The 144,179-nt window shown below is 39.4% G+C and overlaps 1 protein-coding gene across 2 annotated transcripts; it reads right to left on the bottom strand.

Moving 5' to 3' along the window:
- Nucleotides 1–23,295: 23,295 nt before the first annotated feature.
- On the bottom strand, nucleotides 23,296–98,032 carry TFAP2D (transcription factor AP-2 delta). Of its 2 annotated transcripts, XM_089333199.1 has the most exons (8): nucleotides 97,764–98,032; nucleotides 96,233–96,730; nucleotides 92,667–92,727; nucleotides 81,344–81,509; nucleotides 81,050–81,168; nucleotides 62,861–63,002; nucleotides 52,758–52,871; nucleotides 23,296–26,035 (listed from the first exon to the last, which is right to left on the bottom strand). In XM_089333199.1, the coding sequence occupies exons 1-8, from the start codon at nucleotides 97,800–97,802 to the stop codon at nucleotides 25,816–25,818; spliced, it is 1,359 nt and encodes a 452-aa protein (XP_089189325.1). In that variant the 5' UTR covers nucleotides 97,803–98,032; the 3' UTR covers nucleotides 23,296–25,815. The 2 variants fall into 2 exon arrangements, with proteins under 2 accessions (XP_089189325.1, XP_008261261.1); XM_008263039.5 differs by lacking the exon at nucleotides 97,764–98,032 and having other exon boundaries at nucleotides 96,233–97,288.
- Between the last annotated feature and the right edge of the window lie 46,147 nt (nucleotides 98,033–144,179).

Here is a 144,179-nt window from a genome sequence, read left to right on the forward strand (position 1 = left end):
ATCCCCTGGTATGTTTCTAACTCTACTGTTTGAGGTAAGTCAGCTTGAGCATGTCCCAAATTGTACATCTCCTCCCTCTCTTATTCCCACCCTTATATTTAACAGGGATCCCTTTTCAGTTAAGTTTCAACACTTAAGAATAATTGTGTATTGATTACAGAATTCAACCAAAAGTATTAAGTAGAACAAACAAAAAAAATACTAAGAGGGATAACGTATTAAGTTGTTCATCAAGAGTCAGGGCAAGGGCTAATTAAGTCACCATTTCTCATAGTGTTCATTTCCCTTTAACAGGTTTCCTTTTTGGTGCTCGGTTAGTTGTCACCGATCAGGGAGAACATATGATATTTGTCCCTTTGGGACAGGCTTAATTCACTCAGCATAATGTTTTCCAGATTCCTCCATCTTGTTGCAAATGACCGGATTTCATTGTTTTTTTACTGCTGTATAGTATTTTATAGAGTACATGTCCCATAATTTCTTTATCCAGTCTACTGTTGATGGGCATTTGGGTTGGTTCCAGGTCTTAGCTATTGTGAATTGAGCTGCAATAAACATTAAGGTGCAGACAACTTTTTTGTTTGCCAATTTCATTTCTTTGGGTAAATTCCAAGGAGCGGGATGGCTGGGTTGTATGGTAGGGTTATATTCAGGTTTCTTAGGAATCTCCAGACTGACTTCCATAGTGGCTTCACCAGTTTGCATTCCCACCAACAGTGGGTTAGTGTCCTTTTTTCCCCACATCCTCTCCAGCATCATTTGTTGGTAGATTTCTGAATGTGAGCCATTCTGACTGGGGTGAGGTGAAACCTCTTTGTGGTTTTGATTTGCATTTCCCTGATTGCTAGTGATCTTGAACATTTTTTCATGTGTCTGTTGGCCATTTGGATTTCCTCTTTTGAAAAATGTCTATTGAGGTCCTTGGCCCATCTCTTAAGTGGGTTTTTTTTTTTTTTGATGTTGTGGAGTTTCTTGATTTCTTTGTAGATTCTGGTTATCAACCCTTTATCTGTTGCGTAGTTTGCAAATATTTTTTCCCATTCTGTCGGTTGCCTCTTCACTTTCCTGATTGTATCTTTTGAAGTACAGAAACTTCTCAATTTGATGCAATCCCAAATGTTAATTTTGGGTTTGACTGCCTGTGCTTCTGGGGTCTTTTCCAAGAAATCTTTTCCAGTACCTATATCTTGCAGGGTTTCTCCAATGCTCTCTAATAATTTGATGATGTCGGGTCGTAGATTTAAGTCTTTAATCCATGTTGAGTGAATTTTTGTGTAAGGTGAAAGGTAGGGGTCTTGCTTCATGATTCTGAACGTGGAAATCCAGTTTTCCCAGCACCATTTGTTGAAGAGACTGTCCTTACTCCAGGGATTGGTTTTTGGATCCTTGATCAAATATAAGTTGGCTGTAGATGTTTGGATTGATTTCTGGTGTTTCAATTCTGTTGTATTGGTCTATCCATCTGTTTCTGTACCAGTACCATGCTGTTTTGATAACAGCTGCCCTGTAGTATGTCCTGAAATCTGGTATTGTGATGCCTCCAGCTTTGTTTTTGTTGTACAAGATTGCTTTAGCTATTCGAGGTCTCCTGTGTCTCCATATGAATTTCAGCATCATTTTTTCCCGATCTGAGAAGAAGGTCTTCAGTATCTTGATTGGTATTGCATTGAATGTATAAATTGCTTTTGGGAGAGTGGACATTTTGATGATATTGATTCTTCCAATCCATGAGCATGGAAGATTTTTCCATTTCTTGGTATCCTCTTCTATTCCTTTCTTTAAGGTTTTGTAGTTTTCATCATAGAGATTTTAATGTCCTTGGTTAAGTTTATTCCAAGGTATTTGATTGTTTTTGTAGCTATTGTGAATGGGATTTGTGGGGAGCAACTGGGAGCAACTCGGACTAGACTGTTACTGGAATTAAGACTTATTCTATGCATCTGCTCTCCCACAATATGGCGCTGGGAGAGGAGGAGTAAGCTTCTACACAGCTGCCTCCAGTTCAACCAATAAGCAGCAGGACCTGCTCCTGATTGGAGGAGAGCAGCGTACTCGGCGTGTGGGTAGCAGAGTTTGGATTGGTGAAAGAGGACTATAAAGGAGGAGAGAGACAACATGCACCAGGAACATCTAAGAGGAACATCTATCTGAAGGAACACCTGTGCAGCCCCCGAGAGAGCTGGCCGGCGGTGTGCCACTCCCCCGCGGAAGTGGGGAAAGTGGCAGGGGGAACCGCCCTTCCACTGAGGTGGGAGGGACGGTAGCCAACCCGGGAAGAACCAGCAGCAAACCCGGGAAGGGCCGAGCAGACAAAAGAACAACGCAGGGTCCTGTGTTGTTCCTCCACGAAGACGGGGAGCGACAGGATTGATCTTAGAAGTTCTTCCTCAGCCGTGGCATTGCCTGTGTATACAAAGGCTGTTGATTTTTGTGCATTGATTTTATATCCTGCTTCTTTGCCAAACTCTTCTATGAGTTCCAATAGTCTCTTAGTATCGTTCTTTGGATCCCCTAAATAAAGAATCATATCATCTGCAGAAAGGGATAATTTGAATTCTTCCTTCCCAATTTGTATCCCTTTGATTTCTTTTTCTTGCCTAATAGCTCTGGCTAAAAATTCCAGAACTATATTGAATAGCAGTGGTGAGAGTGGACATCCCTGTCTGGTACCAGATCTCAGAGGAAATGCTTCCAACTTTTCCCCATTCAATAGGATGTTGGCCGTGGGTTTTTCATAAATTGCTTTGATTGTATTGAGGAATGTTCCTTCCATACCCAGTTTGCTTAGAGTTTTCATCATGAAAGGGTGTTGTATTTTATCAAATGCTTTCTCTGCATCTATTGAGATAATCATATGGGTTTTCTTCTGCAGTCTGTTAATGTGGTGTATCACATTGATTGTTTTGCACACATTGAACCATCCATGCATACCAGGGATAAATCCCACTTGGTCTGGGTAGGAATGACAATCTTAATACATCTCTGTTGTGGCTTCCATATCTTATATGACTTCTAAATAGTGAATCACAGGACTGTATTGATTTTCACCTATTACATGCATTCATGTCACATATGTTCTTAAATAAGTTTAAACAGGGTGGACTGCTTTAGACCTAGGTGTATCATAGAATTGTCTCATTAGTTAGATTGTCAGTGCAAGAGATAGAAAAACTTCACCCTTATAGCCACTCTGGTATGTGCAAAATTTCAGTTAGTTAAGGAAAACATAATCTTATGGATTCATCTACCCAACGAGTTCATGGAAAGATGAAGGAAAAGGAGGAATTGGGGAAGCTGAGGGAGTATGAAGGGATGCTATTTTCTCTCTCCTTTCCAATACCCTACACAATTCAATTTTCTTTCCACTGATCACGTTGCCATGGGTTTCCGTTTTCCTCTCAACTAGCCAGCTCTTGGTCACCTGTACTTCCTTTAGCTGGATTCTCTGACAGTGCTTTAGCAACTTGAAGAACATGGTTTTTTTTCCCCCCATGCATCTCTCTCTCTCCTTTCATTAATTTTCTCAGTAGACAGGCCCAGAGAAGAGTCCTTGAAACTTATTGACTCTACAAAGTCCCAGGATGATCTCACACTGTGTGAAAAGCTCACCCTCAATGAGTCATTCTTTCTGGGAGGCACTATCTGGTGATTTTCTTGGAGTTTTTGACAGAGTCAGAAAGGAATTTTTATATTCAATCTAAATAAATCTACAATAAATTAAGAAACATAAGCAACAACCCTTAGCACACAGTTACACATATCCATAGTGCTGACCTGAAACTCATAAGCTTCTTCTAGCCTGCACAGATCACACTTTTAACAAGAAGGGAAAGGACTGAGGGAAGTTGGGGGACAAACGTGTTCTTGATGGAGGAAATGAGAACAAAAAAAGAAAGTCAAGGAGTCAAGACAAACTCAGTCCAAGAGATGCAGGCTTCTGAAATGGACTTTGCTGCCCTCTGTATTCGACCTTAGTGTTCTTATCCAAGGTAGTTATTTTCGAATTGTAAGATGTCTTAATAGAGAGTGTCGCTCCCCCTCTTCACGGAGGAACGACACAGGACCCTGCGCTGTTCTTTTGTCTGCTCGGCCCTCCCCGGGTTTGCTGCTGGTTCTTCCCGGGTTGGCTACCGTCCCTCCCACCTCCGTGGAAGGGCGGTTCCCCCTAGCCACTTTCCCCACTTCCGCAGGAGAGTGGCACACCGCCGGCCGGCTCTCTCGGGGGCTGCACAGGTGTTCCTTCAGATAGATGTTCCTCTTAGATGTTCCTGATGCATGTTGTCTCTCTCCTCCTTTATAGTCCTCTTCCACCAATCCCAACTCTGCTACCCACACGCCGAGTACGCTGCTCTCCTCCAATCAGGAGCAGGATCAGCTCCTGGAGGTCATCACTCAAGTCGGCAAGAGGCAGCTGCGTAGAAGCTGTTTTCTCCTCTCCCAGCGCCATATTGTGGGAGAGCAGATGCATAGAATAAGTCTTAATTCCAGTAATTTAGTCTAGTCCGAGTTGCTCCCCACAGATCCCCCTTTCTTTTTATTTTTTGGCGTTGATACGCGCCTGTCTTCGGTGCCCCGCAGCACACACTCTGCTCTGCTTGCTAGAGTTGCCCACAGGTGCTTACAAGCCCTACCAATCAGGCAAACCGAATCCGGGTCCTCTCTTCGCCATGTTGTGAGGAGGTTTTTAGGCGCTGATGCGTGCTTGTGTTCGGTGCCCTGCAGCACATGCTCTGCTCTGCTAGAACTGCCTGCAGGTGCTTACAAGCCCTAACAATCAGGCAAACCGAATCCAAGCCTTCTCATTGCGGTATTGTGGGGAGACTTATTGATGTTAATTCGTGCCTGTCTTCGGTGACCTGCGGCACATAAGCTGCTAGCCGCCCGCAGGTGCTCACCACCTCCCTAATCAGGCAGACCGAATCCAAGCTCTCTCATTGCCATGTTGAGGGGAGGCCTTATTTTTCTCTATTTCTCTATCTCCGGGCATTCCTATTTCTCCCATTTTACTTCTATCTTCCAGCATTCCTATTTCTTTCATTTCACTTCTAAACTTCTGTTTCTCTTATCCCTGCGGCTTCCCGGCTCTGAGCCGCTTCAGCCAGCGCTTCTCTCATCTGCGTGGCTTCCCGGCTTCGCGCGCGCACTCCCGGTCCCCGCGCCCCTTCACGCCCGCACCACGGCCTCGCACTAGCCCCACGTTCCCTATCTATTCACGCCCCGTGCTCTCTCTGCACGCAGTGGCTTCCGCAAATCACACAGCCTAGCTCACGTTTCCGCCACTAGCATTCAATCCAAGTTCCCCGGGCTAACCTGGCGAATTCAACCTAGCCCACGCTTCCACCTCACGGTTTGGCTTCCCGTCTTTTGCTCCCCGGGCTAATCTGACGGATTCCAACCTGGCTTACGCGTCCACCTCTAGTTTTAGCTTTTCGCCTTTTGTTCCCCGGGCTGACTTGAAGAATTCCAACATAGCTTACGTTTCTGCCTCGGCCTGCCCCCCCAGCTTCAATTTCCCTAACATTTTTCTCTACCCGGTATGTTTCCCTAAGTTTTCTTCCAACAATATTCCTCCCTCATTTCTCCTGGCTTCTCCCCACAGTCCGTATCCGAGTCTGTTTGTTCTAGCTTTCACTTTCGCTTTTGACCTTAGAGATTTCTCCCAGCTTCCCCCTGTAGTCCGTATCTGAGTCTATGAAAGCTTTCACTTTCGCTTTCAATCCTAACTTCTTTCCCACAGTCCGTATCCAAGTCTATGCCTAGGCTTTCGATAGCTTCTTCCAGCACCTTTTCCATCGGGCTTTTCCCTAGGCTCTTTGCTAGTCTCTCTCTCCGGTATTTTCCCACTTCTTCCCGTTTCTTCCCTCCTAAGTTTCCTCTCCGAGTCACGGCAACATTATGTCGCTCCCCGTCTTCGTGGAGGAACGACACAGGACCCTGCGCTGTTCTTTTGTCTGCTCGGCCCTCCCCGGGTTTGCTGCTGGTTCTTCCCGGGTTGGCTACCGTCCCTTCCACCTCCATGGAAGGGCGGTTCCCCCTGGCCACTTTCCCCACTTCCGCAGGGGAGCGGCACACCGCCGGCCGGCTCTCTCGGGGGCTGCTCAGGTGTTCCTTCAGATGTTCCCTTAGATGTTCCTGGTGCATGTTGTCTCTCTCCTCCTTTATAGTCCTCTTCCACCAATCCCAACTCTGCTACCCACACGCCGAGCACGCTGCTCTCCTCCAATCAGGAGCAAGATCAGCTCCTGCAGCTCAGTCAATCAAATTGGCGAGAGGCAGCTGCGTAGAAGCTGCTACTCCCTTCCCCGCGCCATATTGTGGGAGAGCAGATGCATAGAATAAGTCCTAATTCCAGCGACTTAGTCTAGTCCGAGTTGCTCCCCACAGAGAGTATGAATTTAGTGTAAATTATCAGACTCTCTCACAATACTGATTCAGTTTATTCAGGAAAGCAGGAGCAGAGCCAGAAGATTTCCCTGTAGTTACTTTTCTGCTGTGCCTTGCCAACTAACATGTGAGAATTGGTCAGGTATAGGACCATCCAGCCTCACAAAAATAGGCATTCTAGAATTCCTCACAACTTTCGGGAAATGGGGTGAATCAGGTAGCAAGCTACAATAGGAGAGAACACAGCAAAATGCAAAAGACAAACTCATTTGATGTTGAGGGCTTGTAGTTTAGTTTTGGGGCTTTTTGGGGGAACCTCTTAAGTTCTATGAGCATCATTGTTTTTAACCTCTAAAATGAAGGACCTGAGAAAAAAGGCCTTTTGGATCTCTTACAGAACTGAAGTCTTCAGTAAGCCTCTGTGGCAGTCTTATTGCTTGATTTACAGTGTTAGAAACTGGACAAACCTTAGGCTGGTGCTGTGGTGTAGCAGGTAAAGTCACCACCTGCAGTGCACTAGTTTGAGACCTGACTGCTTCACTTCTGATTCAGCTCTCTGCTATCACCTGGGAAAGCATTACAAGATGGCCCAAGTGCTTTGGCCTTTGCACACATGGGAGACCTGGAAGAAGTTCCTGGCTCCTGGCTTCTGATTGGCCCAGGGCCATCCGTTGTGGCCATTTGGAGAGTGAACCAGTGGATGGAAGATTCTCTCTCTCTCTCTCTGCCTCTGCCTCTCTCTGCCTCTGCCTTTCTTTCTTTCTTTTTTTTTTTTTTTTTTGACAGGCAGAGTGGACAGTGAGAGAGAGAGACAGAGAGAGAAAGGTCTTCCTTTGCCCTTGGTTCACCCTCCAATTGCCGCCGTGGCCAGCGTGCTGCGGCCGGCGCACCGCACTGATCTGAAGCCAAGAGCCAGGTGCTTCTCCTGGTCTCCCATGGGGTGCAGGGCCCATCCTCTACTGCCTTCCCTGGCCACAGCAGAGAGCTGGCCTGGAAGAGGGGCAACCAGGACAGAATCCGGCGCCCCAACCGGGACTAGAACCCGGTGTGCTGGCGCCGCAAGGCAGAGGATTAGCCTAGTGAGCCGCGGCGCCGGCTGTAACTCTGCCTTTCAAATAAATAAGCAAATCTTAAAAAGAGAGAGAGAGAGAAAGAGAGAGAGAGAGAGAGAGAGAGAGAGAGAGAGAGAGACTGCACAAGTGTCAGGTAGCCCACAAGCACCAAGACATTTGGGGATGAAAAACTAGTAACAATTTTATTCAGCACCTACTATATTTCAGGATCTATGCTTCATGCTTTACATACATTTTTCTCAGTCTTCCATCTGGTCCAGCAAGTTAGGTTTCTTTACTTTTACTTTATAAATTGGGAAAATGTGACTCAAAAAAGATAGATGTCATAATGCAGGGTTAAGGACCGAGACTTTGGGGCTGATACTGTGGTATAGTGGGTAAAGATGCCACCTGCAGTGCCGGAATACCATATGGGATCTGGTTCGAATACCAGCTGCTCCACTTCTGATCCAGCTCCCTGCTATGGCCTGGGAAACAGTGGAAGATGGCCCAGGTGCTTGGGCCCCTGCACCTGCATGAGAGACCCGGAAGAAGCTCCTGGCTCCTAGCTTTGGATCAGTGCAGCTCCAGCCATTGTGGCTGTTTGGGGAGTGAACCAGCAGATGCAAGACCTCTTTCTCTCTCTCCCTCTCCCTCTGCCTCTCTAATTCTGCCTTTCAAATAAATAAATAAATGTTTTTTTAAAAAAAGACCAAAACTTCCAGATGCTTTAATTTTTGAATTTTGACTCTGTGACTAGGGATGTGGAAGTTTACTCAATATTTTTTGCCTTTGTTTCCTCACTTATAAAAGGATTATAACAGTGCTTCCCTCATGGGGCTATTATATATGGTACATGTTATGGAAGTTTTACCTCAATAGTTATGAGATGTTTTGTTAGGGTGGATATTCAAACCCAAGTTTGTTTGAATCTGAAACACATGCTAATTCCTAGACCATTGATTGAAATAACACTGCTGAGACGATGTTGGATTTTAACATGAGTTTCAACAGTAACTGGTGTGCAGGGATACAACATGTTCCCAAACTAGGATTAATTAAGTTTGGAAGCCATTATATTTCACATAAACTATCTGTGAACTTTGAATTAAATCTATGATTCAAGGAAAGTTACAGGATTAAACATAACATTTATAGTATAAAATTTTTTTAAAAAAAGATTTATTTACTTATTTGAAAAACAGCATTACAGAGGAAGAGGGGAGGACATATATATATATATATATATATATATATATATATATAAAGAGAGGGAGAGAGAGAGAGAGAATCTTCCATCCACTGGATCACCCCCTAAAAGGCAACAATGGCTGGGGCTGGGCCAAGATGAATCCAGGAGCCAGGAACTCCATCTTAGTCTCCTACATGGGTAACAGTTGCCCAAGCACTCAAGCTATCATCTGCTGCCTTCCATTGCCATTAGCAGAGAGCTGGATTGGAAGTTGGGCAGCCAGGACTTGAACCAGCACTCATATGGGATGCTGGCATTGCACGCAGCAGCTTAGCCTACTGTACCATAACACCAGCCTCAAGGAAATTATACCTGAAATGACACATACAGTTTGTTTCTCTCAGTATTCTTGTAAGATTGGTATAAAAACTTTACCTTTACACATAGGTAAAATAAGGCACAGGGCACTGCAGGCATTTACTGAATGTTGCATTAAGTGCTTTCATGGACTATAGTTTAGAAGGGCTCCAAACTGAATAGAGAAATGTAATAAAAAACTGTAATGTTGTAATAAGTTCTTCAGTTGTCTGTCTGTTTATTCTTTCTATTTGACATCAATTCTTCTATGTTCTAATCAAGATCCCCTTGCTGAGCCACTTCATTTTATCAATGAGCTGTACTTAAGATCATCTCCTCCAGATTTATATACTTGTTAAGTGCTTTTTTTAAAAGAAATTATTTTTGAGGTGAGAGAACACTCCTATCCATTGGCTCAGTTCTCAAATGCTTTCAATGTTCAGGGCTGAAGCAGGCTAGAGCCAGAGACTGGGAAAATAAACCAGGTCTCCCATATGTGTAGTAAGAATCCAATTAATTGAGACAAAATACTTCTCACTTTTAAAATGTTATCTTAATTTTACTCTGAAAATTTGTAAGAATTCAACTTAGTTTTGTAAACAGATCTCATATGGTTTCAGAGTATAAATAACAAGTCTTGTCTCTGAATAATATTCTATCATCTGTCTATCTAATTTTTCTGTATGAAGTGGAAGTTGGCTGGCAGGTGATAAATAACTTGCTGGATTATAAAGACTACTGTCATTTCTTCCACTTGCTCCAAAAATCAGGTGCGTGAGGAATCAGTTGCTGCATCTTCCAGTAGAGGGCAGTAGAATATGCTCTGTAGTTCACCAATGCTTCAGGAACTGGTTTTCATATTTTGAAAGGAAGTGCTATATCCAGAAATGTTTGAAGACAGAGAGTTGTGAGAGTTTCTGGTGAAAAAAAGCTTAGGGGGATAGGGGTGTTAACATTAACTATTGTTATAATAAGAAACTGTTTCTCAGTACAATTTTTTAAAGAAAATTGGTAATTGGTGACTCAAAACTGCTCATTAGCACATAATCCTATATTTCGATTCTTGTCATTAATTATCTTTTACATTTAAATAATATCTATATTGCATTTTCTTGTGTAATGTGTTTTAGAGAATGTAAATCTGCCCTAAATTTCTAAGTTTATTTAATAACATGAAGTTGTGCCTTATAGTTATTAAAATTTGCAGTTATCAGACAAATCTGTGTCCTGCAATTATTGGTTTATTCAATGAATATTTTAAAAATAACTTTAAAGAAACACCTCAGGGCAGAGATCCTTTCCCAGAGCCTCACATAACAGATATTTTTTCCCCAAAACTGGTTTGTTCATGCCTTACTTGTAAACATGTTGGGATATGCCGAAAGTTTTCTCAGCCCCCCCTCTTTGATCTCACGACTTGTTTGATCATATTTCATGCCCAGTTGCTTACGTATGCACATCTCTAACACCTGCAAACGCCCACACCCCTTGATCCACCTTCCATTGTGGTTATCACTATCTGTGCCAATTCTTAAATTGGAAGACAGAAAGAAAAGGAGGTAAGAAAATGCAGATGCTCTCCCAGATGACAAACTCCTTAAGCTATCCTAGGGTTGGAGACAGACAATTCCAGGTATTTGTGACTCAGCTGCTTCTGAGTCATGTTTATGGCAAAACTGGAACTTGAGGAGACAATCGCAGGGAAGTACAGTGGCCCATGACAGAAGAGCTACAAATGGTATGATGAGTGAAGCCACACACACAGCCATTTTTTTTTTAAGATTTGTTTATTTATTTGTGAGGCAGAGTTACAGAGAGCGGGAAAGACACATAGACAGGACTTCCATTCACTGGTTCACTCGCCTAATGCCACAATGGCCAGAGCTGGAATGATCCAAGCCAGGAGCCAGGAGCTTCCTCAGGGTCTCCCACACGGGTGCAAGGGCCCAAATACTTGGGCCATCTTTTACAGTTTTCCCAGGCCATGACAGAGAGCTGGATCAGAACAGGGGCAGCTGAGACTCTAACCAGTGCCCATATGGGATGCTGGCACCACAGGTGGAGGCTTAACCTACTATGCCACAGCTCTGACCCCACACACAGCTACTTGTAAGAACTGTGCTGGATAACTAAAGCCTACACTGTCTCCAAAGTTATTATTTTTAATTATTATTTTATAATAATTAAAGAAGCTAGATTGTATTATATCCATGGTTCCTTACAACTCAAATTCTTCAAGTAGCCCTTCTTATCTGATTGTTTGCCCAAGTGGTTTGATATAACAATCTCTAACATTAAGCCAACAACTTTTTCTATAATCCCAGGTACTGTAGAAATACGAAAAACAAGGTCCCATTTCTTATGGATTTTATAATTAATTATACTTATGAGTATATATTTATTTTATAAATAATTATACTTTTGAGCATAAGTAAATAGAGAAATGTAATAAAGAATTAAAACTGGTAAAATTAAAGCATAGACAATAAAATTGCTATATGACCAAAACAAGACTGTAAGTTAATTTGCTTCTCTTATCAAAAACAATGTGTGTGGATAATATCCTATAGTGGGATTGGTATAAATGAGATATTGCAAACAGCTGGCCTTCATGCATTTTTTAAAAAGGGCCTCAGATTTATTTATTTAAAAGTCAGAATGACAAGAATAGAGGTGAGGAGGGGGGTGAGAGCTGCATCTTCAATCCACTTGTTCACTCCCTAAATGCCTGCAACAGCCAGAGCTGGGCCAAGCTGCAGACAGGAGCCAGAAACTCCATCAGGGTTGCCTACATGGGTATCAAGGACTTGAGCCATCATCTGTTGCCTCTGAGGTGAATTCACAGGAAGCTGGACTGGAAGCAGAGTAGCAGGACTTGAAGCAGGCAGTCTGATATGGGATGCTGGCATCTCAAGTGGCAGATTAACTTCCTGCACCACAATGCCCACCCCTAGCTGGACTCTGAACATTTGATCCATAAATTTTGACCCTGTCTACAGACAAATTATCAGAGCTGCTAGAAGTTTTGGGGGCTTTAGAAGAAGGGTTTTCAAACATCTCATAGAAAATGTGTATTATGAAAAAAAAATGCCTGTGTTTCAGAACTTTTCACCAACATGAACTTATTTTTTAACTCCATTTTCCATGAACTTCTTTGAAGTAGCCTGGTATACTCATTTTAATGAGTGCTTGAAATTTGATATACCTTTTAGCATACTCAAGACTGATTTTTCTATTTATGTTGAATTCCTATATTTATGAATAAACATAAACACTAGGTGTGACAAGATGTACTCAGAAATAAATTTATCTGTAGAATTGTATTGTGAAATTATCAATGAAATAGCCCTTGAAAATTGTCATGCCAGCATTGTGGTGCAGCAGGTTAAGCTGCTTCCTGTGATGCCAGCATCCCAAATGGGTGCCAATTCTAGTCTTGGCTACTGTACTTCTAATCCAGCTGCCTGCTAATGTGCCTGGGAAAGCAGAGGAGCATGGTCCAAATGGCAGCCTTGGATGTCAACATTTCAGGAGGCAGCTTAATCTACTGCTCCACAATATTGGTCCCCTATTTTTGCTTTTGTTTCCTGTGTTTTGGGTTCTGGCCTGGAAAATTCTTCCTTACTCAAATATCTTGCAATGATTTTCCTATTTTTTATTCTAATAGTTTCAAATTTTCATGTTTAATATTTATGTTTTAATCCATTTTGAGGTGATTTGATTTTTGTACATGGTAGGAGATGTGGTCTAGTTTTATTCTTTTGCATGTGGCTATTCAATTTTCTTAGCATCATTTCCTGAAAAGACTATCCTTCTTCCAATGAATGTTCTTTGGCAAAGATCAGCTGGCTATAAATGTGTGGGTTTGCATCTACTGTCTCTATTCTGCTTCATTACTCAATGGGTCTATCTTTGTGCCAATACCATGCTATTTTCATTATTGTACCTTTGTGGTATATTTCAAAATTGGGTAGCATAATGCATACTGCTTTGTTCTTTTTGCTTGAGATTGTTTTGGCTATTAAGGGTGATTTGTGGCTCCATATAAATTTTAGTAATGTTTTTCTAGCCCTATGGAAAATATCATTGGAATTTTAATAGAGATTACAATGAATCTGTAAATTGCCTTGGGTAGTATACATATTTTAATAATGTTGATTCTTCCAATCCATCAATATAGGCTGTCTTTCCATTCCTTTATGTTCTGTTCAATTTCTTTTATCAATGATTTATAGCTTTCATTGTAGAGATCTTTCATCTCTTTTGTTAAATTTATTCCTGGTACTTTAAATTTGTTGTAATTATTGTAAATAGGATTCCATTCTTGCTTTCCATATGTAATTTATTAATATGAGAAATGCTATATGTATAAAGAATTCAAAAACATTAGCTTTTGGGGTTGTACTGTACATATAAATATATTTTCAAAATATTACAGCAGTCATATTACAGACAATGGATTAAGATATTTTAGAAATTCTGAAAGTAGGAATATGATGTTTTTTAGAATAAAAACCAACTGGAAATGTTAATTTTGTTCAACATCACTGATCAATTCAAAGCAACATTCAGCTTCATATACTAATTTTATTCAGTTTCCATATACTGCAATGGTTTAAATCTAAGTGAACAAGTTAAATCTCTTGTTCTATTTTTTTGTGAATAATAATAAGGCATCCATGATAAATCTGGATGAATTTTACTTCAAGGATTTAAATGGGGGTAGCTTTTTAATTTTTTTCTCTAAAAGAAGACAAGGTTGACATTTTCATACTGATATCACCAATATTTAAATTTTTTGGTATTGCAGGAATACGCAAAATTTTTCAAACTAACACATCATAGGCTAGAGATCATTAGGCCAGCCTCAGAGTTTTCCAGCTTATTTTGTGCACCAATTTTGATAATATAATGTTTATGACAATGTTAAACTTTAATTGAGCCTTTCATTCTTAGATAAGAGATATGGTTAAACAAATCTTGCCCCTCTCATTTCCAGGGAAATGACTTAGTGGAAAAAACCACTCTTCCCCATATTATTTAGGTAACTCACACAAGAGCCTCACTTGCTTTAACTATAACAGTGCCAGATACACAACTTCTAAGTTCAATTCTTTGTCTCATAAATGATTAGCAGACTTGTTTGTACCCATGCCTCTGAGTTTTGACTAATTCCTTCCTTGAGCCAGCATACAACTCTTCCCAAGTGGCTCCTCTGAGAATCAGCTGAACAAAAGAAAGATATTCCTTATTTAACCAGCCTATCACTCCATACACCTGATTCTTTTTTTTTAAAGATTTATTTTATTTATTTGAAAGGCAGAGTTACAGAGAGAGGTAGAGACAGAGAGAGAGAGAGGTCTTCCATTCGCTGGCTTACTCCCCAGATGGCCGCAATAGCTGGAGCCGTGCCGATCCAAAGCCAGGAGCCAGGAGATTCTCCCGGGGTCTCCCACGCAAGTGCAGGGGCCCAAGCACTTGGGCCATCTTCTACTGCTTTCCCAGGCCACAGCAGAGAGCTGGATTGGAAGAGGAGCAGCTGGGACTAGAACTGGTGTCCATATGGGATGCTGGCGCTGCAGGCAGAGAATTAACCTACTGTACCATTGCGCTGGCCCCTCCATCTCTGCTTTTAATCAGTTCTCTACATGGCATCAAGTGCTGATCCGTCCTTTATAGCCCCATGGATGCAGCAGGAATACAAATCAGAAAAAGAGAGAGAGAGAGAGAGAGAGAGAGAGAGAGAGGTGATAGGGGGAGAGAATTTTCAAGTCTATGCATGTATCAAGTCTATTACTGCCTCATTGGCTAACAGAGGTCACATAGGCTAAGCCCACTATTGGTGTGGAAAAATACCACCAAAGAGAAGAATATACATGAAGAAGGGAGAATTAGGATCATTAGAGCAATAAGAAATAGAAGATGAAATAATATTAAATAGGACAATACTGAAATCATTGCAATGTATTATATGTCAGAGATTTAGTCTTCTTAAAGTCCTGGTTAGGGGATATCAGTTACTCTAAATATAATTATGGAAGAAACAATGTCAGTAGAGGGTTAGATAAATGGACTATTGTTCTGACCAGTTTTGGGGGGATTTTTTTCACTGAACTGTGTCTTGATAAAATGTCATTTGCCAAGGAAACAGTCTTCCTCTTTGTTGGCTCTACTGCAGTGGCTCTTAGTAGCCAAGCCATAGGAGGTGGGGCATAGAAGTTTGGCTCTCAGAGAATCTTTGGCAATATTTTGAGCCACTGATATTTATGATAGCTGAAAGAAGGGTGCTACTGTTGTCTAGTGGGCAGAGAACAGGATGCTGCTGCTAAATATCCTGCAATGCACAAGACAGCCCCACCAAGCAGAGAATTATCCCATCAGAATGTCAATGGGGTCAAGGTTGAGAAACATTAATCTGCTGAAAGATGCTATTGATAATGTTTCCAGAAATTTTTTAATTAAATAATTAATTAACTTAAAGGTAGAGAGAGAGAGACAGCTTTCACCCACTGATTTGCTCCTCCAATATCTACAACAGTGAAGGCATGGCTAAGCCAAAGCAAGGAGCCAGGAACTCCACCCAGGTTTCTCACATGGGTAGCTGGAACTATTTTCTACCTCCCAAGTGAATTAGCAGAAAGCTAGTTTGGAAGTAGATGTGGGACTCACTCCAGGCACACTAATTTCAGAAGTGGGTGTCCTAAAGGGCAGTTTAACCTATTGTAACACAATGCCTGACCCCCAAGGATTCTTTTGCAAAATTTTTTTCCTAATTATGTGTCAGAAATATTTGTCCTTCTGATAAGCAGTTGTTTTGCTTAGTCTTTGATCCAAACACTGTGAACTCAATGATCAATTTTTCCATTTTATAGTGGTTATTAGATACTGAGTCTAATTTGCTACTCACCTGTAGCAAATACCCATATGTCAATTTTATATTAGCCTCATTTCTCTCTAGTTTCCTATTAGCCCCACCATTAATTTTTATTAGTCTTTCTGAGATATTGCTAATTTGTAGAATTTTCTTATTTTTAAAAGTTCCCAGAAGCTGTCTTAAATCTTATTTTGAAGAAGTTAGAGGCAATAAATGAATAAATGCATAAAATAAAACAAAGTAATCTTTGTCTGTGATCAAAGGCTATCTCAAAAATAAGTATATAATGAGACTTGGTATTTGTAGCTACTGGAAATGAGCATAAATTCTCAGATCTAAGACTTGGAATTAATTTGAATATTAAAGAAAAAAGACCAAGGAAAATAAAGGGTTGAATAAATTTGAAGTTCTAGTGCTGAACCTATTCAGCACTTCTAGTGTGTCTAACATAGGAACTGCCATATACTAGGTGTCCAATAAATATTTGTTAAGTGAATAAATGAATGAATTCAGTCTGTCTCCATTCTGAGAATGACAGGTAGACATTTTCAAAAATTTCTTCAGAATAGCGTTTGGCACATTCAGATGTTGCTTGGGATGTCCATATCCATATCAGAGTGCCTGGGTTCAAGTCCTGGCTGTGCTCTCAATTCCAAATTCCTGCTAATATACACCCTCTAGGAGGCAGCAAGTGATGGTTCAAGTGGTTTGTTCCCTGCCAGTTATGTGGGAGGCCTGAACTGAGTTCCCAGTTGCAGGCTTCGCCTGGCCCAGCCCTAGTCATTGTGGGCATTTAGGGAGGGAACCTGTTGTTGGGAGCCCTCTCTCTCTGCCTTATCTCTCCATCTACCTGTGTTTTTGCCTCTCAAATAAATAAAAATTGAAACAAAAATTTATATGTTCAAGAAAGTCTTTTCTGACTACACCTGATCTGTTCCTGATGATTAGGATTTTACCCTGACCAGTTGGTGAAGAAATCTGGTAAAGTTATTATTATGTGTTTAGGAGATTTATGTACTGTAACAACTGAATATCTTCTTTCATACTGAATACATTTAGTAGGACAATGGGGAAAATCTTACATGTAGAGTACCCTCAGCATAGTACCGCTGTTTCTTCAAGTTCTAAGGAAGTCAGAGGCAATCTTCTCCAAAACTCTTGCGATGAAGCCATTACAATAGTCTTCTGTCTCAAAGTCACTGTAATAGCTTTATAACTCTAGGATAAAAGACTATAATATCCAGTGGAATTCTGTCATTCATTAAGAAAACAAAAACCTATCCACTACAAAATGGAAGTTAACCAATTAGGGAAGACATTTATAAAGCCAAAAAGGAAATAAAGCCTTTCCATACTCCCTCCACTTATGCCCCAGAAAAAACATCTTGACTGTGCGAGTAAATAGGCTTCAACTAGATAATAGAAACAATAATCGTATTTATACCCATTTCAGTGCTGTTTGAGGGTACAATACTTTATACAAAGAATGCTTTTCTGTATATGAGACAATAAGCTGTTCGTTTTGTTTATTTATTTAAATCTTGATTTTTAACAATTTGCTTGCAGGACTTACATGCTGGAGATTGAGCTTGGTACTGATGACTTTCTGTGATAATGCATGAGATATTTTCAACCTATCCCTCCCCATTATGGCCCTGTGAATATAAAATACTTACAGGGATTCCAATAATTTATGGTTGTCCCTACTTCTCTCATATAATCTTAATACCTTCTTTTTTAAAGGCTTATTTATTTACTTATTTATTTATTGTTTTACATGGAATGTTTCATTTAATACTTATAACAACTTAGTGACCTGAATGATATAATTTTCCTCATTTTACAATTGTAGAAACTGAGGATCATCCATGTAATAGGAAAGGTAATCAAGCAGATAATTATAATCAAGTTTTGGTAAATGACACGACAAGAATAAGTGCTAGTATGAGAGCTCAAAAGAGAAAAGTAGCCTGGTTTAGGAAATCCAAGAAAATGTCCATGGTATATAGCATTTTTACAATTATTTATTTATTGAAGGGCAGAGTTACAGAGAGGCAGAGGCAGAGAGCCATCTTCCATCTGCTGGTTAACTTCCTAAATGGCTGCAATGGCTGGAGCTGGGCCAATCCGAAGCCAGGAGCCAGGAGCTTCTTCTGGATCTCCTACATGGGTACAGGGGCCCAAGTATTTGGGCCATCTTCTACTGCTTTCCCAGGCCATAGCAGAAAACTGGATTGGTAGAGGAGCAGCTGGAATACAAACTGGATCCCATATATGGGATGCTGGTACTGCAGGCTTTACCTGCTGTGCCATAATACTGCCTGGTAGATAGCATTCTAAGAATGAATTCTCAAGACTATCCATGCTAATTCTAGAGTATAATGTGATATCACACTCATGATTGTGTTCTTTTAGATGGTAAAGAGAATTTCTCATTGTGTAACTAACACTTCTAGCTAGTTGACTTTGAGTTAATTTAAAAAAGAAAAAGAGAAAGAAGTCATCTGGGTGTCCCAATAGTCAGGTGAGTCCTTTAGAAGCAGAGATAGTTTCTCCAGTTGGTACCAGATTGGAAAATTGGAGGAAATCATGTTGGTTCAATTCACTGATGTTTAGTTTGAACTTGGAGTCTGCCGTATGACGAAGACCTAAGAGCAGCCTCTGACAGCTGCTAATGACACCTGCTGCTAGCCAGTCAGGAACTTCATCCCCAATCACATGGAAATTATTTTGCTGGTCATCTGAATGAGCTTGGAAGAGGATTTTGCTCAAGAACCTTCAGAAAATGGCCCAGCATGACTGGTAGGTGGAGTAAGCTTTATGAGCACCTAAGCAGAGAATCCAGTTGAGACTAGCTTAGACCTGTAGCCTATAGAAATGTGCACTAGTAAATGAATGTTGAGTTTTGCCCTATGTTTGTGATAATATGTTATGCAGCAATAGAAACCTCATATAAATTCACTGCATTAGTGACTTTAAACCAAATGAATGATAAGTAGGAAACAGATGGTGATGGTGATTATAAAGAACATAAGGTTTCATGATAATCTAACTATATAGGCAAAGTCTTAGATCATGGAAAGTTTCAACAGTTCAAAGAAGCTTAATATGGCTAGACTATGGAGTGTGTGTGTAGGGGGTGAGAGAGTGATTGAAGGGAAGTAGGGATATGAGATAAACCTGGAAGAAGCTGAAGAAGAGAAAAGGGGCAAGGTTAAAAGGATGTTATAAACTGTGCAAAAGACTTGTATCTATGCTCTGAGATATTGGGTAGGGAGGGTTTACTGAGCATGAAGTGTGGGAGGAACATCTGGGCTGGGTCTTCCCCTGGTAATATTGGTTCTGCAGAGATGTTTATTTCCCCATCTTGTGTGATGCTGGTGTGGGAAATCTGCACTCTATTTTTCAACCCTTTGTCATTTGGATTTTTAAAAAAGATTTATATATTTATTTGAAAGAGTTACACAGAGACAGGAAGAGACAGAGAAAGAGAGAGAGAGAGTTAGAGTTCTATCTGCTGGTTCACTCAGATGGCTGCAACAGCCCCTGGGCTGGGACAGGCCAAAGCCAGGAGCCAGGAGCTTCATGCAGGTCTCCTACATAGGTGCTGGGGCCCAATTCACTGCTTTCCCAGGCCACCAACAGGGAGCTGGATCAGAAGTGGAGCACCTGGGACCAGAACCAGTGCCCATATGAGATGTCAGCATTGCAGGCTGCGGCTTCACCCACCACACCACAACGCTGGCCCCGCCATTTGGCTTCTCATCAGATTCTGCCAATGGGAGACACTGGTTGGAGTTGGAGTTGGAGTTAGAAGGAAGGAGGAGAGAAAAGGATGCCCCCATGTGTCTTTTCCTGGCAGTCTCTCCTGCAGAAGGGAAGGCTTGGGATCCAACCTCCAGCTTCTTTTTCACCCAGTATGAGGCTCCTCTGGTTTCTCACAAGTGCCACCAGCACCAGTCTTGACAAGGCTGTCTCTGAGGTTTGATCAATAACCTTGAGTAGGAAGGAGGTGTGCTTTTTCCAGTTCCAAGACTCAGGTAACTTCACCTCCTTACTCTTGTTAGCCCTGCCCTACCCCTACCCCTGCTGCCATCTCTGGGGATGGTAGTTGTCTTCTCAATTACTGATATTTGGGGAACATACTGTCTCATTTTTGTTCTTTCAGCTTTCTCACACCTGCTTAACCTGTTCTCTTTGTTACATTTTCTTTATTTGAAATCCCTAGAGGGGTTTCTGAATTTCTCTCTGGTCTTTGATTGGCATGTGGTTCAGGTTTCTCTTACATATACTTGTTTCCAGCCTGTGGAGATTTCACAGGCTTGCCAGCTATCTCAATTGCACCTGTATGATATGGAAATATTGTGTTGCCATGGCATGCCTCTGGGATGCTGCAACTGCCGCTTCAGTTTCCTTGCTTCTGCCATTATCATTCTGTCCTGTCTGTGCCATGTTGAGAGTTGTTGAGGTTGATTTCTTCTGAGAGGAGGAGCGTGGTGGGGTCAAGAGGCGCTGAGTCACCACACAGACCCCAGGAGTCGGGTGAAAGCAGGCCAGAGGCCAGCAGCCTGCAGACTCGTTTATTTCAGTTGGTACAACAGTTTATATAGCCAAGGCAGCCAATCCGGTCAAGGGGCAGTCTATGCCCTAACCAATCACAGCCTGTTGCCAGGCAGGCTCCGAAGCCATCCAATCACAGCCTGTTGCCAGGCAGGCTCTGTTGCCCGGTGGGTTTCAAAGCCATTCCTGAGCAACTGACGCTCGCTTGCCAGTGGCCATCTTGGTACGGCCTTCTCATTCCACCACATTTTCCCCTTTTTGTTTATTTTTGAGCAACGGAGGCATGATTCTTGGCCATATCATTGTTGACCCCGTTTCTACGTGGTCTCCCTATGCAGCTCTGCCTGTCTTAGGTTGTCCCCCAGGGGATCTTACCCGTCGTTGACTAACCAGCATTCAAAACAAGAGACCACAGGATTGCTTGCTCAGATAGGGGTAGGAATGAGGAACAATGGTAATCAGGAATGGTGTGACTGCACACAGGCTGTGGGCCGTTTGAGTGGCTGACCAGAGCTAGTGGGGTATAGAACACTAATGGATGTGGCTATGGGCAGATTCTCAGGGTAGGATGATAGGGGAGATGCGCCTGCTACAAGGCAGATTCTCAGTCTTGTTCAGCTGGTTCTCGTTGGCTGTCAGTTGCAGGCTTGATGCTTCTGGCTGGTACCCAAATGGGCTGTTCCACATTCTCTGGAAAGACACAAGCATATCCTTGACCTTTGGCTAACAGAAGCCTTTTTACAGGCATTTGAATCCAGGGCCTGAATTTTGCATCTACTCCTACATTTATGGAATATGAGAGTTTCCAGGGAGACACTCTGTGGGGCTGAGAATCAGCTGCCTGGTTCTCATAAGCAGTTCTTTTGCCTCTGCTCCTTGATGGGATTTTTCTCCCTGGGCTTTTCTCTGGGATGAGCACATAGTTCTCCTTGTCATGAGATTCACACCCAAACTTCATAGTAGGACATGGTCTTATCTTAAGAGATATTGATAGTTAAGTTTTTAAAAATTTCATTTTTCTCATTCTTTCCCCAATCTGCGAACTATTTTCTGAGGTCTAGTGTGTGTGGTCAGAGGGCAGAGGTGGAGAGAAAGAGAGAAAAATATCCTAGCACATAGGTTTCTAAACTTCAAGTCCTCTAAGGCCCACAGATTTTGAAATTGAAAACTTGTATCAAAGTTTAACTCACTTGTTGCCTGAGTTCTTCTGTATCACATTTCTTTCCTGAGGCAAAATGTTGGCTGCCCCAAGATGTGGGAGGAAGGTAAGAATTACCAGAAACGTAAAGTGCATCTGTTAGCTTTAAAAATAGCATCCTACCCCAGATGTTTTCATTCAATGTTTTTCCCTTGACTTCCCACCCTTCCATCTCCACCCTGCTTCTGCTTCCTAGACCTTGGTCTGGCCTAGGCAGGGCACCCTCTGTACATTTTCATCAACAGATTCACCATATTCAGACTGTTGTTATCTTCATAGTAAAGTGTGAGAAGCTTGACCATGGGAAAAATGTTCAATTCTTTATCTGCAGTCTCTAGGACACAGCCTGGCATAGAAGGGGTACATGAAACTGAGGAGAAATGAATCTCTGATTAAAAAAAAAAGATTTATCCAAACTCTCAGTACTAAAGACAATGTTTAGCATTCACATAGCATGGCCTGCCCCTGATCTGCTCTTAGCAGTTTAGATGCACTGACTCATTCTGACAGTAATTGTTTACCAGGGTGTCTCTTGTTATCCTCATTTTACAGATAGGGTAATGGAGGCAGAGAGGTTCAGCAAGTTGCCCAAGATCACACAGTAGCAGGTGAAAGAGCCATGATTTGAATCCAGGTAATTTGGCTTTAGAATCTACACTTCTAGTCACTAGGCCATGCAACCTCTCACATGTTGTATTGGCTTTTTGTAAGGAGAGAGCACACTCTTGTGTAAAGGTTTCAGATTTAATTTTTAAATTCAACTGGTCTAAAATGCTTCCAAGGAGGTATAGAAAGAAAAAAATAGGAATATGGATTGTTATACCCATTATTAACAAGGATAATTTATTGACACATTTTCCTTAAATGTACCATGTGACAGAAGGACAATCTTATCACTGTCACATTTGGGTCACTGAGGTCAAGGTGCTTATGGGTCATGTTCTGTCCTAAATATTGAAGAGAACATAGCCTCCAAGGAAGAAAAAGGAGCAAGGAACTGTATATCTGGAAAAATAATCCTTATTTATAAGGTATCTTTTTTAAAAAGGCAGAAGAAGAATATAGTAGGCATCTTTCCAGTGACCTGTTCTTTACAGAGAAGAGAAATGTAGAGTAATTCAGTTTTCATTTATTTCTCCAGAGCTACCAAAGTGAAGTTAACTGGTAACTCTAATGAAATAGCCACTGTAGTAGAATTTAAATTGATTATTGAAAGTCTTAAAACAAACATGTCTTCATATAGAAATTTAACTTATTCCTTCATTAAGTTTAAATATAAAAATTTTATATTAATTGCCATGATGAATTTTGAGTAAATATGAGAGATTTGGACAAATTTTCAGAGCAAGTAATAATTGAATTCAAAAGCTTTTTCTTCACTTTATTACTTATTATAACACTGAAAATCACGCAAATTTTGGTGATCGATTCTCCTTTACTATAAAATGTGATAATGATTATTATAACTTCACTTTTTAAATTCTGGTAACTAACTTCCTTATTGTTCAATATTAAATATATCTACTTGCAGCTAATGTGCCATCATGGAAATATTTCTCACTTAAATTAAAATAAGCATTCACAAATCACCATGGAAGAAACCATCCAGATTGAAGCACTGAGTCTTGAAAACAAATAAAGGTCCTTTGGCCCATTTTGGACAAAGAACACACACACATTCATTTAATCATTTATTTAAAAAGTGTTGAGTTCCTATTATATACAAGGCAAAGGCTGATATGTTAACAATGTATATTAGAATATGATAATAAATAAAGATTCTAAACAGGAGCAGTCCATCAATTAATTTATGCCCTAGTAACCAGTTAAGTTAAACAATGGGTGCTGTCCAGTTAAGGCTCTTAAGTCACCCCAAATCTTGGTAAATAGTATGCACTGTAGTTATAGTTATACTTCTGTTTCCAACCCTAATAAATAATAACACCCCATCAAGGTGTTAAGACCCCAACTAGTTACTACTAAGGGTGAAAAAGTAAGCAGATAATATAAGCCAGATCTAATTTTTTGTCTGATTATTGGTGAACATTTGACATGGTATGTAACTACATTAAGTACCTAGCAGAAATGCATATCAAAATACCATATTTAATATGTATGTATTGTTAATAATAAATGACATAAAAGAAAGTTAATGTGGAAATTTCATTAAGGAAATAGTAGTCCACATTATCTGTATATAACTTTCCTACTACTTATTAAACTGAAATATTTACCATTTTTGTTTCATATGTGTATTTTACAATATGAGAAATGTCATGTAAGATTGAATCATTTATTTTGTGATGAAATTTGGAACTGCAGCAGAATGTTGGATTTATTCTATTTTATTTCAAAAACCATTAAAGCCATGAATAAGGGTAAAAATTTTAAAATGGAACTAAACACATTAAGTCACAATTCATTATTTTTACAATTCTTTATATTAAGCTATTCTACTGTATAGGTATAAAATTCCTTTATTATGGAAATCCTTGGTGGTGTCTTCTGTTAATTGAATTTAGTCTAGAAAAATTATATTTTAATTGATTATGGTTCCTCTTTTTATGTACAGGATTGATGATAAAGTTCAATTGATTTTAAGAATTACTATTAGATAAAAATAGTTTTTGTGATCTCTACATGAAAACTTTTGAGCTTTGTCCTCTCAATTAAACATAATAGTAATATTCCCCATAGCGTTTATAATATGGCAGAGACTTTTTGAAAGTAATTGAAATATGTTAATGAGAAGAGAATATTTTCATGCTAAAACTAAATGTTGGGAGTTCGTACATTACTAAAATGATTGTTTTTCTTTAAATAAGGACAATGACCTATATTTTTATTTGCCTAGAAGTTTGAAAATTGTTAACTGTAGAAAAGTTAGTACAGTGTGGAACCAATCAGATTTCTTGACACATACAAATTTATATGAACCAAACTTACATCAATTACCCCTGGCCTTTGCAACCTAGAGTCTCTTGTTTCCAGTATCTTAACTAAAGGACAGTGAAGCTGTAAGAACAAGCTCTGAAAAAAGGAAGCATCTTAAAAGTAAAAATCTTCTCTTTCAATCTGGTTTTGTTTTCTTTATTGAACACAGACCTGAATGCTTTTGTGCCTCCAAAGGATTAGAACACAGTTATCAGGTGGGTAGAAGCACAAAAGTAGAAGAGAATGACTCTCGTTTTAACCACACAATCATTGGCCACCAGCATTTCAAGGGACCTGCACTAGATCCCTGGACTCATCTCCTGACTCTGAGGGGCAGGACTTCCCAGAAAGATTACTGGTCCTGTTCCCATACTTTTCTAGGCAAAACAATGCTAGTATTTTCCATTAAGAGCCTGACAGTGGCAAAACTACCTCTCCTCTATCAGTCCTACCCTGACCCATTAAACGCAGTTGGCTTCTTCAAACTGCTAGGTTGGTGATATGAGAATGGACAGACGAGTTCATTTCCTATCCTTTTAGTATTATGCTTTCTGAGTACCTTCTAAGGGAAGTGGGGGTAGTGTGGATATAGGGGGGAAACGAGCCTGGGAACGGATGGGAACATCATAGAAAGGAGAGAGCTTTCTGGAATTAGATACCACCAAGGCACTGGTAGTTAACTGGGCTAGGGGTGACCAAAATTTTGGAACTGCTTTCAATTCTAGGACAAATGTCCATTACTGCCCTTTACAGTCCCCCAAAAATCTTCTAATAGATTAATTTTCAAATTGTTCTATTTAATGGAAAGAGGCACTCTTAAGTTACAGGGAGTCAAGAAAAACTGGAGCCATAAGTACTGGTGGTAGGTTCCAGTTTGGTCATGCTTTCTATGTAGTTGGACAAGAAAGTGCATCAGTTAGATGTGAAAAGCATGTGCTGCCTCTCCAAAGTCCAGAGGTGCTTAAAAACTGTGATGTATATAATTCAGAACAGTAAGTTACGTGCACGAAAGGAGTTTATCATAACATAAAATTAAAAAGTGACAATTCCATTACACAGTTACACTGCTGTTTTCCTTTTTTCTTTCTTTTTTTGTTTTTTTTTTTTCTTTTTTGTTTCATTTTTCATTTCCATTTTTGTTTCTTAAGGAGGATTGGGGGAAGGGTAGAGATTTGGTCCACTGAAGATTAGTCACCCTCAATGATATATATTAGAAAAAATATCAGCAGCAAGACTCTCTGGAAATAGATTCTGTTTGATGTAGCTAGTCTGTCTTTTCTGTTTTGCCCTCTTTCACGGCAGCCTCTGAAGTTTTCCGCAGGGGGGCCTTCTCCGAGGTGGCATGTCCTTGGCCAGAATCCGCTGCTCCACCGTTTTTATGAGTAGTGTGTTTTTCCAAGTAGTTCAGCATTTCACTGAGGACTGTTTGGAAAGTGCTTAGAGCTGCACATATTGCTGGAGTCCCAAAGCCATGAGTGATCAAACTGGAAATGAGAAATGGTAGGAAAAGAGAAAAGAATAATTTGTAGCATGATGTGAAACAGCAAATTCTCCTCCTTTAATCCAGAGTATTCAGTTAAAGAGGCATTTATTGTGTCCTAAGTGGTTCTGAGCATCATGGATGACACAGAACAAGTCAAAGTATCACCCTCTGACCATGAGATTTAGAACTGGGCAGTGCTGTGGCACAGCAGGTTAAGCTGCCATCCGTAGCACAGTCATCCCATATGGGCGTTAGTTGGAGTCTTGGCTGCTCCATTTCCAAACCAGCTTCCTGCTGGTGCACATGGGAAAGCATCGGAGGATGGCCCAAGTCCTTGGACCCTTGTATCCTTGGGAGAGACCCAGAGGAAGCGCCTGAATCCTGGCTTTTGCCTGGTCCAGCCCTACCTGTGTGGCCATCTGGGGGAGTGAACCAGTGGTTGGAAGAGCTCTTTCTGTCTCTCTGTCTGATTCTGACTTTCAAATAAATATCTGAGAGGCAGAGATACAGATAGAGGGAGAGACAGAGAGAAAGATTTTCCATCCACTGGTTCACTTCCCAAATGGCTGCAATGGCAATCCTAAGCCAGAAGTCAGGAGCTTCCTCCATGTCTCCCACATAGGTGAAGGCCCCCAAGCACTTGGGTCATCTTCCATTGCTTTCCCAGGCCATAAGCAGAGAGCTGGATCAGAAGAGGAGCAGCTAGGACATGAACCAGTGCCCATATGGGATGCCGGCACTGCAGGCTGAGGCTTGACTTACTACACCACAGTGACAGCCCCATAAAATAAATCCTTAAAAAAATTTAGACTCTATTTGAAAGAAGACTGATCATTAATAGACTTAATATGCATTGGTTTCTAGCTTGTCTGAGTATTTAACATATAACTTGACTTTCCATCTAATTAGAAAGTTCAGCTTTCTATGTGTGGGAATCATCTCACTTTCAAAAATGGTATACATGCTTGTATAGACAAAGACTACATAAGAGTAAATCGTGACCAACTGATTGTGCCTGATGACTTCATTCTTCTCTTTTATACTAACACAGTTTTGCTTGGCCATGCTATCAATCATCCGGAGGCTATGTTTCTGAGCTTCTGTTGCAACTAGGTTTGGAGGTGAACTATGAAGAGAAGTGATATATTCAATTTCCATTTGCTCTAAGTTCCTCTGAAAACAGCCATGCATTTTATACAGATGGTGGCAGGGATTGAGCAAGATGAAAGGAACCTATTTACCTCCAGACTCCTAAACAGTAAAGAAACAACAATCTATCTTACATTGGTCACTTTACGTTTGGATCATGGACTATAACCAACTAATAATTGTAAACTAGTATGGAAATGTAGTGAATATTGTGGTAATCTCAATAGACGTAGCCTTTCTAACCATGTCAACTTTTCATCTCTGGATGAACAAATACATAACTGTAGATTCACTCTTTTTGTGAACAGAAACTACCCAGATTATTTGTTTCAATTATTCCAAATTGAAACTGCAAGTTTGCTCCCTATAACTTACATCTTATAATAATATAGAAAAATCATGCTGTCATATGTTATGCACATGTTATAAAATCTACAACATTGTAGATAAATATATTGTACATTCAATAAGTGAAGGCATTAACTGCTTACAACTCTTAGGTTTTTATAGTTATTATGATATTAGCAGTTTCAAAAAATCAGAGTGCCATCCTTCATAATATATTAACTACCCACTTTAGAGTATATGATTTTTAATCTGTCAAAATAATGATTTTTAAAATAATGCAAATGAGGGATTTGAAGTCTAAGGGAGCCTTCTGATATACCTTAATGGAGGTAATAGTCATATCTACCATGTGAGTTATTGCTTACATTAATCAGTGCTAAGTGCACAGATGATGCCAGATCTATATTAAGTGCTTGATAAATGATAGATGTTGTGATATATTCATGGTGAGGGCAAAATTTTCTGTGTATCATCATTATATTCCACAGATGACTGTCATCTCTTCTCTGAGTATTTTACAAAGCTCGTAAGTTAAAAAGAAGATACAGGAACTTCAGTCTCAGATTATTTACAAAGTTAAAATGATCAGTGTTTGGAAAATCATGGGTACAAAATTTGTAGTATAAGACATTATAGTTCAAATATATTTTATCTTTTCTGCAGTGCATTGCTGAGCAGAAAGACTGATTTTAGCTTCATTTCTATAATGAGACAACTAGAAGGGAATACAAATGATTTGGAATCTGTCATGATGACTAGAAAACAAATGAAATTGTTTGGAGTGGTGGAAGAATTAACTGAGGTTCCCCGCCCCCCAGAAAAAGAAACTGAGTGAATTCAACTATTGATGTCCAAAGTGCTTGGTTCTAGGTACAAACTGTGTGTTTTCTTAAGCTGAATTCCAGTTTAGTGCTCACTGTACTATTACATGGATTTTATTTTCATTTAAGTTGGCATCTCCTTTTGGTTGTGACTCACCTTTTCACTGATATCTGTATATGCAGTATTTAGTTTCAATAGGGTTAATATTAAACTTAGTTGCCAGTAGTTGAGTTCTGAACATATTCCAGGCTCTGCTCTAAGTTCTTTATCTGCGTCACCTATATATACTCCTATCTATAATACTAAGAAGTAGATATCATTATTTCCATTTTGCAGATAAAGAGCTGAGGCCCAGAGAGATTGCCTGAGAAACTGGTTGTACTATGTTGCCTTTGCATCTACATTTGTCTCAAGCTGAGGGTATGTTATATTCCTCTTTGAGAAATCACATTTCTGTTGACTGTTTTAGCTCAGTTTCTATGACCTATCTTTGCTCTGCAGACAGCCTTGTAAGCCTACAAGATGATGATTCTTCGAATTTACTTTCCTAAGAGAAGAGTTTTTAAATATCAAGTGCAAAGTACATAGGTTTGTATGAATGCTGTAGTCACCCATGTTGAGAAAAGATTTATCATCATAATGAAAAATTCCTCTTAAGCTGATATCAATTCTTGGTTGATAGATTTTCTTGCTTCCAAATGGCTATCTGTTCATTAGTATATTGTATTGTCATTTTGCTCTGGATTTGTCCTTTGGGCGTACATTGGCTCTGATCTTAGGCACTTTTTGAGTTAGAGGAAGTTATTTATCTTTGTACAGTGACATTGGTTTAACAGAACATCTGCAAGTTGTTTTCCAACCTAAGTTTTAGTTGAGGGATATTAATGCTTATACAGCTCTTCTTAAAACCAAGATATACACAGAAACTTATGGAAGTTGAAAGTGGACTTAAACAGAAAACTCTAAAATCAATTGTGAAATATTCAATGTAAGAAAAGTAAGTGCTTCAAGTATCATCTTTCAATAAGAAAACACTATGTAAATTATTAAAATTGCCATAACATTTCTTGCACATCAGAAAACATGATACTAAGTTACAAGGCATAGTCTTTTCTAGCAGTCTTCAGTGAAGTTTATTTAATTCAAATAAAGAGATTTAATGTTCTGGAATAGTGCAAAAAGAAAAAGTGTGCTATTACAGGATGATTAAAAGGAATTCCAGGGAGTATTATGCTATTCTGTTAGCCCCAATCACTCCAGAAATAGGTGTATATCTCATTCCTGGTGATATACAAGAAAGGAGAGGATGATTAATGGAAAAATAAAAGTAGAAATGGCAAGACTGACTTTCAGTCCTAGATGTGAAATAAAGTAAGATCACCTGTAAGGTAACAAACCATAGTAATATATGTAATAGTAATATATATATCAAAATAACTTTTGATAATGGAGATCAGTTTTACATTTGGAAAGTCATAATTTTAAGCTGTAAGTTTATCATCTGGGTTAAATAGTAACCATGATGTTTGAGGTAGGTAGTCAAAATATAAAAGTAGAAGTTCTTCTAAATTGAAATTAATCTAAAACCTTATTCTTAATGAGGAAATTGAAAGATAAAACTAAGGGTGGACACTTGGTGCAGCAGTTAAGATGCCGCTTAGGATACCTACATTCCATATCAGAGTGCTTGGATTCAAGTCCTGGTTCCACTTCTAGTGATTCCAGTTTACTGCTGATGTGGAAAGCAAGAGGTTATGGCTCAAGTATTTAGGTTCCTGAACACAAATGGGAAACCAAGAATGAGTTCTGAGCTTTTGGCTTTGGCCCAAACTAGCCCTGGGTACTGTAGGCATTTTGGATGTGAACCAAGGGATGGATGATATCTGTCTGTCTTTCCATCTCTTATTCTGTCTTTCAAGTACATTTTTTAAAAATAAAAGTTTAAAAACCCACTTCTTAATTAAAAAGAAGAGACAAGTAGCATTGTGTTAGATATGTCTATCTGAGTGACACATTTTTTAAAGAAGATTTATTTATTTGAAAGGCAGAGTTACACAGAGAGAGGGGTAGAGAGAGAGAGAGAGAGAGAGAGAGCTCTTCCATCTATTGGTTCACTCCACAAATGGCTGCTGGGCTGGTCTGAAGCCAGGTTCTGGGCTGATATGAAGCCAGGAGCCAGGGTCTCCCACACAGGTGCAGGGACCCAGCTACGTGGGCCATCTTTCACTGCTTTCCAAGGCACATTAGCAGGGAGCTGGATTAGAATTGGAGCAGACAAGACTTGAACTGGTGTCCATATGGGATGTGGGCCTTGCAGGTGGAAGCTTTACCCATAACCCACATGATGCATTTCTAATGTTTTTGCTGAGCTGGCACGTGGCATAGTAGATTAAGTCACCACTCAAGATGTTCACATCCCATATCATAGTGCCAATGAGAGTCTCAGTTCCTTAGCTTGCAATCCAGCTCCCTGATAATGCACCTAAGAAGTAGCAGATGATGATGGTTCAAGTTCCTGGGTCCCTACCACTCAGATGGGAGACCAAATAGAATTCCTGGCTCCTGTATTCAGCTTAGCCTGGCCCCAGCTGTTGAGGCCGTCTGAGGAGTGAACCACAGGGTAAAAAGTCCGTCTGCCTCTCCCTTTCTCTCTGTCATCTGCCTTTGGAATAAATACATCTCATTTTTAAATTTTTTTATTTTTAGTTTTTAAGATAAATTTATTCATTAGAAGGTCAGAGTTACTGAGAGGCTGAGGCAGAGAGAAAAAGAGAGGTCTTCCATCCACTGGTTCACTCATCAGATGGCTGCAACCATTAGAGCTGCACTGAACTTAAGCCAGGAGCCAGGAGCTTCCTTCAGGGCCCCCATGTAGGTCAGGGGCCCAAGGATTTTTGCGATCTTCTATTGCTTTCCCAGGTTGTAGCAGAGAGCTCGATCAAAAGTGGAGCAGTTGAGACTTGAACCGGTACCCATGTGGCAGCTTTACCTGCTATGCCACAGCACTGGTCCCTCATTTTATTTTATATACTTTTATTATGCTGGGCAGAGGCAGAATATACAAATGTACTTCCAAGACTCATTTCTTTACTGCAAGCAATTATCTCTTCTATTACATTATTTTTGTAAGGTTCTTCTCAGGTTTACCTTCCTTTAATGCTGAAACATATGATGGTCATTTGTATTTGTGTACCTTTGTGTATCCTTCCTCTTTCTAGCCCATCTAAATTCTATTCACCTTTTAAATCTCCTTTGATAATGAAGACCAAGAAGAGTTGCTTTCCAAGTCCTTTGCTTAAGCTATTAAAAAAAGTTGTGCTCTTGCCAAAGGATAGAAATTTGCAGAACTGGTGAGAGGACTTAAATGGAGTTCTGGGGAAAAAGGAGTAACATCCCCCCAAAAAGAATAACATTATATCCAAAAAGGATATGAAACAAGAGTACACAGAAGACAGCAAAGAGAGGCTAATCTGTGGCTAAGGTCTCAGCAAAAAGAGGACAAGGAGTGGGAGCAATGTGGGTAGCATTAGAAAGAGCACAAGTGATCATCAAAGAATACCAGATATTAACCACAAATGGAAAATGAGATGTTATGTGTTTCCGCAAAAATCTGTGGTTTGGTTTAATGAAGTATTCAAAGACACACACAGAGAAAAATTTGTGGTTTGGGCATGCTACTATAAATCAATAATCAAAAGTTATAATCTAATCTTAAAAATAGTACAGAGTCTGTTAAGACACATTCCAACCAAACCACAGGCCAGCGACAGCAATAACAAAAGTATATGTGGATGAAGGGAAATGGTTTGATAATATCCAAGACCCTTCCTTGATAAAAATTTTTCAATAGTTTAGGAGTAGAGGAAATCAAACTAAACATAAGAAAGGCCATATATGACAAGCTCACGCTAATATTATACTTAATGATGAAAAGCTGGAAACTTTCCAGCTATGATCATGTACAAGACATTGGTGTCCACTGTCACCATGTCTATTTAGCATAGTTCTGGAAATTCTGACAGGAGCAAGTAGGAAACAGAAAGAAATGAAAGGCATTGGAATCAGAAAAAAGATGTTCAATTGTCTCTGAAGACAGCATTATTTTTATATAGACAATATAAAAACTGCAGTAAAATACTGTTAGAACTAAGGAGTAAATTTATTGAAGTGGCAGATACAGAAATATTTCATTTTTATATACTGACAACTAACTATGCAGAAAAGAAATTAAGAAAGCAATCCTGTCTATAAGATAATTTTTAAAAAATGGAGAGAGTTCAGTCTCAGGAAGAGTTAGGGAGAAAATTGCAGAGGAAACACTATGCAAATTAGAGGGACACAATGGACCTACTTGGAAGGCATGGATGCCCACAACTCAGGACCACAGCAGCCGAGAGCCTATGCACCGGCGTTGCAGAGTGAAGTAAGACCAGACTGCAGCAGCCGAAGCCACTGGTGATAAAGCTTCCTGGCCACATCCACCACACATCTCTAGATATTCACTGCAAGCAGACACTTCACTTATCTACAGAAGTGTAATACAAAGATAAAGCCACCACAGAGGAAAAAAACAAAGAAACCAAGGAGTAGCTCCACAAATGCCAAATAACAAATGCACCAATTCAAGAAACAAGAATAAGGAAGACAACGTGATACCCCCAAAGGAACACAACAATTAAATACTAGATTGTGAAGATGATGAGATTGAATAAATGCAAGAAATGGAATTAAAAAAATTGATCATAAGATTACATAGATGTATGGGGGCTGGCGCCGTGGTTCACTTGGTTAATCCTCTGCTTACATCCCATATGGGCTCCGGGTTCTAGTCCCAGTTGCTCCTCTTCCGGCCCAGCTCTGCTGTGGCCCAGGAAGGCAGTGGAGGATGGTCCAATGCTTGGGCCCTGCACCCACATGGCAGACCAGGAAGAAGCACCTGGCTCCTGGCTTCAGATTGGCCCAGCGCTGGCCGTAGTGGCCATTTGGGGAATGAACCAATGGAAGGAAGACCTTTCTCTCTGTCTCTCTCACTGTCTGTAACTCTACCTGTTAAATAATAATAATAAAAAAAGATTACATAGATGTAATCAGAACCAAATACACAAACTACTGAAATCTGTACAAGACATCAAAGAAAGTTTCTCCCACGAAATTGAGATCTTAAAGAGAAATCAAAATGAAATGAAGAATTCAATAGAAAAAATAAGAAATGCAGTGGAAAGCCTTATCAACAGAATTTGTGAGGCAGAAGAAAGAATATCTGACTTAGAAGACGAAGCACAGGAAATTATACAGTCAACCAAAAACAAGAAGAGGAAAATAGAAAACTAAAAAACACTATTGGGAATCTACAGGATACTATCAAATGACCCAACATACAGGTTGTAGGAGTTCTTGAAGGTGTGGAAAGACAGAAAGAATTAGACAGCATTTTTAGTGAAATAATAAGAGAAAACTACCCTAATTTGGAAAATGAAAGGGACATCCAAGTACAGGAAGCACATAGAACTCCCATTAGACAGGAACAGAAAAGATCTTCACCATGACGCATTTTAATTAAACTCATCACAGTAAAACATAAAGAAAAGATTCTAAAATGTGCAAGTGAGAAATGCCAGATTACTTTCAGAGGATCTCCAATTGGACTCACAGCACACTTCTCATCAGAAACCCTGCAGTCTAGGAGAGAATGGTGAGATATAGTCCAAGTCTTAAGAGAACAGAACTGTCAACCCAGAATACTATATCCTACAAAGCTCTTACCCAAGGGAAATGAAATCAGTAAAAAAAAGTTAGCTTTACCCCCACATTTTACTGCAGTTCACTTCACTATAGCTAAGACATGAAATGTATTGAAATGTCTATCAACCAAAGACTGGATGAAGGAATTATGGGATATGTACATTATGGAATACTACACAGCAGTAAAAAACATGAAATCTTGTCATTTGCAAAAAAATGGATGAATCTGGAAAACATTATACTTAGTGAAATAAGTCAGTCCCAAAGGGACAAATACCATATGTTTTCCCTGATCTGTGATAACTAATAGAACACCTAAAAATAAATCTGTAGAAGTGAGATTTATACTTCAAGAAGGGATTATTTGAGTTGCCCTTGTATTGACTGTAAATAGTTTTTGTTTTTGTTTTTTTTTTCTTTATACTATTTGTTGAACTCTTTACTTAACACAGAGTTAATCATATGTGTATAAAGCCAACTGAGGGTGGATCTCAGTAAAAAATAAGAGTGGAAATGAGAAGGAGGAGGAAATTAGTAACTGTAAAGCTGTAGAGTTCTGCATGCATGCCTATGGACTTACATGTAAGGGTACAGTTTAAAAACTTGTTATGGGATCCCAAATCCCATTATTCTGGGTGGTAAATATGCCATCTTAAGTTTTAAAGTGTTCATATTAAGTGTTAAAGTGAACATAAGGATAGTATTAAGTGTTAAAGTGATCATATAAATAGTATTAAGTATCTGGTAATAATAATAGAATTAAAAAGGAGAGAATGTTCCAACATGGGAAGCAATCCACACAGCAGACTCAGAATGACAACTGCTTCAAGTAACAGGCTGACCTCAGAATCATCCCTTCAGTCTTCCTGGTCTGGCTGGAAAGCCCATGAGAACATTTCATGCATGGAAAGCCAAGACACTGTGGCAAAAAAAAAAAAATGCTCCACATGAAGGATCTCTGTCAGTGAGACCCTAGTGGAAAGAAGTGGTCATAAAGGAAGGATGTACTTTTCTCTAAAGGGAGGAGAGAACTTCCACTTTGCTTATGGCCTTGTCTAAATACTGATGGAGTTTATGGATTCAAAAGGCTTCCGTAGCCTAGGCAGCTCATGTCAGAGTCTTGGGTGATCACTGATGTCATAAATAAGAGTGTTAATTGTTAAATTAACAACAGGAGTCACTGCGCACTAACTTCCCATGCAAGACTTCCGTCCTCAGTAAGTTGTATATGAGAGTTAAATGTAAAGCTAGTTCTCAAGCAGTTTTTTTGGTGTGTGTGCATGTGTGTGTAAATTGTTGAAATCTTTACTTAGTATATAATTGCTCTTCTGTATACAAAGTTAATTGAAAATGAATCTTAATGGAGAATGGGACTGGGAAGGGGAAAATGAGGAGGGGGAGAGGTGGGAGTGAGGGTGGGAGGGCAGGTATGGTAGGAAGAATAACTATATTCCTAAAGTTGTACTTAAGAAATTTGTATTCCTTAATTAATTAATTAATTAATAAAAAAGAAAGCAATCCTATTTATGACAAAATAAAAGAGAATAAAGTATTTAGGAATAATAAATTTAATCAAGGAAGTGAAAGTTCTTTATACTGAAAACTATACAACACTGATGAAAGAAATTGAGGAAGACATAAATAAATGAAAAGATATCCAGTGTTGATTGGGAAAATTAATATTTTTAAGTGCCCATACTACCCAGAGTAAGATTTAATTCTATCCTTATCAAAATGCTAATGGTGCAAGCACACATTCTCTCTAAAGTTAAGATGTCAGTTAGGGTACCTGCATACCATATTGGAGTGCCTGAGTTTGATCCTTACCTCAACTCCTGATTCTAGCTTTCTGCTAATATGCACCTACATCAGAGACATGACCAAACTCTTGGCCACTGTGGGCAGTTTAGGAGTGAACTAGTGGGTGAATATTGCCTCTCACTCTTTCTCCCCAATAAATAAACAAATAAATTGAGAAATATAGTGATATTTTTTGTGGAAATAGGAAAAACAATCCTAAAATTCATACGGAACCATAGAAGTGCCCCCTAAACAAATACATCTTTAAAAAAAAGAAAATAAGATGGAAGTATCACAATTACTGATTTCAAATTATATTACAATGCTATAATAACCAAAACAGTATGGTACTGGCATAAAAACAGACAGATAGACCAACATAGCAGAGTAAGTCCAGAAATAAATTCACAAATACATGGTTAACTAATGTTTGATAACAGGAATGCAAAAAATATACTTTGGAAAAAGGACAGGCTCTTGAGCAATTCGTGTTGGGAAAACTGGATTTCCACATATAAAAGAATGGATTTTTATCTTATATCATATACAACAATTAGCTAAAAATGTACTTGAAAGTCAAATGTAAGATTTCAAATTGAAAAACTCCTAGCTGGGGCCGGCGATGTGATGCAGCGGGTTAACACCCTGACCTGAAGCGCTGGCATCCCATATGGGCACTGGTTTGAGACCCAGCTGCTCTACTTCCGATCCAGCTCTCTGCTATGGCCTGGGAAAGTGGTAGAAGATGGCCCAAGTGCTTGGGCCCCTGCACCTGCATGGGAGACCTGGAAGAAGCTCCTGGCTCCTGGTTTTGGATAGGCACAGCTCTGTTGCAGCCATCTGGTGAGTGAATCAGCAGATGGAAGACCTCTCCTTCTCTCTTTCTCTCCTCTCTCTGTGTAATTCTGATTTTCAAATAAATAAATAAATCTTAAAAAAGAAAAGCTCCTAGAATAAAACATTAGGTAAAATCTCATTTACATTGGTCTTGGCAATGATATTTTTGGATATCACACCAGAAACACAGGAAACAAAAGCAAAAATAAAGTGGACTCCATCAAAATGAAAAGCTTGATGTACACCAAAGGAAACAATCAACAAAATGAAAAAGTAACCTACAGAATGGAAGAACATATGAGCAAACCATATATATGATATGAGATTAATATTCAAAGCACATGAAGAATTTATACAGCTCAATAACAAAACCACCACCACCCCAACAACAAATAACCTAATTTTAAGATGGGCAAATATTCTAAACAGACATTTTCCTGAAGACAACATAAAAATGGCCAACATGTTTATGAAAAGATTCTCAGCATCACTAATCATCAGAGATATACAAATTAAAACTATAATAAGATATCACCTTATACATGCTAGTGTCCTAGGCTTTCATTAAAAAGTAAGAGTTAGCAAGTGCTGATGTGTGGAGAACAGGAAACATTGCATGCTGTTGATGGAAATGTAAACTAATGTAACCATTATGGGAACACTGTGCAGATTCTTCAGAAGTTTAACACTGGAAGTACAATATAATTCAGCAAGTCCACTTCTGAGTATATATCCAAAGGAGATGAAATTAGTATCTGGAAGAAACAACTGCACCTCCATGTTCTTTGCAGCATTATTCCCAATAGCCATTATTCACAATAATTCACATTATTCACATATTCACAAGATGTAGACACAATCTAAACATTTGTAAATGGGTGAATGGATAAAGAAAATATGGTGTGTGTGTGTGTGTGTGTGTGTGTATGTAAGAGAGAGACAGAGAGAGAGATGGAGAGAGATGGAATATTATTCAGCCATTAAAAAAGAAAGAAATGCTTCCAATTGTTAGATTATGAATGAATCTTTGGAAACCATTATATTAAATTAAATAAACCAGACACAGAAAAACAAATACTTTAGGATTAACTTATATGTGAAGTCTAAAATAGTCAAACCAGAGAAGCAGAGTAGTAGTAGTAGTAGTAGTAGTAGTGCTTTCCGGGGTTAGGAGTTAGAGACATGTGGGGGATGTTGATCAAAAGGTACAAATATTCAGTTCTAAAAAAAATAAGACCTGGTTATGTAATATTCAACATAGTGATTATGGTTAATACTATATTTTTGCAAGAACTTCAAAAAGTCCATAGAAAATGGAAATTAAAATTGTTTATTTTGGTGCAAAATTTTTTGAAATACATGTAGTTTTTTCATAACTTTCTGAGAACTTTTTGAAGACCCCACATATATGCGTGTGCATGTACACACACACACACACACACACATGCTCACTAGTACCTGTGGGAGGTGATGAATATGTTAATTGACTTGATTGTGGTAATCATTTCACAATGCATAAGTACATTAAGTGATCATATTGTACATCTTAAATGTATATCATTTTTATCTGCCAATTATACCTTAATAAGTCTGGAAAAACAAACAAACAGGTCTGAGATGGGAAACTATTATCATGCACTCATCCTATCCCTGGGTGTTAGTCATCTCCAGGAGGCAGCAGTCTTGGTGGAGATACAATAATTTAGTTAACAAAAGGCTGAAATGTTCTGGTTTCTTTTGGGAGGCTCTGATATTCAGATTAGGATTTAATTTTTAAAGTTATGTTCTAGGGGCCGGTGCCGTGGCTCACTTGGTTAATCCTCTGCCTGCAGCACTGGCATCACATATAGTGCTGGTTCTAGTCCCAGCTGCTCCTCTTCCAGTCCAGCTCTCTGCTGTGGCCCGGGAAGGCAGTGGAGGATGGCCCAAATGCTTGGGCCCTGCACCCACATGGGAGACCAGGAAGAAGCACCTGGCTCCTGGCTTCAGATCAGCGCAGCGCGCCAGCTGTACCAGCCATCTAGGGGGTGAACCAACAGAAGGAAGACCTTTCTGTCTCTCTCTCTCTCACTGTCTAACTCTGCCAGCCAAATTAAAAAAAATTAAAAAAATAAAGTTATGTTCTAGGAAGGGAGGCAAGGAACAATTAGAGAGAGGTTCAATGTCTACAGAAGACAGTGCTATGTTAGCATATGAAAGATTAAATAATAAGGCACTTTGCATTCTTTTCAAAGAGTTTCATTTTTAAAACAATTGGTACATTTGGTACAATTAATGAAGTTGAGACTTTATTTTTAAATCTAGGAAACTCTGATTTCTGAATAAGTTGGTTGAAGTTTTACAAATACATGGAGTTGTTCAACTATCACCATTACTCAAAAATTTTCTCATGCCTCTTCTAAATTTATTCTCTTCCATTCTATTTCCTGGCAATCATTGCTTTCTCATTTTTGTCCCTATAGTCTTTACTTTCTCCCCAAATGTGATATAAAGTGAATCAAACTCTGTAGGCTTTTGTAACTGGTTTCTTTCACTTAGCAGAATACTTTTGAGAATAATCCATGTTGTTAAATTTAACAATAGGTTGTTTCTTTTTGTTGCTATAAATATTTCTTGAATGGATTTAATTATAATTTATCCATGTAGTAGTATATTAAAAATCTGAAGTGTTAGTATTTAAAAAGCAGAAGTGACCCCAGAAAGTGCTGCATGGATTCATTTAGGAGTAACGTAATGGAACAGTATGTCCTTTTATAAAATAGTTATGAGAGCAGTAGTGATTCAACTTATAGTGATGCAGCAATACATCTGGCAAATTCTCCCAAAATACTGTATGATCAGTTGGGGTTGGGGGAGTAACCTAAGATGACAGCAGAGTAAGGTAAAATCAGTTATTTGTATGATGACACCCAAAGTGAAGATATAAGAGTGGCTACCAGCATTAAATGATGTTTCTGGTGGAGAGCTGCAAGGCCTTCATTAACCCCTCTCTGCCTTATATGCTAACTAACAGTGTAATAGAAGGCATTGTAGATTTTTAACTTTATACCTGGCATTAAAATAGAGAAGAGAATTACCGTTTTGAATAACAGAATCAAATATCTTAATAAGAGTTATTCAACTATATTAATGGGCCAAAGTCAGTGATATGAAATTTATGGAGGGTTAAGGAAAAATGTCCTCTTGGGTAAAAATCAAATTAGTGTTGCAATATACTGAGGGAGAGATCTGTCTCAAGAGCACTACTTAGGATAATGGATTGTGGAACAAAAAAAAGGTGAAAATTTGAGGGTTGAATCACAGCTAGGCAGGTTTAGAAGCTACACCTACTATATTCTCATTCATTTTCTCTATCTTTCTCTCTAACTACATTCCAGCCCATTGATTTCATTTTCCTATTACTAATTTCACACTGAGGAGCAGAAAACTGACAACTGACTGTGAGCAATACAATTACCTGCTGAGAGAATTCAGACTGCTGTCGTTTATGGCACCTGCTGTTAGGGAAAATGTAACTTATATTTAACAGTCGTTTTCTTAATTCTATTCATGGTTTTTAAAATTCCTATTTTGCTAGATCTCCTAATTAACATTCTTTGCAACATAAACCACCTCTTCAGATTGCCTCAGTTCAGGAAGGTGGTTACTATACAAGGAACCCACAGGTGAAGCTCTTCTTTTTGGCTTTGCCTCCAAGTTTTAGAATCCCACTTCACCCCCAAGTGTTCACATTTGAGTGATTGAAAAGACACAGAGCAGAGAGATCTTTTCTGTGGGGTGGAGAGGCAGAGAGAGAGAGGGAGAGGGAGAGAGAGAGGGAGAGGGAGAGAGAAACATTTAGCTCATGCCTGTGGACTTGTATTGTTTTTGCTTTTTAATAAAGTGGTGTTCTTCTGATCAATGGTCTTGATACGAATAAGTTCTACTAATTCAGCCTTTAACTTAAAATTTTATTTATTCTTCTTTGAAAGCGAGAGGGAGAGAGAGAAGAGAGAATGAGAGATGGAGACAGATTATTCATCAACTGGTTCACTCTCCAAATGTTTGCAACAGTCAGGGCTGGACCAGGTCAAAACCAGGAGCTTGAACTTCATCCTGAGTCTCCCATGTAGATTGCAGGGATCTCAGTATTTGATGGATCATCTAATGCTTCTCAAAATGTGCATTAGCAGGAAGTAAATTGGAAGCAGAGTAGCTGAGACTTGAACCAGGAACTCCAATATGGGTTGTCACTGTCCCAAGTGGGGATTTAACCACTATGTCACGTGCCTACACAAGCTTTTTCTTTTTTTGACAGGCAGAGTTAGACAGTGAGAAAGAGAGACAGAGAGAAAGGTCTTCCTTCTGTTGGTTCACCCCCAAATGGCCACTACGGCTGGCGCGCTGCGCCGATCCAAAGCCAGGAGCCAGGTGCTTCTTCCTGGTCTCCCATGTGGGTGCAGGGCCTAAGCACTTGGGCCATTCTCCACTGCCTTTCCGGGCCACAGCAGAGAGCTGGACTGGAAGAGGAGCAACCGGGATAGAACCAGCACCCCAACCGGGACTAGAACCCAGAGTACCAGAGCCGTAGGCCGAGGATTAGCCTAGCCTACATAAGCTTATAAGTTAAAAAATTACTTATTTGAGAGACAAACAGAGAGAGCTCCCATTCACTGGTTTACTCTCGAAATTTCTGCAATGACTGGGACAGGGTCAGGCCAATGACAGGAGACTTGAGCTCAATCTGTGCCTCCCTTATGGGTGGCAGAGACCCAACTACTTGAGCCATTATCTACCACATGCTTCCTCCAAGAGTCCACATTAAAAGGAAGCTGGTGTCAGGATCTGGATCTGAGTATATAACCTTGGTACTCTGACATGGAATGTGAGCATCTTAACTGCTAGGTTAAAAGCCCACTTCCCTGGGAAATATACATCATTCCAAACTATGTTCTTCATCTGTGGGTGTTAAAAGTAGATAAATTGAATTTCACAAATCAAAGAAAAAGGTAGAACAGAAGGTGGCAGAAAGGAGACTTCTTTTTGAAAGAGAATAAATTATAATCCTCTTTTCTTTTCCCTGTAGGGCTTTGCTAACAGGCTGGTAGTAACAGTTCATCTTCTACTCAGTGTCCATTCTTATAAGCCACTTGACATTGATGATGGGCACCCACAAGGAAATTTTAATGTAATACAATGTTCACAACCTTCTCTTCTTATCTTGTAATCCCTGGTTAAGTGCACTTGTTGCTATGGTCAAAATGTTACCCATGCACATCTTTAAATCCCCAAGGCTTCACAGCTTACATAGAATGTAGTTGATATAGTATTCCAGATGGACATTGATCAGAGGCCCAAGAGCTATTTTGCTGTATTTAATCAAAGTAAATATGGTGTGCATTTCACTAGCTTTGTTGTATGCTAGAGAAGTTTAATAAAGCAGTTTTCACATTTTTCTAACTGTCCTTTAGAAATGCTTTATCTTCACTTTAATTGACATGAAACAACTAATTTAAATTATACAACTAAAGCAATTTTCTAAAACATAGCCTAAGGCAAGTACCTATGAAATCTTCCTTAAATTCTTTCTATATTGGTAAGAGTTGTGCCTGGTATCCATCACCTTTCCACCTACTAACTTAGTATGTCATGAAAAGAAATTGAAAATCTCTAGTATTTGCAACTGAAGACTGGGCGCCTCAATTGTGTCTGCCAGGCTCATAGAACGACAAATGCCACTCTGGCCTCAGAATCAGCCCTTAAGGCATTCTGATCTGGCTAAAAAGCTCATGAGACTATTTCAGGCATGGACACTGTGCCAAGACACTGTGGCAAAATAAATGACCTAAATGATAGAAAGATCTCTGTGAGTGAGATCCCAGTGGAAAGAACAGGCCATCAAAGAGGGAGGTACCTTTCTCTGAAGGGAGGAGAGAACTTCTACTTTGACTATGGCCTTGTCTAAATAATGTCAGAGTTTGTGGATTCAAGAGGCTTCCATAGCCTTGGCAGCTCATGACAAGAGCCTCGGGTTGATCACTGATGTCATAAATAAGAGTGTCAATTGTTAAATCAACAACAGAAGTCACTGTGCACTTGCCCCCCATGTAGGACCTCTGTCCTAAATGTATTGTACTATGAGAATTAATGGCAAAACTAGTACTCAAACAGTATTTATATTTTGTGTTTCTGTGTGGGTGCAACCTGTTAAAATCTTTACTTAGTATAGAGTTGATCTTATCAACTCTCTCTCTATATATATAAAGATAATTAAAAATGAATCTTGATGAAGAATGGGATGGGAGAGGGAGTAGGAGATGGGATGATTTGGGGTGGAAGGGTAGGTATGGGGGGAAGAACCGCTATAATCCAAGAGTTGTACTTGTGAAATATATATTTATTAAATAAATGCTTTCTATAAAAATAAATAAGATAAAAAATTAAAAAAAAAATTGTGGCTGCCATACATGGATGATTTTTTTCAGCTTTGTTTTCAAGTACAAAGAACTGGAAGTAATAGATGCTATTATGCTGCAATCTGAAGACTGCAAATCCCAAAAAAATAGCCTTTCATCATCATTTAGGTAACAAGACTAAAGGTTAATTTCATTTCATAAAATTTCAACTTTCTACCTGGCAAATGTTCAATTAACTCCTCATTTCCTCTATTGCTTTCCACGTGCATGTGAAGATTGAATTACAGTATGGAATGTTATTCCTAGTATTTTGTCAGATTGTAATATTCCCATGGTTGTTTGCTTTCATAAATCTTTCTTTCTAGAATTGCATACAGATGCCACTATAGTTCTGTTTTTTGTCTCCCAGGAAATTTGAAGTAGCAAAACTTAAAGGGAAAATAGGCCTCCATTTCCTTCTTTTCTGGATTATTCGGCTCCTGCAGGTGTAGGTGCTAACATATCTGGAGGCATAAACTGTGCCCAACTGCAGTATTAGGTGGTCACAGGGGAAAGTGCCTTCTTCCGTTCATGAGAACAGCTATGAGGGAAGGAATCTGGAAAACAGACTCTGGGGAACACCAGTAAAGGCAGCAAGTCTTGTCAGTTAAATTGTATTTCCTTTCAGAGCTCTGGGGACAAGGCACTTCATCACCTTGAAGCAGCACTGCCTTTAAATATGGACCGGTGTGGGGGGATTTTCCTCCTGGGGAATGTAGTTGGGGCTTATCCTCCTAAAACTTAATGGCACTGATTCTTTGTAGCCCAAGTTACTGAGGAAAGAGAAAGGATATGATGTATCTTATTTTCTACATAGATTATCTTATTTCATGGTCCTAAGTGCTTTTAAGAAAGTTTAATTTGAGTGCATAAATAAAGTATCTCATTCTCTGGTGGCAGGGAACCATTGAAATCTATTCATTAGCAAGGCCTTGACAATTTTCACAAATATTTCATGTTTTTTTTTTCAACTGGTGACACTCAACACTTGATATATTTAAAAAATAACCCATGGGCTTATTTAAAAACTACCAAAAAATATTTACTGATACTTGAATGGTGAGGACTATTTTTTTTTCAAGGCTATCCTAATAGGTACAGGAACAACTGTAATCAGATTTTGCAATTGTGTAAGGTAATTGGGCTTAACTCCAAATGTGAGGGGGCTTCAAAAGTTTGTGGAAAAAAAGAAATTAGTAATAATTTGAAATTTCCGGGAATTATTTGAAGCCCCCTTATACAAGTTGGCAAGAAGAATAAAAAATAGCTATCCTTGAAGTAAAACTTTCAATAGTTACAAACAGACCAAAAATTAAAACAGATACAGTTTCATTTTCTCAGCAGAGAAGAGCAAACATGATTTTTAAATTAATCTACATTAATTTATTTACATTAACAACATTAAATAGGACATTAAATAATTAAATCAATTTCCAGTATTTATTTTACTTCCCAAGTTGCATAACACCAAAGTAAAAGCTTCTGTAAATACAGATTATTCTTTCCTACTTAACTACTGGATAAAACATGACTACTCACCAGTTTTTTTCTTTGTTCTTGGATGTGATATTAACTTTTGAAGTTTAGGTTAAAGCTTTGAAATTTAATTTCAACTTTAGAAGGGGGACTGTTTGGGAAATATAAGATATTTTCCTTTCGTAATTCAGGCCTAATATTTACAATATTCTTAAATAAACTACTCCTAGAAATCATTTCTGCTAGGCAGAAAACACTGAAAGAAGCATAGTAATTTTTTTTCCTAAATGCTAAGCCTAAATGTATAATTTATTTCTTGTTTTCTTTTTAAAAATTTTAAAAAAATATTTTAAAAAGTATTTATTTGAAAGGCAGAGTTATAGAGAGAGGGAGAGACAGAGAAAAAGGTCTTCCCTCCATTGGTTCACTCCCCAAATGGTTGAAATGGTTAGAATTGGGCCCATCCGATGACAGAAACCAGAAGCTTCTTATAGGTCTCCCTCATGGGTGCAGGGGTCCTCTTGGGCCGTCTTCCACTGCTTTCCCAAGCTCATTAGCAGGGAGCTGGATCAGAAGTGAAGTAGCTGGGACTTGAATTGGTGCCCATATGGGATGCTGGCATTGCAGGCATTGGCTTTACCCATTATGTAAATATGCCTTTTTATTTTCTTTTTCAGATTAGAAATTTAGTTGATTAGGCATTGGCTTTACCCATTATGTAAATATGCCTTTTTATTTTCTTTTTTAGATTAGAAATTTAGTTGATCTGCCAGCGTCCCATGTGGGCACCAGTTCAAGTTCTGGCTGTTCCACTCCCAATCCAACTTTCTGCTGATGTGCCTGGGGAGGCAGCAGAGGATGGCCCAAGTGTTTGGCCCCTTGTCACCCATATGGGTGACCCAGATGGAGTTCCCGGCTCCTGGCTTTGTCCTGGCACAGTCCTGACTATTGACTATTGACTATTGTGGCCATTTGAGGAGTGGACTAGCAGGTAGAAAGTCTCTCTGTTTTTTTTTATCTCTTTCACCCTATCTTTCAAATAAACAAATAAATAAATATTTTTTAAAAAATTTAGTTGAGATTCATTTCTCTTTGGACACTAAAGAATTAGTTCATGCAATTAATAAAATCACTCACTACTGATTATCTTCCTAGCAACTTTCCCAAACTAAGATTGTAAAAAAAGAAAAAGGAAAAGAAAAAAATACAACAAAAATAAGAATGTGCACATATCTTAAGCTCCTCGGATAAGACAAGCATGCTCATGTTTAAATACAGAAAAACATCCTCTCTCATCACACTGTAAAGAACATAGCACTCAGAAAGTTCTAGAGTTGACTGGAATGCCTGTCCCAAGTGACACACTAAAGGAAATGGGCATGAATGACCCAGGAAACAAACTCAGGGAGATCTGAAAGCTGCCACTAGAATTGGGAGGAAAAGAGGATTAAAATGACTTCTTAAGGCCCCAGAGAAGTGAGATGTTATGGAGACAGTGTTGCCTTAATAGAAGGAAGACATTTCTAATACAGTTGTTAGAGAGAAGAGCAGTGAATCATTGGAAGTTTTCAAGCCTGGTATGGGTGACAATGTGACAGGGATGTTGGGGAGATGTAAATATTAAAGTCAAGAAATATAAGGGGCCTTCTAACACCGAGAATCAGTGAAGAAAATATAATCACTAGCAAACACACAGATATCTATGCCCTACATTTCTAATTTCCAAAGGGTTATAGACCAGAAGGGGGATCTATTAAAAAGATGAGATTAGAATTATGGTTTATCAAAAGGTCTGTGGAATATGGCATTAAAGGATAAGTTTATTTTGGAGGAAAAAAATCTATGCATAACTTTTTCATAATACATATTTCCATGAACTGTTTGAAGACCTCTAGTATACTTTTTAAACTCAAACAGGAGAATTAAGGACACTGATCATTTCACTTTCCCAGGCTGTGGCTCCACTAAATAACCACGGTGTTAGAAATACATCAGTGGAGAATACATACATGTAAGATCCAACTGAGAAGTTACTCTAATCTATATTTATTACATACACATTTCCATACATACTATGTGATAAGTACTATGGCTAGAAAGATGAAACTTGATTGCCAGATAATTAACTGAAATTCTGCTTACTCTTCTATTGCAATAGTACAGGTAATGACTAATTCTATTATGTAATCATTTCCTACTTTGGAAGTTCCTCAAGACTGGGACAATCCTTCAGTCACCTTTTCAAGACCTGCCTTTATCACAGTGAAATACAAGAAACAAAATTTTAGTCTCCCAAGATGGGAAATAAAGAAATATTGATTTTTCTGATAGGCTCTCCTCTCTGCACTGAGCATTGCAGATAGTCTAACTTTTCCTTATTTACATTGTCAAATTGGCTTTTTTTGCTTCAGATTCAAGGAGATCATAAGAACATTTGAACCAAAGCAAGAGAAAAATTAAGATTTCTTGAAATTTTTAAGAGGAAAATTTATAATGTTTCATCTATCTGGGGCTCTGGATTTCTATTTGATTTGAGTCTATTTTGTCCATGAATTCTCTGCCCTCTGGGTCCAATTGCAAATTGTGAGGCTGTAGGGTCTCTGCAAATTTCAATCAAAACTCTTCCTCCTTCTGGGGAGGGCTGTGGTATCTTCTGTGTTCTCTACAAAATCACTATTGAAGGAACGTGGCAAATTATAAATAATTAAGGAACCTGCATCTTGTCCTTTTGGAGAAAAGCGGCTTTCCAGACTGTGAATGCTAAGAAGGATCACTATCACACACCTAGTCTCCCAGAGCATACCCATTGGTCAATTGCCACAAAAAGCTAGAATTAATTGTGCCTTAAGAGGCCAGATGCCTCCCTATCTTTATTTGAACATACTCAATCTGCTCAAAGTAAGCCACCATTCTCATAGCACCAAATGCATCACCCTGTAAGGTAAGAGTTTGAATGGCATTGGGAAGGAGATTTTGACTGAGTAAAACAATGACACCAGATGATGTTCCTACTTAGAGCATCCCTAATGCCAGTCCAACCCTGTTCCTTCTTCACTTCTTTCCAAGCAGCATGCAACAAAAACAGTGGAAAACCAACTCTGCTGATTGCCTGATTTCAAAGTAGAGTATGATGTGCATTCTTTGTTTTCTACTTAACTTTCATTTATTTGTGTTTATTTTAAAGGCAGAGAAAGAGAGATCTTTCATCTGTTGGTTCACTCCCAAACGCCAAGGCAGGGCTGGGCCAGACTGAAACTAGGAACCGGGAACTCCAAATGGGTCTTCTATGGGGATGTCAAGGACTTAATTACTTCAGCCATCACTTGCTATTTCCCAGAATTTTGTTATCAGGAAACTGGATCAGAAGTGGAGGAGCCAGGTCTCGTTCCAGGCACTCCAATATGGGATGGTGGCATCTCAATTGGTGAACTAACTACTGTGCCAAATACCTGCCCCTGATATGATTTCTTTTTCATCTTTCTCTTGTTAGTTTTTCTATTAAAATTGAAGTGATCACTGTAAAGAGAAAAGCATAACAGACATATTCTATGCTAAACTTTTTAAACAGATATTTGCAGAACCATAGACTCTTTTTAATATGATAGTGTATGAACAAGACAAAACAACATAATTCTCAGTGCCACATTAAAAATGAATTAGAATTGTTTTTCTTTCAGAGTAAAAATATCTGTTTAGGAATATCCTAGGATAATGGCTCATAACCTGCTCATTTGAATTAACTCCAGTGTTTTAAAAATAACATAGAGAAGTTCTAGAGTCCTCCTATAGACCTACTGAATCAGTTCTTTAACGTACTTTTATTCTTGAGATTTTGAAAAAGCTTCAAAAGTGACTGTGCTATGAAGCTACATTTAAGGACTGCAATTGTAAAATATACTCTTTGCAAAGTCAGGTAACAAACCAGTCTTCACTTAGACTTTGATATATTGCATTTGTCAACAACAGGAAACAAAAGTAAAAATTTAAAAATTGGACTACATTAAAATTGAAAACTGTCAAAGACAAATCAACAGAGCAAAAAGGCAACATACAAAAAGGGACAAAGTACTTGCAAATCATATGTCCAATGAAGAGTTAATATCCAGAACTCCCACAACCCAACACTAAAAAATAAATGACCCAATTAAAAATGAGCAAAGTATTTGAATAGACATTTCTCTAAAATGATATGGAAAAGACATTCAACATCACTAATACTTACAGAAATGCAAATCAAAAGCACAATGAAATATCACCTCACATGTATTTTGGATGGATACTATTTCAAAAAGTAAATAACAAAGGTTGGTGATGATGTGGAAAAATGAGCACGTTTGTGCAACTACTGATGGGAATGTGAAAAGGTGCATCTATTATGGAAAACAGAATGACAGGTCTTCAATGAAATTAAAAAATAGAATTACTATGTAATCCAGCAATTCCATTTCCGGGTATATATCTAAAAGAATTGAATCAATATCTCAAAGACACATTGGCACTGCCATGTTAATGGTAGCATTATCCACAATTTCTAAAAGGTGGAGGCAATCCAAGTGTCCACAGATGGATAAATTGACAAACAAATTATGGCATATATAATTCAATGAAATATTATATAGCCTTAAAGATTAAGGGAATTCTGATAACACTATAACATGAATTAAACTCAAGGACATTATGTTGCATAAAATTAGCCAGTTCCAAAAAAGACAAATATTTATGATTCCATTACATGACATATCTAGAGTAGCTAAATTCATAGAAACAGAAGTACACTAGCAATTGCCAGGGGCCACAGGAAAAGAGAACTGGGGAGTAGTCAAATGCGTACTGAGTTTCAGTTCTGCATAATGAAAAAGTCCCAGAGTTGGTTGTAAAACAATGTGAACATACTTGGTACTGCTGAGTTGAATACTTAGAAATGGTTAAGATGGTAAATTCTACTGTTTGTTTTTAAAAATCACAATGAAATAACAGGTGGAGTTTAAGAAATTTTCTATAAAGTGAATTTTGGCCAAGTTATTTCCATCATTCTACTACCTTCCATTATCAAATCAGAAGATTTCATTTAAATATATAACCTGGAATGCTGTTAAGAAAAATAAATGAATAAAAATTCTGACAAATATTTAAATGGGAAATCATGACTTTCATTCAATGTACAAATATTAAACCAAAATTTTATAGATGCTACTATTCAAAGGAAATATATTCTGAAGTGTTAGAGCACTTTATGGTTCTAAAAAGGAATCTTACAAATCCATGAAATTTTGTGAGCTTGATGCTCCAAATATAGTATCCTTATACTTTTTCACTGGGGATGAGGAAGGTCATTTACTGTAAGTTTAGCTATTTGATGAGTGACACCAGCTTATACCATATTCTGCTTGGGGTTGTAATAAGAGCACGTAAAACCAGAAAAGGAAATGTTCATCTTGAGCTTAGACGTTAAAGTTTTCTCTAAAGTGTTCTATGGCATTCAGTTAGCAGTCAACTAATGAATCACAAATGTCACCTATTTATTTCATTCAGTAACTGACATTTAATTTATACATCAATGCTCTGTTTTACTTTGAGCTTAATAAAAGCAGACATCTCACTGTTGAAGGATTTGCCACCCATAACAAAATTATCTAATACTTGTGACATAAAGTCACAATTCTCTGTACTTTAATAAAGTGAAAATATTTGTTTGAAAGGAAGAGAGAGAGACAGAGACAGAGACTGAGAGAATGAGAATATCTTCCATCTGCTGGTTCATGCTCCAAATGTCTACAACAGCTGGGTCTGGGCCAGACTAAAGTCAGGAGCTAGGAACTCAATCCAAGTCACCCACGTGGATGGCAGGGATTCAGAGTACTTGAGCATCACGTGTTGCCTCCAAAGTTGCACATTAGCAGAAATCCAGAATCAGAAACCAAGCTGGAACTTGAACCCAGGCACTCTGATATGCAATGTTGGTGTTCCAACTGCTTCACCAAACATCTGCCTATCTAAACTCTAGAAAAAAATGTTTAATTTAACAGACTTCTTTGAATCCAGAAAAATAAAAATTAACTTCTGAGTTGAACTTCTGTAAAAATAATAAATCCTTTTAGTTTTTGCACAAACAAAGATACAATATAAGAGACATTTGTATCTTTCAAGATTGGGTTGGCAGTAGAGGTAAACAATGTGTTGTTTATTGAATGTTTCCTTTATATTCTTTATCACATTTTAGCTCATGACTATCATATATTACAGGGGTCTTTATATCACTTAAAGCTGGGAATATAAAGGTTTGGATAAGTTATCCCAAGCAGCTCAGTTCACATATGTAAGGACCTGTATTTGAAAATTATTCTATTGACTTCAAAATCTGCTGTTTACTTCTGGACATTATATTATAAATTCTATTACACTTGCCTTCACTAAATCAATTGAATGGCAAGAGAAAAGTTCTGTGAAATAAATCCTCCATTTGGTATATTTTTGGAAGGAGACTTGTTACATATGGAAAATAAAATATTCTATTCAAATATCTCTGATGGGGGCTGTCGTGGTGATGCAGTGAGTTCAGCAGATGTGGACATTCCATATGAGTGCTGGTTGCCCCACTTCTGATCCAGCACTCTGCTACTGTGCCTAGGAAAGCAGTCAATCATGGCCCAAGTACTTGGGCCCTTCCCACCACTTGTGAGACCTGGATAGAGTTCCAAGCTACTGGCTTCAGCCTGGCCAAGCCCAACCACAACTATTGCAGTCATTTGGCCGAGTGAACCAGTGGATGGAAGATCTCTCTCTGTGTCTCCCCTTCTCTCTCTCTCTTTCAAATAAATAAATAAATAAATATTTTTTTAAAACCTCTTAGGTTACACACCAAATTCCAATGTATTAAAAAAAAACATTATTGTGCATAATATGATCTTAAATTGTAAAAAGATTATATTTTAACCAAATGATAATAACTAGAGAAGATAAAATATTTTTATACTAGAAAATATCAGGTTGGTATTAGAATTCCAGACTTAAACTTGAAGATATCTGAATAGTTACTATTTTTTTTCACCTTGCATCTTTGGTACAAATTAATCACAAAAATTGCTTTCAAAAATCTCAGAAGATGAAATTTAAAATGTCTTAGTAATATATTTTTGGCTTTTGAATGGTCTAATACACATTTGCACTTTTAACTGGGTAGAAGTTATTAACATACTCCTGGAAAATCAGCCAATGGTATCTCAATAGCTTCTATCATTTCATCAGTCCATTCAACTATTTGCATTACTAAGATAAAGAACTAATCATTAGACTTCTGAATTTGAATCCAAAGCTTCTAAGTATTATTTGAAATAATAGTGTTTATTTTCTGATAGGTCTGCAAATATACTAAATTTGTTGACCTAAGGTGCTTCATACATTGTTATTTTCCTCTATTTGGTATTACATATTTGGGATTTCAAAGAATTCAGTCATCAATGCTATGGTCTGCATGTTCCATATGTTGAACCTAATCCCCAAAGCAATACTATTAAGAGGCTGAGACTTTATGAGCTAATTAGGTCGTGAAGGATGGGACTGGTACCCTTATAATGGTTAGTGGTACATTGAGTCTATGACTATAGAGTAGACTGAAATTATGTTTTTGCAAAAATGAAAGAAAAACAAAGAAATAAAAGAAAGGGAAATTGAGGGAGGGAAAGAGGGAGAGAGGAAATATGGTTATCTTTTTAGAATTGTACCTATGAAATACATTAACTCTGTTCTCTTTATATTAATAATAAATTTATAAAAGAAAATAAAAGGGTTCTGAAGGAGCCTGTATGTCCAGTCTCTCATGCAAGGGAGAAGCAAGGTGCCATCTCTGAAGCAGAAAGCATGCCTCAGCAGACACCTAATCCGCTGGTACCTTGATCTTGGACCTCCTCCAGGATGGTGAGCAATAACTTTCTGTTGTGTATGAAGTATGCAGTATAAACCATTTTGTTATAGCAATCCAAACAGGCTACAGTTACCTATGGATATGAAAGTGCTATCTTTAAATGGAACAGTGATAGGATATAAGAAGGTCTGAGTTAGTAAATATGGTATAGCAGTTCAAAAGAGAGGCTGAGCTAATTGGAAAAGGAGTCTTACCTGAAATGTGTTAAATGTCTCTGGATGTCAAGGTCTAGAATTGGAGTGGGTCTGGAGGATCCCAGTGGTGATCTATCTTGGCTCAAGAGGTCTTGGAATTCTTTACAAATTTGTCTAAAATAAAAGATCCAAAAATTGAAATTGAACTCTTTAAATAGGGCTTTCATTTCCTCCCATGATATTTTACCAAAGGCTTGTTTTCTATTTCACAGGAGCACTATGGACTAGACACAATTTCATAAAGCAACCTCTGAAGTTCCATCCATAGCATGCAGTTAGGGTTCACAGTGATGACTTTGCTATCAAGGATCTTAGGAGCATGATAAAATATTTCAAATGAATGAAAGTCCATGGATACTGACAAAACCATGTTCTTTTAAAAAGATAAACAGTCATAGATTAAACCTCAGGGTAATGGAAAATCCATATGAAATGATTATAATTAATAATTGCTTCTTTAGAAATCAAATGGAATTTTGCAGGGCATATCTGTAAATAAGCTTAATTAAAGTATGGGCTTACTTCAGGGCCATGATTTCTATTTATCAATATTGCATTATAATTCAGAATCTTCTGGACTAATTTTGCATTTTAATATTTGAAGCAGAGAATCATTTATGTAGAATTTAGTGCATTAGCCTCACAAAAAGGGTTATGTTTTGTGTAACCTGATTTCTTTTACAAAGTTCCCCCTAGGGCAGTTTTCTGCTGCCTTAATGCACTAAGTGGTTATGATTTCTGGCCATTGGTATCACTTTAATTATAGCATTACCATGCATGTTGGGTAATAGAAAAACGCTTCTGATGCAGAGTCAAAATGGCACAAGTCAAAAGAAGCAGTATAGGGTAAATGGTTTTTTAGGAACAAAAACCACTAAATTCATATAGTAACTGAAGAGTAAAGAAAGGGCTGCCAAGGAATTCCCTCAAAGCATCAATCATCTGAAGTGAAGCTGCTCTATACTCAAGACATAACAGGTTGGTGATTAAGTTTTTTGTCTGCCTTTACAACAGGCAATTACAAAACGTATCAATGTAGCCCTAACTATGATTATATATGTAGCCAAAGAAAAACACAAAAGGGTGACATTAGCCCAAGTAAATAAGGGCCCAGCCAAAATTCTGCTCCAAAGCACTTGTGACATTAACAAATGAATATTGAAATTCTACAAAATATCTTGAATTGGGGCCAGAACTGTGATGTAGGGGGTTAAACTGCTACCTGCAGCCCTAGCATCTCATATGGGTGCCAGTTCAAGTCCTGGCTGCTCCACTTCCCATCTAGCTCCTTGCTAATGTTCCTGGGAAAGCAGCAGAAGGTAGCCCAAGTGCTTGGGCCCCTGTATCCCACGTGAGAGACCCAGAAGATGCTCCTGGCCCCTGGCTTCTGCCTGGCCCAGCCCTAGGTTGTTACAGCCACTTGGGGGAGTGAACCAGTTGATGGAAGAGGTCTCTCTCTCAGTGTCTCCCCTTCTCTCTGCCTTTCAAATAAATGCATAAAACAATAGAAAACAAAAAATCTTGGACTACAAATAATTTGTCATTGAGCTGAAATCAGTGGAGGGGTGAACATTTAGCCTTGCAGTCAAGACACTGGTTAAGGTGCCCACGTGCCACATTAGAGTGCCCTTACCTCCTGACTCCAGCTCCACCCAATGTGGACCCTGGGAAGCAGCAGTGATGGTTCAAGTGACTGAGTCCCTGTCATGCACATGGGAGAACCAGGCTGTGTTCCCAGCTTTTGGCTTCACCCCCATTCCAGTCCCAGGCATTGTGGGTATTTGGATAGTGAACCAGAGTATGATCATTTTTGCTTTCTACCTTTATCTCTGTCTCTCAAGTCAATTAAATCAGAGGAGACTTACAAGTATAATTAGTTGTCTAAAATTTATTGAAATCTACCAAAGGTCATTTGTGATCTTCTTTTATTGACAATGACCCTCTGGTTTATTGCCAATATTCAAATATTGTATCATTTCATAGAATTTGCTTCATTCATTTTTACACAACACCAATGAAAGTAAAAAAAATCAGGGTGGAGCAAAGAGAGAAGAAAAACAAATTCTTTATATACTTAAATAAAAAAAGTTTCTTCTAAATCCCTCTTTTACTGTTTTTTTTTTGTTTGTTTGTTTTTTGTTTTTTTTTGTTGTTGTTGTTGTTTTTTTTTTTTTTTTTTTTTTTGACAGGCAGAGAGTGGATAGTGAGAGAGAGAGACAGAGAGAAAGGTCTTTCTTTGCCGTTGGTTCACCCTCCAATGGCTGCCACGGCCGGTGCACCGCGCTGATCCGATGGCAGGAGCCAGGTACTTATCCTGGTCTCCCATGGGGTGCAGGGCCCAAGCACTTGGGCCATCCTCCACTGCCTTCCCTGGCCACAGCAGAGAGCTGGCCTGGAAGAGGGGCAACCGGGACAGAATCCGGCGCCCTGACCGGGACTAGAACCCGGTGTGCTGGCACCGCAAGGCGGAGGATTAGCCTAGTGAGCTGCAGCACCGGACAAGTGCACACTTTTAACAATGGTGTATTTACCTTCATTGATAATAGTTGCTCCAAACTCTGCATTTTCCCTGTCATCAATGAGATTTGGTTGGCTAGCTTTCAGGTATAGTTCTATATTTTCATAGATGAGTGCAACTTAAACTAAGTATTTGATGCCATTAATAAGGACATCATCATCTATTATACTTTGTGTTATTTAAGAGTTAGATACATTTTTATTTTTAGGAAAGTTTTAATGAAAGTTATTTTTATTTCTTTTAATGTTGATTTGTCTTTATTTGGAGAGAGAGAGAGAGAGAGATCTATCTATCTTCCATTAACTGGTTCACTCCCCAAATGCCTGAAACAGGTAAGGTTGGGTCAAGCCAAAGGTAGGAGCCAGGAACTCCATCTGTATCTTCCCCATGAGGGCAGAGACCCAAGTATTTGAGCCATCTTCCACTACCTCTCAGGATGTACTTTATCAGGAAGCTGGGTCAACAGTGGAGGTGGAACTTCATCCCAGGCACTCTGATATGGGATGAGGATGTCCCAAGCAGCAGATCAATCAACTGTGCTACAACGCCCACCCCTCTGGCTAAAATTTTAAATATGACTTCATGTTATCATTATCAGGCTAGCAATAGAATTACTGTGTGGTAGGCCATCACTATGATTTATTTTCACAAAGAAAGATTGAAATTATTGTAAGACCAAATGTTAATTCTCTATAAGATTGAAGTAAATTTTAAAAATTAAAATAAAGGTTAAACATTGATATAGTTCTTTGGATATGACATTTGGATTGTTGGGTAATTAAATAAACGAGTTTATAACTTGTCAAATTGATTTTGCTCATGGGGAAACAAAACTGAAAATTGATGAGGAAGTGAGAAAAAGGCAAAGTGTGGAAAAATTTAACTCATGCTGAATAATTTAATTTCACCCTATGTGAAGCTTATCAGGAATAGTTTTAGAATTCTCAATCTTTGATATTTAATTCTGCTGCTTAACTCACTGACTTAGGACAGCTTCTAGACTTAGATGACAGTCCTGTAGATTCCCCTTGGGCAATCATCATCATCTCATTATAACCCTTATGGAATAGTTATTTTTATGACTAGTTTCACTCTTATTTAAATCTTCATTTATGAAACTACAATAAGAAATGCTCATATTTCAAAATAAAATGTCTTATTATGAATTATGTAACATAAGATGATCTTCGATGAATCATATATTCTAACTTTATCGCTTATGTCATTGTCCTTAAGGACCTAATTTTTTTGGCTGGTGTCTGAATTTAAAGTTCTGTTTCTCCTTTTGACGTTTAATGTTTAACATCTGATTTAAAATTTTTAACTATTTTGGTTTACCTTAATGCAGATGAAATGTTAAGTATATTTAGTTCTAAATTCAATGAATGAAGAGTCTTAAATGTATTTTCTATATAACAAGCAAATAAATGATTTGTGTCATATATTTTTAGAATTCAGAATTTTTTCTGTTTTTATTCTTCCTTCTAAAACAATCATCTAAGTTACATTAAGATATATGGAAAATCAGCAAAACACTAGTAACAAAGAAAAATTAGGAGACTTATGGTCCTTACTGGGTGCTTCAAACAATTGTGTGCTTGACAATATATTTAAACACAACTGAACTGTTACCCACTGAGGTAAGAAAGAAATATAAATGGCAATCTGACAGTTCACATAAGCAATATTTTTGTCAAAGTCTTATGAAAAATCAACTTTCAGCATTTTAATTAATGAAAATATTTAATGCTTTACCATTGATGGAAAATTAGAAACAGTGCCTACAGCAAATTGGGCGTGTTATTCCTAGACACTCCTTAATTAATCTCCTTATTTCTGGTTGTATTGTGTTTGTTTACTATAATTACACAGCCTCTGATTCATTAATTTTTGTTTCACTTTGTCTCATAAAAAGAAGGGATATACATACATAAAAATACAAAAAATTTATATAGGTTATATTGTGATTTCTAGATATTTGTGAGCTAAAAATGAGCTAAAAAATGAGTTAATTGGAACAGTGAATTCTTTTCTTTCTTGACATTTAATGGTCTGCAAATGTCCAGCTATGTACAGATGAATCAAATGAAATTGTATGTTCTTGCAATGTTTTATGAAATCGAAGTTCAGAATTACATCCGGGATATTATACATTACGTAGTTCCCAGGGAAAATTAAAATACTTCCACCTGGTTGAATTCACTACTCTAAAATGGATGTCTCAGCCTAACTTCGACAAATATTGAAGTATTCCTCTTACTCTGTAAAAAACAAAAATCTCAGATTCAATTTGCGTGCACTTAGAGACTCCCAAACACTTCAACAGTGGTTGGAAACTCCATGAAGATGAAATCTTGTGTTTAGAATGTTGAAGATGGTGGAGGTAAACAGTTGCAGAAATGTTCCTGGGCTCAGGACAAGATGAATTTCTTGGACTAAGGGATGAAAGTGTAAACTATGCCTGATGAAAGTAATTTGAAGGTAGAAAATATGAAGGTGTTTTCTCATGGGATAGCAGGATCATTCAGGGGTATTACATGGGCACCATTATGAACCTACCAGCCAGAATGGTATTGTACTTTGGGAATGCTTGGGGAATACTACCTTCCAGTACTATATAATTCTCTTGATCTGTAACATGCCTTTATCTTTCTCCTGAGGTTATATTAAAGATTCAAACTAACTAACTCTATGCACTTTAAGTTCCTTCTACAGAAACTGAAACATGACTGATGAAAGTCCCTCTGGGTCAAGATTGAAAGAGTACACACAAAATAGAAGCACAGAACCCCAGAAGATATACTATGGAACAGATTTATATTTAGATCTCTCCACCAGCCAGTTTTCAGGAACTTCCATGGTATCAAGCTTAATGTCCAAAATTTAAGCCCAATTTTTCTTCTGCTTTAATCATTTTCTTTCTCTGTTTCTTATTCTTCATTCTCTCTGTGATTACTTCCCACTTTTATTTCACTTTGCCTATCCTTTCCTCCCATCCCATTATCTATTATTTTTCCCTTTTTTGGGGCAAAACAAAACAATTAGCTGGTATTCTTAGATCAATGCATAAATATAATTTAAACCCAAATAGAGACAGCTACAAATACTGCACAAACACCAAATTTCTTGAGCAAGCTTGTCAGATGGTAGATGTTCCATATAATTCTTAAAATTAAAAACAAAAACAAAGCCGGAGGCATCACAATACCAGATTTCAGGACCTACTACAGGGCAGTTGTAATCAAAACAGCCTGGTACTGGTACAGAAACAGATGGATAGACCAATACAACAGAATTGAAACACCAGAAATCAACCCAAACATCTACAGCCAACTTATATTTGATCAAGGATCTAAAACTAATTCCTGGAGCAAGGACAGTCTATTCAATAAATGGTGCTGGGAAAATTGGATTTCCATGTGCAGAATCATGAAGCAAGACCCCTACCTTACACCTTACACAAACATCCACTCAACGTGGATTAAAGACCTAAATCTATGACCTGACACCATCAAGTTACTAGAGAACATTGGAGAAACCCTTCAAGATATTGGCACAGGCAAAGAATTTCTGGAAAAGACCCGGGAGGCACAGGCAGTCAAAGCCAAAATCAACTATTGGGATTGCATCAAATTGAGAAGTTTCTGTACTGCAAAAGAAACAGTCAGGAGAGTGAAGAGACAACCGACAGAATGGGAAAAAATATTTGCAAACTATGCAACAGATAAAGGGTTAATAACCAGAATCTACAAAGAGATCAAGAAACTCCACAAAAACAAAACCAACAACCCACTTAAGAGATGGGCCAAGGACCTCAATAGACATTTTTCAAAAGAGGAAATCCAAATGGCCAACAGGCACATGAAAAAATGTTCAAGGTCATTAGCAATCAGGGAAATGCAAATCAAAACCACAATGAGGTTTCACCTCACCCCTGTTAGAATGGCTCACATGCAGAAATCTACCAACAACAGATGCTGGAGAGGATGTGGGGAAAAAGGGACACTAACCCACTGTTGGTGGGAATGCAAACTGGTTAAGCCACTATGGAAGTCAGTCTGGAGATTCCTCAGAAACCTGAAGATAACCCTACCATTCAACCCAGCCATCCCACTCCTTGGAATTTACCCAAAGGAATTTCAATTGGCAAACAAAAAAGCGGTCTGCACCCTAATGTTTATTGCAGCTCAATTCACAATAGCTAAGACCTGGAACCAACCTAAATGCCCATCAACGGTAAACTGGATAAAGAAATTATGGGATATGTACTCTTTAGAATACTATACCACAGTAAGAAACAACGAAATCCAGTCATTTGCAACAAAATGGAGGAATCTGGAACACATCATGCTGAGTGAAATAAGCCAGTCCCAAAGGGACAAATACCATATGTTCTCCCTGATCGGTGACAACTGACTGAACACCAAAAAGGAAACCTGTTGAAGTGAAATGGACACTATGGGAAACGGTGACTTGATCAGCATAGCCCTGACTGTTAATGAACAACTTAATACATTATCCCTCTTAGTAGTTTTTTTGTCTGTTCTACTTAATATGACTGGTTTAATTCTGTAATTAATACACAGTTATTCTTAAGTGTTGAAATTTAACTGAAATGTGATCCCTGTTAAACATAAGAGTAGGAATAAGAGAGGGAAGAGATGTACAATTTGGGACATGCTCAAGCTGACTTGCCCCAAATGGTAGAGTTAGAAACATACCAGGGGACTCCAATTTAATCCCATCAAGGTGGCATGTACCAATGCCATCTCACCAGTCCAAGTGATCAATTTCAGTTCACAATTGATCATAATGAAAGGACTAAGAGTCAAAGGGAGCACTAAACAAGTCTAGTACCTGCTAATACTAACCGATAGAATAAATAAAGGGGAGAGTGATCCAACATGGGAAGCGAGATACTCAGCAGACTCATAGAATGGCGGATGTCCTAAACAGCACTCTGGCCTCAGAATCAGCCCTAAAGGCATTCCGATCTGGCTGAAAAGCCCATGAGAGTATTTCAGGCATGGAAAGCCAAGACACGCTGGCAAAAAAAAAAAAAAAAAAAAAAAAAAAACCACCACCCCTAAATGAAAGATCTCTGTGAGTGAGATCCCAGTGGAAAGAACAGGTCTTCAAAGAAGGAGGTACCTTTCTCTGAAGGGAGGAGAGAACCTCCACTTTGACTATGACCTTGTCTAAACAAGATAAGAGTCGGTGAACTCAAGGGGCTTCCATAGCCTTGGAAACTCATGACTGGTGCATAGGGAGATTACTGATGCCATAAACAGGAGTGTCAATTTGTAAAGTCAACAACAGGAGTCACTGTGCACTTACTCCTCATGTAGGATCTCTGTCCTTAATGTGCTGTACATTGAGACTTAATGCTATAATGAGTACTCAAACAGTATATTTCGCTTTGTGTTTCTATGGGGGTGCAAACTGTTGAAAGCTTTACTTAATGTATACTAAACTGATCTTCTGTAAAAAAAAGAAGAAATTATTAATTCCCAACTTGACTCTCGCTGGGATTAAACATGACAATAGGTCTGATCTGATTTCATCATCATTTAAAAAATCATCTATTATTTTTCACTTTATGTTTGTGTGGGAGCTAACTGTTGAAATCTTTACTTAATGTATGCTAAAGTGATCGTCTGTAAATAAAGAGAATCGAAAATGAATCCTCATGTGAATGGAAAGGGAGAGGGAGTGGGAAAGGGGAGGGATGCGGGTGGGAGAGATGTTATGGGGGGGAAGCCATTGTAATCCATAAGCCGTACTTTGGAAATTTATATTCATTAAATAAAAGTTAAAAAAAATTAAAAAAAAAGACTCATGTGACCAGAATCTAGTGGAAAGGGAATATTTAGTTTGGGTTTTATGCATTATCAACTAATTTGAATTTTAGCCACCATGTTGTAAAGCTATTAAATAATTATTTTTCATCAGTTCCTAGGAAGTAGTGCTTCTATATCATCTACTTTATACTTCATCCTAAAACATTTCCCCTACAAAAGAAATGAAGGGACAAGCACTTGGTGCAGTAGTTAGAGTGCCACTTGGGACAAATCCCATATTGGAGTGTCTTGGTTCAAGTCTTCTTTTTTTTTTTAAGATTTATTTTATTTACTTGAAAGACAGAGTTACAGAGAGAGGTAGAGACAGAGAGAGAGGTGTTCCATCTGCTGGTTCACTCCCCAGATGGCTGCAACAGCCGGAGCTGTGCTGATCCGAAGCCAGGAGCCAGGAGCTTCCTCCGGGTCTTCCCACATGAGTGCAGGGGTCCAAAGACTTGGGCCATCCTCTACTGCCTTCCCAGGCCACAGCAGAGAGCTGGATTGGAAGAGGAGCAGCCGGGACTAGAACCAGTGCCCATATGGGATGCCGGTGCTTCAGACCATGGCTTTAATCAGCTGCACCACAGCGCCAGCCCTGGTTCAAATCTTGACTCCACTTCATATCCAGTTTCCAGCTAATGGGCATCCTGGGAGGTAGCAGTGATGATTCAAGTACTTTGATGCCTGCCACCCAATGGGAGACTGAGATTGAGTTCTGGGCTTTGGTTTCAGCCATCTGCAGCCCCAGCTGTTGTGATCATTTGATCAGCAAACCAATGGATGGGGGAATCTCTGTCAGTCTGCTTTCTGTTTCTTTCTGCCTTTCTAGTTAATAAAAATAAATTATTAATTAAAAAGGAAACCAATTAATAAATAATTAAAATCTATATTAGCCCTAAAATCTGAATAGAGAATTAGGAAATTATTTGAGATTATTAATGATCTATATGCAACAATAACTTATTTCAGTAAGAAAAAGATGGTAAGAATTAGCTACCACCTGAAGGGCTTTTCTGTGAAACTTTTGTCTAAGACTTGCACTGGTGCTTGTAGTGTTGCTAGCTTTTGCACAGTAAATGGCAATTCTGCCTTAAATTCTCAAAGAACTTTCAGGTAGAGGGAATTTAGACGTCATTTTATGCATGCTCCCCCTTACTGTATGGATACATTTGCCTTTGCATTATTTCCCTCATTATTTTAATTAGGCTTTTTACAGTTTTCAGAAGTTTTACATACATTGAACGTTTTATTTCATACACTATCACCTTGAGAGCATGAGGCACAAAGGCATTATTAGCTTAATTATACACAAGAGAAGATGGGAGCTGATGACAACCCTTGGTCTCAGGGTCTCTTTTGCACATTTGTATCCTCACCTTTTGCCACATTACTCAAACATTCATAGTGTTCTGAGATCTTTATCTTCATTTATTAAGGCACAGTGAGTACCTTAAGCCAAATTACATAGCAATCAAAGGCTTATTAGCTTAGAGTCTACATTTCCCACACAAGTTTATCTTCTTGGGATTTCTGTGTGCTCAGTTTTCATGATAGCTCCAATAATGATCAAGGGCAATTTTGCCAATGGTGAAGAGGGGTAGGAAGGACCTTGTTTAGTACATGTAGCTGCTGGAATGTGAGAACCCCTCCTGGAGAGAACTGATGTTTTCCAGACTGGTCCTCTCATTCAAAGAAAATGGAAAAACTGAGGATGAGGCACATAGTGCCTTCCTCACTCTGCTTACTTGGTGGCTAGGATCATCTTTTTTCTTGCTGTCTGTTCTTTCTGTTCCATATGTTGTCTGGCAAGATGTTCTCCTACTGCTTTGGCTGGAAACTCTGTTTCACAAGTGTAGCCAAAATCCCGAGCCAAGTGCAAAGCTTCCCCTGTTGGCAGACAACACAAGTCAGTTTCTGAGCAATATCCAACCTTAATGACAGAAATCACTTACATTTTCTTCAAGCCGCACTCCTGGCTGTGGTCAGATGAACCATGCTTCCTAGTCATTCCATCAGTCCAAGAAAAAGAACTTTTTTGGAGGGGATGTGGTGAAGAACCAAGAGGAGAAACTGAGAAATAGAGAAACAACCCACCAGGTAGGCGGAGGGGAAAATTGATGCGGAAAGCAAAACAGAAACACATTCCAGGAGTTTTGACTCCCTCTGTGGCTCTGATCATGAAGCAAACTTCCAACATTCTGCACATTAATTTCCATGGGAAAAAGTTCAATGTGTCATTTTGTTATCACTCAACCTATAACCTATTCTCAATAGATCTGAAATAATCAGGTATCTTTTCCATGAGATCTATTAAAATATTTGGCATAGGGTCCAAATAACTTTTCAAAGAAGGTGGAGCACTTGGAAAGCAGTTAAGTGAATTATATGAATTTAGTAATATTATGGTGTTAAGGAGAGTGTATTATGATTACAGAACCAGCATTTTTAGGCTGTATGGAAGGCATCAGGACACTGTAACACTATGTATAACATTTCTAAAGTATATCACAACACTATGTACTATGCTTAAGAATAATACAATCAAAATAACTTGTCTTTCACAAAATCTAAAACTTGAGTAAATTTTTAGGAAATAGGATTAAAGTAGTTTATCACTGGAGTTAAGATTTAGTGGTGGAAAGCAAACTGGAAAACAGTAGTTAGTATTTTTAAAGCTCAATCAAACCAAATCTTATCTAATCATTAAAACTTGTTAAAAATCAAGATTTCCTCTCCTTCTCTCTCTTTCCCTCTCTCTCTCATCCTTTTTGTCTTTCAGATAAATAAAATAAATAAATCTTTTCAAAACATCAAGGTTTAATTGCATGCATACTAAGCACCTGTTTTGTTCAAAGCATAATGCTAGGTAAGAGTAATGGGGGTTGAATGGGGCACTAAAAATTGTCCTGTATCTAGGAAGATGCTCGTCATAGCAACGACAACAACAAACCAAATATTTTAATGGCACTTTATGATCTTAATTGCATCCATATCAACATTTTCTATAATATATGCATATCTATTGATATTATAATACTATAAGATATTGTATTACAAATATAAAATGAGGGTTAGAGATCAAGTGTTTTATAGAAGTTCAAAGATGGAGAAAGTGAAAATCATGGAGAGATGATGCAGTAATCATATAATTACATTTTAGACAAGACATAAAAGCAGTCTTGATGATAAATCATATGATGCTTGCTTGGGGTGTAACATGGTAATAGATTAAAGGGTGGTGGATTTGATTCTTTGTTAAGTTCACAAGATAACAGAATATTTCATGAGTTAATATTTGGAAGAAATAACATACTTACTGGTAGAGAGGAAGAGAAGGAATGCATAAATATAAAAGTAATATATGAAATATGCTAGTTCATATCATTGAAAATATTTTTAGTTAAGATACTGCTTTCCAGAAAAAAGAAGTATTAGTCCTTCATATTAGAAAATTCATATTTATAAAGGATGATAAGGGAAATTAATAATCATAGAAAATAGGAAGATATTTTATGAGAGAACAGGACTGATAAAAGATAATCCTGAAAGTAACTTTCAAATATTTTTGCCTTTCTTATGACTAAAATTTCTTTTAAAAAAAGACAAATATATTCCTAATAATTTTTCATAGAGGAAGGGGCCAGATCGAAGTCAGGAGCCAGAGCTCAATTCTGGCCTAATATGGGGGGTTGCATAGCCTCAACCATTTTAGCCCTCATGGGCTGTCTACCAGGGTGTGCATTAGCAGGAAACTAGAATTGAGAATGTGATTGGGTATTTTTTTTTTGACAGGCAGAGTGGACAGTGAGAGAGAGAGACAGAGAGAAAGGTCTTCCTTTGCCATTGGTTCACCCTCCAATGGCTGTCGCGGCCGGCACACTGTGGCCGGTGCACCGCAATGATTCGAAGGCAGGAGCCAGGTGCTTCTCCTGGTCTCCCATTGGGTGCAGGGCCCAAGCACTTGGGCCATCCTCCACTGCACTCCCGGGCCATAGCAGAGAGCTGGCCTGGAAGAGGGGCAACCGGGACAGAATCTGGAGCCCCAACCGGACTAGAACCCGGTGTGCTGGAGCCTCAAGGCAGAGGATTAGCCTAGTGAGCCACGGCGCCGGCCTATGATTGGGTATTGAAATAAGCACTCCTCTACAGGCTGTAGATGTCCCAACTGACATCTTAACTGCTAGGCCAAATGTCCACTACAGAACAATATTTTTAAAGTGTTTACAGTGGGCGCCACGGCTCACTAGGCTAATCTTCCGCCTGCGGCGCCGGCACTCCAGGTTCTAGACCCAGTCGGGGCACCGGAATCTGTCCCAGTTGCCCCTCTTCCAGGCCAGCTCTCTGCTGTGGCCCGGGAAGGCAGTGGAGGATGGCCTAAGTCCTTGGGCCCTGCACCGCATGGGAGACCAGGAGAAGCACCTGGCTCCTGCCTTCGGATCAGCGTGGTGTGCCGGCAGCAGTGCGCCAGCTGCGGCGGCCATTGGAGGGTGAACCAACGGCAAAGGAAGACCTTTCTCTCTCTGTCTCTCTCTCTCTCACTGTCCACTATGCCTGTCAAATAAATAAATAAATAAATCAATCAAGTGTCTATTACCAGTAGTTAAATCCCTTTAACCAATAAAGAAAGAAAATCTCTGCATATTTTGTAGACAAAATGACACTTAAAGGACATTTAAGTGCTGTATAGCATGGTCACTTGCTAGAAAAAATGAGAGAAAGATTATTCAAGAAATTTCAAATTTAGTGATTTAAAAAAACCTTAAATGTTGACCTATGAAATAATGTTACAACACTTGACCAGAGGATAAACTTTTTGGTCAGCATTTGGCAAAGTGTGTTAAGTCATAGCTTGAGATGCCCCCATGCCATATCAAAGCGCTGGGTTTGAATGCCAGCTACCTCACTTCCTATCTAGGCAGCAGATGATGATTCAAGTAGGTAGACACAGATAGAGTGCTGGTCTCCTGCTTTCAACCTCACATAGCCCTGGCTGTTCCAGGTATTTGGGGGAGTAACACACAGGGGAAGATCTCTCGCTGTCTCTATTTGTATGTGTTTCTCTTCCTTCAAATAAAATGATAAAAAATTCAAACAGTATCTTGCAACTAACACAATAACGTAATTTGTCATATTTCCTTTGTATAACAAGTTGAGTTATATGTATTAATGTAGCTGTACATTGCAGTGTTGACACAGAAATGATATTTAAATAACATTTTAACAGAGAATATTACATATATAAATATACATATATTTCCTCTACCATTTATGCAATAGTAGGAAAAATGAAACAGTACAAACATGAAGATGGCATCATGCCTCTACAATTTTGTGCTAAAACTTGATTCTTGAGGCTCTGTCCCATTTTATGCAAAGCCCTCACCGCATGGTAGTTTTTAAAACAGTTTGAGTAGAACAGCTGTTATTTACATTTACACTGACAGCCAGAGCCTTCCTTCTCTTAGTACTGTTTACTGCTTTCTACTGCTTGCCATGTAACATTGTTACAGGATGTATAGCAATGCTACATCAAAAGAAGTGGAGGGAAGAGACTCTGATATGTAGTTAAAATGTGTACATCATGCCTCAAAAGCTTTGTGTGTGAGGACCAAGGAATGAATAAATAAATGGGTATGTGAATCAAAATACACATGATATTCAGAAACAATGACAGATACATAGTTAAATCTATATAGTATATGGCAAGAAGTTTAAGAAAAATGGAAGTTTTAATATCAGAAAAGCATGGGAAGAAGACTCTAAGGGAGTTGACTGATTTGTGAAAATACAGATGGATATCCTCTGTCTCTGTGGTGGGATAAAATGTCTATGTGAAGGACAAGCAAGTCCAGCATCTGGGGTGCAAAGAGCAAACCAGTGAGGATTGAGAACTTGTCCCTTCTATTCCCATAATAGCAAATTTGGCTGTGTTTACCTCATTTCTGTGAGAGATGATGTAAGATGTTTCAATGTCCAAATCCCCCTCCCTCAGCAAGCTTAAGAAATCCCTACATTTCAATGTATTATGTCATTTGGCCATCTACCTCCCACCACCAGTAATCTTTTTTTTTTAATTAGCACACATTAATGTTAACAAATACTTCCATTTTATTTTATGGCACTTCAAGAATTATATATATTAGAAGGAAGATGCATTGAGAGGGATGAAGTTAGTTCTTAGAAATGAGAATCCTTAGTGCAGTACTTTAAGTTCTATATGCCAAGTATTTAATCCCCTGGTGAAACTCACAGAGGGATATTCAATTTTACAACAGTATCAACAGTAAAGGAAGACTCACATTAAATAGCTGTCTTAATAAGTGGACACAAGTTAATTCCTGAACATGGGAAAAACATAATTTCCTTCCTGGTTTTCAGGAATGAATCTTTCTGCATTCCAAAGCAAATAATAAACAACTATGGGAAAATGTTATTTAAAAAAAATTTTTTTTGACAGGCAGAGTGGATAGTGAGAGAGAGAGAGACAGAGAGAAAGGTCTTCCTTTGCCATTGGTTCACCCTCCAATGGCCACCACGGCTGGTGCGCTGTTGCCGGCTCACCGCGCTGATCCGAAGGCAGGAGCCAGGTGCTTCTCCTGGTCTCCCATGCGGTGCAGGGCCCAAGGACTTGGGCCATTCTCCACTGCACTCCCTGGCCACAGGGGAGAGCTGTCCTGGAAGAGGGGCAACCAGGAAAGAATCCGGTGCCCCGACCGGGACTAGAACCTGGTGTGCCGGCGCCACTAGGTAGAGGATTAGCCTATTGAGCCGCGGCGCCGGCCAAAAATTTTTTTAACTAAAATCATTGATGCTGTCCCAAAATGGAAAGTTAACGGAAAAACATTTTCTCACAAAAAATTGCACATTATGCTGACATTCTGATTCCCACATTATTCCACAAAAAGTAGAGCTAAATGTACTTTTAAAAGAGAAATAAGCATACCTGATTTTCAATCTTTTATAAGCCATTAAATAGATTTTCTTAGGGCTAGTGTTGTGGGGCAGTGGGTTAAGCCACCACCTGCAATGCAGTCATATCATATAGAGACCCAGAGGTTTGAGTCCTGGCATCTCCAGTTCTGATCGAGCTCCCTGCTAAAGCACTCCTGCCACCTGTGTGGGAGACATGGATGAAGGTCCTGTCTCCTGGCTTTTGCATTGCTCAGCCCTTGCTGTTGCCATTAGGGGAACGAATCAGAAGATGGAAGATCGCTCTCTGTCTCTCCGTCTCTCTCTATAACTCTGCCTTGCAGATAATAAAAGAAACTTTAAAATTTTTTTATTTAAGATACACAAATTTCATGCATTTCATATATACAGATTCAGGAACATAGTGATTCTTCCCACCTAACCCTCCCTCCTGCCCATGCTCCCACCCTTCTTCCTTCTTTGTTTCCTATTCCCACTCATAATAAAATAAACCTTTTTTAAAAAGATATTTCCTTCCTTTAGCATTATTGTATTTGAGGAAAAATTGTATTTTAGATAACTAAATATCAATATTCAACACTAATTGGTATTAAATGGTACTTTAAATTGTTATTCACTAGATATTTCTTACCAACAGTCACTGTAGCAATGTTATTTTATAAATTTAAGGTTAACTTTGTATTGCAATACTCAATGTCATTAAATAAAAGCAACAGTTAATGTATATTAAATTCCAGTCAAGTATCTATGATTTCAATCTTATTTTCACTATGAGGAAATAGCACATTTAAACCTATGGCATTATTTCAATAAGTATCTACTAGAAGCAAATGTGAGAATAATTTCATACCTGGACATGATATTATACTAAATTATATTGTAGTATCAAACTTCATTAAACCCTAGAGCTCAAGGACAATTTTAATACATGTGTATAAGTTTTCCAAATGATTCTGGAAGGAGTGCCCTCGATTTTACTATATATTCAATGATTTCTGACATCGATAAGTGACTTATAATCTGGTGGTTTCCCTAGCTTAATGGTGATTTTGTTCAAACACCAACACTGTTCTACAAAGTGATAGCTTTGTTCCTCATTCAATATTCTAAACTTACCACAACCCCTTATTCATAAAAGATACCCAGTTAACATGTGTTAAGTGAAAAAGTTTTCAAATATTTTATTGGCTAATTATGACCATGGTGGTATTCTATGTAAGGAAAATAAGAAAATATTAAAGCAAAAGAATTTGATAAAAAGAATTAAATATTGTAGACAAGATATGAAAAGGGATTATTATCACTGTTTATGTAGAAGAATTTAAAAAGATAGAATATACTTGTAAGCAAGGTTTCTCAACCCTTGCTATTCCTATAACCTGGGAATTTGCTTTGTAAAAAGAATCCTGAGTGCCATTCTTTATCAATTAATCTCTGGTGTCAGGATATCTGCATTTTTGAAAAATTGCTGATGTGCTTCTCTCAAATCAAGGTTTCGAACCATTTTTCTAAGATGAAGATAAAGCGTTATACAGAGAAGGGCTATAAATCTTCCCCAAATATTAAGAACCTATGAGTTACACAAAAAGAAGGCAGTCACTACTGAGTTAATATCAAACTATAAGAGCCTCCATCCAGTTGAATTCTTGCATAATCAGTCCTGCATTAACTGGCTTATACAGTGCATATAAACTATAGAATCAAGAAAGAAAATGTGGTAGTAGAAATAGAGATAGCATTGTTAGACAGCAAAGACATCAGTCCCTTGTAAAAGTGTAATTGTTTAAGTGGATTAAGTATAAGATGAAACTTGTTTTTCAAGTTGGTAATAAAAAATCAATAAAAGGTGTTGGGACAACTGGGTGGCCATCTGGAAAACACAATGAAAATTGGATCTGTCCCATATATCCAAAACTAAAACATGGTCCAGATGGATCAGAGATCTAGATGTTAACAAAATAAAATCACAAGTAATAAGAAGGTAACAAAGGATAATTATTTCATAATTTCGGGATAAGACAGGCATTTAATAGAGTATAATAAAACTAAAAGCCATGAAATAAAATATATGAGAAATATGATTATATCAGTTTTTAAAACCTGTGACAAAGCCTGGACAAACAAGCAGAAACCTCTAATAACAAAAGAAGGCTAGGGGGTGAGAGCTATGCAGCCCTTAATACAGATACACAGCTGGCTTTCCTAGTGTGTAATTAAAATTTACAAATTAATGAGAAAGACACCAAAAGTCATCTCACAAATAAAAAATAAATACATGAAGGATCTTCAAATAGTTCACAGAAAATGAATAGCATGAAAAAACTATGTACATTTTCAATTTTTGCACCAAAATAAATTTAATTTATCTTTTACTTCTGTTTTTCCATGAACTTTTTGGTGTACCTTCATAATGACTGAAAATGTCATAACTCCTTCATAATACAGAAGAATTTTAAATCAATCATTTTTTGTGTCTACAAAATTAATAGCACCCTGTTTAGACTAGTGTCCAGGGAAGTTCTATCATATTAATGCTTCTTATTCCATTGCTGGTTAGATTATAAATTTACAGCTACTATTGAGAAGAACCTGCCAATAGTTTATCAAAATCAAAGATTTTTTGATCCTGCAATACCGTTCCCAGGAATTTATGAAACAGATGTGCTTGCATGTCTGCAGAATTATTTATGTAAGTGTGAGATTACTCATTGCAGCAACTATTTGTAATAGCCAAAGACTGAAATAATCTAAATGATATTCCATAGAAGACTGGCCAAAATTAAACACTCCCATTCAACAGAATACCATGAATGTTTCAGAGTTAACAACTTGTGGAAAAGGCATTTAGTCTAGAAGTTAAGATGTCCATATCCAATATCAGAGTACCTGGGTTCAATGTCCAGCTCTGGCCCCTGACTCTTGCTTTCTGGTAATGAAGACCTTGTGAGGCAGTGGTGCTGGCTTAAGCAATGAGTTCCTGTTATCCACCCAAGAGAGTTGGATTGAGTTTTTGGCTCTGAGTATCCACCCCTCAACTGGTCCCATTGTGGGCATTTGAGGAACGGACCAATGAATGGAATCACCCTCTCTGAATCAATCTCTCTCTCTCTCTCTCTCTCTCTCTGTGTGTGTGTGTGTTCATCCCTCTCTCAAATAAATAAGTGATTTTTAAAAGATTTATTTTATTTATTTGGAAGGCAGAGTTACACACACACACACACACACACACACACACAGAGAGAGAGAGAGAGAGAGAGAGAGGTCTTCCATCAGCTGGTTCACTTCCCAAATGGCTGCAGCAGCCAGAGCTATGCTAGGCTGAAGATAGAGCTAGGAGCTCCTTCCAGGTCTCCCATGTGGGGACAGGAGCCCAAGCACTTGGGATGTCCACTTCTGCTTTCCAAGGCACATTAGCAGGGAGCTGGATTGGAAGTGGAGCAGCCAGGACTTGAACTGACTCCCATATGGGAAGCTGGTGCTGTGGGTGGCGGCTGATCCCACTATGCCACAGCACTGACCACCAAATTAAAATATTCTTTTTAAATTGTAACTTGTAAGCACATAAAAAGGAATGAACATTAAAATAAAGTGGGGAAAACAATAAGGTGAAAAGAAGTGCATTTAGAATGCTATCACTTGTTTTGAAAATGAAAAAAATACATACATACATGTATCTGTGGAAAGAATCAGGAAAATTGATAACCTTTGTTTGCTTTTGGGGGGTAATTGAATGACTAAGAAGAGACTGCAAAGGAATCATTCCACTGTGTACCCCTTACATAAGTTTTAAATTTTATACCATTGTATGCTTTATCTAGTTAAACTTAAAAGTAAAATTACTCTCTTCCCTGTTCTTAGATTTAATTCTGATCTAAATATTTGTTGTAAGTGAAAATGGGCAATTGCAAGACTTACATGATTATCCAATAGGAGTTACACCAACAAGAATAGTTACAGTCTAAAATTTTATTAGAAAAATCTATAAATTTTCAAAAATTAAACAATGGGAAAAAAGAGAAACTGAGTGTTTGAAAATCGTATTAGTTGAGTCATGAGCATTGAAAGGGAGAACCAGAAAAAAGATCACTAGGAAAGAAATGTGGAGACATGCTTTTGAGTGAACATCAGTATTGGCAAGACTTAGTAAAAATAAGCTGGACCAAAGAGGCAAGAACAAGATTGAGCCAAATGGTCATGGATACATTTGCCTGACATGGCTTCTATTAGTAGGAACAAAAATTTAAGGACATTCCAAGAGCATAGTCAGAAGCAATGACATATGTGTTGTATCTTATTTCCCTGCTTCTACAAGCAAACCACTTCCCCCCTGAAAATGAATGAAATTACAAAATGCAGGTCAGGGGAATGATATTAAGAAATAAGAAAATAACTTGAGAAGATATTGTTAAAGATATTACCTATTTTGTCCACAAACAGACACCATCAAATATTGTATGGTATCTCAGGTTCTTTACACCAATTACTGAATCCTAATAAATATAAGTCCTTGGATATTAGACAGTAGTATCTAATTAGCAATTTCCAAAGTAGTGTCTCCTAGATAGAAATTATCTTGTGCCTAGAGTAAGGAGTTTATAAAAAGAAAATACAAGTGTGGCTGGGGTGGGGAGTTGTGAGTAGAGGAGAGCCCTTTTCTAGAAGGACTAACATCTAACATAGATTATGCTAATATTTAGCTTGTTGAGCTCAACTCTACTGGCAGCTCTGGAATGAAAAATATTGCCAAAGAAAGCACTGTTCAGTGCCAGAGTGTATCCAAAAGGGAACACCTGGGTGCTCTGGTGATTGGGCTCATTCGGATGCCATCACACTAGAGAGAGCATCAACTAGAGGTATTATAGCAGGGGATCAACACACTGCCCATTTCATGTCACAATTTTAGAAGAAAGCTACAAACATTTATCCTAAAGGTGAGACTAATATGGGAATAAAATGTATGGAGGAGGCCAGTGAAGAAGCTATTCTGAGATGATAGTCCTTTCAGACATACCAAGCACCCCAGCCTTTTTCTCCACATATGCAAAAATCCTGTGCAGAACAGTCTTGGAATTTTTTTCAGTAAAGAATAATGATAGCTAAATTATATCAAACATTGACTTTGTGCTGGGGACCATGCTAAGAGCTTTGCAAACATTCTGATTTAACCTGAACAACAACTTTATAAGCAGGGTAATATTACTAATGGTACTTTATAGATAAGAACACTATTCTCGGAGTTTGTCTTTTCAAATAGAAATGAATACATGCAAGCTTATTTGATTCGAGAAGCTACACTCTCAACCACTATGTTCTAGTACCTTAGAGTACTCAACCTTAAATTTCCTCTAGGACTAACAATTTGTTATTCTGAATAAATTTCAAAAAACTGACAATATTATTTAGACAGAAGAAAACAATAGAACAGATATAATAGGAGGGAAGGCCCCAAAGAACACCCATATCAGAATGTGATGAGTGGAAGTGAAGGGGAGAAGGGGAAAAGGAAGAGGGAGGGAGGGAGGGAGACTAGAGTAGGGAGGGAGAAAGAAAATATTATATTCTCAGTATTGTATCTATGAACTATATTTAACCAGTTAAAAACTAACTGAATAAATAAATAAATAAATAAATAAATATTGTAGACTGGAAAGAAATAAACTTCATAATTCTGAAAAAAGTGAGATAAAAAAGAATGTGATGAGTAATAAGTTTCTATATTGTGTTAAGCCACTAAAAATTGGAGATTATCTGTTATAATAATAACATTATTATAATATAATTAGCATTATCCTAATTATAATAGATACTAAGGCCTTTATTTATAAATTAAATAAATGAAGCTCAGTCAGATTAATAACCAGTCCACAATCAGAAACTATTTTTAAAATAATATTGGGCCGGCTCCGCAGCTCACTAGGCTAATCCTCTGCCTTGCGGCACCAGCACACCGGGTTCTAGTCCCAGTCGGGCGCCGGATTCTTTCCCGGTTGCCCCTCTTCCAGGACAGCTCTCTCCTGTGGCCAAGGAGTGCAGTGGAGGATGGCCCAAGTGCTTGGGGCCTGCACCCCATGGGAGACCAGGATAAGTACCTGGCTCCTGCCATGGGATCAACGCAGTGCGCCGGCCGCAGCGCTGGCGGCGGCGGCCATTGGAGGGTGAACCAATGGAAAAGGAAGACCTTTCTCTCTGTCTCTCTCTCTCACTGTCCACTCTGCCTGTCAAAAATAAAAAATAAAAAAATAAAAAAAATAATATTATTATGAAGTGTGGGGAGGAGTACTATGCTAAAAGTTACATTTTGCAATTGGCACAACAGGTTCACATAAAGTAAGAAGTATAGGGAAAGGAGCTTATATTTTTTTGAAAGTAAGAAGAGCAAAGGTGTCAAAGGGATTAAACTAACAGAATGAGTGGAGATTATGCACAATATTTGTAAATGGTACCCTTTCTTTTGTGAGTATGTATTTACATCATCCATTGTCCCACACTATTTAAAAGTACACACACAGGGGCAGTATTTAGCTTAGCAGTTAAAATGTCTGCCTGCCTTGGGGCCAGCGTTCCCAGAATAGTGGGTTAAGCTTACGATATGAGCACCAGTTCAAGTCCCAGCTGCTCTACTTCCAATCCAGCTCCCTGCTAATGCACTTGGGAAGGCAGTGGAGGATGGTCCTACTGCTTGGTTCCCTGCATCCACATGGGAGACTTGGAGGAACCAGTGGATGGAAGACCTCTGTCTCTCTCTCTCTCTCTCTCTCTCTCTCTCTCTCTGTCACTCTGTCTTTCAAATAAATAAATTTAAAAAAAGATACCTGCCTCCCACTTTAGGGAGCCTGGGCTCAATGCCTGGCTCTGGCTCCCAACTCCATTTGCTGTGAATGCAGACCCTGGGAGGGAGAGATGCTAGCTCAAGTAGTTGGGTTCCTGCCACGCATATGGGAGATCTGGATTGAGTTCCTGGGTGTTGCGAGCATTTGGGGAGTGGATCAGCAGATGGCAGCTCTTTGGTGTGTGGCAGGATGGTATTGCTTTCTTTTTCTGCTTCTTAGTTAAAAATTACATACATGTACACACACACACACACAAGAGAGAGAGAGAGAAACTTGACCTTTCATTACAGTGATCTGCAACCCAAAATATTTATGGTTGAGGACTCCAACTGTACTTTCAGAACCGAAGACATTGCCTGACAGTGTTACATGAGCTTTTGCAAATGCAGCAAAACAATCCCAAGAAAGCTTCTCATTCAGGTGAACACAGCATCCTTTTAGTAACACTGCAATATCAGGCAGTTTAGAAATTACAGCTGAGGAGAGTGTGATGGGCAGAAAGAACTACATCAAAAACTCCTTTTATTTGTTCTTGCAGCCATCAACTCTGCAAAGGTTGTTCTGGAGTCAAATACAGAGTAGGTAGCTACAGAAGTTGTCAATTCATAACTAATAGTCATGTAGCAAGGATATTATGAGTAAACAATAATATTGGCCAAATTCTTAGAATGTTTTCTAGGGGTAGAATTATTTCTGCTGTTACAGAGTCTAGGATTGTCTCAATGTCTCTTCAGAAGGATCAGAACATTAGACTACCTAACTTTTTTAAAATTTTATTTAATGAACATAAATTTCCAAAGTACAGCTTATGGATTACAATAGCTTCCCCACCCCCATAACTTCCCTCCCACCCACAACACTCCCCTCTCCGACTCCCTCTCCCCTTCCATTCACATCAAGATTAATTTTCAGTTATCTTTATATACAGAAGATCAATTTAGCATATATTAAGTAAAGATTTCAACAGTTTGCACCCACACAGAAACACAAAGTGTAAAATACTATTTGAGTACTAGTTATAGCATTAATTAAACACCTAAGAGTAATTGTGTATTAATTACAGAGTTCAACCAATAGTTTTAAGTAGAACGTAAAAAATACTAAAAGGGTAAAGTATTAAGTTCTTTTTTTTCTTTTTTTTGTTTGTTATATAGTTTTTTTATTTAATAAATATGAATTTACAAAGTGCAACTTTTGTATTGTTGTGGCTCCCCCACAACCTCCCTCCCTCCCGTGGCCCTCCCCTCTCCCACTCCCTCTCCCATCCTGCCCTTCATCGAGTTTCATTTTCAATTACCTTCATATACTGAAGATCAACTTAGTATATACTAAGCAAGGATTTCAACAGACTGTACTCACACAACCGCACAAGGTATAGGGTATTGTTCGACTAGTAGTGTTGTTTTTAAGTTTCATAGTAAAACACATAAGGAAAGAGATCCTACGTGGGGAGCATGTACCCAGTGACTCCCGTTGTTGATTTAACAATTGGCACTCTTATTTATGACGTCAGCAATCACCCGAGACTCTTGCTATGAGCTGTCTAGGCTATGGAAGCCCCTTGAGTTCACCGACTCTGAACTTGTTTATAGACTACCTAACTTTCAGTCCCTGTGTAATACCTAGACTGACAACTCTCTGATATCATAGATACTGGAATGGACAAAAGAGAAATTAGAGCAATGTGACTAACAAAAAGAAATGGAAAAGAAATAGGATTACAATAAAGTGGAATACAAAATGTTGTGCCTAATCTCTGGTTATATGTTTAAAACTCCTTAGATGAAGACACACAAGTAAAAAGGGAATAAAAGCCAATATTGCATTCATGGAACTCTGGATTGAAATATTTCCATCTCATACCAGGTTAAATACATCTATGTTTTGTGGCCTCCCCTGAAAATTGTCACTCTAAATATCTGCCTTTACTAAAATGTCCACTTTTCAACTACTCCATCAGGTTAAGAATTAGTCAGTCTTTTGTTCTTCATCCCATTAGTTACTAAGTGGAGTGATAATTTGTAATAGAGATACTGTAAATTATTGTAATATACTACAATTTGCATTAAATGTGTTATAAATGCCTAAAACTAATGATTTTAATCCTTGGATTTGGGAATAATGCTAGGAAAAATAATTAGTAGAGTGGCTGTATTTCAAAGGAGTACAGAAAAAATGTTTTTTTAAAAATGGTTAGAAAAGAAATGGTAAGAATTACAAGATAAGCATAAAAATCTGGAAATATGATGAAACCTGTTATGTCAGTGACAGGGATCATTTTAGAAAAAAAATTGCTCATTTACTAATTTGAATTTCCATTGGAGGGCATTTTACTGTTCATTGATTGGATCTTTAAAAAAAACTCAACTGGACATTTCCTTTCTTCTGTTCAAGTACTATAGCAAAATGTAGAAGGAATGACTGAACCCCAGGAATGTTTTAGATCATTAACATATTTGAGAATTTCTAAAAAGGTGCTGATTCTTCCCAAAATATTTGATTGAACAGGTAAATATTACCCAAAGATGTGGTTAATTAATGGGCTAGCAAACACCAAATGGTAAGTATGGTGAAGTTGGTACAACATAAAACTGTAGAAGAAACAAACTTCAGACAGACTGGTTCAAAAATAGTCAAGGTCACAAAAGTGTTAAGGGGATGCTTCAATTATTTCAATCACTCAGGAGCCTGATAATTTAGAGTTGGGTCACTATTATTTGTAGCCATCAGCATCTCCAGGACTTCAAGGACCAGCAGCCTAGCATAGAGCATGGCCTCTGGCTGGCTGGCAAGGAGTCATCAGGTACCAACTCAACTGAAATAACTAAAATGAATAATACAGTCGTACTTGGGTATCTTCAAGAGTGTGGTTCCAGGACCTTTGTGGACACCAAAATCTTTAGATATTCAAGTCCTATATAAGAAAATGAACAAAACCCAAAGTATGTGGTCTAATACACTTTAGATCACCTGCAGAAAACTTAGAATACTTAATGCAATGTAAATAGTTGTTGTAGTACACCATCCAGGCAATAATAAAAAAATGAAATAGTCTGTGCATATTCAGTGCAGACATAATTATCTTTTCTGAATATTTTTGTTCCATGGTTGGTTGAATTTTCAGATGTGGAACCAATGGGAACAATGGGTTGATTGTATTTAGGACTGTCTTCAACAATGAGTCTGTTCTTCTTTTCAGTTCTTGGTTATAATCAAGCTTCTGTCAACTTAAATAGAATATTCTTATTTATCAAATATTAGGTTCTTCTCATGTCCTAAGATAATTCATAGTTTTTTAAACTTTGGGTCATGACTCATGACTCAACAGTAAGTTATGGAAAAATTTAGTGGATTTACAATGGACATTTTAAAAGAACTTAAAAATATGAAATAAAATAAAAATATCATAGAACATAATCTAAAGTAATGAAATTTTAAAAATTGTGTGGATATATATGTATGTGATTCAGGGTTTGAGGGCCATAATATTTGTTGAGGGATGTAAAAGATCTCTTTATCCCTAAACCTCTTCCACACTTCAAGCAAAGTAAGAGATTTAATTCCTATACCCAACTAAAGTAAGATATGTCCTGGAAGAATAAAATCTTAAGTTTCATTACCCAAAGCTGAGAGTTACATGAAAACAGGAGCCAGTCATATAGAACACAAAGTAGGTTCTTACGTGATAGGAGAGGTGATCTGAAAGAGTAGATGGCAAGACCTCAGAGATAATTCTAGGATTTGACATATTTGGCCTGTATATTACTACAGATTGATGATCGCACATAGGATATCCCAGTATTCTTGACTATCATAAAAATCATTAAGAGGAATTGTGAACATATTATTTTATCTCTCTTTGATTTCTATTACTCAATACTTTCACAGGCACTATGGAGAAAGACCTTCTCGGGGTTTTATAATTTCAAACCAGTAATAAATTTCATATAGTCAATCCATCTTGGGTGGTAAAAAGGATTCCAAGAAACATTTAAGCAAATGATCCTTGCATATCATTACATAGCATATTCACTTAGGCAGTTTGAAAGTAACATAGCCACCTGAGCCACACACCCAGACTGAGTTTCAATTGTTTGGTGTGGGCTCAAGTACTTTTTAATAAACCTTCTCAGTCTATTTCACTGGGGAGTTGGGTTTGAGACCCTCTCATGTCCTACCATTCACATTATTCTTGGATTATCTCTATTACATCCTGAACAAATATTTTGTTCTAATTTTAGACAACTATAGTTTAAAATTTTTACTAAAAATGAGCAGAAATCTATCTTCCTTTAGAGTCAACCCACTAGACAGTTTGTAAATTTTGCCTTTCCCCCAATTTCCCCATCCCATGTAGTCAGATGGATAATAGGTCAACTTCTTCTACTATACATCAGCCTTCAGTGTTAGCACATATAGGCAATCACAGAACAGAACCTAGTGTATAATAATAGTGATGTCTACCAAATATCTGTTATGAATAATAATGTTATCATGGTGAGTATTATCATTGCTGCTATTAAGGAACACAAGGTAACAACAGAAAATACATCAAAGTAATTTTACAAAGACAAATGTCAAGAACACACTAATTTGCAATGTTGTACAGTAAATACTACATATTAATAATCTAGAAAAAAAGGCAAGATATTTGGTTTTTTGGTTTCACTCACTTACCACTTCCTATATTGCCATAAACACAGCTGATGCAAGCAAATTGTCATCAGTGCATTTTAGTGATGCTTAATAAAAAGATGCCTTTTTTATATTTAAAGCAATAGCATTCTGGATGATAGAACTTTCCTTTGACATTGAAACACTTGTCCAAAAATGAAAAAAATAAATCTCCAGTACTCTTTCCTTAAAAAATTGAATGGAAGTGTGTGGTTTAGGTATTACTAAAGAAACAAAAGGAAAAATGTGTTACCAAAAAATCACTTCTGAGAGTATATTTTTACCTTTTCTCTGTTGCAGATTAACCTTAATCTTTCTGTGACTCAATTTATCCACTAATAAAGCCACAGAACTTCACTATGCCTTAAGAGATGCCTACCAGGATTAATACAAAGCACTCTCAGGCTCAGTATCATGCCTACACTTTTGTGAACTTTTCTTTAAAAAAAAAGATTTTATTTATTTCAAAGATAGGGTTACAGAGAGGTGGGGGGAGGGCTGGCAATATGGCGCAGCAGGTTAATGCCCTGGCCTGAAGCACCAGCATCCCATATGGGTGCCGGTTTGAGACCTGGCTGCTCCACTTCCCATCCAACGCTCTGCTATGGCCTGGGAAAGCAGTAGAGGATGGCCCAAGTCCTTGGGCCCCTGCACCCACATGGGAAGAAGCTCCTGGCTCTTGGCTTCAGATTGGCACAGCTCCAGCTGTTGCAGCCAATTGGGGAGTGAACCATCAATGGAAGACCTCTCTCCCTCTTTGCCTCTTCTTTCTCTGTGTAACTCTGACTTTCAAATAAATAAATAAATCTGAGAGAGAGAGAGAGGTGTCTTCCACTGGCTGGTTCACTCTCCAAATGGCTGCAATGGCTGGAGCTGAGTCAATCTGAAGCCAGAAGCCAGGTGCTTCTTCCAGGTCTCCCACATGGGTGCAGGGGTCCAAGAACGTGGGCCATCCTCCACTGCTTTCCCAGGCACATTAGCAGGAAGCGGGATCAGAAGTGGAGCAGTGGGGACTCAAACCGGCACTCATAAGGGATACTAATGATGCTGCAGGCTGGGACTTTAACCCTCTGTGCCACAGCACCGTTCCTGTGAACTTTTCATAAATGAATATTTATCCTGTAAGCCACGTTGAATTTAATTATAAATTAAGCTAAATTTATCCACATTCAGCTATAACAATAACAGAAATGAAAGCATCACAACCAGTTTATTGTTGCTATTATTTAGGGACTACTTAGGAAAGTACTTAAATCTTCCATTGTCTTCTTTCATTTAACTGTTAAGATTAGTAAATCAAATTATATTTTACAAATCATCCAAGTTTTATATTAAGCCTAATTTAATCATATTTGTCAGGATTAATTAGGGAATTTACCTGTAAATGTTAACCATCTTGTTCAACAGTACAGATACAAATAAACAGCATAATCCAACAAACCTGAGTTTCAAAGAATTTCCCACATTGCATCATTACTTTACAGAAGTGAGTAATCATACCTTCAACTAAGGAAGTAAGGAGGGTAACATTGGCTGCTTTCCGTCTTCCTGCTGGCAAGTTTAAGCCAAGCCTATCCAGTTTCTCTCTCAGGCAGCGGCCTCCATTCTTGGATTTAGCTCTGTCCAAAATAAACAAAAGCTAGGTTTTGAAAATTCATACTCTTAAGAAAATTATGAGAAGATTTGATCACATGGAGACTACAAAGGCAAATAGAAGACATGAGGACGGAGGTTGAGGGTATGCTATCAGTACACTTTGCAGACACACAGTGATGGAAAACAGCTTCACCTTACCTTCTCAGAATGCCTCCCAGGAGTGAAGCATTGAGGCACTCAGGTGGTGAGAGGCGCCTTTTGACCTCAGCAATGGTCACCTTGTATTTGGAAGTAGAACTGAGAAGGGACAAACGGCCAGGAACAGAGCAAAACAAGTCTGTGGGGTTGACCACACAAGTGCCACCTTGGGAGGAAAGAGTATACAATATGTTACTGAACATGAGAAGGTAATTATATGAGAAGCAGTTAATATCAAGGGATGAGTCAGGATTTGAGCAGTAGCAACTATTTTGCTTATACTTTATCTTTAGCTCCTCTGAAAATATCTTTTTAAATACCTTTTTAAAAAATACTACTCTTTCCAATATTAAACAAAGATGTATTTTAGGGTAAAATTTCTCTAAAATGTAATTTTAGCAATAACTGGTATTTTATGCAATGTAGGCTGCCTCACCAGTGGTAATTTTGACATCATCCATATTAAGAAATTCAACAACTAGGTCAGCATTGTGGCACAGCAAATTAAGCTATCACTTATGATGCTGGTATCCCAATGATTCAAATACCAGATGCTCCATTTCTGATCCAGGGCTCTGCTAATGCACCTGTGAAAGCAGCAGACAATGGTCCAAATGCTTAGGTCCCTGCAAACCAGGTGGGAGACCTACATGGAGTTCCTGGTTCCTGGCTTTGGCTTAGCCCCTTGCAACCATTTGGGAAACGAACTAGTAGAGTGAATTCTCTCTCTCTCTCTCTCTCTCTCTCTCTCTCTCTCTGTGTGTGTGTGTGTGTGTGTATCTCCCTCTCTCTCTGTGACTTTGCCTTTCAAATAAATAAAATAAAAAGAAACTCTGCCAGCGCCGTGGCTCACTAGGCTAATCCTCTGCCTTGCGGCGCCAGCACACCGGGTTCTAGTCCGGTTGGGGCTCCGGATTCTGTCCTGGTTGCCCCTCTTCCAGGCCAGCTCTCTGCTGTGGCCAGGGAGTGCAGTGGAGGATGGCCAGCCCAAGTACTTGGGCCCTGCACCCCATGGGAGACCAGGAGAAGTACCTGGCTCCTGCCTTGTGATCAGCGTGGTGCACCGGCCACAGCACGCCAGCCGTGGCGGCCACTGGAGGGTGAACCAATGGCAAAAGGAAGACCTTTCTCTCTGTCTCTCTCTCTCACTATCCACTCTGCCTGTAAAAAAAAAAAAAAAAAAAAAAAAAGAAAGAAAAAGAAACTCTATAACTAATTAAAAACCCAAACTCCAATGGTTAACTCCACAGGAAGCATTTATCCAGACACACACACATACACACACACACTATAGATGGAAACTTTTTTATGAATGACTTGTCTTTTCCAAAACATTTGAGAACTGCTAATTCCTGTCTCTCGTCCATCTATGAACTAAAAGCCATCAAAGTCACTCAATTCCCAGGTACCATTAAAAATCATTTGTTCACTGCCCCAAATTTCCAACTCATACGGGTGATAATGGGTCAGATCCCCCTACCATCTGTCAGCCTTCACCATGAGCACACAAGGGAAGAGGGAAGATTCAGCACAAGACCTAAAACATTCTAACAGTTATTAAATGTGAGTTTCCAATCATATTATTGTTATTACTATTGCTATTATTCCTATTGGGGAACAAAACAAAGATATCTGTTAACAACAAAATTACCAAAGAAATTTTGTTTTGTTTGAGTTCCTGGAATAGAAACTTTCTGTCTCCAAGGTCCAGAGAGCCCTTTGGACTTCAGTCTATCTCCTCCAGGAACAACAAAGGACATTCTCTAACCTCAGGCACTGAAGTAGATGTAAGGACCCAAAAGTGATCATAACAAGAGTTTCCTACTGCCCAATTTCTCCCCCATGGCAAAGATCCTGAAGTGATATCTACCCTGCTACAATGGAGATTAAATGACCCTGGGGTCCAAGACTGCCTTCTCAGGCATTGAACAAACTGAGGGAAGAGCTTTTAATGTTCAGTGGAAAGTTCAAATTCAAAGTTTGCTTTTCCAAGCATGCATTTGATTTCTTCAGTTATGGGCAATATTAAGATCTATCTCCAGAAAAGAGTCAATTTCTATGAGGAAAAAAGAAAGAACAAGAGTAGGATGGGGAAGAAAAAATCCAAAATACTTTTCCTCAAAGTGTGGTCTTCAAGGGGTAGCATTTGCATCTTCTAGGACCTTGTTAGTAGTTTGGAATCTCCGGCCCACCCCCAGATTTTCTGAGTCAGAATCTGCATTTTAACAAGAACCCCTGGTGGTTAATGTACCCATTCATTAAAATTTGAGAAGCACTGGATTAGGACTTACTTTTGCCTCCCAGGTAATGCTTACTTTCCTTCACTAAGCACCATTGATGGATTACTATGTTGATGTAATCTCTGGTTCCCTAGGTGCAGTAGCTAATAAACCAGAGGGAGGGGCTGGCATTGTGGCTCAGTGGGTTAGATGCTGCCTGTATTCCATATCAGAATGTTGGTTTAAGTCCCCACTGCTCTGCTTCCCATCCAGCATTCCTGCTAACGCACCTGGAGAAGTAGTGTAAGATGGCCCAAGGACTTGAGCCCCTGACTCATGTAGAAGACCAAGATAGACCTCCAGGCTCCTGGTTTTAACCTGGACCAGCCTCAGATTTGCAGCCATTTAAGGTACTCCCAACCAGAAAATGGAAAATATCTTTCTTTCTCTATGTGTCTCTTCCTATCTGTCTCTGTTTCTTTCTGTCACACTGCTTTTCAAATAAAAAAAAAAAACCTTTTTACAAAAAAAAAGAACATAAAAGGATTTTTTAAATGGCCAAGTGATCTCAGAACTTGGGGAGATCATATGATTACCTGGCCATGGTCTTACAATGTATTTACCAGTTTACCCTTTACTCACTAGAATTCTTTCAGGTTTTGTCCTATGGGCAAGCTTCCTCTGAAAAGTGCAAGAGATTTTACATTCTCCCTTGACATTGTGAGGCTGAAAATCACTCTGAATGCACCCTCCATCTCCCAATACCACTAAACAGGAGAGAGGATGGTAGGAATGTCAGAGCAACCAGCCCTCTCCAGGCTGCAAATCAGATCCAGCACAACTAGTCAAATTCCTCATGCCAGTGCCTGGAAACTTGACCTCAATTTTAAATCTGAGCAGTCATAGTCTCAACTGTCAAACTGAAAAGTCATTTTCTTGTAGTCAAATTTGTAGGCAACACAGTGGGAAACTGTGTAAACATCTGCTTTATGAGTTGAAAACTCATTCTTTCCCCTAGTTCTCATTTCTAAAGAGAATTTGAAACAAACAAAAATAACAGCATCAAAAAAATTTTCCCAGGGATGGGTGTTGTGGTACAGTGGGTTAAGCAGCTACTTGGAACTCCTTCATCCCATGTTGAAGTGCTGGTTGGAGTCTCAAGCTCTGCTATTTCCAATGCAGCTTCCTACTAATACAACCTTGGAGGCAGCAGATCATGGCTCAAGCACCTGTGTCCCTGCCACCCATGAAGGCGACCCAGATGGAGTACCTGAAACCTGGCTTTGGCCTAGCCCAGTACCAGCTCTTGCGGCCATTTGGACAGTGAACCAGTGATAGACTCTTTCTTTCTGATTCTCCCCCTCTCTCTGACACTCTCCCTTTCAAAAATGAAGGAAGGAAGGAAGGAATCCTTTTAAAGAAATATTCTCCATATTCCTGAGTCTTGGGCTACCTTCCCACTTTCATTAATGCTTTACTTTGCACATATAGGTTAAAAATGCATTAAAAAAGTAAACTCTTACATGACTTCTCACAAGTTAAGATGAACAGGAAATCAAGCTATACATCAGTGCATCTAGGTTTTAAAGTCATGTTGTGAGAATCATGACCCTAGTTACTTTAGGATTTACAGCAGTCTGAAGCAAAATTATTAAGCAACAACAAAAAAATCAATGTCACATGTCTCTTTCTTGAAAATAGTCTTATAGTAATTAAGAATCATAGGCAAATTTGTCCTTCCACAAACACTTCTCTCTTGCACATTAATCAGTATGCAATTAAGGACATACAATAGGTCATTCAATTGGTCTGAAGTTTATCATGAGTGATAGAAGATGGAGTTTCAAGATAAGTATCTGTGAGTATTATTTTTCTGACTACTAAGGGAGATGAGATGAACATGACTTTACACCTTTCATATTGTTACTACTCTTTAGTGGGTTAGAAATCTAACAAAGGGAGCTGCAGAAGATTGCCACTTTGTAAGAGAAGGACTTAAATCAGGCTCTCTCCTCCACTGAAAGAAAGGTCCCCTTTTGGCAAAACAAACCAGCTGCCTCCAGAAAAAACAGTGTGCTACTGAACCATCTACTGACTCTAGACTCTGAGTTTTCTCTCCTGCATCCAGGTTGGGCTTCTGGCTTATGCTCAGATAGGCATTTATTAGGTAAGTTACACAGGCTGCATATTAAGAGTATGCTTTATGCACACACAAATTGCCTGAAGGATTTATTTTGTATTCAGGATTAGCCATCAACTCTAGAGTCTTTTATTTTTTATGTCACAGCATCTTTAAAGGGAATTTCTGTTGCTTTGATACTTGGCATTGCTGCAGCCTTGGGGAACTCTCTCATTCTGGCTAAAGATTTGGCAACTTGTAGAGTTTACAGCAACATGGGGAACCTGATATCTTTTTTCTCAGTGGTTTATTTTTAGAGATGTAAAAAAAAAAAGTAATAGGTCAATGTAACCAGAGTTTTGCACTTGGAATACAGGTACAGAAGGGATGAGCATTTTCTAGGGGGATCCAGATAATGAATGGCAATGATGCAGTCTCAAAGAAGGAAAGCAATAAAACAGTGTACCACACCAAGCCATTTACAGTGGATATCTTAAGTATTACTAGTTGAAATTCCTCATGGTGACTGTATTGTAGGTCAGCTTTTGTTGACACTATGGCATATTCACTGTACTGATCCAGCACCCCAGTCAGGGATATCTTTGTGCCACAACTGGGTGCTCATGCAGAATCTCTCCAGAGTTCATGTCTTTTCCATGCATAATACACAGAAGCAATGGTTCCACTCAGGTGGAAATTTGGAGATAGGGCTTCCTATTTCCAGGGATGCTACAGACTGATGTGTATTATGGTAACAGCAGAAAAAACTATACTCAAGAATTATCTCAAGGTCACTTGTCTAGGATGTAGCTTTTGTAAAAGTTATAGCCTTGCCACAGCCATAGGAAGAAGTCAAAGATTTAGCGTGAGTGTGACAAAATTACATACAAAATACATAATGTGTGGAGCAAGCATTTGGCCTAGGAGTTCAAACACATTTAAGATGCCTGAATTCCATCTTAGAATGCCAGGAATCTGACTCCAGCTTCCTGTTAATGCAGACCCTTGGAAGCAGTGGTGATGGCTCAAGTAAATTGGGTTCCTGTCACCCACTTGGGAGACAGACTGAGTCCCCAGCTTTCAGCCCTGCAGGTTATGGGCATTTGGGAAGTAAACCAACGGATGGGAGTGCTCTGTCTCTCTCAAGTAAAAGTAATATACAGAGTAGATCTCCCATACCAGCTACCATACCTTGCTAAATCACGTTCAGCATGAAGAAGCATGGGCTGGGACTGTGTTCTTTTCCGAATTGCTGGGGAGTCTAGGCCAGGATAAGAAGGCACAATATGGGGTAGTGGAAGAGTACTAGGCACAAGTAAGAACTTGGCCAACTAGGCACTCCTGAGACCTGGGGAAAGTAACTGTCTATCTGAAAAATGAGGATGATCACATCTGTTCCACGTATCAGCCCATTTTGTGAAGAGGTGCAACAGGAAATGGAATCACACATGTTCAGTAACCTGAGTAAAGTTCGCCCAACACCGCCGTTAAGTTGAGTAACTACACCTCGCAGGGTACTTGCGAGCTGTGGCGCAGGACCAGCAGCTGACTCACATCTGCCCTGCAATTGCATCGGAGAGCCCAGTGCCGGCGCCCGGGTTCATCCCAGGCAATAAGGGCAGGGGAAGCAGCGACCGCAATCTGCAGTTCCCCAGGCCCCCCTAAGGCTGCCTCTGAGCTACAAGCCGGGAATCGGCACCTCCTCTGACTCTAGACACGCCAGACTGTGGCAAGAGGCCCAGCTCGCTCTCCAGGTGCTATCAGTCCTTCCTGGCGGGTTTCGGCGCGCAGGGCCGGTGCGCGCAGCCTCTCCAAAGCCGCAGCGCCTCCCCATTCGTCGCCGCGTCGGTGTTGACATAATTAGACCAAATCTTGGGAGCAAAATCAATGTTCTGTTCGCCTTACAGCCAAACAGATGTTTACAATTCAAATGAAAGAAATACAAACGGCAGGGATTTTTTTTTCTCCCCTTCTTCATCTCCAGTGATCGCTTGCTTTTTCATGACACATTAAAAATGTGTAAGCGATTACAGGAGTTTCCTGTCCCTGTTTGTTCTGCCGTTGCCTTTCTGCGAGGTACGCGTGGGAGCTGCGTATATAGGATCCTTGTCGGCTGCTTCGCCTGTAGCCTCTCGTCCTCCTCCATCCTCTTCACTGTAACCCCCACCCCCACCGGCTGCAGATAGTAATTGAAATCAACCAGCAAAGGGGTGGGGGCTTAATTGCAATCAACCAGGCCCTTGATGATGTGTCAGCAGCGAACTGTGCTATTTGGAAAGAGGCTAGACCATTTCAGGTGTAACTGGATTACTGGGGCTGAAGGAGCTCCTCCCGGTGCAGATTCTAGACAGAACAAAAGAAAGGGAGATCTGCAGGGGATACTGGCTAGTGTAATGTAGTGGTGGGTGTGTAATGATGTGTTGGGGGAATCTATCCCCATTCCCCAGTACAGATGGCTTCAGACTTGGGTGATTTTCAAAGCAGTAAAGAAATTAGAGAGAATGGGGAAGAACATCACCCCCATCCTATACTTCCAACAAACCTTGTCCCGTAATACCTTGGTACCTGAATGTTAGGCTTCATAGAAGGAAGATTCAATCTCAAATCTGCCGCGTCTGCATTTAGGTGTCCAGGGGGCAGTCCAGCCTCCAGGTGTATCGCTGCCTTTATTTGCACCCACAAGAGATTAACTGCATAGAGTGGTTTTGGCGAATTCGGGTTAGTCAGCTCCAGGGGCGCTGACAAAGGAAGAACATGCTTCCCTCCCCCTCCTTCGAGGAACTGCTGAAGGAGCCAATAGCTATCTCTAACCCGCATTCCACAGCTTAAAGACCATCGGAAGACGGAAGAAGCACAGGAAAGCGCAATCTCTTGCCTAGGCGGCCTGCAGGCCGCCATGAGGGTGGCGAAAGGGAAGAGGCGGTCAGGTTCATACATCCTGTTATTGGCAGATTTGGAGTTTGAAGCTCGAGCTCCATTTCAAAAAAGCATTAAAAAAATTAAATCAGATCTGACAATGTTTGTAACGCCGCATAAATGCCTCTGCCTTGGCATGCCAGTCACCTCTAAGTGATCTGACAAACTCAGGCTCTCTTAAAACGTGCAGAGTTCAGATCATATTAATTCCCCAAAAATGTTTTGATTCAAAGTAGTTTGTATTTTGTGTAGCCACGGGCAATGGAGAAAGCGCTCCTGCCTGCCAGTGGCCGGGTCCGCTCCCTCTCCGCGTGGCCCAGAGGCTATGGCGGTATTTAAGCTTCTGAAATTAGCCTGGGGCTGCGAGGCAGAATGATCACAAAGCGAAACAAGGGCGCTTCCCCTCTTCACTTTTTTTTTTTCATTTTCCTTCCCCACCCCACCCCCCCTTTTTTTTTTAGTTTGCCATCCTGATTTCACAAAAGAGACCGGGGCCAAAATGTCACTTTTCACTAACATATGGAAAGATGGGGTCTTCTCATCTCACCTCCATCCCTCCATCCTCTTATGAAGGCCACAGCCCCATACTCAATCGAACTCCTACCTAAGATTCCAATCTGGATCCATTCATTATTAACTTCATCATCATCATCATCATCATCATTGTCATCAACATTGTTCACTTATTTTTAAATACACAGAATGGAAATAAAAGGAACCTGAGCCTGACAAAGGCAAGGGGGTCATAATGGAGCCTCAGAAGGTGCGCCAGAAAAAGGGAAGTGGGTTTTCCTTTATTTCTTTTTTTAATGATTAAAAACACAGATGACTCCTGTAAATAGAAGCCTCATTTCTTGAAGAGATGCCTTTTGAAACACAGTATCTGAATATTCAACGAAGGAAAAGCTCCACTCTGTACGTACAACATTAATATGATCTCTGCAGAATTTGCTACTCAGAAATATTAACATATCAAAGCCAATGCCCGAGGCGAAAGAAGCTATCGATACTCGAGCAGAGGGTAAAGTAAAGATTATTGGTTCTGATGGTTGGAGTGGTGGAGCTGCGGGCAAAATCGCGCACACCATTAACCGAGAGTGAGCGCACGGGGAGCTGCGCCTCTGAGTCGGTGGCAAATATTTTATCTAGGTGGTAATTACCTCGCTGCTGCCTTCTCTTCTATGCTTTCTTTGGCTACCGGGCCTTCATTACAGGCAAAACCAATGTAATTGCCACTTAACAAAGTGACTCAGGGAAAAGCTATTTTGTTCTTTACAAGCAGAAATGGCCAAATTTGAAGAATAACTGATACACCAACCCCTCCACACCACTGAAAACCAGGACAGCTTCTCCCTGAATTGGAAGGTGGGGGAAGGCAAGAGAAGAGAGCTGTTGTTTTCAGCTCAGGGACTGAAGGGAGCTGCATCTCAGATGTTCCATTTTGACAAAAGGGTGCAGGGACATGTATTTTTCTTCAAGAATGTTTGGGAGTCTTTGGGAATGAAACTACTTTTTCCTTCCAATTGCAAATTCTGGAAATCATTAGAAAATGGTGAAAAGGTGTGCTTTGCAGGAAATCATGTTTCAAGTGAAAAGTCATCTATAAGGCATGGGTTGGGGGGGGGTACCACAGTCTCATGCAAGCTGTTACACAGTGTTAGATGATGATGGGTTCTACAACGGGTGGCAGTAGAGCAGAGCATCTAAGTTAATATCCTCGTGATTTCTGATGAACAGAGATACCTGAGTTATTGCTATTAGGAGTCTTGCATATAACCCTGACAATAGTGATGCACCACTCTTGGTGGTTCTTCAAAAACAGGGAGTAAAGAGAGAAAGAACTGGGCCAGCTCTAGCAAAATATGTACCCCACTGGACCCAGCCCCCATTAAGGCAACACTTCCTTGCTATCCTTTTGTAAGTTGTCACAAACATTGGTTGTTTCAGAGTAAACAAACACATGGATATACAATTTCCTCTCCAGAGCTCAAATAGGTTAATCAGCCTTTCTCTGAGACAGGTAGAAATACAATAAAATTTGCAGCTAAATTCTAAATTTAGCTTTGAAAGGCTTAATCAACAATACAGACCTAAGTCCCAAGTTACATCTCCTTTCTCTTTAGAGCAATGCTGTAGATCAATAGTCAGTTTAAAATACTAGATTCAGAGGCACTGAATTAAACAAGAACAACAAAACATGACCTAAGCAAGGCAATTTCTGGAGCTCAGAAAAGGTAAGACCTCAGCACACATCTTATAAAAACCTCAAAGTTTTAGTTTTTATTGGGGAGATGGTAAAATGTGAGGGGTGTTCCCTAAATTTCTGTTCCGAAATTAAACTGAGTCCACGGCTGCTTCTTCCACAGCTCCTGCCCTCAGCCTCAAATAATTCCCACCTTCTGTCAGTCATCATATGATCGTATGCAATCTTCAATTATATGAGAAGGTTGTCTTATAATAGGAAGCGCAGAATTGATCGCAAATACCGCAGTAGAGCGCGGGAGCCCCGGTCTGGGAGGAGCCGGCTCCGGTCCCTAATTAGTGGAGCTGTCCTTCAGCACCACCGACATCTCCGTGCGCCCCGAGTGCTCGTCTTTAGCTTTACCGGCCCCAACAGACCCCTTAGACACCTTAGCTATCCCTCTTTCCACTGTATATCTTAACCGCCAACAGTATGTATTCTTTATTTCAGTCTTCACCAATCTTGGACCTATTTCATGTCATTTTAATATAGCTGAGCACTGGCCTAGTTGGCAAGAGTGATATCGCTCATTTTAAAAAACCTTTGTGGAGCAACACCATTAATTAAAAAAATAGCTCCCAAATCTCTGTAGGGTAAAAGAGCATTGCCTAGCACTTTAAAATATAATAAAAACTTCAAGCATCTATGAAGAACACAGCCAAGTTCCAAAAGGAAAGCACCCTTTGTTTTCTTTCCTCCTAATTTAAATGGACTTTCACACTGGAAATCAGGTTGGGAGACATGCAGTTTTAACAGGAAAGAATCTCCTGCTTTCTACTAGTACATTCCTCTCCAGAAAAACAAACATTTAAAGAAACTTTGAAAGTGAAGTAGATGGGACTAAAAGACATTTATTTGGTATCATCAGAAGTAACTCAATTTTTAGTGGTTTGGTTACCAGAGACAACTGCGCCCCTGGAGCAGGAATTAGCCTTGGTGAATAGGCCACATCTTATTAATTCGTATGAAGTTGGGATAACAGCTGGTCCCTCTTGCCTTGTCTGCTCCTCGGGTTGCTCAGCTTGCTAGGAAAACAAACTTCAGAGGCTCTGGGTACAGCCAGCAAAATCTGCACTGCCTTGAGGCCCTGAAAATGTCATAGTTCAAAACCTTTTGTCAAAATGGAACATCTGAGATGCAGCCCCCTTCAGTGCCTGAGCTGAAAGCAACAGCTCTCTTCTCTTGCCTTCCCCCACCTTCCAATTCCATGGGTAACTCTGGATTCAGATGTTTTCCTCAACAGATGGGAACAAGAAAGCTTTATCCGGTACAGTTAACACCACCTCCTCCTCCCACCTTCTCTTAAAGAAAGAAATGTTCTGGACACTTAGAAAAATAAGGGTAGTTATAATATTGGTGTTTCATTAGGCACTCATAGGGCCTCAGTGATCTAGCCTTTCACAGAATCACTCAAAGCCTCAAGCTAACACCATCACCTCAAACACCCAGGCTGTGGCTGGCACATTTAGGACTAAAAGGGACCAGAAATTCTGCTCCAGGATGTGGTATTGATAATGGGGGGAAGGGGTGTGAAAGTTTTTTTTTCTTTCTTTCTTTTCTCTTTTGCCTCTAACTTTGATTCTGTCACTGCTCTGTGAGGAGCAGCAAATATCTCATATCACAAGTCTTTCAGGCACAGCCTGGGTTCAAGCTTCAGTGAAAGCAAAGAGGCTTTTTAATGTGGGTATATCATGTGGGACTAAAATAATTCATGAAAAGTATTTATTTCCTTAATCATCACACAGGGAATCTGATATTTAAAACCACAAGTAGATATTAAAAAACAAAGTAACAGATAAGAGAAGAATGTTTCCTATGGCTACTTACCTCTACGTATCACTCCACCTTGGCCATTGAGAACAAGCCCACATTGGGCTTCCACAGAGCCCTTAAGAAAACAAAAGGAAAGAAAATAACTCAGATAAATACTGATAGGTATGACCACGTGTGTGAAGTCTTTCAGACTGACTCATCTCTAACCCTATCTCAGTAGACATTTAAAAACAACCATTGAGTTGAAACAAACTTGCCAGAAAACATAATTTCAACAAAAAACATTGTGAGGAAAACCACAATCTAAAAGTGTATAAATTCCAAGGTATGTATTTTACATCTCCATACATTATTACACTTCAAAGTGCTTGAGAGCCTTTCATCTTGGCATAAGAGAACAAGAAGCCCTTTGAGTGCCCATCAAGGCACACACCGTATATACAGGCAGTGTATTCCCAGCACTTTCTGAGTGGAGCAGATTATACCTAAAGTGTCAAGTATGAGATTGTGGGTTTCATGGAGATTGGGAGGAGCTATTTCATATTATGCAGGATTCAAGATATCTTATGGAGATTCTTAATACCCAACTGTAGGAACATGCTATAATGCTACCCAAATTGTATCTTATGGAAGAAATATCTTCAGGTTCACTTACTATAGATCTGGAGACTCCTAATGGATTGAGGAGTCATTTAAGTTGGAAAGGTAGGAAGGGTTTGCTGATTTTTGATTAACAAAAATAAAAATTTCTCTCTGTGTCTGTCGTTTTTCTCTTGAATCGAAATGTGTTAAAGGCTCATTTTCCTTTACAAACAAACGAGGTATTGGACATGAAAGAGGCCTTGAAGGGTGTTAACCTACCCAACAGCCCGTGAAGAGTTAAGTAAATGCGGAGAGAGTCGGTGCATAATAAAAACCCACTTTACAAAACAACCTTTACAGCCCTGGCTCCCTTTTGCCTCCCCATTTTCACCATATTGAGGCAGGCCTGTAAGACCTCCCTTTTCAACCTACTCACAAGCTCTTTCTTATTTTAAATGTTCTGCCTTAAAGTGATTATCAAATCAATATGAAAAAAAAAACTTGGAGTCTGAGCATAAATTAAAGCGGTGATGGGAAAAGGTGTGACAGTTTCCTTTGTTGGCCATAGCAAATCTTTTTAGGGGACTCAAAGATGGAACTGAAGCCACAAGACTGTTTGCATCTGTTAGGCAGACTTAGACCGCCCTCCAAACCATTGGACTTTCACTTAAAATTCTGTGCAGGGAAAAGTATATTTACATTTGTTGCATTTGAAATGAGGCATATGCTGATGAATGTTTTAAAAAGGAAGAAATAAAAGGAGAGAGACGGGTTTCTCCCACACACCCCCTCCTCATTTCTCTTTTTAAAAGTAGCTATGACTCTTTTTCATTCTGTCTACTAGGTCCAGGAAGAGTGGAAGAAAATAACTTGACAGATGTACAAACTTGTTCATAGCATTCATATATATATATGTGTGTGTGTGTGCATATATATACATATATGTATACACATACATACATATGTAATGACATACAGAGATGTATATAAGTATCTATGTAATTATATGTAGATATGTCATGCACCATACTCTATTTCCTCTAGTATCTTGGTATGCTTCCTTCAGTGTGAGAAATATTATCTCAGTATAAGTAATAAATGTTAAAAGGAGATTAAATATATAAACAGGAGGTAGACCAAATAAAAATTTTCAAAATATCTGAAATGTAGATGATAAATGTCCTTGAAGCTCTCCAAGCAGGGAACCACTTTCGAATCCACTCTCTAGCGCATGGTTAAGATGTTTATTTTCTTAGAAGAAATGAATCTTCTTCTCTTCACTTAACAAACTTTTCTCCCTCATAAGTAAAACATGTTGTTTGGTCGGATGACATTGCATAAATGACCAGTTGAATGGCACTAAGTCGAAAATTGGATAAACTACGGTGTCCTTTTGCACAGGATTCGCTCTTTGTTTAGTGCTTGCAAATGTTCTAATCCCCTCTTTTGAAAAATGCCCGGCTTTGTGCCTAGCACAGAAAAAAAATTTGTACAGATACAAAAAAATCAGCAGCAGACGCGGCTATTAAAAGGAGTAAATAGGTTTTAGTTGAACTAAGCATTGAATGGCAGATTTTTTCCCCCTTGAGACATAAGGAGATCCTTGTGAAAAATGTAAAATGTCCTGAGCGTATAAAATTATTTTGTGAATATAAATGTAGAAAGTCAAGGTTTATGGAGCCAGATCTTTTTTCTTGTGCACCAATCTTGCGACTATGGGTCTTTGTTGGAACTGTAAGGGCTTTCACTTTAATTTTAAAATAATCTCTTACTCAGAGATAAATGAAGTAAAAAGATTTTCTGTGCGCAACAAGGGATCTCTTACGTCTCCAACTTGTGCCTTTGCGTTATCTCCCTATTTGCAGTGGAGAGTGTGGAAAAGGTGGCAAGCTTTGTGCAGACTGAAAAGTGAGGACAGTAAGATACAGCAGCACTATCAGGTGAAAGAAGCTACGTGTTTGGGTCGTCTGGATTGTTTGTGCCAGACATTTGTGGGATTTTTTTTTGTTTGAAATGAACCCTTGATAATATAATTTCATAACTATAAGTTCTATTGTTGACATTCAATATGTGCCAAATGTGTTAAGAAAGTAGGAGAGAGCTCATCTAATGGAGTGATGGTCTTCACAATGTCTAAATGCTTTCCTCCTTTTTTCCTTCCCTCCCTCCCCCTTCATTCACTTCTTCCTCTCTTCCTCCTTTCCTTCCTTCTTTTTCAGCTTTTTCTTTCACTTTTCTCTCTCTTCTTATTTCCCCATTTCTGTCCTTTAACGGACTTGCATCTTACATAAAACAAAATGTCCTGAAGAGGAAAAGCAAAGTTTTAGTCATCCAAATTGGCAACGGGTTTGGGCACAGGCATCAGGTAGAGGGAATTGTACTCAACCTTAAATCCTGGTGAAATGCGTTGTGCGGATTCTTTCATTTGGGTTAATTTTGAGGCTTTTATTTGTGATTTCTTACTCTTACACAGAAATCTAGCATATTTGATGAAACTTTTGCTCAAAGTACCAACAATTTCTGGAGAACAAGCTAGTTCCCCATTTATAGTAACATGCCTTCAAGCTCAGTCTGGGAAGGACACCTGGAAGGTATGTGTAGACCCAGCGAGGTGAAGAGCCTATGGGAATGATTGGACATCAATTTATCCGATTTTACTCCAAGTTCAGTTGATTCCACCCCAGCCTCCTTGATCTCCCTCACCCACCGCCTCAAATTCAGAAATGTGGATTCACAAAAGACATCCAGGGAAGATTGGCCCAAGATGGGGATGTCCAGCTACCTCGACTCCTGCGCGTCCAGGTGTATTGCTTGAATCCAATAAAAGGGCCAGAGTGGGCGCACTCCTTCTCTAATTGTTTTAATAACTTTCCATAAGTGTGTGTGTGTGTATGTGTGTGTGTGTGTGTGTGTGTGTGTGAGAGAGAGAGAGAGAGAGAGAGAGAGCGAGAGCGAGCTTACATCGAGAGCGTTAATGGAGCGGGAGGGGGAGGAACACGAGGGGAGGGCGCAGACAATTTCGCTGCATGCTTATTTACCTGCAAGTCGTCTGCTCCCGCGGCGGCCAGCCCCAGGCTGGGCCCTGGCAGGAGTCTTTGATCTGGGTGCATTCCATACTGAGAGCCATGGCTCATGAGGGACAGGTCGTGGCGGCGGTAGGCATCGAGGCAGCCCAGCTCCCGCCTCTGCTCGTCCAGGCAGGAGGACTTGAGCGCCCGCGCATTGTGCAGGTTAATAAAGTCGGTGGGCTCCCCGTGGTGGATCTGCTGGTAGTACTGTTGCGAGTGGTGAAGCGAGTTCAGAGAGTAGGCGTCGGGTGTGACGGCCGGGTGGCTGTGCTGAAACTCGTAATGGAAGGACTGGTGGTGGAGCGGGGTGTACTGGTGGTTAGTGGAGAAGTAGGGGGACGCAAACTCTGTGCCGGTGGTGGAGTAAGTTAAAGGAGAGGAAGAGGAATAGGCGACAGTGGAATTGGCTACGGACTCCAGACAGCCAAGCTGCATCAAACGGTAGCTGTTTGATCCGTCGTGACGTATCTGGAAGGAAGAGGGGGAAAAGGGAGAGCAGAAAAACTTGAGGTTTGTCATTTTGCAACCGACGCACCTCTCTCTCAGAACTGGGAGAGCGAGAGCGCAGGGCTCCGGCCGCGCCGCAGCCGGGGCTCAGAGCCTTTCCAGAAGACAGCCTTTGCTAACAGCGAACCGGGGGTGGGCGGCCTCGTCTTCACAGTCGAGAGAGAGGAAAAAAAAATCCCCCACCCTATATAGGTGCGGGTGACACCACACACGCACACACACGCGCGCACACACACACACACACACGCGCGCGCACACACACAGAGACACCCGCAGCCCCTGCCCAACTTGTGCGGGGAGCTGGGCGTTGGGAGCCAGGTTCGCAACCGACTCCGGGGCGGCGGGGAACTCGAGAGTCCGCAGGAAGGGACGCGCGTCCGCGCCTGGCCGCCGCCGCTGCGGATCCCAGCGCCGACTTGCAGCGCCCGACCATGGCAGAGGGGTTCGGCCCGGGCTGCTCAAAGTCGCCGCCCGTATATTAAAACAAAAACACCAAAATAAAAAATCTAGTCTGTTCAAACCGTTCAACTTGCTCACTTCCTTAGCCATTTGGGGGAGAGACTCCGACCCCCCTTCTCCGCTTCTTCCCTTTCCTGGAATAAACTCATTCCCCACCCCCCTGTCCACCTACCGCCCCCCAGCAGTCCTTTTTCCCTTTCCGAAAAGCTTCTTTCCATCTCTATCTCTTTCGCCTCACAGCCCCCACCCCTTTATTATTAGGATTATGTTTTCTTCCTCATTATGGCAAATGTTTCTTAACGTGGCACAGAGCGTTGCCCTTCCTGGCGACAGATGTCATAACGAACTTTCTCCCCTTTCCTTCCTTAACTTCCCCCGAAAGCCAGATTATAATTAAACGTAACGGTCCAATATAGATTAGAGACAGGGGAAGCTGCCACCGCCGCCACCACCGCCGCCGCTGCCACACACACACACACACACACACATACACGCGCGCGCGCTCCAAAAAAAAAAAAAAAAAAAGTAATAATACCTCGGCATCGTGGACTAGTCCCGGAAAGGTAGTTGACATGTTGGGTTTCTCCAAAAGCTTACGATGCAATTTCCCCCTCCGAAAAAAGAATCGGGAAAAAAATCCAAACTTCTTGTATTTTCCAATTTTTTTTAAGGGAAAAAAATGTTCTATAGATAGAGATCTAAATTGTAATGGTTTTGCCCGGATCAGATAGCTCCTTGCCTCGTACCCACTTAAAAACCTGTAGGAACAAAATTTTCCCTCTGCACAAAAGCAGCTCCCTGGAACAGATTTTGTACTTGCTGAGTATTTCTTTGGCTGATGTCGTAGGTCCCTTGGTAATATAGAAGTTTTGAAAATTAAGCATCAGCACTGAGAACTGGGAGGACAATAGGCAGAAGAGATTTATCCCAGGAGACAAGGAATAAATATTGTATCTTCGCCTAATAAGGAATTGGAGGTTCTTTCAACATTTTTATCCATTTTTTCCAACCTTTATCATGCTTTTCTATACCGACTGAGGTGGGACTCATCTCTGTAGAAAGCATTTGCACATATTTTATTGTGAAGGTATAGATCCAGCCCCAATGTTGTATATTAGAGAGAGAAATATATATTAATTAAAGCTTCCTTTTACAAGGGTTAAGTGTTCATTCTTATTGGTTGCACTCCCTAGATGCTGAACGCTGATTTTTCCAACAATCGCCTGAATCAATTTTGTCCAGATTGGGATGTCTGCCTTCTTCCAAGTGGAAACAATACTGTTCTTTCTGTATTTACATCAAATTTGGGTTTCCCCCCCCCTTTGGAAAGGCAACACAAGGCGATGGCTTACACTTTACATCAGTTTTTACAATAAATAACTGTGATGGACAGTCCCAAGTTTCCCTCATCAAGAGCTGCTGTAACTGGTCAAGTCTTTAAGAAAAATGCAAGAGAATAAAGATGTGTGTGACAAGATTCTGCATTTAGGCAAAATGTTGATTTTCACTCCCAACCCAACCCATTTTCCCTGTTTTGTGGTTTTCTTCTTCCTTTTTGGATACAGTGCTAGTTGTAAGAAAAGATAGAGGTGTAGACAATTTAGCAGTGGCACCAGGTATTTGAACACCATTACCCCCAAATAACCTTTAAGTGCTTGGAAGTCATATTTTACAAAGACAGGGAAGGAAGGAGCCAGCACACGTCTATCTCCATCTCTTTGGTAGATTTCTGACTTTCAAACAGTTTTTGAGCCTTACTTTGTTCAAAATTCATCTTCCCCTACCAAGTCATCTAGTGCCTGGAGGGGGTGGCGGTGGCTACAAGCCCGAAATACTGAGGCTTTGAAAAAGGATATCACCAACCCAGTGTCTACCTAATAAGAAAGAGCTAGCTGGCCCCACAGACTCATCTCAGAGATAGAAGGAAGGGCTAATTCATTCTTAATTGCCATTTCATTTGGTTAGCTTTTAAGTGCTTAAGCTGAGAAGGTGTCTTAATAATAAGCCGCGGGCAAACAGGCATGTGGCTTCTTATTTATTTATTTTTTTTAGGTCGAGGTTTGGGAGGGTTTATTAGGATCAGCTCATGCAGGCTAACTGGGGCTGTCACTCAGCGCTCTTTGCTTTATACAAATGGACAAAGGCACACGACAAGAATTGAAATGCATTGTCTGAAATGGAGATCCGAGATGCTTCGCCCCCGCACAGGGGTCAGAACACAACACTTGCTCCCTGTTTCAAGGTGTGCCAGCGCCCCCTTTCACTTCTTGAAATTCCTTATTTTGGTCTAATGAAGTCAGGACACTGAGATTTCAATGAAGATTAAAATGTGGAATATCCAACTTGATCTTTAAGTAAGAGGGGTAAGATGAGTGCCATCTTTGGCACTTGGGTGGCTGAATCCCAAAATGTGTGCAGTAGAGTCTTTGCCATATCTGAGCCAAGCCCCCATTATTTTCCCACTGAGGAAATAAATAATCCAATCATCTGTGGGAGTCAGGGCTTGCCCTCATGACCTTACCCCAGGAACCTCCACTATCGAGGAGGTACAAGTCTCCCCCAGAAGAATACATAGGGCCTGCCAGTTATCTTTGGAACTGCTAAATGCACTTTTCAGGGTGAATTATGTTGGCTCCCCAGTTCATCCAAGCTCACATGGAAAAGGTTGTCTTTTCTCAGAGAAGCTGCAACTTTCTCCCCTCTTCCCTACTGTCAGCTACATCTTCATTGAAGGTGAAGGGTTCTTCTTCTCCCAGCTTAGTTCCAGGCAGCAGATGCAATACTCTCTCCCCTGGGAACAACCAAGATGCTCAGGACAACAGCGTGACTGCTTGTTACTGCCTGCTACCCCAGCTCTTTTGACACATGTATTTGCCCCTATTCCACACAAGCACCACAAACAGCTCCAGCATTCAGAAGATGGAGCCTTATGATTTTTCTCCAAGATGAACTCTGACCTAGAGCCGAGCACCTCCCAGAAGGACCTCTACCTGTGTCTGATCGAATACTTTAGGACAACAAGGAGTAACTGGAATTGTACTTCCTGATTGTGTCCTCCATCACCACCCTATCTTCCTGAACAACTTGTTGGTATCCAGACAATGGGCTTCCAGGGTTGCATCCACTGTGCTTCTTGAACCTTCACAGACCAGGACAAAAGTAAGGATGTCGAGGAATGAGGAAAAATCCCTTTTATTTGTACTTACAGGAGATAAAGTAGGAAAGATGAAGTACTAACTTTTCTTTTAGTTTTGGAATCTACTTTTCCAGGGCCCTTGTCTCCTTTGGAAAGAAATTTCCCCTCCCCCATGTATCTGCTCCCAACACCAGCATCTGAACCATAGGAAAATTTCACTTGTCCAACTGCTCCCTCCTGCCTCAACCCAATTTAAAGAAAAGGAATGAAAAGAAAAAAGCTGTTTCTCCGTGAAAGAAAAGTTGGGGAAATCATCCGTGCCATATGCACATACTGGTCAGCACTCTCTTCCATCTGCTCTGGGGTTGCTCAGCTCGCCCCTTTTCTAAAGAAACTCCTAGAGGCAGGTGTGTGGTGTGTTTGGTGCTGTGTGTGATGAGCGCGGGATTTGTTTCTGTCAGACAGATCCCTTCCCCCTCTCATCCAATTAATAGTCTTGAGCAATTAATAAGTGCATGCTGCTTGACCCAAAGACTGGGCTTTTCAGCAAAGTTAATTCCTCTTTCTCTTTTTTACCTCTTTCCTGGAAAGCAATCGGCCTCACATTATCCAGCGGGTGGCGTAATTGAATTAACTGACCACAGCGCATTGCAGACACAGTGCCTATGGCCTGGAGCTGCTTGTTCCATCCTCAGCCAGAGACCAGGTCAGCACCTGCTCACTTAAAATAGTACACAAGAGCCTAGGGAAATCTGGACTTCCTGGGATCTTAGGAATTGGAGAGTCTTCCTTAGCACCCAGCGTTTTCATTCTTCCTTCCATTTCCATGCATCACACCGCAGGGGGTATTTTTCTACTATTGTGAATTTAGGATTCTGGAAAGAAGCCTTCATGCATGTCATTGTTGTCTTAGCATCAAGAGCTAGATCCGAGTTTTGGGGGGTTGCACATCCTTTGCTGGGTACAACACAAATCACTCCAATTTTCAACCAATCTCAACAACATTTTCACTGAAGGGATCTTCCACTCACTGTGTGATTGAGACTGGTGAATCATTACCAGTCAACACACGCCTATCCCTAGTTTTAATAAACATGATTTCTTTGGATGTTTAGTTATTTATTTTTGGCTACTTGTGGTTTCCTTTGTGATAGCACACTGATTTCATTTCATTTCTTCTCTTTTCTTTGCTTCTTTTTTCTTTTTTCTTCTTTCTTCCTTTTTTTTTCCTGAATAAACTTTCCCACAACCTTGTCTGTATAACACTAAGTGAGGTGGAGTAATGATTGCAATTGTTCAGGCGTTTTAAAGCAAATATTTTTCCTTAGATATATTTACACACTTGAATAAACTAGAATATCTCTCCCTCTTCCCTCTTTTCCTTCCTCCCTCTTTCCTTCACTTTTAGGCGAAAGTAGAGATGAGATTGAGTCTATTAAACTTAAGGCCTTAAGGAAGGATGTGTATACATTGTCTAAGAATGAAATTTAGTGTGTTCTGCTCCAGCGGGGCATGAAGTTCCATAATCCAGACATGAATTTGCACAATAGGAGATAATTTCCATGGTCACAAAGACCCTTGCTTTGAAAGGGCACTTGTACAGGAGCAGTGGAGCACCGAGGATCCAATGCAGTAGACTGTGTTCATTCCACAAAGCAAAACAAGTATTGCTCTGAGTATCAACACCTCCTCTTACTATTTCCTGTCTTTTTCCATTCAGTCCTCATTTGGGATGAATATAAAGACTGGTAATGAATCCCAAGCAGCCAAAAATCTCTATCCCTTCTAGGGCTATTCTTGTTCCAGCCTGCCCTCAGGCACTCCTTCACCCCTTTGAGATTCCTCAACCTTTTGAGTGCCTCTGCCTGGATAGACTGCCCAAGACAAAAGGCACCCAGCCTAGGGTCTCCAAGAGCCACCTTTTCCAGGGGGCTTGAGTATAACTCCTGAGGATTTTAATGACCTACAGAAGTCTTCTCATCCAAGGCCCTAAGGTGTTGTGACTCTTCTAACAGCTTAGTCTAGCAGTCACTGCTGCAGCAGGTGGGTGGGTAGAGGCAATCCTTCCATGGCAGTTCATTCAGTTCTTGGCATCAAGCAAGGTGCAGGCAGACAGAAAGTGCTGCAAACAAGAAGAGAAATTCTGGGCAGGGGCCAGTGATTTACAACTTAACCCAGTTACTTGGACCAACATATTTGGAAAGATAGGGCAAGGCAATGTTTGGAGGTCAGATCCCTCACCCCAACCCTCTTCCCAAAGTATTGCTTTCTTTTGCTTTTGACCTGTGCCTATGCCCACTTAAGGCATATTCCAAAAGATCTATCCCCACCCCTTTCCTTTGGTTCCACTTACTATTCCACTTCTCCTCACCTCCACTGTGCCTTCAACTACAGAAGGCTCACATTATGGAAAAAAGTTACCTAATTGCCAGCGAAAACTACAGACCCTTTTTCAAAAGAGACTTAAGATGTTTAGGAGCGGGGGTATTAACGTTTCTGGTTGACTCTCCAATCATTTCAGTGTAAGAATTGTCATTGATTTTTTTAAAACTCCTTTTTCTTTCTTAAAAAAAAAAATACCTCTTTCTTCACGCCCTACCCCGCCCTCTGTGCTGTTGTCAAAAGCCTAACGCGGATCTGTATTCTGCCTTAGCCTTGCAGCCTACAGGCAACACGGAGCCCATAATCGTACAGAGTAAGTGCATTTGCAAGCAATTAAAAAGCCTTGCGAACGTATTAGTCGAAAATTAAATGGGAGAACCCTCTCGTCTGAAGTCTTCTCTTTGATAACAGTGAAACTTGGAGCTGAGGCCCTCATCTGAGACCGCAGGCTGCTGGCTCTTCTGCAACAGCTGTCAAGCTGGGCTCCCGCTCAACGCGCGTTCGCTTGCCTTCCGCACGCCGCGCGGGAGCACGCAGAGCCCGCCTCGCCAGCCCCTCCACATTAGCGCTGCCAGGGACCGCAAGGTGCGGTGCCCTGGAGGCCTCCTGGCGGAACGCTCCGTTAGGCAGGGAGCCAGCTTTCCTGGCTAAGACCTTGTTCTCCCACGGGACACTTGCCCCGTTCGGCCAAGAAATAATTGAGCTCAGAAAGAGGCTGCGTTCTGTCTTGTCACTCCTCTTCAAGTTACCCCGCGTTGCCCCGCTGTAGTGGGGTTTTGCAAATCCTCCTGGCTGCCTTCCCTACCTTGGCCTTAGCCTACCAATCGCTTTGAAAAGCGTGGATTCATTTGATCCAGCGAACACTCTCTTTCCCACCAGTAAAGTAGAAGATGCCCTCTTTTTATAGTGGAGGGAAGAATGACCAAGCATTAGCGACAGCTAACATTTATGGGCACTTCAATACGTGTCAGGTCCAGATTCCAGCCCTCTACAGGAGTTTTGTCATTTCGTCCCCATCTAAGAGGTAGGTGGGAGTGCAAATGCATCGCTTTTGCAAAGATGAGGAAACCAAAGCACTTAGCACAACTCAAGGGCCCACCTCTCCACCCCCACCTCACAACACCCCAGCAGGCAAGCGACCTGGAGAGAGTGAGTGATCGCCCAGCTCACGTGGGGCTTTGAGTGTAGTCAGTTTGACCCCAAATCAAAACCCCAGTTTGTGTGTGTGTGTACGCGCGCGCGCGCGAGTCTGTGTGCCAACTACATCTTCTGACCTTTTACTGTTCTATACGAACTTTTCCAGTCTCTTAAAATTTTCTTCTTCGATTCTCCTTCTGCACTCTTTTTCCAAAAGCTTAAAAGAGAACGCCCACAAGGAAACCCCGTTCAGACTTCCTTTGTAGTAAGGATGGATATGTTATCCAGATCCCTTGGAGTGGAAGTCATGTGGACTCCCGCAGCTGCAAAGCCAAGCTCCTCCTGGGTCTGGTCTCAGGTTTTCTCGGTGACCGGCAGGGGTGCGGGGTTTCCCGAGCCGGCCCTCTGGTCTACGTCTGGCACAGTCTCTGGAGTCCGTGAGTAAGGCCGACCCCCCGCGGATCTTAGGACGCTGCTGCACCGGCAAAGCCAGGCAGCAGGCGCAACTGAGGCAATTGCCAGTCTCCTCCTGTACCCTCTTCCCCTTCCCCTGGCTGGGCTGCGGCTCTGTGCGATCAGCCATGGCCTTTGGGACCCGTGCGTGACCAAAGTTGGGAACTGAGCTTCAACAGAGAGCAGGCCGTGGAATCAAGAGGCCTGGCTATCAATCCTGATTGTTCTTAAAAAGACTTAATTTTCTCATCTGCAAAATGGGAAAAATAATACTAATATTGAGCTCTTCCAGCTATTGTGAGATTAAAGTCACACACACACACACACACACACAGCGCTTAGATCAACAATGACAATGGGAAACAATAAATGTTGTCTATTATTTGGAAGAAGGGAGGTTTTGAGGAAACTACTGAAGAGAGGACCTATGATTACAGACTTTGCTTTTTGGGGGACCTTGGACAGATGGCACTAAAGAAAATCTGGCTGGAGGGGACTTCAGAGGCGGTAGAATCCTACCCTTTACTGAGATGTGGGTCACACAGCCAGCCAATCAAGCCTCAGTGGCAGGGCTGGAGCTAGAACCTAGATGTTTGCACACACTCAGTCCCAGGCTGCTCAGCTGCTCATTTAGGATCCAGTGAATGGACAATTCACTCTTCCCTGCCTGTCCCCCACCCCGAATTCCTTTTCTTTTGTGTCTAATTGGTATTTCCTGCTGGCTCAATGAACAACTTGGCCTTTTAAATTCCTAAATTTAGTTTCTTCTCTCTCTTCTTCTCTTTCCCCTCCTACCTCTCTAAATCCCTTCCTCCCTCTCTGCCTCCCCATTCCTCTCGCCCTCCTTCCCTCTCCCCACGTTTGCCCTTAGCCTCTCCTTCAATCCTATCCTCCTTTATTGTGTTCCAGGGTACCCCTCTGCCTTTCTTGGATTCTGCTCTGATTTAACCCTCTCTTTCCTAATTCTAAACACTTCTGTATCACTTTCGTCTGGATAGCCTGAGCACTGACTCAGTGAAGTGGGGGTGTGGAGGTACTTCTCCCTCTGTAATACTTCATGTCCTGGTCACCCTAGTGCACGGCTCCCCTCCTAGCTTCTAATCAACCCCTGTGGATCTGTCTGGTTGCTGACCCCAAGCCCCCGCCTCTTCTCCCTCCTACTAGCCTTGGGGAGCTTTGAGGCAACCAAGGCCTCCAGTTACTTTTTATTTTCCCCTAAAAGAGCTTTGTCTGCTTCTTCTGTCAATTACCCCAGTAGCCTCTCAGAGGTCCCGTTTATTTTTCCATTGACCTTTTCTTCCTTATGTACTGGAACAATGCCTTATTATTTTATTTATCTTAATCTCTGGTGCAATAGCCCTTTTATTCTTCAACTTGGCTGTGCTAGTGTTTGCCTTTACACTTTCTTGACTTCATTATGTAATCTTGCCGAATCTCCACACTCTGTGCATGCTGTTTAGACCTCACGTCTGTCTTTTACTTACCCTTGAATAGTTTTGTTTTGAAACTCCTGGCCCATCCATATTTACCTTATTCCTTTGTTTGCTAGTATGCATTCACTTCCCAAAAGGCCTCTGAATATCGCTCGGTAATTTGTGTCCATTCTGCTTCATTATGAATCTTATTCTACAAGACATTCTATTTAAAAATATTTTCCTACTTTGGCCCTGCCTCTGTTGGTACCTTGTGTCAGTACACCTTCCTTCCAAGCCAGTTCTGATTGTAGGTATCATGTGGGCATTGGGTAATTTCAGGGATGAATTTACCTCCTTTCATTTCCCTTTGAACAAGAGGAGAATAATGAAGTATTCATTGATTGTGAATTCAGACACATCACTTAAACACTTTGCTCTCTTTCACAGTCAGTCTCCGTAAGAGTAAATAGATACAAAGCAATTTTGTAGTTTACAATATGCTTGAAAATTATTTGGTATGATTTACTTCTGCAACATACCTTTCTCCGTTAGGTCAAATCGCCTCATTGATTATTATCAATCCTTATACTGAAGAAGAGAGTTGATTCTCTTCTATGGTGTATCTTCTTTAACATCACAATAGTCTATGTATTTTCATCACAGACATCTCTACCAACTTCCATGTCAGATGAATGTGTCCACAAGTCTGAATTTAGACTATGACACTTTTTTTTCCCTCAGATCTCTCCTCCAATTTTGTATTATGAAAAACCTTGAGGGAAAAAACTGTTATCCTCTTGATTCCTCTATCTATTTCTTAATATTCTTTGCAAGGATGAAGGTTATAGTTCTTGAAATATCCTATTGCTGCTCCTGCCCTTTGATGATTCTTTCTTTCTTTCTCTCTTTCTCTCTCTCTCTTTTTTCCTTCCTTCCTTCCCTCCTTCTTTCCTTCCTTCCTTGGTTTAATTATTTATTTGAAAGTCAGAGCTACACACAGAGAGAAGAAGAGGCAGAAAGAGAGAGAGAGGTCTTCCATCTGCTGATTCACTCCCCAGATGGCTGCAATGGCCAGAGCTGGGCCCATCCAAAGCCAGGAACCAGGAGCCAGGAACTTCTTAGAGGTCTTCCACATGGATGCAGGGACCCAAGGACTTGGGCCATCATCTGCTTTCCCAGGCCATAGCAGAGAGCTAGATCGGAAATGGAGCAGCTGAGACTCGAACTGGCACCCATATGGGATGCCAGCGCTGCAGGCAACGGCTTTACTCGCTACGCCACAGTGCTGCCCTGATGATCCTTTCTTTGTCAATTTCTTCTCCCACTCGCAATCACTTATCTCTTTTCCTCTCTTTGTTTTCACATAAGGAGCCTTTAATGAAGAAAATTACAGCAAAAAAAAAAAAAAAACCAAAAACCAAAAAACAACAACAACAACAACAAAAAAAAAACAAAACAAAAAAACCCCACAACCCAGTCTAGTAATTCTTAGAATCTCTTTCATTTAAGGGTATCCTGGAAATCTGGCTCAGAGATGATCAGGTTATGGAAAGTCAAGTTTAAGAAGTTAAGCATAGGTTTGTGCTTTGCTATGTTCAGATGTTAAAAATCTTACTTCTCAAACCCTCCTTTTTGGAGGTATTAGAAACTAAATCTAGCACTGGGATTTCTCTCTACTTTAAAACCTGGAAACATATAGACTGTGATGTATTAAATATGTACCATATATTAGAAATATATGAAATTAATGCAGACATTCTGATAAATAATACAGTTTCAGGTTCTTTGTATGATTGAACACTATCTACTTCTCATATATTTATGTGCCAGTAGTTAAAGAGAACAGATTTCTTTCCCTAGTTAAATTCATTGAAATGACATTAGTCTTTCAGAAGTGTATCCAATCTGAAAGCTAAGATTCAGATAGTGAAAAACATAGACCACATAGGTGCTCTGTCTTGGCAAATTTAATTTTGAATCACAGGAGAAAGCTCCACCCTTAATTATCTGGATTCCAGTGGTTGAGGTAGGGAGTGCAGAATATTAGAAGAATATCATTTTAAAGTGCTTTTCATTGACAAGGTCAAGTGAGTCTCAGATGCAGCTGACAATAAAATTTAAAAATTTTGAAATGTAGAAATTGTACTCCTTGACAATATGCTTGTTAACCATCATTATACAGATTATGGTGTACAAAATCACACAAGCTTCTACTCCAACAAAATTTTCTCCTCCAAATCATCAAGCCAGACCTTGAAGAACTATGATTTTCCAGAGAACATGGATGCTATTCATACTTTTACAAATAAATAACACTACTGGCCTATTAGCAAATAAATATAGAAAGCTGTCCCTCTTTCTCCTAAAGATAGACTATCTAATATAGAGACAGAAGCTATGTTACAAAATTACTAGGTTGGAAACAATGCACACTGGGTGGTCTCAAACGATAGAACTAGCTATCCTATGGCACTGTAAAGTCTACTACTCTTAAAAAATAATTTATTGGGGCCAGTGCTGTGACATAGCAGGTATAGCTACTGCCTGAAACAACAGCATCCCATATGGCTGCCAGTTCAAGTCCCCACTGCTCCACTTCCAACCCAGCTCCCTGAAAATGTGCCTGGGAAAGCAACAGAGGATGACCCAAGTCCTTAGGCTCCTGTACCCAAAGCTTCTGACTTTAGAGTGGCCCAGCACTGGCCATTGTGGCCATTTAGGGAGTGAACCAGTGGATGGAAGATTCTCTCTCTCTCTCTCTCTCTCTCTCTCTGTGTGTGTGTGTATGTGTGTGTGTGTGTCTTTCTCCCTGTAACTCTGCCTTTCAGGTAAATAAATCAATCTTTAGAAAAAGAAATGATTTGTTGACTAGATAGTAAGAAATAATAAAGTGTAAGAAGACATATCACCAACTTTATTCAGATGGTCATGAGACTACACTACTATGAAGAATATAGGGTCATCTTAACATTTAATTACAAAACTCTTCACAATGATATAAGTACATTACATTATGGGGGAAGTAGATAATGAAAAGAGAAAACAAAGACAATACAGAGTTCCTTTACCAGCATTCACATATGAAAAATCTTTCTGAGTTTTTAAAGATTTATTTATTTATTTGAAAGGCAGAGAGGCAGAGAGAGAGAGGTGTCTTCCAACCGCAGATTCCCTCCCCAAATGGCTGCAATAGCCAGAGCTGGGCCGATCCAAAGCCAGGAGCCAGGAGCCAGGAGCTTCTTCAGGGTCTCCCACATGGGTGCAGGAGCCCAAGGACTTGAACCATCTTCTAGTGCTTTCCCAGGCCACAGCAGAGAGCTGGATCAGAAGTGGAGCAGCCGGGACTCAAATCAGTGGCCATATGGGATGCTGGCACTGTAGGCGGCAGCTTTACCTGCTATGGCACTGTACTGGCCCCAAAATCTTTTTGATTCTACTAAGGAACTTTCCAACCAGTATGAATCTTTAAGAAATTGACACAATCAATGTCAATGTGCTGCTTGATGCAGTAATGACTAGCCACATGTGGCTCTTGAGCATTGTTATGGAATGAACTATATTCCTGAAAAATCCACATGCTGAATTTTTATACCCCAATGGGATGATATTTGGAGGTCAAGACTTGAGGAAGATAATTAAGATTAACTAAGGTCCCAATACAATAGGAGTAGTGCCATTATAGAAGAGAGACACTGAGGAAAGATCATGGAAGGACAGAGCAACTAGGTGGCTACTGCAAACTTAGGAGAGAAGCCACCAAAGAAACCAAACCTGATGACATCTATATCTTGAAACTCCAGCCCTTAGATCATTAGAAAATATATTTGTTACTTAAGTCACCTGATCTGTAGTATTTTATACGGAAATCCTATCAGACTACCACAAGCACTCTGAGACAACAACAATAATAGTAGTCCCGGACATCCATGACTTGCCTAGTCCTATAAGCTAGACCTTAGTGTGGTTGAAAGCTAGTCTGGCACTCACAGTTAGATCCTGGTGTTCTGTTGAATGCAAACAATCTTATAGAACATGCACATCATGGGAGGTCACTTTGTGATCATGATGAATCAAGACAAAAACAAGACTTCTAAATATGTCTGAATATACACAAGAAATGAGCATTGTCTAAGACACAAAATACCAAGCATACACCTATCCCACATAATACTAGTGAATGATGTTTACATAATACAGCTTTAACCTCATGCTGGTCTTTGTCCTCTAGAAAATATTTGTTGAGATACTCCATCACAGAATTTTCCTTCTTTCTGAGCTCATTTAACAATGTTTGAAGATTTGCTTCCTTGGGCCATCCCTAAATTCTCCCAATTAAAGTTCAAATCCTAGGAAAATTTCTTTTTAACATCCTCTAACTGGGGATAGCACCCTGGTGCAAAAGGTTAAGCTGTGGATTGCCAAACCACCATTCCACACTGGAGCACCAAATGAAGTCCTGGCTGCTCTTCTTCTGTACTGGGAAGGCAGCAAACGATGGCCTGCCACTAAAGTGGGAGACCTAGATGAAGTTCTTGGATCCTGACTTCTACCTGGACAAACCCCATTGTGGTCATGTGGGGATTGAACCAGAGGATGGAAGATCCTCTCTCCCCCTCTCTCTCTCTCTGCCTTTCAACCAAATAAATACAACTTTTTTTTTTTTACAAAAATCCTCTTACTGAGATGTTCCATGTTTTTCCATGATGCTTCTTCCCTGTTGCTGAAACATGTTTTAGGGTAAAACATGTGGTGGTTTTAGGGTAAAAGGTGTTGGCAATTTGAAATGAAGCTAGTCCAAATAGAAATAGGTGGTAAGTGCAAAACATATACTTGCTTCATAAATATGTAGTATGAGAAATAGAAAACAAATATTTTTAAATTTTATGCTGATTGGCTAGCACCGTAGCTCACTTGGCTAATCGTCCGCTTGTGGTACTGGTACCCTGGGTTCTAGTCCCAGTTGGGGTGCCAGATTCTGTCCTGGTTGCTCCTCTGCCAGTCCAGCTCTCTGCTATGGCCCAGGAGGGCAGTGGAGGATGGCTCAAGTGCTTGGGCCTTATACCTGAATGGGAGACCGGGAGGAGGCACCAGGCTCCTTGCTTTGGATCGGTGTAGTGCACCAGCCATAGCAGCCATTTGGGGAGTGAATCAATGGAAGGAAGACCTTTCTCTCTGTCTCTCTCTCTCACTGTCTAACTCTGCCTGTCAAAAAAAATTTTATGCCGATTAAAATGATATTTTGGACATACTGTTAAATGAAATGTAGTATTAAATCAGTTTAACTAATTTCCTTTTAAAATATAGCTATTAGGAAAGTTGAAATTAACATTTGTCTGGCACTTCATTTACTTTTAAAAAATTGATTTGCTTATTTCATTCACTTGAAAAAGAGAGAAAGCTTTTCACCAAGATGGGCTGAAGGGGAAGAAGGAAGCTCCTGTCCCTCCTAAAGTCGAAGCCAAAGCAAAGGCCTTGAAGGCCAAGAAGGCAGTGCAGAAAGACATCCACAGCCACAAGAAAAAGAAGGTCCACACATCCCCCACGTTCTGTTGGCCCAAGACATTACACCTCCAGCGGCAGCCCAAATATCCTCTGAAGAGCGCCCCTAGGAGAAACAAGCTTGACCACTATGCCATCATCAAGTTCCCCCAAGCGCTGAGTCTGCCATGAAGAAGATGGAAGACAACAACACACTGGTGTTCATTGTGGATGGCAAAGCCAACAAGCACCAGATCAAACAAGCTGTGAAGAAATTCTATGACATTGATGTGGCCAAAGTCAGTTCCCTGATCAGACCTGACGGAGAGAAGGCATATGTTTGACTGGCTCCTGATTATGATGCTTTGGACATTGCAAACAAAATTGGGATCATCTGAACTGATTCCAGCTGGCTAATTCTAAATATATGTTTTTTCACCATAAAAAAAATAAAAAGGGAGAAAGAGAGACTAGAGAGAAAAAGGGGCTTTCCACCCACTAGTCCACCCTCCAAATGCCTGCAACAGCTGGGGATGGACCAAGTTGAAGCCAGAAGCCTGGAACTCAATTAGGGATTCCCATTTGGATGGAGGGACCCAACTACTTGAGCGATCACCTGTTGCCTCCCTGGGTGCACATTACTTGGAAGTCAGATCCAAAACTGAGCCAGAAATTGAATCTTATCACTATGATAATAGGATGTGGGCATCCCAATTACCAATTAGCATATTAACCACAGCACCAGATGCCTACCCCATGACTTGCATATCCTGTCTATTGAACACCATTAGTTTGTATCTCAAGAAAAATGAATCATTGACAATTCTGTCCATGCAGAGCTTACCATTTTTTTCTTTTTAAAAGAGTTTATTAATTCTATTGGGAAATACTATACTTTGAGAATGAAGAACTCCAAATCTTTGTGGCTTAATTCAAACATACAAAAGTGTGTTTCTCTCAAATGCACAATCCATATGGGTTTTGACTTCACCAGGAAACTCTCTTCCATTTTGAAATTCATTAATCCAGTGGGATCCTTATTTTTGCATCAACACAAAAGAGAATTGGGAAAGAGTGCTGGAGGATCTGCTACAAGTAAATAAGCCCTTTGTCCCAGCAACACATTGTCCGGCTCTAATCGTGTGTCTAACAGGGTAGTGGGAGGTGGAAATCTTCTCCTATGCTTGGGTAAAAGGCAGAAATGAAAATGAGTAACAGTATCTACCATAAAGAGAGAAATGAAAATAGAAATGCATATTCTAGATCTTTAATTTAACACACATATGTGGCATATCTCATGTGTGACTAAGTTATTTTGTTTAGGAGAACGGGACTTGGAGGAATTAGCATTGATACTGTAGAGACAGAGGAAAAGATCCTAATATTTTCTAGATCACATTTCTATGATAATATTTCACTGTTACCAATTACTTAGCTGCAGTTTGTAGTGACCTATAGGTCACAATTCCTTACATCTTTTTCTTATCCTGAGATGTATTTTAAAACAAAGCTTAAATTCACTGGAAAGCAGTATGTAATTGGATTAAATAGAAAAGAAGCTTTTCAGGATCAATTGATAGTTTTAAGTTGGTTGCTCAGGCTCTGCATCTCTCTCTCTCTCTCTCTCTCTCTCTCTCTCTTTCTCTCTCTCTCTCCCTCCCTCCACACACACACACACACACACACACACAATTTTATTTAACAAGGTTTCATAATGTTAAAAACAAAATATGAATCTGGAGATTTCATTAGTTAGAACCTTCCTATCTGTAGAAAGATTCCTAAAATGCAGGCGAACTTGCCTTTCTCATCTTCAAAGGTATCCTCCTAGCATCAGAAAAGTTGTTTGTAGTAAGCCCATGGGAGGGAGGAGGGTCTGACAAGCTTTCTCCTCCCCTTTTGTGGCTGAACTGAGAAGGCCTCTAGTATGACTAATTCTACCAATATAGATCAGTAGGTTAATTTCTAGAGGAGGTAAGCCTATGGCTGTGTGGGGTAGAAGAAAGAGGGGGAAATACAGCACTTGATCTCACTCTTCCACCCCCTCCCTTTTTCCTTTTCTTGTCTCCAGGGTCTGCCACTGCCCTCCAAACTGCTAGCCCCACAGCGCACAGCCAAAGAGAAAGGAGCTGTCCGTTCAGTACCAGGACCACGTGCAACCTGCCCGCCAAAACACAAAGAACTGAAATATTAATTAAAAAAAGCCAATCTGCTCAATCCTCCGCCCGCAGGCAGGCTCTAACGGAAAACCGCATATGCTTTCCCTTTCTCCTCCATAAATCTTCATGTGGGCATTAAAATACCTAAAAGGATTAGTCCTTAAATGCTTGTACATTTGGCTTAATTCACAAGAAACTGTATGTCACAGGGTTACATCAAAACTGCAGTTTAATCTAATTTGCAGTATTTGTGTAAATGCTTTATTTCTTCTGCTGATTGTTACAGAGGATAATATTAATATCCCAAGTGTCCAGAGGGAGAAGGTTAACACACCAGCACGGAAATGAGCTGGATGCTGACTGATGTATAAAGCTATCAAAGCGTCTTTTAAGGTGAAACACAAAAAAAGAATAAATGGGAGTGTGGCTTTTCCTCCTCAAGCTGCATTTATTATTATTATTTATTATTTGATCCTAAGGTAATAAGAAAAATGCTTTTTTTTGAAAAAGATTTTTACACTTCAGTGGGATATGCTGTCCTACATCTCACATTCAAAAGCTGTGTATATGGTAACAGTGAAACGGCCCTTCAAAGGATTTAATTGCAGAATCATTCTTATTTTCTTCTGAGGAAGTTCCTTTGTAGAAACAGCATCCATTGCAGTTACATGAGCCACACCCCTTTGCATCTCCTCTTTCTTAATAATTTTTCCTTTCAGTAAACTACTGGGGCATGTATTGTCTGTATTATGCATCTGCATCTGGCCCTGATAATTCGCCTACTTATTATTGTATATTATTTGTACAACTTATTGGACAATAAGTCACCAGGTGAAAGGGGTCAAACTCCAACATTATTTAGAAAGGGGGGTTATTAATTAAATATATAGATGCTGGTTGCCTATTCTCTAAAAGGAGTCTAGTAATTTTACATGTATTTTCTGAAATTATCCACTGCTTACATATTTTGAAGACATACTAAATTACTAAAGCTATATCGCATTAATTCTTTCCTTCTTTTCCTGGAGTATCACAAAGTACAAGTCAATGAATTTACTAAAATATGCTTTTAAAGTATCCATAGTCTGCATTAATTTTAGCATCTTAGTTTTTAAGAATTTAATGAAATATTTGAGTGTGAGATCAACATTTGATTGCTCAAGTTGAAACACTTGATTGCCCTTGTTAAAAGGTAGTCTTGGGTTGGTAAACAGTCCATGCCAATCCAGGCTTTTCATTTGTCTATGCTGTTCAGTATGGTATCAATGATTTGATTTCTCAGCAGCCAGGCAGGTAAACCATTAACACTTTATTGACATATTGAACAGATTGTGAAAAAGATAGACAAAAATAGAAAAAAAAGGTAGAAAAATAGACAATTTGAAGTATTCCTTGAAATAGGCTTTCAGAAAATTCATAATATCAGCATTTATAAATGAGCTAATGTATAATATTGTTCATGATAAACGAATGAGTATCTGTACATTGTAATACAAAGAGAACTAGAAGAGAGAGTTAAATGTTTATTCTATTCCTGGTTTTTGTCACTGGTTTTCACACCTGTGAAAAAAAAAGTCTCAGAAGCTCTCCTGGTTTCAGATGCTTTATCTCTTATATTAGGTAAAGAAAGAATTTTAAGACTTCTTTTTTTTTTGACAGGCAGAGTGGACAGTGAGAGAGAGAGAGAGAGAGAGAGAGGTCTTCCTTTTCCGTTGGTTCATCCCGCAATGGCCGCTGCGGCCGGCGCACTGCGGCTGATCTGAAGCCAGGACCCAGGTGCTTCTCCTAGTCTCCCATGCAGGTGCAGGGCCCAAGCACTTGGGTCATCCTCCACTGCCTTCCCGGGCCACAGCAGAAAGCTGGACTGGAAGAGGAGCAACTGGGACAGAATCTGGAGCCCCGACCGGAACTAGAACCCGGGGTGCCGGCGCCGCAAGCGGAGGATTATGTTCTGATTCTAACTGAACATTTTGAACTCCTGAAGTTTTGATTCAGGGTTTCATCATGCCAATCTTATCTAAGTTTATAGTTGTCTTCTTTGAATCACTGCTTTTGGTTTGTTTCAATGAAGATACAAATAATATGGGAATTTCTGTTAACAAGCAAAGTTGAAATCATCAGAATTATTTTACCTTTTATTCTTTTTCTCTGAAAACTTAGTTTTTTGTATTATTTTTACTTCTACCAATCCTTTTAGTATCTTATACTGTTGCTGAATAATTATTTGCCAAGATATGCGTGACTATTATTGCTTTCTTTTAAATTTTTTTATTTATCATTATTTTTAAAAGATTTATTTATTTACTTGAAAGACTGAATTTCAGAGAGATAGAGCAAGATATAGAGAGGTCTTTCATGCTGGTTCACTCTCCAAATGGCTGGGCCAGTCCGAAGCCAGCAGCCAGAAGCTTCTTTCCAGGCTCCCACATGGGCTCAGGGACCCAAGCAGTTGGGCCATCCTCCACTGCTATCCCACGCACAGTAGCAGGGAGCTCGATCAGCAGTGGAGCAGCAGGAACTTGAACTGGCACTCATATGGGATGCTGGCGCTGCAGTGGGTGGCTTTACGGGCCAAGCCACAGTGCTGGTCCCTATTCATGCTCTCTGAAAGTCAATCAGAGTCTATCAAAAAAATTGGTTCAACTCAAATCCCAGCTCTACTCCTGATTCTGGCTTCCTGCTAATGGGCACCCTGGGAGGCAGCAGTAGAGTCTTTCCCACCCCCTGGGTTGACCTAGATTGATTTCCAGGCTCTCAACACTTTCCTAAACCATCCTTGTTTGTTTTGGGAATTTAGGGAGGGAAGAAGCTAATGGAAAAATTATCTCACTTTTTTTTTTAAAGGTCTTCCTTCCGTTGGTTCACTCCCCTAATGTCTGCCACGGCCGGTGCTGTGCCGATCTGAAGCCAGGAGCCAGGCGCCTCCTCCCGGTCTCCCATGGTGCAGGGGCCCAAGCACTTGGGCCATCCTCCACTGCCCTCCTGGGCCATAGCAGAGAGCTGGGCTGGAAGAGGAGCAACCAGGACCAGCACCCAGCGCCCCAACCAGGACCAGAACCCAGGGTACCGGCGCTGCAGGCAGAGGATTACCCTAGTGAGCCACGGTGACAGCCTCTCTTTCCCTCTCTCAATGTTTATCTCCCTCCTTTCTTCCATTCCTCCTTCTCTCTTTCCACCTTTCTTTCTCTGCTTCTAAAATAAATTAAATGGAAAATAGTTGTTTCACTTTGAAGAAAGTATTTACACAAAATCAAACTAATCTGATACTCAGTGCTAGTTTTTATCCTTTTAAGATTTAAGTTTAATATGTGAATTCTCATATAATTTAATAAATTTAATTTAATAATTTAATAAATTTAAATAAAACTAAGTATTTATTAAGCATCCATTTTGTTTATATTGAATACTATACTATATAGTGAGGAAGGCATTGCAAAGTGTGTTTGGAGAACTTACGACCTAAATGGGGAACAGTATTTGCATATAATAAAAAAGTTAAAAACATACAACAGATAATAATGGGAGGGAAAATGTGGTAACAAAAAGTTATTTAGTGAAGTGGAACAGACAGTAGGTCAGAGTTTTCTGGGATGAAGTGGAGAGGGACATTCAAATCAACATAGCCATAGCCTATGTGCTGATATAAGGCATTAAAAAGCAAAATTACATAGCAATAATAATTTATTCATATTGCAACACTTACCTATTTTCCCACAGATTTTTTTTCTCCTGTTTTTATATTAGAGAATGCCTGTCATTTTGTCCTTTATATAAAGCCTTTTTCTTCCTGGGAAACTCTCATGTTTTCTTTGCTCTAAGGAAAGAAATGATACTCACATTCAAAGCATAAACCTGAGCTTCCCACGGGACTGCTTGGATGATAACTGGATAAGAGAGTTACATTAGGGCAGAAGTGCAGGTCATATCATATCAAACCAAAAGCATGAGGCTAGAGTCAAGTTTGGTGAATTTTGTTTGTATCTGATCATTTTCAGGCCATCTCTACAATTTAAAGGCTTCCCTAAATAAAAATAATAGTCTTGCCATTGAACAATAAATTGAGTTTCTTTTAAAGCAGTAATATAGCAAATAGAGTACTATAGACTTTGAAATTAGCTGTGGTCCCAAATGCACTGAACTTAAGACAATTAAAATATTTGACCTATACAACTGACTACTAGGTTTTGGGCTAAGGACGCTGCTTTTAAAAAAGTGCATAATTTTCAATGCACTGGTAATTTTAGGGACGGAATTTTGAGGAAACATCTACAGGACTGTTTAATATATTCTACTGTCTACACATAAGCATTTACATCTAATTTGTATTTTTTAGCAATTATTTTGAGAAATAATTTCCTGCTATAGCATTTTTTGCTAATTTATTCTATATTTTAAATTTGAAACAAAAAGCTTTAAACAATCAAAGCTTTAGCAAGAGAATTTAGGGAAAAGATGCTGTTATGATTAAAAAATATATGCACAATGGGCATTGTGTGTGTGTGTGTGTGGTGTGTACTCATTAACATTGCTTTTAGGTTAACCATAATGGTTATTTTTTTTTGTCTTTTTGGGACTGGCTGAGTTTTTTTTAACTTTTATTTAATGAATATAAATTTCCAAAGTACAGCTTATGGATTACAATGGCTCCCCCCCCCATAAATTCCCTCCCACCCGCAACCCTCCCCTTTCCCGCTCCCTCCCCCCTTCCACATAACGATTCTTTTTAGATTTATTTTATTTATTTGAAAGGCAGTGCCTTTCCCAGGATACAGCAGAGAGCTGGATCAGAAGAGGAGCAGCCGGTATTCGAACTGGCATCCAAATGGAATGCTAGCACCTCAGACCAGGGCATTAACCCACTGTGCCACAACGCCGGCCCCTCATAATGATTCTTTTTAACAACAGAATGAAATGAGAATGATACAGAATGACTTCCAAAATTGGAAATCCTTCCACTTTTTAGTTTGGAATATTTGATTTTGGAGTTTTCTTTTCTATCCTAAAAAGTCCTATAGTAGCTGATAGAATAAAAAAGGGAGAGAATGATCCAACATGGGAAGTGAGATACACAGCAGACCCATAGAATGGCAGATGTCCTAAACAGCACTTTGGCCTCAGAATCAGCCCTTAAGGCATGCGGATCCGGCTGAAAAGCCCATGAGAGTATTTCAGGCATGGAAAGCCAAGACACTCTGAGGGGGGAAAAAAAAAAAAAAACACCTAAATGAAAGATCTCCACGAGTGAGATCCCAGTGGAAAGAACGGGTCATCAAAGAAGGAGGTACCTTTCTCTGAAGGGAGGAAAGAAATTCCACTTTGACCATGGCCTTGTCTAAAAATTATCAGAGTCAGTGAACTCAGGGGGCTTCCATAGCCTTGGCAGCTCATGACAAGAGCCTAGGGTGATTACTGAGGCCATAAACAAGAGTGTCAATTTGTTAAGTCAACAACAGGAGTCACTGTGCACTTATTCCTCATGTAGGATCTTTGTCCTTAGTGTGCTGTACATTGAGATTTAATGCTATAACTAGTACTCAAACAGTATTTTTCACTTTATGTTTCTGTGTGGGAGCAAACTGTTGAAATCTTTACTTAATGTATGCTAAACTGATCTTCTGTATATAAAGAGAAACGAAAATGAATCTTGATGTGAATGGAAGGGGAGAGGGAGTGGGAAATGGGAGGGTTGCGGGTGGGAGGGACGTTATGGGGGGGAAGCCATTGTAATCCATAAGCTGTACTTTGGAAATTTATATTCATTAAATAAAAGTTTAAAAAAAAGAATTATATACATGAAAGTGTTACACTGACCATCGGAATGTCGCTCATGCAGAAGAGAACCAAAATAATAGATGGGGTATTCTCTTAGCTTGCCTTGTGCTGTTAGAGTTAATGCGGCTAGGATGTTTATATTATAGACTTCGTCTTTAAGGCTCTAAGATTTGACCATAAAACCTCTTCCCAGCTGAAATGTGGCATATAAATAAGGCCTCTGCTTAAGGGCTGAATCGCTCTGTTGCTCCTTTAAGCTGTCCTTCAGTTGGAGGCAGCTCTGGGTGACTCCACTGCCCACTTTAACTATCTGTGCATAGCAAAGTTGCTACACTAGTCACCTTAGCATTGCCACCTAGAACTTTGATGCAGACAGTCAGTTCGACATCTGTGTAATGCATAGAAGCGTAAATGATGATCAGGGAATAATCTCAACACTAAATGTCTTTTAAAACTTTCCTCTGCTTCTGGAGGATTTTAGAGCTCCGGTAGAGAGCACAGCGTACAGCCAGCCCAAGAAGGAAGAAACACAAGCAAGTAGTTGCCAGAAGAAAATGCCAGCATCAGTCATCCATCTCTTCCAATCTAGTTGTTATCTATTGAATTCAGTGTGAAAACCGTTATTCCCAAGACTTTTTCTTTTTCCATTCTTTTACTTATTCAATTCCTTTTACTTATATAATTCTAATACTGATACTGCAATTATGTTGTTACATTTCTTTTAATTTTTAAATGATTGTAGATCCATAAGAAGCTACAAAAATGTGCAGGCCAATGTACTCATCACCCAATGATGACATCTTCCATAACTGGAATGCACTATCAACTAGCATAATACCATTTACTACAGCTCTTATTCCAATTGCACCAGTTTTTTCACTCATTTCTGTATGTCTTCATGTAATTCTATGGCATTTTAATCCATGCATGGATTTGTGAAAGGACCACCACAATCAAGATACAGAACTGTTCTATTACCACAAAGGAACTCCTTCCTGCTGCCCTGTGTAGTCGTGTCTCCTTCCTTCCCTCCCTCCCTCCCTCCCTCCCTCCCTCTCTCCCACCAGCTCCTGATAGCGCCTTAATTGCTCTCCCACCTCTAAAATGCTATCATTTGAAAAGTGTCATGGGGCAGGTGGTTTGCACAGGGGGTTGAACCACTGCTTGGGATGTCTGCATTGAGTCTTGCCTCCACTTTCCAATCTAGCTTCCTGCTTTATGCTTCTGGGAGGCAGATGATGATCCAAGTACTTAGATTCTTGCCACCCACATGGGCGATCCAAATGGAGTTCCTGGATCCTGACTTTGGCCTGACCTAGTCCTGGCTGTTGCAGACAATCAGAAGATAAAAGATTTCCATCTCTCTCTACCATGGCTCTTCCTTTCAAATAAATGAATCTTTTGAAAAAAAATTAAATAATATTATATAAATGGAATCATACAATATGTAACTTTTTAAGATTGGCTTATTTTCATCTAATATAATGACCTTAAAAATCTATCCAGAGGCTGGCACCGTGGTGTAGCAGGTAAGGCCTCCGCCTGCAGTGCCGGCATCCCATGTGGGTGCCTGTTCAAGGCCCGGCCGCTCCACTTCCAATCCAGCTCTCTGCTGTGGCTTGGGAAAGCAGTAGAAGATGGCCCAAGTCTTTGGGCCCCTGCACGTACGTGGGAGACCTGGAAGAAGCTCCTGGCTCCTGGCTTCAGATCAGCCAGCTCCGGCTGTTGCAGCCATCTGAGGAGTGAACCAGCGGATGGAAGAGTCTCTCTGCCTCTGCCTCTCTGTAACTCTGCCTTTCAAATAAATAAATAAATAAATAAATCTTTTAAAACTTTTGTTTTTAAATATTTATTTGTTTAAAAGACAGAGCTACACAGAGGGGGGCGGAGACAGGAAGAGAGAGGCAGGGAAAGGGAGAGAGAGGGAGAAAGAGAGATAGAAACATATCTTTCATCCACTTTTTCACTCTGTTAAGTGGTGGTAATGGCTAGCATTGGGCCAGGCCAAAGCCAGGAGCCTGGAACTCCATCCTGGTCTCGCACGTGGATGAAGGGACCCAAGGACTTGGGCTATCTTTTGTTGCTTTCCTAGGAGCATTAAAAGAGAGATGGATTGGAAGTGGAGGAACTGGGACTTGAACCTATGCCCATATGGGTTGCCAATGTAGCAGGTGATAGCTTAACACAGTATGCCGAAACTCTAGCCCACCAAAACTTTTTAAAGTTAGAGGAAGTGATAGGTTATTGCTAGAGTTTTGTAATATTCTCCAGGCAAAATTTAGAAGAAGTTAAAATTGGTCATTTCTTCTATTTATCCCTATCTTTATGTTTGTCTGTGTTTCCTTTGATACCTTCCACCAGAGTAGAGGACCAAAAGTATATGTTTTTATTTTTATGAAGTTTAATAACACTTTTAAGCTACTCGATCCAACAATTAATGATAATAGTGCCAACCATGGTATCCCATTCTTACCTGCTTTACTAGGGGAATCAACAGACCTATATTTTGTTTCAAATTTCCCACAGAGATGTAGTTAGCATTATTCATCTGGCACATTCTATGTTGCAAAAACTGTTCTGAGTATGTCATCATAAGGAGAGAATTTTTGTCATTTTCTGACATCTTCAAAATGTACCCAATCTTCAACAAATGCTCCAGCTGTACCACATCTGCATTTCAACTCATGGAAAAGAGACACAATGAGAGACAGGCATGTTATACCTTTCAAGTACACTATCAAAAACAGCAAATCACACTTCTGGTCACATCTTATCAGCTAAATATGGTAAATGGATACATCTAATTTCAAGAGGAGCTGAAAAGTTTAGTCTCACTTGGAGAAACCATGGGACCAGATAAACTTCACTGTGTTATTATAAAGAAGAGGAGAATGGATATAGGAGGGAGACCTAGTACAAGATACTTGGCCATTAATAGACTGACTTTTCCCTGTTAAATATGAGTGGGAATAAGAGAGGGAAGAGATGTATAGTTCGGCACATGTTCAACCAGACTTGCCCCTAATGGTAGAGTTATAAACGTGCCAGGGAACTCCAATTCAATTCCATCAAGGTGGCATGTACCAATGCCATCTCACTAGTCCCGGTGATCAATTTCTGTTCACAATTGATCATAATGATAGGACTAAGAACCAAAGGGATCACATAAACAAGAATAGTGTCTGCTAATACTAACTGGTAGAATTAAAAAGGAGAGAATGATCCAACATGGGAAGCGGGATACACAGCAGACTCATAGAATGGCAGATGTCCTAAACAGCACTCTGGCTTCAGAATCAGCCCTTAAGGCATGCAGATCCAGCTAAAAAGCCCATGAGAGTATTTCAGGCATGGAAAGCCAAGACAATATGGCAAAAAAAAAAAAATGACCTAAATGAAAGATCTCTGCGAGTGAGATGCCAGAGTAAAGAACGGGCCATCAAAGAAAGAGGTATCTTTCTCTGAAGGGAGGAGAGAACTTCCACTTTGACTACAACCTGATCTAAATAAGATCAGAGTTGGCGAACTCAAGAGGCTTCCATAGCCTTGGCAACTCATGACAAGAGTCTCGGTTGATTATTGATTCCATAAATAAGAGTGTCAATTGTTAAATCAACAACAGGAGTCACTGTGCATTTACTCCCCATGTAGGATCTGTCCTTAATATGTTGTACTATGTGAATTAACGGTATAACTAGTACTCAAACAGTACTTTATACTTTGTGTTTCTGTGTGGGTGCAAACTGTTGAAATCTTTACATAGTATATGCTAAATTGATCTTCTATATATAAAGATAATTGAGAATGAATTTTGATTTGGCCAGCACTGTTGCTCACTTGGCTAATCCTCCACATACGGCTCTGGCAACCCAGGTTCTAGTCCTGGTTGAGGCGCCAGGTACTAATCTCGGTTGCTCCTCTTCCAGTCCAGCTCTCTGCTGTGGCCTGGGAGGGCAGTGGAGGATGGTCCAAGTGCTTGGGTCCCTGAACATGCATGGGAGACCAGGAGGAAGTGCGCAGCTCCTGGCTTTGGATCGGCACAGCACTGGCCGAGGCGGTCATTAGGGGAGTGAACCAAGGGAACGAAGACCTTTCTCTCTCTCTCTCTCTCTCTCTCTCTCTCTCTTTCTCTCTCTCTCTCTCTCTCTCTCATTGTCTATAACTCTACCTGTCAAAAATAAAAAAAAGAAAAAAAGAAAATGAATTTTGATGTGAATGGAATGGGAGAGGGAGTGGGAGATGGGATGGTTGTGAGTGGGAGCGAGGTTATGGGGAAAAAAGCCGCTATAATCCAAAAGTTGTACTTTAGAAATTTATATTTATTAAATAAAAGTTAAAAGAAATGATGTGAAAAATAGACTGACATTGTTTGGTGATTTCCAAAATGTCACAATGAAAATCATAGTTAAAGATGTCTGTAGACCACACCTGTAATTAAGGTGTAGGTCTATGAGTCTGTTGTGTCTCTTGGAATCCTTCCCATAGGAGATGTTATTTGAATTAGATATTTAAGAATTACAAAGAAGAAATGAATTATAAAAAGGGTGAATTACACTACAGGCTGAGAACAAACACAGGAGAAATCTCTTTTTTTTTAACTTTTATTTAATGAATATAAATTTCCAAAGTACAGCTTATGGATTACAATGGCTTCCCCCCCCCATAATGTCCCTCCCACCCACAACCCTCCCATTTCCCACTCCCTCTCCCCTTCCATTCACATCAAGATTCATTTTCGATTCTCTTTATATACAGAAGATCAGTTTAGCATACATTAAGTAAAGATTTCAACAGTTTGCTCCCACACAGAAACATAAAGTGAAAAATACTGTTTGAGTACTAGTTATAGCATTAAATCTCAATGTACAGCACACTAAGGACAGAGATCCTACATGAGGAGTAAGTGCACAGTGACTCCTGTTGTTGACTTAACAAATTGACACTCTTGTTTATGGCCTCAGTAATCACCCTAGGCTCTTGTCATGAGCTGCCAAGGCTATGGAAGCCTCCTGAGTTCACTGACTCTGATAATTTTTAGACAAGGCCATGGTCAAAGTGGAACTTCTCTCCTCCCTTCAGAGAAAGGTACCTCCTTCATTGATGACCCGTTCTTTCCACTGGGATCTCACTCGAGGAGATCTTTCATTTAGGGTTTTTTTTTCCCCCCAGAGTGTCTTGGCTTTCCATGCCTGAAATACTCTCATGGGCTTTTCAGCCGGATCCGCATGCCTTAAGGGCTGATTCTGAGGCCAGAGTTCTGTTTAGGACATCTGCCATTCTATGGGTCTGCTGTGTATCTCACTTCCCATGTTGGATCATTCTCTCCCTTTTTATTCTATCAGCTAGTATTTGCAGACACTATTCTTGTTTATGTGATCCCTTTGGTTCTTAGTCCTATCATTATGATCAATTGTGAACAGAAATTGATCACCAGGACTAGTGAGATGGCATTGGTACATGCCACCTTGATGGGATTGAATTGGAAACCCCTGGTATGTTTCTAATTCTACCATTGAGGTAAGTCAGCTTGAGCATGTCCCGAATTACACATCTCTTCCCTCTCTTATTCCCACTCTTATATTTAACAGCGATCACATTTCAGTTAAGTTTCAGCACTTTAGAAGAATTGTGTATTGATTACAGTATTCAACCAAAAGTATTAAGTAGAACAAGCAAAAAAAATACTAAGAGGGATAACATATCAAGTTGCTCATCAACAGTCAGGATGAGGGCTGATCAAGTCAGTGTTTCTCATAGTGTTCATTTCACTTTAACAGGTTTCCTTTTTGGTGCGCAGTTAGTTGTCACCTATCAGGGAGAACAAGTGTTATTTGTCCCTCTGGAATTGGCTTATTTCACTCAACATAATGTTTTCCAAATTCCTAACAGGGATCACTTTTCAGTTAGAATTTAAACACCTAAGAATAATTGTGTATTAATTACAGAGTTCAACCAATGGTACTAGAACAAAAAAAATACTAAAATGGATAAAGTATTACTTTGTACATCAACAGTCAGGACAAGAGCTGATCAAGTCACTGTTTCTCATAGTGTCCATTTCACTTCAACAAGTTTCCCCTTTGGTGCTCAGTTAGTTGTCGCTGATCAGGGAGAACATATGATATTTGTCCCTTTGGGAATGGCTTAATTCACTCAGCATGATGTTTTCCAAATTCCTCCATCTTGTTGCAAATGACCAGGTTTCATTGTTTTTGACTGCTGTATAGTATTTGATAGAGTACATGTCCCATAATTTCTTTATCCAGTCTACTGTTGATGGGCATTTGGGTTGGTTCCAGGTCTTAGCTATTGTGAATTGAGCTGCAATAAACATTAATGTGCAGACAGCTTGCTTGTTTCAATTTAATTTCCTTTGGGTAAATTCCAAGTAGTGGGATGGCTGGGTTGAATGGTAGGGTTATCTTCAGGTTTCTGAGGAATCTCCAGACTGACTTCCATAGTGGCTTAACCAATTTGCATTCCCACCAACAGTGGGTTAGTGTCCCTTTTTCCCCACTTCCTCTTCAGCATCTATTGTTGGTAGATTTCTGAATGTGAGCCATTCTAACCGGGGTGAGGTGAAACCTCATTGTGGTTTTGATTTGCATTTCCCTGATTGCTGGTGATCTTGAGCATTTTTTCATGTGTCTGTTGGCCATTTGGATTCACAGGAGAAATCTTAGAAGAAGTATAAAATATAGAATATTGATGAAATAAAGAAATAAGTAGTTTTTCAGTGTTTTTGCACAAGTGAAGTGGAGGTGACTGCCAACGTGATATAAAAGGCTGGAATTAGGTTGAGAATATGTCAAGCAAAGAAATTTTGAGTTAATATTGGAGACACTGAGTTCAAAGCTTTAATCATTGGACTGGTGCTGTGGCCTAGTTTGTAAAGACACTGCCTGCAGTGCTGGCATCCCACGTGGGTGCTGTTTCAAGTCCTGGCTGTTCCACTCCAATCCAGCTCTCTGCTACAGCCTGGTAAAGCAGTAGAAGATGGCCCAAGTCTTGGGCCCCTATACCTGTGTGGGAGACCCAGAAGATGATAATGGCTCATGGCTTTGGATTGGTGCAGCTCCAGCCATTGTGGTCATCTGGGGAGTGAACCAGAGAGGAACTTCTCTCTCCCTCTCTCCCTCTCTCCCTCTCCCTCTCCCTCTCTCCCTCTCTCCCTCTCTCCCTCTCTCCCTCTCTCTCTCTCTCCCTCTCTTTCTGCCTCTGCCTTTCAAATAAATAAATGAATCTTAAAAAAAAAAACCTTTTAAGCATAATATGGACACAACAGACTTGGTATGAATGCAAAGCTTCGTTTTTTTTTTTTTTTTTTTTTTTTTTGAGGAAAGCTGCCAGTTGCAATGGATTTAGTGCAAAGCCAGTGAATACAGTTTTCTGGAAAGCGCAGCTCTCCTCTTGTGTCTGTTTGGGTCTACTTGTCCATGAGACAATTCCTCCTGTGTGTGTTGCATGTCATCTGATCCTCATTGGTGCTGTTCTCTGGGAAAAGATGGAACATTAGTGAGCTGGTGCCTATTTTTGCTTCTTGCTTACATTGTCATAATAAATAAAGTGTTGAACATTACTTTCAGTTTGGCTTGTACTAATTGACTGTCTTGGCACCATGATATTTATATTCTACCTTTCAATTTTTTAAAAGATTTATTTATTTATTTGAAAGTCAGAGCTACACACAGAGAGAAGGAGAGATGGAGAGAGAGAGGTCTTCCATCCAATGGTTCACTCCCCAACTGGCTGCAATGGCCAGGGCTGCACTGCTCTGAAGCCAGGAGCCAAGAGCCTCCTTGGGGTCTCCCACGTGGGTACAGAGTCCAAGGACTTGGGTCATCTTCCACTGCTTTCCCAGAGTATATCAGAGAGCTGGATCAGAAGTGGAGTAGCTGGGACTCGAACCGGCGTCCATACGGTATGCTGGCACTGCAGGCGGCAGCTTTACCCACTACACCACAGTGCCAGCCCCATACCTCTCATTTTTTAATTGATTTTCAAGTTGACCTCTTCCTGAGCAATGATATACAGAAAATCATGATTTTGAAATGCCAATTATATTTTTCTAATATACATTTCAATATATGTATATATAATTAATATTATAAAAATGAGAAAATGGAGATTTAGTGTTTTGTTCAAGGACTGAAAACTGTAAGTGGAGGAGTGAATATTTAAATATTTCTTGCCTGATATAGAACAAAGTCTTAATCATAGGTACTTTGTCTCCATTTACAAGTGAGAATCATCACAGTTACCATCCTCTTAGAAATATAGTGAAAATATCACAAAAACACTGCACAATTTGTTCTTCCATGCATCAGATAAGGGATTAATATACAAAGCATATAAAGACTTCACAAACCTAAATGTAAAAAATCAAACAACTCAGCAGAAAAATGGAAAAGGGACATGAACAGATGTTTCTCAAAAGAAGAAATTCAAAGGCTGGCAAGGAAACTTCATACTATCCTACAAAATGGTTGTGCTAATTTACATTCCCAACAATAGTTACGAGTTTCCTTTTCTACACATCCTTGCAAGAAATTTTTGTCCTTCTTTTTAAGATTTATTTATTTATTTGAAAGTCAGAGTTACAGAGAGGCAGAGGCAGAGGCAGAGGCAGAGAGAGACTGATCTTTCATCTGCTGATTCACTCCCCAAATGGCCACACAGCTGGAGCCAGGTTGATCTGAAGACAGGAGCTGGGAGTTATTCTTCCAGGTCTCCCTCACAGATGCAGGGGCCCAAACACTTGAGCCATCTTGTGTAGCTTTCCCAGGTCGCAGCAGAGATCTGGATCAGAAGTGGAGCAGCTGGGTCTCAAATCAGTGCCCATATGGTATGCCAGCACTGCAGCCACAGCTTTACCCCAATGGCCCCTTGTTTGTCTTTTTAATCCTAGTCATTCTAAATGCCATGAGATGACATCATATTGTGATTATGATTTGCATTTCACTCACAGAAAATGATGTTGAGCATTTCTTCATGAATTTGTTAGGCCATTTGAACTTCTATTTTTGAGGAATGTCTCTTCATATCATTCACCCACTTTTAAGTTGGATTATTTGTTACTGAATTTTTTATGTTTCTTAAATATTCTTGATATTAATCCTTTCCAGACACAAATTTTTCAAATACTATGTAGGGTGTCTATTCCCTATGCTGTTTGTTTCCTTAGCTGTGCAGAAGCTTCTTGGTTAAATGCAAAATGACTTCAAAATATTTTCTTTTCTTTTGTTGCCTACATTTTTGGGTATTTTCCAAAACATCAGTGACTATGTCAATGTCTTCAAGTGTTTCTCCCATGTTTTCTTCCAGTAGTTTCACGTCTTACATTTAGATCTTCTATTTTGAATTGATTTTTTTAATAGAATGAGAGATAGGATCAGGCTTAATTCTTGTGTTTGTAGATATCCAGTTCTTCTAGAACCATTTATTGAAGAGACTCCTTTCTCCAGTGTATGTTTTTTGGCACTTTTGTCAAAGGTTGGTGAGCTACTGTAGATGTGTGGATTTATTTCTGCGGTCTCTATTTTATTCTTTTGGTTTTTGTAACTGTTTTTATGCCAGTCCTTTCCATATTGGTTACTATAGCAATAGTATGCCTTAATATTAGATATTGCGATGTCTCCAGCTTTGTTATTTTTGTTGATTGCTTTGGTTAATTTGGGGTATTTTGTACTTCCATGTGAATTTTTAAGATAGCTTTCCTTGTTCTGTCAAGTATATTATTGGTATTTTTATTGAAATTGCATCAAATCTGTAAATTACTTTTCAGAATATGAACATTTCAATAATATTTATACTTTCAATTCATGAAAGTATAAATTTTTTGTGTGTCCTCTTCAATTTCTTTCATCAATGTTACATAATTTTCATTGTAGAAGTCTTTCATTGCCTTGGTTAAATTTATTCCTAGGAATTTTATTTGGTAGCTATTTTGAGTGAAATTATTTGATGATTTCTTTATCAACAAGTTCATTATTGGCATATAGAAAGCTAATGAATTTTGCATGTAATTTTGTATTTTGCAACTTTACTGAATCTGTTTAAAAATTCAAATAGTATTTTGGTGATTTTTAAGACTATTTTCTCTGTATATAGAATCATATTATCTGCAAACAGGGAAAATCTGTTTTCCTTCCTTCCTATTTGTATGGCTTTGATTTATTTCTTTTATCTAAATGCTCTAGCTTATAATTCTGTTCTTATCATTTTTAAAAAAGATTTATTTATTATTTGAAAAGCAGAGTTACACACACACACATACAGAAAGGAAGACATAAAGAAAGATCTTCCACCTGCTGGTTCACTCCCCAAATAGCCACAATGGCCAGAGATAGACCAATCTGAAGTCAGGAGCCAGGAGCTTGTTCCTAGTCTCCCATGTAGGTACAGAAGCCTAAGCACCTGGGCCATCTTCTAGTGCTCTCCCAGTCACATTAACAGGGAGCTGTATTGGAAGTGGGGCAGCCAGGACTCAAACCAGCACCCATATGGGGTCATAGCACTGCAGGTTGTGGCTTTACCTGCTATGCCACAGCACTGGCCCCCCACTATCATGTTGGATAAGAGTGTTGAGAGTGGACATTTTTGCATTGCATTGCTCCAGATCTAAATGTATTATGTTGGCTGTGAGTTTGCTATATATAAGTAACATTAATGATGTTGAGATAGTTTCTTCTATACCTAATTATTTGGAATATTAAATCATACAGGTATTGAAATTTATTGAATGTTTCCTCTTCATCTAATGAGATGATCAGGAGATTTGTGGCTTTTTTTTTGTTGATGCTATCTATTATATTTATTGATTTTCTTATCTTGCTCCATTCTTAGATCTTTGGGATAAAGCCCACCTGATCAAATTGCATGATCTTACTGATGTGAAGTTGTACTCAATTTACTAATACTTTAGTGAGAATTTTTGCATTTTTGTTTAACAGAGAGATTGGTCTAAGGTTTTGTGTGTCAGTGTGTATCCTTGTTTGGTTTTAGAACCAGAGTATTGCTAGACTTGTAGAATGAGTTTAGAAGAGTTTCTTCTCTTTCAATTTTTTAGGTTAGATTGAGAATAGTTGGCATTTTTTTAAAGGTTGGTACAATTCAAGAGTGAAGCCATTCAGTCCTGGGCTTTTTTTTTTTTTTTTTTTTTTGACTGGGCTGGACTGAAGCTGAAATCTGAGAATACAATCCAGGTCTTTCACAAGGGTGGCAGGGATATAACCACTTGAGCCATTACCCGCTACCTCTCAGGGTCCACATTAACAGGAAGCAAAGATGGGTAGCAGAGCTAGGACTTGAACTAGGGACCTTGCTAATGGGATATAGATATTCTTTTATTCTTTTTTTTTTTGAGATTTAAAAAGCAAGATTTATTACAAAGACCTCCAGCCAGAGCAGCATGGAGGGGGGCTTCCAAGAGAGGAAAAAAAAAAAACCCTGAAGTGATCTGTGGCAGTCAAGTTTTTAACAATTTTGATGGATATTCAGTTACAAGGGTTGGCACTATGGCGTAGCAGGTAAAGCTGCTGCCTGCAGTACCGGCATCCCATGTGGGTGCCAGTTCGAGTCCTGGCTGGTCCATACTTCTGATCCAGCTCTGTGCTATAGCTGGGGAAGCAAAAGATGGCCCAAGTCCTTGGCCACCCTGCACCTGCATGGGAAACCTGGAAGAAGCTCCTGGCTCCTGGCTTCAGATTGTCTCAGCTCCGGCCATTGTAGCCAATTGGTGAATGAAACAGCAGATGGAAGATTCTCTCTCTCTCTCTCTCTCTCTCTCTCTCTCTCTCTCTCTCCCCCCCTTTCCTTCTCTCTCTGTGTAACTCTGACTTTCAAATAAATAAATCTTTAAAAAAAAAAAGATATTCGATTACAAGGCAGGGACAAAACTCAACAAAAGACCTGATTTGCAATCCTTTATCCTGTCTGGTTTGCTCATGATAAAACAAAAATACCATCCAGAAGAGTAAGATAAGTAACTTGTTTTCAGAACAAGCTGTGAGCTCAGGAGGATGGAATGACCACAATCTTGCTATTCTCCTGGTAAATCTGGAATCTCCCAAGGAGTGGGCAGGCAGGCATGTCTGACCTTGCTAAGGATAACTTTTTGGGGGGGGGTATTTTTGACTCTCAATTTCCAAACTGCTTATTAAACCATTTGATTCCTCACATTCCCCCCTCAACAAGAATGTTAGAGGGGACTAGGTGATGATCACTCTGGTTGCTTCATGCTGGAAAGGGGCGTCATTGGGATTGTGAGTCAAGACAGGGTTCCAGCAGGAGGTGGCTTCTCAGCAGGAGGTGGTTTCTCAAGGGGAATGGCAGTGCCAGACTGCAAAAACTGCTTCCATCTGCGATTTCATGTGCATATAGCCATTTAGAATTTCACTGTTTCAGGTCTGGAGAAAACAAATGTAATAAGCAGTTTAAACTCACAGAGTCTAAAACTAGGGGCAGAGTCATTAGTAGAGGACCTTAGAAAGGTGTTGTCTAAACCACGAGCAAGTTTTTCCATTGAAAGGCTGATAGAAACTGACAGGAGAGACCTGATAACAAATAGGTGGGCTAAGACCTGGCCAAATATGAGGTCCAGACCTATCTTTTCACATGGGATACTAGAAGAGGCATCATAAGGGAAATGGGAACCTCCTTAGGAATAGCACCCTGTTGACTTCCATTACCTAGCTGGCCTCGGAGGAGAGATGCTTTGAAGAGAAGGCAGGTGGCATTCTAATAGGGAATTTACAGTTCATGCCTGCAATGTTGCTAACCCTACTTGATTGTCCCTTTGACAGCGATGGTTACTATGGAAGCTGGGTGGAGTTAAGGGCTTTTCAGCTTAGAGCCAACGAGGTCTGTGGCTCTGACTTGGAAGTCCTTCGCCTCCAGGGCAGTTCTGTTTCCAGTGACCCAACTCTTGGCTGGCAGAATGGTCATGGCTCTTCAAATGTTACCTTCTGTGTCCATCTGAAGCCCTTTCTTTCCACATCAAAAAGCAATGCCATTTTTGTGGTGGACTGGCCTACTGGGTCTCCTTGGTGGCAGATCACTGTGTAAAGCAGCCATTAATGGGCCTGCAATCTACCTTTACATTGCTTCTGTGGCCTAACTTCTCTTCTAACTGGTGCCAAATGCCCACACTTCAGGTCTTTCTCTGTTGGAAGATCCTTCCTTCCTTCCTTCCTTCCTTCCTTCCTTCCTTCCTCTCCTTCTCTCCTTCTCTCCTTCTCCCCTTCTCCCTTTCTCCCCTTCTCCCTTTCTCCCTTTCTCTCTCTCTCTCTCTCTTTCTTTCTTTCTTTCTTTCTTTCTTTCATATTTATTTATTTGAAAGTCAGAGTTACACAGAGAGAGGAGAAGAAGAGAGAGAGAGGTCTTCCATTCGTTGGTTCACCCCCCAATTGGCCACAACGGCTGGAGCTGCACCGATGTGAAGACAATAGTCTCTTCTGGGTCTCCCATGTGCGTGCAGGGGCCCAAGAACTTGGGCCATCTTCTGATGCTTTCCCAGGTCATAGCAGAGAGCTAGATGGGAAGTGGAGCAGCCGGGACATGAACTGGCTCCCTTATGGGATGACGGCACTGCAGGTGGAGGCTTTACCCGCTATGCCACAGCATCAGCCCCAAGACTTTTCATTATTTATTTATACAAGCTCATTGCTCATTGATCTGTTAAGGTTTTTTTCCCTCTGTGGTTCAAATATAGTAATTTGTATATGTCTAAAATGTATCCTTTTCTTCTAGATTTTCCAATTTGTTGATATAGTTGTTCGTAATAGTTCCTAATAAACTTTTATATTTCTGTGATACCAGTTTAGTGTTTTTTTTAAATCTGATTTTACTTATTTGAGTCTTTTTTTCCTCCTTGGCTAATATAGCTAAATGTTTGTCAACCTTGATTATATTTTTTAGAAAATGATTCTGTTTCAATGACTTTTTATATTTTTGGTCTGGATTTTATTTATCAATGATTTTGTCTTTGTTGTTTCCTTCCACTTACTTTTCTATGTCCTTGAGATGCATAATTCAATTGTTCACTTGAAATATGTGTTTCATGTAGGCACTTGCAATCATAAATTTTCCTCTTAGCACCGGTTTTACTGTATCTGAGGAATTTTTAAGCTTCTCTTCTGATGTCTTCAATTGTTCGCTCAATAACATGTTGTTCAGTCTCCATATATTTGTATAATTTCTAATGTTTCTTTTGTTGTCATTTCTCATTTTATTCCATGTGGTCAGAAAAAGTAAATGATATGATTTCAATTTTGAAATTGTTCAGGCCTGTTTTGTAATCTAATATATGGTTTATATTAGAGACTGTCAATGTGCTGATGAGAAAAATATGCATTCTGCAGTTATTTGTTGAAATAGTCTGCAAATGTCTGTTAAGTCCATTGGTCTCTATTATAGTTTAACTCCAACGTTTCCTTGTTTTCTCCTTAGTCTGGAATATCTGTCAGTTGACAGGGGTCAGATGTTGAAGCCTTCTGCTGTTATTGTACTGGAGCCAATCTCTTCCTTTAGACCCAATAATTTTGTTTGTATAAAATTTGATACTCTGGTTTTACATGCATATATATTTACAATAGTCATATCTTCTTGCTGAAATGGTCCCTTAATAATTTTGTCATGATCTTTGTTCTTTTTACAGTTTTTGTCAGAATGTCCATTTTGTTTGATGTAAGTATAGCTACTCTTGCTTGTTTTTGATTTTCATTGGTATGGAAATTTTCTATCTTTCTACTTTCAATTGCTTTGTGTTTGTACTGGTGCAGTAAGTTTCTTGTAGGCAGCATATTGTTGTCTTTTGTTTTTTTATCCATTCAGCCAGTTTGTATATTCAGCTGAGGAGCTTAGTTTACTTACATTCCAGGTTTGGTAGGCATGATTGGCTATACTTCCATTTGGGTAACATTATATAGCATCCCTATAGTTTCCTCAGATGTAATAGCAGGCTTTGGGAATGTACATGGGATGATGAGTAGAGTGACCACTACTTACAGGGGAGGGGCACCCTGATAACACAAGTGTATGGAATTCACTCAACGGAGTGATGGGTCTACTATGTGAACACTCCAGCAATGGGAGTGACAGCATTGTTAATTTGATGGAGGTTTCCTCAAGCATCACTGGGGTGATATTGAATCTTCAAGCACAGGTAGATCCAGTGGAGGCAATGAATTTAAGGTATCCACTATCAGTCATAGCAGTTGTACAGGTCAATGAACAGTTGTCTTCAGGGAAGGTGGCAGTAGGGAAGGGCAGCATGCTTTCATTCCCAGTGGTGATCTTGGCTGATAAGTTACAGTCTGCAAGGGGAGACAGCAGCCAGGGTGTACAGTATTCAAGTCTCAGTCCCATCAGATTGGTCCTATGAGCAGTGCCATGGGAGAGTACAGTCCCTATCCTAATCCCTAGCAGTAGTCCAGGTGCCTGATAAACTGACATTGGGAGGCAGTGGCAGCAAATAGCAGACGACAGTCCTCAGGTCCCAGGGGACAAGTGCGTTAGTCTCTCAGATCTGAGGGTAGCATACCTCCATCTCTAAGATGTTCAACCTGTCCTTGTAGTGCAGAGTATGGCATTGGATTGGGTGTCAGAGTCACAACTGCTGCGCTGGGTAAAGTTGGATTTGTGAAGCTGCAGCTTCCTGTGCTAGTGTGGATGAGTGTTTGTGGTAACCCAGGAATAGGGACAAACAGAGACTGCTGTGGGCAGTATGATTTCAAACAATGCCTTCCTTCTCAAGATGATGCTGAGCAACAGCAGCCTGGGCTCTGGTGGTTGTGGGAGAGACAATGTGAATTTCTTCTTCAGGGCAAATGTATTCTGTGGATCCCAAGTAGCTTTTCCCTTTGGGCTGTAAATGTATAACTACTGTGGAATTATCATATAGCTAAGAGTGCAGGCATCTGTAGTGGCAGGTATGTTGAAACTTCCTTATTCACCCTTTCTTTTCCAGTGAGAGATTTCCTTGATTAAGTAGCTGCGGTTCAGTTGCAGGTGCACTTTGTTCTTCTTTCTTTGCTTCAATCCCGGGTCTCCATGTCTTACAGAATTCTAGTCTCTCCCTTGTGGAGTTCCAGTGCTCTCTCTTTCAGGCACTCATATTAAAATTCCATTATCTACTTGTTGCTTTTGTTCTTTTTCGTGAGGGAGGAGATGAGTGTTACACATCTCTATTTAACTATCTTGGAATCTCCTAGTGCAGGGTGCTTTTCATGCATTACCTTTTCAAATTCTTATTCCAGCTTTTGTATCAGATGACTATCTGTTCCTTTACATACGTCTCCCTCCTTCCATAGTTATGTTTACGCCGCATAACCCTCTGGCAGCTAGTCATGGACATATGATTATTTATTTCCAATTGATTGTGAGTAGAATTGATTAAGGTAGCTTCTATGTTCTTAACATGAAATTAAGCACTTCTTACACATTTTCTTCATCATTCCTATAGGAGTCAACACCCAGTTTCAAACAGATGAAGACAATATCCAGACAATACTCCATTACCAAGGTTCTGACTATATTGTTCCTCCATCATGCTTTGCAGTATCTACACATATTCTACAGAAACTTCAGTCAAAACAATACACCACTGCTACCAAAGATGTCATTTTTTCTAGCCATTGACAAATCCAAATGAAAAAGAAAATGGCCAAAGAGTCAAAATTATGCTGTCTGAACGTAAGCCTACTAGAGAGCAGAGAAGGACAAGGGATGATAGAAAATTAATACAGAGAATAGAGAACTCAATAGAAATTATTAGCACAAAATCTTTAGAGTTTTTTGAGATGTGGGCATGATCTAAGACCATATGGATACATAGATAGAATATAACTTTGGAAATGTACTTATTGACTGTAAATTTTGTCTAAAATCCACATTTATTATTAAATAGAAGGTACAGATACGGTCTAGGCTGCTCTTGAACTGTGTGTCGAACATGGTAGAAGCATGGGAGTATCAACAACAAGCTACTCATCACCTATTTAATTTAATTTGAAAGTGGCAAGCTATTTAATGCTTTATTAAAATAATTCTGACTAAGAAGTTGTGTGTTCCCTCAATGTTTTCATAATACTTTATAGCATTCCTGGGAGGCCCAAAGTTTCCATCATTCACACAATGGTGTGCCTACTCAAGATTCCCTAGTACAAGTAATTCAAATTTATTCTAACTAACTATATAGAAAGGAGAGTAATTACAAGTATTTTGAGTGATTTATCAACTAGCCAAAACATTGGAAAAATTGGCTGGAAAAAATAGAGTAAAACGAGATGGGTATCATGCATCTCAATACTGTCTTTTAAAAAAGCAAGTATAAATATGATTAATAAATATTTATATTTTTTATAATTTAAGTTATACACATTTCATTTATTTCAAATATACAGATTTAGGGATATACTGATACTCCCCGCTATTCTCCCTCCTGCCCATCTAAGTTTTATTTTAAATCTCCATACCATGGATTTAACCAACTGTAATACATTAAATTTTAGATAATAAATATTATATATTTCATGCTGTTTAGGGACACATTCCAATAGCTATGACTGTTAGAGGGCCAGCCAAGTTACCATAATACAAGCAAATTTAATTTGTTTTTCACTGAAAATAATTTATGAAGATGTGTTTTTTTTTCATATTAACTTAATGATTTTGGGCAAAACCATGACTTGGAGTCCATCTTAGTATTTATTTTCCGCTTGGTCTGCTTGAAGAATAAGCACTGATACTATTTTTCTGTATCTGAAGAAGGTGAAACTTGAGTTGGATCTCCCAATGCCTTGAAAAATTGGGTAAGAAAGTCAGGTTTCTTTTGAATTGGATAGACAAGGCAGAAGGGTTTTTTTAGCTTTCATTTTAAGCTGACACTGAAATACATGAAGAACAGCTTAGAAGTGGACATAATATGTCAGAAAAATTTTATGTTTAATTTTCATGTGGTGTAACAAGGATCGCTCCTTTTGAATAGTGATTCAAAAGTGATTTGCTGGTTGGATAAGCAATATGCTTCAAACATATGTTATTCAAGATTGAAACAATTTTCAGAGTCCAGTCTTAAATTATTTCTGAGAATGTCCTTTGGAAGAAAAGTGAATTAGAAAGGATTTGATAAGCAAAATTCATTTGCATCCCATGTACAGCAGAGAACCTGTTGGATGACATTTAAAAGAGGATTAAAGCTGATTTCTTACAAGCTGTAGGATAATCAGATTTCCAAAGTAAAGCAGAATTAGGACTTCCAATTCATTTACAAAGTAACTGATATCGTTGCCCTGAGCCCTCACAATTTATTTCATTCTGGACATATGATCCCTGTATCTTTTTATCTCCTTCAGGATTTTGCTTTTTGTCAATACTTTTCACCGTGAAGGGGCTAAGGATGTGTTGCTGTTTTGTATTATTGCTGACATACAAGCTCTAGAAAGCCATTTTGTAATCTATACAAATTGGACCCTACCATGGTTCTATAGGCTGTTATATTTACTTGAACAGCATAAATCCTTGCCTTAATAAATATTAATTTAAGGACATAAGCACATTGTGCAATGGAGCATGCTCCTAGAGTAACAATGTGGATTTTTTTTGTATTGTCAGTGTAATGTGAACTTATGACAAAATGTCACAGTCCTTTTCAGAGCTCAAGATGGGGCTCCATTGGATCTCTCTTTTTTTGTTTGTTTGATTTGATTTTGTTGTTGTTGTTGTTTTTGTTCTTTTTTTTTTTGGACAGGTAGAGTTCAACAGTGAAAGAGACAGAGAGAAAGGTCTTCCTTCTGTTGGTTCACCCCCAAAATGGCTGCTACAGCTGGGTGCTGCGCTGATCCTAAGCCAGAAGCCAGGTGCTTCTTCCTGGTCTCCCATGCAGGTGCAGGGCCCAAGCACTTGGGCCATCCTCCACTGCCTTCCCGGGCCACAGCAGAAAGCTGGATTGGAAGAGGAGCAACTGGGACAGAACCGGCGACCCAACCAGGACTAGAACGCAGAGTGCTGGCGCTGCAGGTGGAGGATTAGCCTAGTGAACTGCAGCACCAGCCCATTGGATCTCTTTAAGAAGGGTTTGATGTTTTTTAAGAAGGATTTATATGCTTCCTCTGTGTTTGTCAAACTTGACTCTGTTCCTTTTGAAGTGAAAAATGGATCTCCAGTATGATTTATGACTATTTTCTTTTCAACAAAAATCGTTCTTTACATCTTTACACTCTTTTAAAGAAATACTCTGCTCATCTTTGAAATCAGTTGATATGATTTACTGCTCAACATATATACTCTTATCTCTCAGTCCACCGCAGGAGGAATATAGTTTACCACTCCTTTTAATGTGGACCTCAACCATGGGACTTGCTTTGGCTCATGGAACGTTACATGGACATTATATATGCTTTCACAGTTTTGGTTTACTCTTGCACTTCTGCCATCTCCATAGGGATATGTCCCTGTTCCTCCAACCTAACCCAAGGATGAACATCCTGGAGCAGGCCTAACAAGCCTTTGCCTTAGAGCCAAATCCAGATGAACTTGACTGAGGATCAGCAAAATCTAAAATTCCTAAAGTGAGAAAAATAGGCATTTGTTATGCAAGATTATTTTGGCATTATTTGATTATACAAATTGTTAAGTCATTGACCTAATATTCCATGGCACGTACATCAAGACAAAGGGGGGAAAAAAGAATTTTCTAGTCATTAAATCTTATGAAAATGCTTGGCATATTTATTTAATTTGAAATAAATCATTTATATTACTTTATTATAGATGATTCAACAATTTGAGCAACTACTGTATATCCTACTCCTTTATATGCTAAAGGTATCACATGAAATATCTCATTTAATCTTTACAATATCTTTTAGAGGTAGACTGAGTTATCACTATTTTAGAGCTAAGGAAACAAGGCATAGAGAGGTTAAATATCTTGACAAGTCACTTAGATGGAAAATCATGGATTCAAGATTCAAATGCAGGCAAGCAGACTCAACAGCCCATGTTCTTGGGAAAAATGATGATGAAGAATTATTTTTCTGGGTGAGACAAACGGTCCATCATTCCCAGTGTTAACATTCTAACAAAAATGCAAATAGTATTTGGTGTGAAAGCATTATTATCTTTATTTATTTGAATTTTAAAAAGCACATAACTAAATTTCCATTATTGTACATAGACTGATTATTTTATTTTTAAAATCTATATACCTACACATCTGGTTTATGTTACTATTTAGTGTAACCTGTATCACAATTTTATTATTCACAAGGATGACTTATGTATTCTAAAATTATCTCTTTGAATTTTGTGGTTTAAATCCTGTTTGTGAAATTTTAGAAGTTGATGAAAAAGTTTAATTGATATCATTAATAGTTTTCATATAGATCGCCCATTTTGGTATTTTCTCAGATTTTCTTATCATAAGATATCTCCATCTTCCTTATTACTTTAGTTATGATTTTTTTAAACCTATAACTATTTCCGAACTTACCTTTAGCTATAATCTCAAAATCAAGTCCCCCAACCTAAGAGTGTAAGAAATGCTACCCTTTTTTCTAACACTTAGCTTTTCTTTTACCATCTAAAAGGCACTTAATTTAATCCATTTAGAGATTTTACTCCTGTTTTTATTTAAAATATGTTTTAAAAATTTTACTGACTTTTTTTCCATGTAACCTTGGGAGAGTGTGTGTGTGTGGGGAGAAAGAGAGAGAGAGAGAGAGAGAGAGAGAGAGAGAGAGAGAGAGAGAATGAGAGAGAGAATGAATGAGAACGAGATAGAATGAGAATCTTCCATTCATTGGGTCATTCCCCAAATGCCAAGAGCAGCTGGCTAGGGGCTGAGTCATAAGGAAGTCAGGAGCCTGGAACTCCATCCAGGTCTCCCAGGTGGGTAGCAGGGATCCATGTACTTGAGCCATTATCTGTTACCTCCCAGGATGCCCATCAGCAGGAAGCTGTATTGGAAATGGTGTAGCTGAGACTCTTGCACTCTGATACTGGGTGCAGTTGCTCCAGGCATGACTTAACTTTTGCTTTAAACACCCACCCTTTTAAAAATTTAAGCATTTGAAAATTAACAATAGGGGGTTGGTGCTGTAACATGGGGTTACAGAGGCAAAGCTGCCTCTTGCAGCACCGGCATCCCATATGGGCTCTGGTTTGAGTTCTGGCTGCTCCACTTACAATCCAGCTCCCTGCTAATGTGCCTGGGGAATAAGTGAAAGATGGTCCAAGTGCTTGGGCCCCTGCACCCATGTGGGAGACCTGGAAGAAGTTCCTGGATCCTGGCTTTGGGCTGTCCCAGCACTGTGACTATTTGGGGGAGTGAACCAGCAGATGAAAGACCTCTCTCTTCTCTCTCTCTCCCCCCACCTTTCCTTCTCCCTTACCTTCTATCTTTCCCTCTCCCTCTCCCTCTCTGCCTTTCCTCACCCTGTCTATAACTCTGACTTTCAAATAAATAAGTAGAACTTCTTAAAAAAATGATAATAACTGCTTATATTTATGGGTCACAGTAAGACATTTAAATACCTATGTACTGTGTGTACTGATTAAATCAATGTGATCAACATTTCTTCTTCCTTGATGTTATAATTATTGCCCTGGAGTTCCCCTATTCCACTTGCTTGTAAAATACACAATAGGTTATTATCAACTATAGTTACTTAACTATGCCGTATCACAAGAGGAACTTACTCTTTTGATCTAACTCTGATTTGGTGCTTATTGTACAAATTCCCTCTACCCTCCCTACCCTTGCTAGCCTCTAGTTATCACCACTCTGTGCTCCAGTTGAAGTTTTTTTCAAAAAAAATTTTTATTTATACAAGATGAACAAATTTCATGTATTCATATATATAGATTTAGAGCACAAAGGTAATTCCCACCGTATTTTCCCCACTGCCCATACTCCCACCCTCCCTCCTCCTTCATTTTTTATTTTTTCTTTAAATTTTTACAATGACATACTTTTAGTTTATTTTATAATCACAAACTTAACCTTCTACTAAATAAAGAATCCAGCAAGTAGTAAGTAGAAAAACCACTGCTCCTCAATAGTATAGACAAAGGCTGTTAACAATAATAAATTCTCAAAATGTCAATTTTGCTAATATGCATTTTATTTTTTTACTTGTTATATTAGTTACTACAAATCAGGGAAAATATATAACATTTGTATTTTTTGGACTGGCTTGTTTAACTAAGCATAATGGCTTCCAGTTAAATCCATTTTGTTGCAAAAGACATGACTGTATTCTTTTTTGTGGCTGAGTTGTATTCCATAGTGTATCTATACCACATTTTCTTTATCCAGTCATCACTTGATGGACATTTGGGTTCATTCCACATCTTAGCTATTGTGAATTGAGCTGCAATAAACATGGGGTTACAGATCACTATTTCTTTTTTTTTTGTTCATCAATGGATATTTTATTGTAGGAAGGCATTCAAAGAATCTGGTCTTTTTTACCTTTTATTTAGTAAATATAAATTTCCAAAGTACAGTTTGTGGATTACAATGGCTTTCCCCCCCATAACTTCCCTCCCACTCGCACCCCTCCCATCTCTCGCTCCCTCTCCCATTCCATTCACGTCAAGATTCATTTTCAATTATCTTTATATAGAGAGGATCGATTTAGTGTATATTAAGTAAAGATTTCATCAGTTTGCACCCACACAGAAACACAAGGTATAAAATACTGTTTCAGTACTAGTTATAGCATTACTTCACATTGGACAACACATTAAGGACAGAGATCCCACATAAGGAGTAAGTACACAGTGACTCCTATTGTTGACTTAACAATTTGACACTCTTGTTTATGGTGTCAGAAATCTCCCTAGGCTCTAGTCATGAGTTTCCAAGGCTATGGAAGCCTTTTGAGTATGCTGACTTCGATCTTATTTAGACAAGGTCATAGTCATAGTGGAAGTTCTCTCCTCCCTTCAGAGAAAGGTACCTCCTTCTTTGATGGCCCATTTTTTCCACTGGGATCTCACTTGCAGAGACTGTTCATTTAGGTCATTTGTTTTTTTGCCAGAGTGTCTTGGCTTTCCATGCCTAAAATACTCTCATGGGCTCTTCAGCCAGATCCAAGTGCCTTAAGGGCTGATTCTGAGGCCAGAGTGCTATTTAGGACATCTGCCATTCTATGAGTCTGCAATACAATCTCATCAAGGTTGCATGTACCAATGCCATCTCACTAGTCCAAGTGATCAATTTCAGTTCACAATTGATCACACTGATAGAGTCAAAGGGATCACACAAATAAGACTAGTGTCTGCTAATACTAACTGATACACAGATCACTATTTCATATGCTTTCATTTCATTTGGGTAAATTCTCAGGAGTGGGATGGCTGGGTCATATGGTAGATTTATTTTCAGATTTTTGAGGAGTCTCCATACAGTCTTCCATAATGGTTGTATTAGTTTACATTCCCACCAACAGTAGATTAGGGTATCATTTCTCTCACATTCTTACTAGCATTTATTGTTTTTTGATTTCTGTATGAGAGCCATTCTAACTGTGGTGAGATGAAGCCTCATTGTGGTTTTTATATGCATTTCCCTGATGGCTAATGATCCTGGGTATTTTTTTATGTGTCTGTTGGCCATTGAACTTCATCCTTTGAATATTGCCTGTTGATGTGCTTTACCCATTTCACAAATGGATTGTTTATATTGCTGTTGTTGAGTTCTTTATAGATTCTAGATATTAATTCTTTATCAGCTTCTTAGTTCGCAAATATTTTCTCCCATTCTCTCAGTTGTCTCTTCACTTTGTTGAGTGTTTCCTTTGCAGTGAAGAAATTTCTTTGGTTGATGTAATCCCATTTGTCTATTTTTGCTTTAATTGCCTGTGCTTTTATTGCCTGTGCTTTTGCAGTCTTTTTCAAGAAGCCTTTGCCTATGCCAAAGTCTAGCAGAGTTTCTCTAATGTTTTCCTCTAGTAATTTGATGTTATCAGGTAATAGGTTTGGATTCTTGATCCACTTTGATTGCTTTTTGTATAAGATAGGGGTCTTGTTTCATACTTCTGCATGCATATATCCCATTTTACCAACACTTTTTGTTGAAGAAACTATCCTTTCTCCAGTGATTGATTTTTAGCTTCTTTGTCAAAGATTAGTTGGTTGTAGATGCATGGATTAATTTCTAGGGTTTCTATTCTATTCTATTGGTCTATGTATCTATTTTTGTGCCAGTACCAGGAAGTTTCTTTTTCTTTTTTAGCTCCCATATGTGAGGGAGAACATGCAGTATTTGTATTTCTGTGTCTGATTTATGTAATTTAGCATGATGTCCTCCAGTTTCATTCATTTGCTGCAAATCATAGGATTTCATTCTTTTTCTATGGCTGAATAATATTTCATTTTGTGTATATATATATATACATATATATATCTACAACATTTTCTTTACCAATTTGTCTGATGATTAATTCATATTTTGGCAACTGTAAGTAGTACTACAATGAGAATGGTTGGGGCATTTATCTCTTTGGTATATTGAATTGTTGTCTTTTGGATATATACTCAGTAGTATAATTGCTGTATCACATGGCAGTTTTGATGTTAATTTTTAAAGGAACCAGTAAATTATTTTTTATAGTGGCTGTACTAATTTACATTCTCAACACAAAAGCAAAACTAGACTAATGACATTGTATCAAACTCATAAACTTCTATGCAGCAAAGTAAGCAATCAATGGAGTGAATAGACATCATACAGAATGGGAGAAAATATGTTCAAGCTACTTATCTAGCAGAAGATTAAGATCTGGACTATGTAAAGATGTAAAAAAAAACCCTGAATGGGAAAAGTACCTGAATAGGCATTTCTCAAAAGAAGAAATACAAATGGCTTACAAATTATTGAAAAATGCTCTATGTCTCTAGCCATTAGCAATATGTACATCAGAACCATAATGAGATTTCACCTCATCCCTATTAATCTATACCCCTGGAGAACAGTGGTCTATCTACCTTTTACTTGTAGAGCTTTGTTTAGG

Source organism: Oryctolagus cuniculus, chromosome 5 (assembly GCF_051225735.1).
Source record: "Oryctolagus cuniculus isolate XC-2025 breed Fujian yellow rabbit chromosome 5, ASM5122573v1, whole genome shotgun sequence".
Classification (NCBI taxonomy): Eukaryota; Metazoa; Chordata; class Mammalia; order Lagomorpha; family Leporidae; genus Oryctolagus; species Oryctolagus cuniculus.

What these genes read in the sequence shown, in the direction of transcription:
- TFAP2D (XM_008263039.5), bottom strand. Translation starts at nt 96,781, where the DNA reads ATGACAAACCTCAAGTTTTTCTGCTCTCCCTTTTCCCCCTCTTCCTTC. An exon ending in CGGGAGCAGACGACTTGCAG is followed by an intron (nt 92,728 to 96,232) that starts GTAAATAAGCAT and finishes TGTTTTCTTAAG; the next exon opens with GGCTCTGTGGAAGCCCAATG. An exon ending in AAGATGATCCTAGCCACCAA is followed by an intron (nt 52,872 to 62,860) that starts GTAAGCAGAGTG and finishes CTTTTATTTTAG; the next exon opens with ACAAATTTGTAAAGAATTCC.